The sequence below is a fragment of the Dreissena polymorpha genome, chromosome 1, assembly GCF_020536995.1.
Source record: "Dreissena polymorpha isolate Duluth1 chromosome 1, UMN_Dpol_1.0, whole genome shotgun sequence".
Lineage (NCBI taxonomy): Eukaryota > Metazoa > Mollusca > Bivalvia > Myida > Dreissenidae > Dreissena > Dreissena polymorpha.
The window spans coordinates 102,685,561-102,815,153 of NC_068355.1; the positions used below are offsets into that span (position 1 = coordinate 102,685,561).

General features: G+C 35.5%; 4 protein-coding genes and 1 long non-coding RNA gene across 7 annotated transcripts; 2 read left to right on the forward strand and 3 right to left on the reverse strand.

Annotated features, from left to right (window-relative positions):
- Positions 1-3,038: 3,038 nt before the first annotated feature.
- Positions 3,039-89,158, reverse strand: LOC127865222 (somatomedin-B and thrombospondin type-1 domain-containing protein-like). 2 transcript variants are annotated; one of them, XM_052405229.1, is made up of 4 exons: positions 88,602-89,158; positions 43,919-44,128; positions 24,374-24,500; positions 3,039-6,911 (listed from the first exon to the last, which is right to left on the reverse strand). In XM_052405229.1, the coding sequence occupies exons 1-4, from the start codon at positions 88,846-88,848 to the stop codon at positions 6,635-6,637; spliced, it is 861 nt and encodes a 286-aa protein (XP_052261189.1). In that variant the 5' UTR covers positions 88,849-89,158; the 3' UTR covers positions 3,039-6,634. The 2 variants fall into 2 exon arrangements, with proteins under 2 accessions (XP_052261189.1, XP_052261190.1); XM_052405230.1 differs by lacking the exon at positions 88,602-89,158 and adding an exon at positions 84,427-84,557.
- On the reverse strand, positions 61,303-61,981 carry LOC127865285 (uncharacterized). Its single transcript, XR_008042575.1, has 2 exons — positions 61,625-61,981; positions 61,303-61,479 (listed from the first exon to the last, which is right to left on the reverse strand). It is a non-coding gene; the product is annotated as an uncharacterized LOC127865285 (long non-coding RNA).
- Positions 89,159-102,751: 13,593 nt separating the features above from the next.
- LOC127865240 (four-domain proteases inhibitor-like) lies at positions 102,752-105,255 on the forward strand. Of its 2 annotated transcripts, XM_052405276.1 has the most exons (4): positions 102,752-103,128; positions 103,865-104,003; positions 104,381-104,617; positions 105,089-105,255. In XM_052405276.1, exons 1-4 carry the CDS (start codon positions 103,062-103,064, stop codon positions 105,165-105,167), a joined length of 522 nt encoding a protein of 173 aa, XP_052261236.1. In that variant the 5' UTR covers positions 102,752-103,061; the 3' UTR covers positions 105,168-105,255. The 2 variants fall into 2 exon arrangements, with proteins under 2 accessions (XP_052261236.1, XP_052261237.1); XM_052405277.1 differs by lacking the exons at positions 102,752-103,128; positions 103,865-104,003 and adding an exon at positions 104,024-104,260.
- Positions 105,256-105,832: 577 nt separating this feature from the next.
- LOC127865227 (uncharacterized) lies at positions 105,833-110,569 on the reverse strand. The gene is made up of 3 exons (XM_052405236.1): positions 110,383-110,569; positions 108,405-108,944; positions 105,833-106,338 (listed from the first exon to the last, which is right to left on the reverse strand). The coding sequence occupies exons 1-3, from the start codon at positions 110,541-110,543 to the stop codon at positions 106,194-106,196; spliced, it is 846 nt and encodes a 281-aa protein (XP_052261196.1). The 5' UTR covers positions 110,544-110,569; the 3' UTR covers positions 105,833-106,193.
- Positions 110,570-116,438: 5,869 nt separating this feature from the next.
- On the forward strand, positions 116,439-118,700 carry LOC127865238 (agrin-like). Its single transcript, XM_052405271.1, has 5 exons — positions 116,439-116,559; positions 116,774-116,915; positions 117,532-117,679; positions 117,840-117,991; positions 118,540-118,700. Exons 1-5 carry the CDS (start codon positions 116,502-116,504, stop codon positions 118,616-118,618), a joined length of 579 nt encoding a protein of 192 aa, XP_052261231.1. The 5' UTR covers positions 116,439-116,501; the 3' UTR covers positions 118,619-118,700.
- The last annotated feature ends 10,893 nt before the right edge of the window (positions 118,701-129,593 follow it).

The window sequence follows — 129,593 nt, forward strand, 5'->3', positions numbered from 1 at the left end:
TGATCAAACTCGAGAGGGCTACAGAGAAGTTGAAACATGAACTTGCCCAGACCTCAAAGACAAACATAGTATAGCTGAATTATTAGCTTATGATTAACAATTCAAGGGTGTTGATTAAAGCATATCGTACTGGGTGTTGGTTGATGCGTTAGGCAGTGCCCAATTAGCTATCCATCTTTGCTGCTGCTGGCTACATTACCTGCAATCTGCGTATTACTACATATATCTGCAGCAAATTAGCAATCTAGAGGAAACGCACCCGGACGTTTATCGAAAATTCGGTATTGGTTTTCACGTTGTTTGTAGGAGCCATCAGTGCTGGGCCTGGCTATGACTTGATCTTGTTATTGAGCAAACATTGATAATGTTTTTTATAGAGCACGTGTGGTCTAACTCGCGGCAGTGGAATGACTGAGGAACTGCAAACCCCTTGGACCCTATCTGCAACATCCGAGCACAACAGTGCGATGCAGGATTTCACAGACCTGACCTATACTACAAGTCCACAACACAAAAACTCAACTGAAGTGTGCATCAAAGGGGATTCTTCTGATCTGGATGAAATGCAGACACATATTACAACCTGATCACCATACACAGCTGACCCTACTCTCAGAAACATGGTCAATGGGATAGTGGCTGGGTCACATGTGAATGTTCATGCAATGGAGGCGGTTGGGAAAACGATCATAAGAGATATCATAGGAAAGTCGCTCTTTGCTTATAAATTCACGAGAAAATACAGAGCCAAATCTCTTTGGAATAGCTTGCCTGTTAAGATCGCTTCTGACAGTGCGTTTGATCCTGCTCTTCTGTTCCAGAGTTTTCTGGTGGTGTCAAAATATGGAGATCCTTCCCTTGCAGTCGTATTGTCTTATGAACTGAGTTCCCATCCTGCTGCCTTCTTTCAAGCCAAGAACTTACGTTGTACAGCAGATAAGCCTCAGATCGCTCAGGCAATTCAAGAGTATGCTGTAGATACATCATTTGAGGCTGTGATGAACTGTATTCATGAAACAGGTGCATAATGGTGGAACTTTGCTGCATCGTTAACCATGGAGAAGGGCGACTCATATAACGCAATAGCCGAGTCTTATGTAGATTTAGTGACATGCATTACGGACAAGCGACAGTGGGGTTCGATGGCTTCGAAGACGGTGATTATAACAAAGACAAAACGCACCGGAAACGTGAATCATATTGTGAGTTTCAGCAGAGAAACAGAATGCTCATGTAAAAAAGGAAGACTGATTGTCTCGTGACAGAAACAAGGCCGGCATGATTGCTCTGATCAGCACAACTCTGACTTAAATGGGATGCTATGTTGTTCTGTCTTCAGGGGATGCAGACGTTCAAATTGTTAAATACAGTATAACGATCCCGTCGTAGCACCACAACGTTGATGGGCGAGGATACAGATTTGCTCATCTTGATCCTGCATTACTCCGAAAGGGACAATAAGACCATCTACTTCCGCTTTTATGTAAATAAATAGTCAAAGGAACGCAAAGTGCATAATATTAACCTTTTGAAAGAACTCGTGCTTATTCAGGCTGTAATTAATCTTCAATGATTTTCAGCAACGGTAAAAAATCAAGTCTACAGAAGTTAGTAAAACCTGATCCTATCATGAAGTCATGTGCTGGTTCATTCTCTCTTCCAAATATCGTAAATTTGATTTTATGATTATTCAACTCCTTAGTGATAACCTCAATTCGCTTAGAGTGTTTCTTGTCTCCTAAACTATGGCATTTTACATAACAACCATAACGTTTGAGGAACAAGTTATGGACTTGTGGTCCTTCGTATTGTGTTGATGGCCATTTTGGACGCCGTGTTGAATTTCTGTGTAACATTATTAGCTTATATTTTGTCTGATGATATAAATGTGATATTAATGTGTTGTTTGCTCTCTGAAACATGGGTATATTCACCAAAGTCATCAAATTTGAATGGATAGTAACATAGTTAGATTTTATAATCATAAATATGTTTTTGCGGCCATCTTGGTGGCCATTTTGGACGCTGTGTTGGATTTGTGTGTAATATAATAAACTTAAACAATGTCTGATGATCTTAATGTGTTCTTTTCCCCCTGTTACCCATGTATAGACACCAAAATCGTCAAATTTGAGTGGATAGTAACATAGTTATAATCATTTTATAGGTTGTGGCGACCATTTTTGCGGCCATTTAGGACGCCATGTTTAATTTCTGTGTAACATAATTAACTTACACTTTGTCTGATGATTTTTATGTGTTCTTTGCCCCCTGAAACCTGGGTATAGACACCAAATTCATCAAATTTAAGTTGATAGTTACATAGTTATGACCATAAATAGGTTTTGGCGGCCATCTTGGCGGCCATTTTCGACGCCATGTTGAATTTGTGTGTACTAAATTAAACAATTTCTGATGATCATTATGTGTTCTTTGCCCCTTGAAATCTAGGTATATACATCAAATTCATCAAATTTGATTGGATAGGTACATAGTTATGATCATTAATAGGTCTTGGAGGGAGGCCATCTTGGCAGCCATCTTGAAAAAAAAAACTTTCCGGAGGTCCGATTGTGGTAAATTTTTAATATGTTTTTAAGGACCTTCTACCCTACCAGGGTCAGTTAAAATACGTCTTGTAGCACTTTTTGGGGGGTCAAAGTGTGTATTGACCCTACTTCGGTTCAATTTTTCCCAGACAATTTATGAAAATTAAGCTGATTGAGGCCCCATCTTCAAAGGAGAAAAAAATACCAAAAGCTGCCAGAACCAGACTGTTATCAACCATTTTCATATGCTACTGGCATGCATCTTCTAAGATATATAGGTGTAGTTTTGTCCCCCTTACTGGCACACCCCACCTCAATTTTGGGTACTTGGCTGAAAGACTAATGAACTTAGTTGTACTTTAGTATATGCCAGATTCAATAAACACTTCATGGATGAAGCTTCAACTACCAATCTGCAAGTAAAAATGCAGACATCATTGGCATGTTCACAGAGTTATTTTTCTGACACAAACAAGGAAGAGCTGAAACTACATGTATATGTTTTTTATTTAAAACCTGGACACAAAAAGTTTGTACAAAAAGACAAGAAAGTCACCAGCAGTACATATAAATTGTCAAATTCGAAGACTTATTGAGATAGAATTATTCACATGAAACATGCAGGCATCTGATCTGTAAATGCAAGTGCTCATAACTATACACAAAGAACATCAGTTTTAGATTTCTAAATACTTATACTGCTTATTTAAGTTTCAATAAATGCAAGTAAAAGGAATATAAATGTAAATGTATTATTATTATCTTCTATGAGTGAAATTAAGTTATTCAGTTATTTTGATTATCATGACACTGAAATATTCTTTTGTATAACAGTTTTATGTGATAGATTTGCTTTGCTAAAAATATGAAGATTAAATATGACATCCAAAAAAAACACATTTGAAACTTCATTTGCGTATAGAGTAATAGGAATTTAATCTGTCATATTCAATTAAAAAAATCAGAACTGTAGTTATAATCATAAAAATATATCATAGTTCCTATAATAATCAATAAATTAGTATCCTACAATTATGTATACAAATTTTTGATCAGCATCAATTGCTTTAACATAACTATTATAAATGTGTAAGAATACATAAAGAACTATTTATAAAAGAAAAGAAATGTTTTAAAAACCAATGGAATAAGCAAATGAACTACATATTGAAAAATACATGAATACTTTTCACTAAAACAACAGAAAATGTTGTACAAACAATTAAAAGTGAAATGTCATCAACACTAAGATATTTTTCTCAAATTAGGCATTCTATTAAAAAGCACAAATATAAAACATTTCTGATTCCTTTAAAAAGAAAGGAAAATCAAATGTCATAATTTAGAAAAGGATTTTCTACCTTGCTAGTGCAAAACAAGATTTTTAAATTACATAACATGCATTGGGGTTAAAATAATAATTATGACTGTAAGGAAAATGAATAGTAAAATACACAATAAACTTCTGACCATATGAAAGTCATTATAAGAATGAGTTTTATTCATGCATTTGGCAACAAATGGTGCATATTGTAGATATAGAGTTATCTCTTGCATAGTTGTACGCATAATACACATTGAAAGTCTTGCTATGTGACTTAATGAATAACAAAATTGTACAGAGTGTACACAATGTGTCTTACACTCAAATAATATGTATGTGTTTGAAATTTCAAATTTTCTACGTGGTAGTCCGTGCCAAAAGGCATAGATTTTTACCCACAATAACTTTGGAAATTTCAGAACACATTCTGCACATAACAGTGCGTTTTGACAGGTGCGAAAAAAAACCTGCTGTTCAAGACGTCAAATCAACAAGACCCAAGCAATCCGGCTTTGTTACACAACTGCTAATTAAGAGACAATTTGAGCAAGTTGAGCAGCTTAAGATAACAAGTTGGATCAAAGTTTTTTTTAATTTGCAACAATTAAATGCTTTGTTGTCATAGTGTTGAATTTACATTGATGGATAATCTTTTGCGTTGTTGTCTTATTATGATGCATCCAGCCCTGTTTAACAGATATTTTCCTTGCTTGCTGTTATTGTTTTTTAATGTACCTGAATTTGTCAGCTATTTTTATCAGTATACTATATTTACAAAATCTGTTTATCTTGATTGATTGTAAACTAACTTCGTATTTATGATTGGTACATAGACATGATTTTGATATATGGAAATGAGTGTTTGTTGTTTATATAAACGAGCTGCATAACACAGGAACATACAACATAGAATTTACTATGATAGTTGTTTTGTTTTTAGTAACAGATTTACCTTTATTGTATGAAAACCTTGATTTACTTGAGACCTTCCATACATCAAGTATTTTGGTCATCCCTGTGTCACCTTTAGTCATCATAGTTTTTCTGTATTCACAGCAAATCCAAGCCAACAGGCCAGAACAAGAAATGTATTGGCAGCATTATATTACACAATTGGAAACAAACCAGAGATATGAAGCCTAACTGTATCAGTGGTGTCAAGGCCCACAATCTAACGACAACTGATTGACTGATTTACACCATGTCTGAAGTGCCATATTTTTGACAGGTATAATTTTCATTCATAAGTCAGTCGTAAATAAACTTTACAAAAACTACAGGCTGATTTCAATGATCTTTTGTATACTTGTTATATTAACACCTGTATGAAATTAATGCACCTGTATGAAATATAATACTAAGCGTTAAATGAAAATGAATAAAACAAAAATTCAAGGTATATGTACATGAACAAAAAGAAAGCGTGAGTGTTAATGTTTGTGTTTTATTTTATATTCTTTTTTATTTATTGCGTCACTATCTTATTTTATAGATCTCAACCGAATATAGGAAAGACAAAAATTTCCACATTGATAATGTACTTTTTTTCCATAAATAATATGTTATCGAACTAGTCTGATAATGAAACATGCTTAAGTAAACAAATGAACTTTTTAAAATGAAATCTCATGAATTTTTTACAACACAAAAGGTTAACTTAAAGCAAAATGGTACACACAATGTACAAAAATACAGATTATAGAAAGAAGCCTATTTATTTTGTAGAAATACTAACTGTATGTCAGAAATAAGTTGCTATTTGTTAATCAATCTACTTCTAGAAAAAATCAATTCAAACAACATACAGTTGTGGTGTAGGTAGCACCTTTAATGGATGAAAAAAATATCAGGATGTCTAAATACCATGCACAAAGTTCAAAGTTGAGTTAAATAGGAAACACATATGATATATGATCTTTGGTTTTCAATCTTTAATCAATTGCACACAGACAATAACAGATAGACATTACTGGCCATGTGGGTTATGAAATTTGACTACAAATAGAGTAAGCTAATATGAGCTTATACATTGAAAACAGAAAGCTATAAAAAAAACATACTTTTACAAAACTATTTACAAACACACCACGTCCTTTACAGCACATTGTTTCAACTAGTGACATTTTCATGCATGATACTCTTTCCAAACTAGATAATAAACTTATAAGTGAGAATCATGAGTAAGTTTAGAAAATAAACTCAAAATAATTCAATGGCATTCAATTGTGCATCTATATAGACCATTCATAAGACTACAATGTATATATATATATTTATAATACTCATACATCACCATGATAAAATGAAATGTACAAAAGCACCCACATAAACTAAAATTATTGTAAACATTTTGTATTGCAATCAGATTTGCTCCTAACTCATTTAACATTGTTTCTTTGTACAGAGATTTGAGGTACGATACTTGACAAATGCTTAGCATTGGTTGATCTTGTCCTTCAAGTGTTTTTTTTAAAGATTGTCACAGTGATTTTTTTTATCTTGCACCCATCACATAAAATCTGTCGTCATTAACATAGATCTTGTCAACAGGGAAACTTTTTCGACACAAAGCTGATTACATCAAGTAGCAAACGCTAAGTGCAATATTGAATCAAGGGATGAGAGCAAAACCTATGTATCTGCTTAACATTTCTATCATTCACAAACTTATGAGTTAAAAACAGCCCCACAGGTGGCGATTCATATCAATAACAGACACAAAACCTCAGCACTCGACCTTGAAGCCTTAACTGAGTTTGCCTTAGACAAGCACAAATGAGTGATCACTGAGTTTGCATAGCTGTCCCTGGTCGTGATGGGTGATCATCTCCCACTTGCCGTGGCAGTGAGACACCTCGATGGCCTTCCAGGTGGTGTTGGCGCGAAAAACGCCATGACCTCTGCACCGCTCAAGCCTCTTGTTCATGGATGTAGGCTGGCACTCCACGCACACCTGGTCTCCCTTCTTCAGCACCTTGGCCCACTCCGATTTCTGGCAGCCACGTCCAGCATGTGTCACGCGGAATAGGGCCTTGTACCTGCAACCAGAAGCAATGTGTTACCAGTGATGGAACAAGGTACTTAATTGTGTGTGCTTATTGTGTGTAAAATTTGTGTGTGTATTTTTTTGTCATGTTTTAACCCTTTGCATGCTGGGAAATTTGTTGTCTGCTAAAATGTCCTCTGCTGAATTTCTTAAATTAGCATTTTTCTTCGATTTTGTTTCAGAGAATAGTATCACAATAGCAAAAAGTTTGGACCCTGATGAAACGCCATGTTCTGTGGCGTCTCATCTGGATCCAAACTGTTTGCAAAGGCCTTCAAAATTTGGTTCCAGCACTGAAAGAGTTAAAGTGTGTCATTCATGTCATGCAGTCAGTAAAACTAGGCACTTTCCCTTGTAAGCTGGTTTACCCGTTCATATATACTTATGTCTAACTGACAAATTATCTCCTTGAATCAGAAGTACTGCCAGAAAGTCCATATAAATGATTTCATGACCATATTCAACACAATTTATATGGCAGGGCCGAGAATCAGATGTGAAATCATTAGATTTGTATGTAGTATTCCTGTGAATTGAGCTAGCCAGCTGTTTTTCACAACAACAATATTTTTAAGTTGTATCATTTGTCAGGAGTTTATATACCGGTAGTTTTTTTATATTGATGTAAAGGAATGTTGATTAAAAAATTTACTGCACCATGACCAATTGAAAACACTTTCCAGAGACCAGCAAAACTTTGCACAATACACGACATAGACAGTATCTTTTCTAAAATTAAAAAAGTAGCTTGACTAAAGAACAAAAATATGTTTTCACATAGTAGTTTTGTATCATTTAAATAAAAATTTTTTTTTATTGTTTTGTATGCCTTTCTTGATATCCAGGGCTCAGTGCTACAAAATTGTAATACATTTAATGATACTTCCACCCTTTCCATGCGGTTTTTCGTGACATTGTACATGCAGGATGATTTTCGCGCGCTTTTATAGAGACAAAGGATCCAGACGAATTACATGAGCACTGTTTATTTGAGGCAAGAATTTGTTAACTTCGCAGATATGTTAAAATTTGGATGCATGTTTTGGATTTCAAATTTAATTACACTCATTTTGGATAACAATTTTAAGTTCCAACACAACAACCCTAATTTACCACCTTTAGACGCGCTTAAGTTGCGGAAGTTTATATTTCTTTGATCTTTAAAATGGACTCGTGGATAATGAGCGCGTGAATTTTCATGCACATTTGCTGAATATGTGCCCAATCTTTGGAAAATAAGCGCGAATTGTACATGCTGAAAATGTGCCCAATCTTTGGAAAATAAGCGCGAATTGTGCAATTGGGAGTTATGGAATGGACACTGCATAGTGCTTTCATGCACAATTAAATAGAAAAGTATGCAATTAAAATGCTTTATGTCACAGTTTCACTTTACACTCTGCACATGAATATGATTTTCAAATTGCCAGATTATGAAATATTGCTGCTATTCGCCCATTACTTTTCTCTGATAAGTCAATATAATACAAACTATTTATTTTAAAGAAGTAAAACAAGTAACTGTTAAATTAATGTCCAAAAGAAAACCCATTACTGCTTGCTGACTTGGTGATTATTGAGGAATGACCCAAGATAGATAAAAGGACACATTACACAGAAAATATTCAATCTTAGTCTATTCATTAATGTATGCCACATTTAATCTGAAAATGGTGAATTATTTCGAATGACCTACTTGCATTATGTGAAGAAGGTCTTTAAAAAATTCAATGTGCTTTATGTTTCTGTCCTTAATAAGGGATAAATCATAGCGTAATAATGAGAGCCATGTATGAGCAGCACATGAAATATACCGGTATATAGGCCTATCTTTGTGTCAAAATAAAAAGTACCTCACCCTTGTCAAACTACAGAAGAACATTTTCGTTGATTTCAGTGACAATTATTTTTTGCTTTGATTGCCATTACAAAGTTTTTGAGAAATATTACTTAGATTTTGTAGGGGAAAAAATGTTGCAATTATCTTATTTTTGTTATGGTCTTGCAAACCATGCAGTTTTGAAAAAGTTCAATTATTTAAACATATTCAGGAAAGAGCAATCATATGCATAAACTACTATAAAGTAACTATTTACACTACCTTCATTTGATTTACAAACATGTACAATACATATGTAACAAAATGCTACAAATAATTCACATCTAAAAGCATAGTATCAGATATCAAAAATGATTTTTTTTCATAAATTACAACTAATGCATGTAAATTGATATTGTAACATGGTAAAATATATGGACTCATAGTAACCACTTTTAAATTGCTCAGTTTTACTGCCATTAATAGTCCCATGTTCTAACATTTATTTCCAAACTTCCTTTTTTATCACCGGTATCTGAGTACTATTACAGACTATGACTCATTATTGCATTTTGAGACAAGTTTGGAAAAGTGGAACAGGTTGAACATAAAGACACTTCATCACATACCATTGAGTACACAAAGTAATAATAATAAAACGAATATTTGCTTGTAACTGATGAATATGATTTCATTCTATCCATTCTATTCAATACATTTCAGTAATAACTCAATATTTAATTGAAATTTCCATAACTTATCGGTGCTAAAGCATCATAAAATCAGTAATAAAGTTAGGGTTTAATACTTTAAACGGATTTTGTTCTTCAAAAATGGACAAAAATGAAACTGCAGTGAAAAACTTTTCACCATTGAGATGTCATGAGAATAAACAAAATTGCAAAAAGTCTTCAATTGTCAAGTGTTAAAGTTTCGGAATTTAATAAGATTTCTAACATTTATGTGTTTTTTTTCAAGCATTAGAATGAACCCTGAAATAATGCTTCTGTTTACAAACAGCGTCTGAACACATGCATAGTTTATTTGATTTAACAAACACCACGAGTACAAAGTAACAGGTAAAAATATTTATTGATAGACAAAATGATATAGCATAACAAGAGATGTGTTTGTAAGAAACACAATGCCCCCTATTTCGCCGCTTTGAAGCCATAAATTTGACCTTTGACCTTGAACGATGACCTTGACCTTAAGCCACTCAAAATGTGCAGCTCCATGAGATACACATGCATACCAAATATCAAGTTGCTATCTTCAATATTCAAAAAGTTATGACCAAACTTTAACGAAGGTTAAAGTTTTAGGAACGAAAATACAATGATATTTGACCTTTGACCTTGAACTATGGCCTTGAACTTGACTTTTCACCACTCAAAATGTGCAGCTCCATGAGATACACATGCATGCCAAATATGAAGTTGCTTATTATCTTCAATATTGCAAAAGTTATAAAATTTTAACCAAGGTTAAAGTTTTGTGACACACACATACACTGACTGACTGACTGACAGACAGACAGGCCAAAAACAATATACCCCCGATCTTTCGATCCAGGAGCATAAATAATAAGTTACATGATACAAGAATACTCCCATCCAACTTTACATGGGATGAAACCCTTGTTATATATCTATCTTTTGTTCTTTTATATACATTTGACTAACAAACATATAACAAGAAACCGTGAGAGACGGGTGATGCTCCCCCAAAGTGTTTTTTTGACACAATATTGCACTATATATTCAGATAAAAGGAAACGTCTTGAGGGCACAGTAGTTGGGGGGACAAGATTTTTTTTAAATAAAATTTCAAAGGGCCATAACTCTGTGAAAAATCATCCGACCAGAACCTGCTGATAATATGCAAATCTCCTCTTGGTAGTGAAGCTTCCCATAAAGTTTTATTGAATTTCGGTCATTAGTGGCTAAGAAATAGCTCGACAAGAATTGCACTATATGAACAGTAAATGGAAAATTTCAAAGGGCCATAACTCTGTGAAAAATCATCCGACCAGAACCCGCTGATTATATGCACATCTCTTGGTAGTGAAGCTTCCCATAAATTTTCATTGAATTCCAGTCATTAGTGGCTGAGAAATAGCCCGGACAAGAATTGCAATGTATGTACAATGGAAAATTTCAAAGGGCCATAACTCTGTGAAAAATCATCCGACCAGAACCCGCTGATTATATGCACATCTTCTCTTGGTAGTGAAGCTTCCCATAAAGTTTCATTGAATTCCGGTCATTAGTTGCTGAGAAATAGCCCGGACAAGAATTATCCCTATATGTACAGTTAATGGAAAATTTCAAAGGGCCATAACTCTGTGAAAAATCATCCGACCAGAACCCGCTGATTACATGCACATCTCCTCTTAGTAGTGAAACTTCCCATAAAGTTGAATTGAATTCCGGTGATTTGTTGCTGAGAAATAGCCCGGACAAAAATTGTGCATGGACGGACACACGCACAGACACACGGACGGACAGACAAAGCGGCGACTATATGCTCTTCCCAAAAAAAATTGGGGGAGCATAAAAATGAACTAAGCTGTATATATCAATGCCATTAAAACAATTAAGTTTATCAAAGATACTAATTGAAATGCAACCCTGCATTATGCACTGATGAGTAAATTCTGATTGTATATACAGACCTTAAAGGGATCGCTTTGTGATACATCAGCAAAATACAATAAAAAAGCTCCTACATCTTATCATTGTAATTGCAGAAACACATGTAATGGCTTCTCATAAAACAGTGATGTATCTTACAAATCATTATTGATGTCAATTTAAAGAGATTACAACATTCCAAACAACATTGTAGACTCAAATCTATGACAAAAAAGACCCATGATGAGAAAACAGTGATTGCTACATTCATCAAAATGAAATCTACACTTCTATGATCTATTTCAGTCACAAGTAACTGTATTTAAGCATTTTTACAATTTTGACTCCCCGAATGATGGCAAGCATTAGTATAATGAATAGCAATATCCTGTTTTATAAAAATGTTTATAAATGTAAATTAACTGAACATTAGCATTAGGAGAACACAATCAATGGGTATGCAATTTGAATGCTATTGTCAGCAGTATTGTTTATTTCAGCAATTTGAAAATTTGCCAAAGGCCCTTCAGATTGGGGAGAAATAGCATTGTTTTGGGAAAATGAGTTGTTGTTTTTTCCTGGTAAATACTATACAATTAAAATAAGAGTGTTTTTTATCATAACATTTGCTGAGCTTTTACTCATAAAGATGGATAGGTAGAGGAACTGAATGTTGGGTTTAAACCTGTACCACTTAGATACGTATTTTCATGCATTTGTAGTCCCTTAGAAAGTTACATTTTATTAAAGGCCCAGTCTTACTATGATGCTGGTGGAGCCCCAGTGCGTGATCCGGGATCTACCGATATGAACTGAGGCTCTATCAGGATGAACCTGGGCTCCATCAGGGACAACTGGAGCTCCACTGGGAAAGTATTGAAATGTTTAATACCTCCGGTATGAATCAGGAGTCACCGGGAAGGTTAGGCAATGACAGGCGCAGCACCGGGAACAACGGGGAAGGAACCGTAGCTACACCTGAGCCCATACAGACCCCGGCAGACCTAGGGCAACGCCCCGGTTGTGGCCAGTGTTGCCCAGGTGGAGCCCTGGTGAATCCCGGCAGAGTCCCGGTATAGCTATGGTACATTGGTAAATAGGCACTCTGCCAGGACGCCACTGGCATTCAAAGGGGCTCCGCTAGGGCATTACCGCTGACGACTGGGGTTAAACAGGGATGTTGCCGTTGCTCTGCCAGCATCTGATGCTAGTATAGCCCCGAAGAGTGCCGGCAGATACCGGGATAAACCGTAGCTAGTCAGGCATTGACCGGAACTCTGCCGGGTTGTTTACCGGCTTCATCCAGGCAGCACCGGGAAATAATGTGACCCGTAAAAAAATCTACGAATCATTCCGGTTCTTGCCAGTCAATCAGCGTTAGCAAACCGGGATGGACGGGGGCTCTACCGGCAATAGTTAAACTTGGACTTAAAGACCTTTCTTACTATATTCCAGTTTTAAAGGCTTCGTTTCCAACCCTTAGATACTGATGAGCAGCAAACAGCATAAAACCTGAACAGACTGCGTGTTACTTGCAGGCTGTTTTGGTTTTATGCTGTTTGCACATAGCCAATTTTACTTTGCTTCTGAGTTGGAGAGGGTTAAGCAAATAAATTTTGGAATGAGGCTGCATTTGTCCAAAAAAGAACAAGGAGGGATCCAGACTTGCCTGACATGAGGGGACACATGTTGGTTACAGGAGGTGGTGGGGAAGTGGGCATTAAATCCAAACATCCAAAACACAATCAATTATATTTCATTGATTCCTTCAATTCATGCATGCATCCATCCATTCATTAACTAATGTTTTCATTAATTTATCCAAAACTCCAGATCTCAAACATGCATTTAAAGACAATTCTTTAGGACACAGCATTCCAAAGAAACCTTGTAAGTCCTCTGTACCCAACAATTTGGATATTGACAAAACAGCAAGACAGGTACCTAATTGCCCTTCATACCATCTCTACACCTTTATTTGCTGGGGAGAAAAACGTTACTTTTTAATTCAGTCCACAGTGAAAAACCAATTTCAATTTTCATAGAGATGTGGTGATTTTCAATCCTGAATGAGAGATGGTATAAGATGATTAACGACAGAGAATAGCCACTGTGACAAACACAGTCCAGGGTGCAATTTAACACCTGACCTTACATTTCAAGGAGGGCTTTGGCAGATTTGGACCAAATAGACCATGAACCATACTGCACAAATTAAAGTCTTGCTAAAAACATTGTGTTCGTTTTTTGACCATTTGCCTGGTCCAAATGTTTAATTAAGTACCTTCCTCAACTTACCGGTAGCAATTATTTACAGTGCTTTGTATAGAACCAAAAACAATTGTTTCTAGTAAATTTCTTAATATAAATAAGAATATGTTCTCAAGATCTAAACCTTTTTTTTTAAATTATAAAATAACCACATGACATAAACTTTTTGAAAACTGTTAAAAGAAAACAACAAATTATATTATGTCCATGCATATTTTTTGTGCAGACATGATGCAAACTGGCCAGTTACTCATAATTAGCCATGATAATGTCATTCTCTACAGAAGCATTGTTAAATGGATCATGATTAGCTAATTACCCTATCCAATATTCCTAAATAGAACTTAACTGTTTTCCCCACACACAGCCGAGAGACAGGCTGATGTCAGACAAAATCCAGTTGGGCCAAAACTGAATTAAATCATATAACAGGAAACTATGCTAGAGATAACCACTTACCATTAAACAATAGGTCTGGAGATACAGACACACTAGAAATACAACAACCTGGCCTTGTGGTTAGAAGTGAAATCATCAAGTAAAACAATTTTCTCTGCTAATTCTAGCAGAACCATCAGTGGTTTTCATTTTGAAGCTACCAGACATCTTTACAAAGGAAGCCAAAAGTTCCTGACAGTTCTGTTGCTGAGCCTGTTAAGATGCTTAGCTTAACTGTGCAACCTGGATTGCAGGCCATGTTGCCATGTGCTTGGCTGATTTCTGCCAGCTGAACAAATCAGCCCTTAGATTTTTGGCAGATTGTTTAAACTTCTGTCTTACTGGAGACAATGCAGACTGCATTTTGAATTAGTTGTGCAGTAAAGTGTTTTTTGTTTAAAACAGGATGTGCATTAAAAGTTTAAAACTCAGCCTATTCAATCACTTTAATGCCAACTTTTTTCATTATGTAATTATCAGGGCGCAGGGTCGAGGGGCTTTACACAGGGGCTGAATAGAATGTTATTGAAACACATTTGCAACAAGGGCTGTTTGTAAAACATGCATGCCCCCCATATGGGCTGTAAGTTGTATTAGCAGTCATTTTGGAATACGTTTTTTGTCACTGTGACCTTGACCTTTGACCTAGTGAACTGAAAATCAATAGGGGTCATCTGCCAGTCATGATTAATGTACCTATGAAGTTTCATGATCCTATGCGTAAGCATTCTTGAGTTATCATCCGGAAACAATTTTACTGTTTCGAGTCACTGTGACCTTGACCTTTGACCTAGTGACCTGAAAATCAATAGGGGTCATTTGCCAGTCATGATCAATGTACCTATGAAGTTTCATGATCCTAGGCATAAGCATTCTTGAGTTATACCTTGACTTTTGACCTAGAGACCTGAAAATCAATAGGGGTCATCTGCCGATCATGATCAATGTACCTATGAAGTTTCATGATCCTAGGCCTAAGCGTTCTTGAGTTATCATCTGGAAACCATCTGATGGACGGACCAACAGACATATGCAAAACAATATACCCCCTCTTCTTCAAATGGGGGCAAAATAAATATTATGACCAAATTCATAAAATCTGAAACAAAATTGTGACCACTATAGAGTGTTTACAAGGATTTTGTATAATATAATGAAAATTTGGACAATCTAAAGGCAATAATTATGGCATTAATTATGTGATATATATAAAACCTATCTTTTCACTAAGTTTCATGATGATTGGGCAAAAGATGTGACTTCTAGAGTGTTCACAAGCTTCTTTAACTATATAAATATGAGAAAACTGCCCCCCCCCCCCCCCCGGCATGTAATTCTTAAACTGAAGTGATTAGAATAATTTAAAAGGTGTCTATATCATTTACTTAGCTAAAAATAAAATGGAATTATCTTTAAGGAGTTCGTAACCTGTGGACTTCGTACCAAAAATCTGTGATGTAACAGTTTACTGGAAATTATGTATTTATTTGTGGTACACAGTGCGACAGTCTCCAAAAGATATATCATTATGTACAATAATGTGACAAGCTTTAAAGTGGTACAAAGTCTTCATTATCTAATAAAATAATTGCCATGCCAAATAACATAGATATTTAACTGAAATAATTCGCTTCCAGAACAAATCTGGTTAGTTTTCTTTAAAAAAAAGAAATCAAATACTACAATAAATAGTAATTTGCTGTGCTTATATAACATATGCAATGCAGATGCTTATAAATTAAGTTTTTTATGTAACTTATTGTAATGAATAGACCGATTTCAGGGTGATGCATGTCCCCCATATGGCAAAATTCAACTTGAGTGGGCATCCATGACCGAATGCTGGAAAAAGCTTCAAACAGACTGCAGTGTATTCTGTCTTCAAGGTACTGGGCTTGCACTAAGTAACTGTACATTAAATTAGTATTATGTCAGTATTTGTTTGTTATTATGTACAATAATCACTTATGGGAAGTATCATATTTTTGGGACTAATATAATATGTTATGATATACATATGAATTTTAAATAGCACTTTTGTCTTGTTTAATTTACCCCAGATAGATGGCCTACAGAACAATATCAGACCAATCACCATGCAGTAGCCTAACAAAACCAGACTTTTCAGTCCATTTCCTGTTGTCAGATCCCAATGTATGTTGATTATAGATTCACTTTTATCATAGTTTGAATGTAAATAACTCTTTACTATAGACCTTTTTATGATTTTTATTCTGTTGAGCACATGTGAACAGTATACCTCATACCAGAAAGGACCCGGAGGCAGTGCATGGTGTTCAATACTCTCAAATATGCGCCAGAAAGAAAAATGGGAGTGTGTTGAAGACATGGACAAAAAATTTGAAAACTAGCCTCTGTGCTAAGCCTGGCAGTCTGTGGCTGATGACATTGTTTGTAGTCTCATGTTTGCTTACACTTATGATAACCTTTGTAAGACCTCAGTTCATGAACTCATGAAGAATTATGGTTCATGAACTATTCACTGACAGTTCGTGAACTGAAAATGGGCCATTAAAAAATAGAAGGAAAGTGTTCATGAACTGTTCATGAACAGCAAAACCCTAAAGAACTTTTCAAGAACTGTGTTGTTCATGAACTGTTGAAGAACACTTCATACCATTGGTGTTCATGAATAGTTCATGAACATTTCATGCCATTACGGTTCAAGAATAGTTCATGAACACTTCAGGCCATAGGGTGTCAAGAATATTTCATGAACACTTCATGTTATTAGTGTTCATGAACTGTTCATGAACTGTTCATGAAATGTTCACAAACAGTTCATGAACAAAAATTTCAAGAACATTTCACAGACGTGGCCCATTTTCTGTTCACTGACTATTCGTGAACTATTCATGAACTTGGTTCATGAACAGTTCACGAATAATTCATGAACTGCAGAACAACATTTTGCAGGGGAACCTATTGATAAACAAAATGAAAATATTAATAAAATGTCTGATATATCTGTATCAACTTCTTTATGTTTATCTTTTGCATTTTAAATAACCATTTTTGTTTGACCTAGATTGAAGTAAAATTGTATAATAGTATTTGAAAACACAATCCCTAACATTAGTTCAATACCAGTTATTTAGACCCCATATTGTCTAGCAACTGAACTGGAATGACACAGCTTTACCTGTCATTAAGGGTTTGTCTATAGCACCAACTAATAACAATGGAGAAGCAAATTATATAATTTAAATTATAGTGTGAGACTTTCAATTCATTCTAATACATTTGGCACAACACTTTTAAAAAGACCACCTATTGTATGCTAAAAGCAATCTTTTAAACCGTGTTTATTGTAGACAATTGAATTCATTTAAAAGTGTCTAAGCTTTTTTAAACATATCATTTATCAACAGTCCCTTTGGCACAGAAAATACAGTTTTTTGAGACATAGAATCCAGATGTAGTCAGTTGGCGTAATGACAAGCCAATCTGTGGCAGAATAACATAGTAGGCCCTCTTTGATACATAGTAATATGCCCTGTTTGACAAGTGCAAGGCCTCTTTGATACATAGTAATATGCCCTGTTTGACAAGTGCAAGACCTCTTTGATACATAGTAATATGCCCTGTTTGACAAGTGCAAGGCCTCTTTGATACATAGTAATATGCCCTGTTTGACAAGTGCAAGGCCTCTTTGATACATAGTAATATGCCCTGTTTGACAAGTGCAAGGCCTCTTTGATACATAGTAATATGCCCTGTTCGGCAAGTGCAAGGCCTCTTTGATACATAGTAATATGCCCTGTTTGGCAAGTGCAAGGCCTCTTTGATACATAGTAATATGCCCTGTTTAGCAAGTGCAAGTTTACAAAAAAATAATTTTGTGTCATCAGTATGTCATGGAATTCAGCCATATCATGTCACACATTCTCCACCCAATTTTTGTCAAACAACAAGGTACAGTTACAACTTCTGTGACTAAAACTTCTTAGGTCAGTTGGCCCACCCTGGTTGCAAATAGTATCTGTATCAAGTTTGGAGGCCTTTAATATATATATTGTATAATCAACAAGTTTGTCACAATGGCTTCGGTCAAACGGAAGCAAGCCTATTATGAAATGGAATCAAATTAGTGACCCAAGTGTGAACTTGATGGATTAACATATTATGGCCACCTTTGTAGATGGCCTCATAAGGGTATCATGGTAAGTCGTCAAGAATTGAAGTTGTGTTCCAGCATGGGTAATTAACATTATGTTATCATTTGTTAAGCCTATCTTTGCACGGCAAATTGCAGTAAAAGAGATTTAAATTGTGTGTTTGTAACTGTAAGGCCACTTATAATTACTATTGAACAAATCCTTAGGTATTGTAATTGCAAACTCAGAGAGACATCTTGTTAAAGCACTAAAATAATACAATTTTGATTACATCTGTGCCATTGTATACCAAAATAGGTCTTGTGCCCTATACCAGACCAGCCTTCACATTTTGCACATTCTGGCCAGGCCTACTATGTCCACAAATGAGACCAGAGTAAGCCTTGCATGACTTCACAGCTCCTGACATGACTGCGTAAATTTGCCACTCTACTGGCATAAGACCCATTTTTGCATGACTGGGCTTTTAAGTTCTTCTTGAATGCTCTGATCTGAGCTTTTATGGGTTCAATTACGTACAGCTCAAAATAATAAGTTTCAAGTTTGTCTATACATTCGAATTCAATTAACCTAAAACAGCGTAACAAACACAATACCTGTTACCGCTGATATCTTTTTGCGTGTTGTTTGTGGATAAATGCTCAAAACAAAAAGTTTTGAATTGACGATTTGATCTATCTTACGGAGGTTCGGTAAAGTCAGTGTATTACGATTGGTTTATTAAACACGGGATCTTTCTCGCGGGGGATTACAGAGATAATCCATAGCGTATTTTTTAATTCAGAATTTTCGGAATACTCTGCTTTTTCCATCGCAAAAACTTACACATTTTCATGAACCGTTGACGTGTTTGAAACTTTGGATTAATATCATTATTATGCGAGCACACCACATCACGTAAGTTGTTTTGATTTGCACATTAGTGATAATCATATGATCTAGTTTAATTATGCCAGAAAATAGTTTATGTTGCTAATATTACCAATTAAAGTACCACCCAGATTTTGGGCGGGAGACTTGACATGAAATATGCCTGCGGTAACCAGTTGCAACTAGTAGCGACCTGGAGGGTCAATAGCTGGGAGTTGGATTATTGCATACTAACAAGAAATCTTGTGATTATTTAGCAAGAGTGTACAAATTCATGTTAAGCAAAATGTTGGACAGCCAATACTGTGAAATAGTGTTTGATTTCATAGAAGCCATTATAATGTTTCAAATAAAATATATAACTTGCAGTATACTCCTTTCGAATTAGGTAAATTTTAAAGTATTTTTTATCAAGTTCTTTATGAATGAAAAAACAGGTAATAAGAAAGTAACAAATATAATTCAGTATGCACAATGATCTAATCTAATGATAGCATTATGTTTTCTTGTGCACATACTTGCAAACTTGCATTTTTATGTAAATGGAATATGCAAGGGTTTAAATAAGTGTCTTCCTGTAAGATTAGGACACTATCTGAATGGACAGTATTTGTCTGTAGTTAAAATTCATGAAAACAGTTAATAAATGACAGAATGTAACTTATCTTTAACGAAACTTTTGCTATTACTTTTTACATGTATTTTTGTTCCTAAAGCATAAAAACCACCAAGATTTGATAATTATTTAATTAAAACATTCAATATGCAGTAATGAACAACACAAAATCTGAATAAAAAAATCTGAGTCTTCTAATTCTTATTTTAATAGCAAAACCTCATAATTATGGTCATCTTGTAAATAATTGTTCTCAACACCAGGGTGTCAAAACCATTGGTATGGACCTGACCTGCAAAGTTAAACACTCAACTTGCTGTTTCCATTTTTACTGTCAACATTTAAGGGGTCAACAAAAACACTGTTTCTTAAAGCTGTTTCCATGGTAATTAAGATATCATCTTATTTCGGAAAAGATATAAAAAAAAACTGATACAAAATTTTGACAGCAAAATAGTCAGAGAAAACTGAAGCTACATACATAATAACACAAGCCATACATATGAAAGATAATTAGTCAGAATGGACCATTTAAAGTACATGCAGTTTGAATATTTTCGCATACACGCCATACATCCCGGATTGTCTGGGACAGTCCCGAAAATGAAGAACTTGTCCCGCTGTCCCGGAAATCTGTCAAATGTCCCAGAATTTACAAAATCCATATATACATGTACCTTATCTTAGGCTTAACTGCACCTCGAATCTGTGTATATCTGCAGCGTCTCCATGTCAATGCCTACCCGAATAGGCAGACTACGCTACGTGTCAAAATCGATCGATTAACAGGGGTCCTGTTATCATATCGATTGTCTCACGTTCGCGGTCAAACCGAAAAGGCGGCATTGTTTAATGTGGTTGTTAATTGACTTTAATCTACTACGTCATTATTTCCCGCTGCGTAAGGGCAAAGGATAGTTGTTCACGCATCTGAAGTCCAACATCGCGGAGTAATAATTAAAAGCAGTTTATGTTCGCACGTTAAACCGACAAAGAAATTGAGTAAAAAAATAAGCATATAAAAACGTCATCCTCACTAGGTTTATTACATGTATTGTCTTGTTCTAAACCCCCAGTAAACATAACGTTAAAAATAATAAGTGAATTTGAATTGCGTTCGCCATGTCAAAACGCCCAATACGAAACAAAAAAAAACGTGCCAAAAATGCATATGTCTATAAATATCGCAACATTTTATACATGTCCCGGAAAATCGGCAAAAGTCCCGGACAATTTAACTCAATGTCCCGGAATTGGTCTGAAAAATTATGGCATGTATGATTTTCGTTCAGTGTCAATGTCATCAGACACATCACTATTCAATACACTGAGAGCATGCAGCACAACAGAAATCCTGACCCCTCCCAACACCGTACAACACATTTTAAAATCACCTAGGTCAAAGTCAAAGAAAGATTGGCTGATAAAAGTACTTTAAGGTTGATAAGAAATGGTTATACGCATCAGTTGTTTTTAAGTAGTGAGCAGTTTTGGTGCAATTTAAGCAGTCAAATCTAGTAAATTGTTAACAATTTTTAAGACAAATTATATAAACATTGTTGATGCTTGACAATAACATCAGGGGGGGGGGGGCTTGCACCGACAGACAGGACTGTCCATGCAATTACAATATGCCTTTTGTACCAAGATGGGACACAGAAAGTTTATGGCATGTCCTTTTCAACGGGTCTCTTAAAACACAAATGTACTGATTTCTTCACATGTAGAAAAGCACCAGTATGTGTTCACACACATAAGCAATGCCTTTTAATTCAATCAACCTATCAAGTAACATATAATTTAGGCATACAATTTCACCCTCTTGACCTTTGAATCCTGCTGAACAATTTCCACAATAAAATCCCTGACAACCATATGATTACTTGCCAGTAAAGATAAATGAGACTGGAAAACGTGTATGTCAAACATAAATCAAGTATTAACGAAACAAATAAAAGAAAGAACATTCAACTAGACACCCTAGGAGGGAACGGACATTGTCCTTTTGGTCACAGGCTTAGGTTTCAAAGCTATGAATCACAGATAATAGTCCCAAAAATATTAATAATTCAGAATGTTAGTTACTAAAAAAGTGTGTCCAGTAAATTAATATATTCACCATCATAAACAATACATCATTTGAAATATAAATTCTGTCAGTTTATATTGTAACAAAAATCAAAGAAAGTCTAGAGAGGACGTAACATATTAAAGATTTGTTGAATAATGCAAACATCAACACCTAATACTTTTTTAGTTATGTTACAGAAAGTTCGCAAAAAGTACCAAAGGAAAAAAAATAATAATACTGGAGTAATGTTTTTAACTATTGAAGATTTTTAGTAGTACTCAATGTCACAGTTTGCAACATTATCTACTGAAAGCCAATACAAATGTAACTAATATACAGATATAATACATTATGTTTGCCTCTTAAATTCCCATAAGTAACAAAATTTTTAATGCAAATGGTCCTTGGGTACATACATATTGCCATATTGTAGCTGAAAACAAACACAGTAAAAATAAGAATTGGACACTAGAGCTGTAACGATTCACCCATCATTTCGATTCGATTTGATTTCAATGCCAAATAGTCTTATTGGATTAATTTCACTTCGATTCAAATTAAACTATTTGCTACTTATTTTGCAAACTATTTAATGTTTGGTTTGTCCAGGGCATGAATTAATATGTTTGGTATTTGTTATTAACTTATTATGTTGTACTTTTAAAGTGTCTAATTATTTTTTAAATAAAATTTAAAAACGCAACATTATTTTATAAGTAACACATTTATCCCATCTGAAATATCAACCAAGTGTTTTTTCTTAAAATTTTGCCTCAAATTTGTAGTGCTTCCAGATGTAGGGTAACTTATGTCAACAATACACGTTTTGACAGTTGCTTTTGCATTAGAACCTTCGCGAAACCTGAAATGTTCCCATACTTTTGATTTTAATTTTGACGGTGCATCTTTCAGCGCGGTTGGAGAAGCCATTTTACCGGCTGATATTATGCTCAGCATGTTATTCATTCATTTATTGGATGCCATATTGGCTATTGACCAATCACAAGACGTATTACACATGACAAGAAAGTTTAGACGACGGATTTGGAAAGTAAGGTTTAAAATGCGGATCAATCGGGATTGCAATGAATCGAATCAAAATTGGCCGTATTGGTATTAAAATCGAATTGGCCGTATTGAACCGGTTTTTCGATGCATCGAACCGAATCGTTACAGCTCTATTGGACACAGCCATAAATGGCTACCCACAAGGTTAATTGTCATATGGAAATTGAATCATAAAGTATCATTGTTGAAATATAAACAACTAATAAATACTTATAATTGAAAACTATAAATAACTGTGTGGTTTGTGGTGGCTATGATATGTTGTTAACAATATTTTCTCAATGAGTTCAACATGATGTCATCATATTAATTTCCTGGATATGACATTTTTGTCACTGAATGCAATTATTATTTATCATGGAACACACAAAGAAATACAAAAGAGAGTCTTGATTCAGTAATCATGAGGATGCTGTAGTGTTATAAATTGTATCTATCATTGAATGGTTTATAATGTAAGATAAATGCTTTTTTTATTTTTGAGATTTGGTTTGTATGTGTGTGCATTCATTTTCTTACGCTAAATAGAATAAATAAATGATTCAAACAATAATTTATTGTTGCATAATTACTCTTAATCACAAATGACAAACTTAAATTGCACGAGCTACTCAATTTATCTTCCAACAATCTTAATCTTTGTCTGTCACCTTTTAATCCAGAGTTTATGCTCTCTCTAGTCTCTAATGATACAGCATTGCGATAAATCACGTATAAGAAACCCAACATGAAAATAAAAAAGTGACAATGAAAATAGAATGAATCACAAATCTTTTTTTAAGATGATATCTGAAAGACAGGACTTGTAAGTAAGCTGTAAGTACCAGCAAGATTTCAATGCAACAGTTTAAAAGTACAATTAAAAATCACAAGATTTGTCTGATTTAACTTTTAAAGGCCAGTGTTTCCTATAAATCAAACTCTTTGTGTCATTTTTGCCTTTGGTACATTATCAGTGCATTGTAACCTGTCAGGTCTTAAGTAACCTCAAGCCAGACATCCTGATTAATATAATGCTTTTGGCACAACTTAATCTCTTATCAACAGTATTGAATTTTCTGATTTTGTATTCCCTGATGTGCAGAAAATAACTCATTTTTCGCCATTTTTTTGTAAATTGCAATGTGCAAAACTCTGTTACACTTCTGAAATTGCAAGATAAGAAATTACAAGATACAGCGCATTCAGAAAACACCTGTGCAGCTGTCTTGCTTTGAAGACAAAGGTCTCTGTTACAAAAATAAATAAACACACTCATTACTTTTGAGTTCAATTATGAATCATCTGCTGCAAAATACAGTGCCGAAGTAATTGTATATTGTGATTTTTGTTTGAAAATGGCTAAAAAAGAATAAGTTACTAAATATTTTAATATTTTATGAACCTCTTAGTTCTTGTGCGAAAGGTTGATCTATGGCAGCATAATATGAAACATGTTAAAAATAATTATTATATTACAAACTGTTATCCCTCAATGTTTGCAATTGTTAAAAACAATCTATATTGTTTGGTTTAACACTACTTACGCTGTTCTTCGTGGAATAATGTTGTCGAAGTTTTTGAAGAAGAGGTTTTTTCTGATATCGTGCTGTGGACTGTAGGCCTCGCTCACTCGATAGATGGAGAAGTTGGCAGGAATGATGTACCCCACCTCTGAAAGACAGTTCACATGTGTCATACTTATAGAATGTACAGTCAAATGGTGTTATCTCACCTCTGATAATTATAATAGAAGACATTTTAAGGTTACATGATTCAAAACAAAATGGCGTTATCTCACTTCTGGAAGAGATAAATTATGAATTTCCGAACATAATGGTGTCAAGTGTCAAGCAAAAATTATTATTTTTATGCCATATGAGGCCAGCATAGCCGCAGACCAACCTGCGCTATCCATCCAGTTATGAGAGAAGAAAACCTTATTTATTACAGACATCATGGTAGCCCCTGAAGAAACAACACAAATGTGCTGGCTGGGGTGGCACTTGGCTGGCCAAACCTGGCATTGAACACATTTTTTTCAAAATGGCCCTCAAACGATATTATGCAATCATGGAAACAAGCAACATAATTATCATGGTAACATAAATATGGTTAAAATATTGACCCAACTGCTACAGGTCTTATATAATAAGTGTAAAAAGACTATAAGTACAGACTTTAATAAGAATCTGACAAGGAAATACTAAGAAATATAAAACAAGGCTGCAAAGGACATTGTGTCTGCCTTAGTAAAAGGAGGTCCCTTGTCCAATTCACACACATGGGATGTTCTTAACAACTTTCCAACGTCACCAAGTACTGGCTCTTCAAACATATTGGAATTACGAGTATCTAAAATTGACAAGCTTTCAAGGCAATTAAGTTAAAATAGTGTATGACACACAACACATGTCTTGATAATACAATCTACAGTACTATACACATGTAGTACACATGTATATTAAGGGACCAGACACACTTAAAGCTGCTCCAACATGTACATCACCTTCAAAGTCAATTTCAATATCCAAGTCAGTCTCAGAACAGCATCCTGACAAAAGAGAAACTGCCAACAGCACTTGTATGGCTCCATACATTCTTTTATTAACCAAAAATAACTTTAATCACACAAATTACTACACTTCTCCTCACAATATTTCAACCACTAAATGTTGCACAAAATTCCAATCATTAAATTATCTGTAATTTTATTGAAACACACCATACCAGGCTATCTAAGGTCTACAACATGTGAGAAAATGCTTGGTGCTGTTAAAGTAAGTTATCACTATTGAGACTTTTATCAACATAATCTGCTTACGTTAATCCTAGTAGAAGCTTGGATGACTGTTGTCTATGTCAAATGATACAATATTACTTAACTCTGTTATATTTAAACCAACTAAGTATTGTACTTGTGCAAAAACCAAAATTATTTTTACAGTTTTTAAACATATTTATTTATCACCTGTTAGTTGTGCTGCCGTAAGAAATGGACAAGAAAGATTGTCTTTTATGTACATTTATTTTCAATTATTTTCAAGATTCATAGTCAATAACATAAATTTAAGTCACAGCTAATAGATGTCTATATATTAAATAGTTTTGCCAAGCAAATATATCTTAATCTTACCGCTGATCAGTCAAGCATAATATGATTGTGTGATTATTATAGTGCATAATTAAGTGGTCCACACAGGCTAAAATAAATGATGGTACAGGCTGATATGGGACCATGATTTACCCACACTCATTAGGCCTGCTTTTCCAGTGGCCGGCCAAAATACATTTAAATCATGTTACTGTCTACAAACTTACATTCCTGTAATGATTAATATTATTTGTATATGGATTATTTAAGTATCATACATCTCTTGGTTAAACCTATAACAGCTGTGTAATAATTAATTAACATATCTATTGGCTCTGACAAAAAATGTATAAGTGAGTTTATAATTATGATCTTAATACTTGTGATCTTATTACTTTCTTTAACACAGATATATTGTTGATGAATCAAAAACTATAATACAAGTTGGGTTTTTTTAAGTACAAGAAAATAAAAGAAAGAAAAGTTATATTCAATTGCAAATAAGTTATTGCTGAACAACAGAAAACTTCTTCATGTACACAAGTTATGAATAATTTTCTCTATTGGTAAAACGCTATTTTGTCTGTGCAGATTTGATCATATGACACATATAGACCCCATTTGGGTTCTACAACTCAAACAAGTAAACATTTCGGCATAAGGCTTTACATGCTTGTCATAAATTTCACTGCAGTAAACAATAGATGATTGATGGTTCCATTTAAAGATTGTTTTTTAATCTTACTACACTATGATTCCTCAGTCACATTCATATGTTGGTTAAGGCAAAAATATAGTGAAGACATTTACATTGGATTTACTGTTTTAAAGCCATTTTATTTTTTATATGCTCATTATATATCAATAAATCTCATGACTCACAAGTTACATCTAATGCTACAATTAATCTCCTACATCACAGCGAACATAAAATGTACAGAATAAAAAGAAAACAACTGACCTTTTCAGACTAAAGTTCAGAGAGGAACTCATAAAAGACAACAAATGACAATGACATTTTTCATGTAAAAAACACACTAAAACTCCCAACACCTGAGTTACAGCTAAGGGCGACTCAGGCTCACACCTGGGCACAGTTACACAAAACAGTAAACCAGAGATAAATTGACAAGTAACTAATTGCTATTTTTCAGGTGAGTCAGCATTTAAACTGATTATGTCATCCCTAGAAAGTCGGATTTGAGTATCAAATAAATCATGACTGAGCTGACATGCCATGCAGGATATCATTTAAGTCAAACCCAGGTGTGAAACCATTGATTGACATAAGCCTGATCCTGAAATTCAACCCATCTCAAACCACAAGGGCTATGAAAAAACCTTAGTCAGTATTTTTACTATTAAAATTGTTCAGATGTAGCAGATTTTGTGTTTTATTTTTGTTTAACAACAAAACATGTTCCTTTTTTATTTTTTGCAATTAATAAGGTGAATCAAATAATACAAAAGAAAATAGAATGGTGTCGGTAGATCTCAAGTGCCCCACATTCATCTTTGTAAAACAAGAGGGCCTGAAAGGCCCAAAGTCGCTCACCTGAGATTCAAAGGAACTGACCTGTTCTGTGCAGCCCAAGATGTCATTAGAAAAATATGTTCTTACCAACTTTCATGACTAGTGAACACCCTGGCAGCCACGTTTTTCAACAGACCAGAACCATTTTCATACACATCCAAGATATCATTTAAACAAATAAACTGACAAAGTTTCATGAAGATTCATAAGTCCATATAAGGAAAAATGCCCCGCCCACTGGTGGCCATGTTTTTCAAGCGACTGGAACCACTTTCGAACTTGTCCAGAATATCATTGGGACAAATCTTCTGACAAAGTTTCATGATGATCGTTCAATAAATATCGCTTCTAGAGTGTCAACAAGGTTTAACTACAGCTATATAAGGAAAAATGCCACACCCCCTTGGCGGCCATGTTTTTCCACCAACCGGAACCATTTTCGAACTCATCCAACAAATGTGGCCTCTAGAGTGTTAACAAGGTTTTACTAAAGCATGACAGGGCCCTCAATAAATCTGCCGCCGAAATTCGGCGGCAGTCCCCCACCTGAAAAATATACTTTTTTCCCCTTTTAGGGGGAAAAATTCCCCCCCCAAAAAATAAAAAAAATAACTATTATTATTTATTTTTTTTAATAGAAAGATGTGTCTCATGATTATTATATCTCAATTCTTTTTCAATTAAATCTTTGCAAACATACTAAATTATGAAAAATGCAATGAATATAGTGCAAACATGTACAAATGTAATAATGAGAGAGTAAGTAAAAAAATCCCCGAAAAAGGGAAATGGCGCGAAAATTCCCCCTCCTAAGGGCTGTGGACCCCTTCACCCAAAGTAGTGTGAGTGCGCTGCATGATATATAGCCATATTAGGAAAAATGCCCTGCCCCCTGGTGGCCATGTTTTTTAAGCAACCGAAACCATTTTCGAACTCATCCAAGATATCATTAGGACAAATCTTCTGACCAAGTTTCATGAAGATCGGAAAATAAATGTGGCCTCCAGAGTGTTAACAAGGTTTTACTATAGCCATATAAGGAAAAATGCCCTGCCCCCTGGCAGCCATATTTTTCAACCAACCAGCATCATTTTTGAACTCGTCCAAGATATTATTGGGGTGAATCTTCTGACCAAGTTTCATGAAGATCGGACAATAAATGTGGCCTCTAGAGTGTTAACAAGGTTTTACTAAAGCCATATAAGGAAAACTGCCCCGCCTCCTGGCGGCCATGTTTTTTCACTGATCTGGACCATTTTCAAACTCGTCTGAGATATCAATGAAACCAATGTTTTGACCAAGTTTCATAATGATTGGGCAAAACTTGTGACTTCTAGAGTGTTCACAACGTTTCTCTATAGCCATATAAGGAATACTGCCCCGCCCCCTGGCGGCCAAGTTTTTCAACACACCGGTACCATTTTTGAACTCAACCAACATATCATTTAGATAAACATTTTGAAAAAGTAACATGACGATTGGGCATCAAATGTGACTTCTACAGTGTTCACAAGGTTTTTCTTTTTTTTGACCTAGTGACCTAGTTTTTGACCCAGAATGACCCAGTTTCTAAATCAGTCGAGGTATCACTGGGACAAATTTTCTGACCAAATTTCATGAAGATCAGACAATAAATGTGGCCTCTAGAGTGTTCACAAGGCAAAATGTTGAAGACGGACGACGCACGACGCACAAAAAGCGATCACAAAAGCTCACCATGAGCACGTTGAGCTCAGGTGAGCTAAAAAGAACAAACTCCACTTCTGTAGTGAAAAAGAATGTAAGTATGAAAGTGATCATGCTTAAGTTTACATGTTTGTAAAGTGTAAGCCCTTTAGCAGCAATCTTTTTTAAATTACGAGATGCTCAAGTTGAAAAAGAAAAGATTTGCTTAAAAAAACGGCAATTATTCAGAGTTGTATAGAAAACACGGTGCTTATACCACGTGCCTTTTTAAGATATGTGTTAGGAGAATAAAGCACGACCCAGTTAACATTTTTAATGATGTCTTTTTAAATTTTTCACCATTTTTAATGGGATAAAGTGGAGAGCCCGCTCATTCGTGAGAGTTTTCTATAGGTATCATGATCTGTTTAAACAAATAAGTATTTTATCAGTTAAATGCAACCGCACGTTTGTAATATGAAGTCCCCACACCAATCCGACATTTTTCTAACCATTCAAACACGCGGTTGCACTTTACTGAAAAAATACTTATTTGTTTAAAAAGGTCATGATACCTATAGAAAAATGCTTGGGAATTAGCGGGCTCTCCCATTTAAAATGATGAAATATTTAAAAAGAGATCCTTAAAAATGTTAACTGGAACACGCTTTATTCTCCCAACACAGAACCGAAAAAGTCATGTGTTATAGGCACCGTGGAAAATATAATAACCAAAACATGATGATTCACAACTGCTCACACTAATTAATATGTTTGTAAAGTTAAGCTCTCTAGCACAATTACTTTTGGAATAACAGATAATACAAATTTTTTAATTCTTTGTGTATATTAAAGGGGCTAAAACTCTGATCGTAATGAAAATGCGCCAAGCAAACTCTAGCAGCAAAAGATTTTTGCTATGATGCACATATTAAGAGAAAAGTTTTTTTAATATTTAAAGGATCAATAACTTCAGTTGTGTCGAAAACCTGCAAACCAAATTTATTATGGAGGTGCGCAGTTTTACATGCTGGTTAGGTCACGACTTTTTAATTTATTGGTTTACATTTTTTTTTTGGAAAATGGTCCATCTGGCGGTCGAAAAAAAAAACAAAAAAAAAACATTCGACAAAAAGTTAATACTAATAACATCAGAACAAAGACAACATACCTTTTATAACCTTAACACAGAGACAACATATCAAATTATGCAAAGAAACACATCTATATCTTCAAATGAAATGAGTCCTAAAAGCACCTTTTGTAAGTTTTTCTTTACTGCAATTGTAAAAAAAGAATCAGTAAAAGTCTTCCGAAAATTTGCAGTCGGTGTGAATTGACAGTTTGATGTCATCAAAGGGAAGCTGCTTCCTGTCTTAAAGCAATAAAGCGACAAATTTCTCGCCGACAAAATTGGCTTCCTTTGTCTAGCAATCAACATGCCGAACCAATCGTGTGTTTGATTCTCGATGGCAATCCTCCAATTTAATACAAAAGGGCCTGAAAGGCCCAAAGTCGCTCACCTGAGATAACAAGATATTATTGGGACAAATCTTCTGACCAAGTATTACGAAGATCGTAAAATAATGGCCATATAAGGAAAAATGGCCCACCACCTGGCAGCCATGTTTTTCAACCAACCGGCATCCTTTTTTTACTCGTCCAAGATATTATCGGAATAAGTTTTGAGAAGTGCCCATAAAAGGACAGGTACATAAGGCGTCACATTGAAAAATATCCCAATCTCTGCAATATATGTGAACCAGTCGTCGATTTCATTACTTGATTTTATTTGCAACCATACTCAAACCGGATCGTTTTTTTTTCTCATTTCGCTTGTTTTTTAGTGCGGTCAGGAATAAAATATACACTTCAACACCGTTATTTCAAAGTCGTCGGGACCGTTAATATAACTTCGGATTAATGATAATTCGAAATTAACATTTGACAGTAGACTTCTTTGATTCTCTTAAAATAAAAAGTTGTGGAATTCGCATGGTTCGGTTTAACGCTACTATGAATAATTGTTTCACTTAACAAGATGTGTTTGTGAAACACAATGTCCCCCTATATGACGTTTGACCTTCACCACTCAAAATGTGCAGCTCCATGAGATAAACATGCATTTCAAATATAAAATTGCTAGCTTCAATATTGCAAAAGTGACAATACATAAGCAATTTTGACCCATATATTTGACCTTGAAGGATGACCTTGACCTTGACCTTTCACCACTCAAAATGTGCAGCTCCATGAGTTACACATGCATGCCAAATATCAAGTTGCTATCTTCAATATTGCAAAAGTATTCATAAAATAAGCGATTTGGGCCACATATATTTGACCTCTGACCTTGAAGGATGACCTTGACCTTTCACCACTCAAAATGTGCAGCTCCATGAGATACACATGCATGCCAAATATCAAGTTGCTTTCTTCAATATTGAAAAAGTACTCAATAAATGAGTGATTTTGTCCACATAATTTTGACCTCTGACCTTGAAGGATGACCTTGACCTTTCACCACTCAAAATGTGCAGCTCCATGAGATACACATGCATGCCAAATATCAAGTTGCTATCTTGAATATTGAAATACTGCAAAAGTGTACATTAAATGAGCGATTTTTACCCATAAATTTGACCTTTGACCTTGAAGGATGACCTTGACCTTTTACCACTCAAAATGTGCAGCTCCATGAGATACATATGCATGCCAAATATCAAGTTGCTATCTTCAATATTGCAAAAGTTATTGCAAATGTTAAAGTTGGCGCAAACCAACCAACCAACCAACAGACCAACCAACCAACAGACAGGGCAAAAACAATATGTCCCCCACGACTATAGTGGGGGACATAAAAATGTTTACTGTATGGTCAGATAGCAATAGATTTCTACTTGAAACAAAAGGAGGAATAAAACGATTCTGGTTCTTCTTTTTTTTTCTCTAATTACAGAATTATCCGCTTTTGACGACATAATAAAATTAACACGCTACTCGCAGGCGACAAAGGTGTAATTATCGGCTTTTGACGTGCCACCTGCAGACGACAAAGGTGTGAAATAACGCTGAGTGTTTTGCCGTTTTGACTTCGGATTAAAGAATCAGGATTTGGTGCGAATTACAGTGTTGGGACCGACAGAATCACTTCAAATTACCGATTCCTTCGGTTTAACGATGTTCGGATTAACAATCAAATTTAACATTAAACAAAGAAGAACCAAAATCGGGACCCGAAAAATACTTCGAAATAACGGTGACTTCGGATTATCAGTGTTCGAAATAACGGTGTTGAAGTGTATATAAAAAAGACCATTTTCCGATTATTTTTTCCCATTTTCCGGGTCGGCGGTTTTGTAAACCAAGAAATATAAAAGTCGTGGCCTTAATGTGTTTTACAAAGTTTCAGTCCCAAGCAGCAATAAAACTTAATTAAGGATAAAAGTGAAATCAGGTTGTTTTTTTTTGCTATTATAGGGGCCACAACTACAGTTTTTTTTAAAGTTCACTATAATCCCCATCCTCCTCTCCCAAGTCATGAAGTTAAAATGTAAACTTCATAATGTCTAAGTAAAAAGACATGAATACAGAGCATTTAGAGTAAAACTACTTGATACATAAAATGTAAGCTTCAAAAAAGGTCTAGGCAAAAATTTGAGACATGCATGCAGTATATTGAGTAAAAACTACTCTACATCATTTTTTTGACAATTTACGTCATTATTATATAAATACATTATTATGGGGCAATAAAAACATGCACATAAGATTTTTAAATCTGAATCTAATAAGTTAATTAATTCCCAATTTTCAACTTTTGAGATTATATACTGCCAAATAAAAAAATATCAAATCATTGTTTTAAGCCGTTTTATGACTTCACTAAATTAGGGAAGCAGTGCATTCCACTTTTTTAACAACCCTCTCCAATTAGATTTGACATTTTACATGAATGTAGTCTAGTCACTTAATGATAATGACATAGTGTTAACATGTTAAACAAGTTACAATGCCACAATTATGCTTTAATCAACCATAATTAAGAGATTGTGGATAACTGATAACAGAATCATAGTAGTTCAAACATGTCAATTCCTTGTTTGAATTCTGTGGCAGAGCTTCTGACAGGCAAAGGTTATGATCTTCTAGCTTTGTTCTTTGCTAACAGTCAAATAATTAATTGGCTTTATTGTGTCTATCAGAATAACAAGACAGCAGCTGTTTAACAACAGATAACCACATATGCTGAGGTTTGTTACCCAAATTGGCCGGTATTTTTTGCAAATGACTGGTCAATCCAAACTGTAAATCCATATGAGGAATATATGATTATATTTATCTTGTATGATCTATTAAAACAAGATAACAAGTGAATTCAGACACATTACATTTTGTAAGAAAACATCATCATCACATTAATAACCATCATTTTTAGCAGCAGCAGCATTATCAGCTTAATAACATTCTGCACAACCAATACAAATTCTATAGAACTGTCAATCTTTTTTTTCAAAGACGGCAACTACATTTGTTGCATGATGTATACCTTCACAAATTCCTGTAAAGCTGTTTATTATTGTTCTTTAAATGTTTGCTATGGAGATAATTGTCCATCTATAATTACTGCTCAATGATCTACTTGTTATATGATTACAGGGTGCTGTTACAATTGGTGCAAACATTTTTCATGTTAAGTGACAGATATTAAAAATATGATTTAAAGCTTTACCTCGTTACTATAATATTAACGCTACAGAACGGGTGGCAAGTAATTTGTTTCTCATGATTGTAGGTCATAAATTATGTATCAGCTTATCATCTACTATGACATTTCGTCTTTATACTGTGATACATTATTTGAAATTATCTTTTAGCATTTTGTATATCAGCTAAATCATTAAAAATCACATTACAAGATTTTGGATAAGATGACAACAAGGTTAAACTGGATCATGTATTAAAGGATTAATTGTTGTTCGTTAGGTACTTATTTATTTTCCTTTGTATCAACTGACAGCAAAGTGACAGAATAATGAATCATATACAAAAACACCCAGAAATTTTTAAAATACTAAAAAGAATAATGAATAAATGACCCATTTAGTTTAAACTGAATAAAATATAGATCTAATTGTGCTTTTTACAATATCGTTTTTTGATGAATTTATAAATTAATTTTTGTATTATTCACAGGAAAAATATAGTGATTAAAAAAGTATTTTGCATTGATTTAACAAGTTACAGAATCTGATACTATTTTAGGAAAGGTATACAACTAATGCATAATAGCGCTATGTGTGTACAGCGAGATATTCAATGTCATTTGACTACCTTCTCGCATTTTCGGTTGTCGATTACGTTCATGCCTTCTTCCTACAAATATTGAAACGAAGACATAATGCAACACATGAAGAGGGCATCATTGCAACAATTTTAACACATTGGTTGAAGGTTCAACCATATTATAAGCTGGGTGCAAAGGTTTATTAAAAACATTACAGTAGCTGTAACAATTTAGAACAAATTTCCAGCACCACACAATTTTTCAAATTGAAAGTCATATTAGAAAGATGCAAAACGTATAAGCATCTACACCATAAAATAATAGCTGCTTATATTTTGTCTACCAATATTATAGTTCAATATTATATGTATTCCAGATGCGCTAAAGCAGGGTATTATGTTTGCAAGCATCCGCTCATGAGGTTTATAACACTTGGATCTTGATTTAGGTCATTGACTCTACATTCCAGGACCAGGTTATAAGGCTACTGGCACAAGTACACATTTATACAATACATATAATTATCATGCTTAGAAATAATTTTCACTACTATAAATGTTATTATTCACCTTTTCGAAAACGAAAAAATAACAATATTTTTTATATAAAAATTGGTCAAACATTTTATTCTGCTGCAGTAAAAACTATGCTGCAGCCAAATGGCCTCTTAATAAATAAAATACTGAATTATTTTCTCTTCTGGAGCGATAATTTTTAATAAGCTCTGTTAGAAATTATGGACAAAGAACACATTTATAGGATTATCAAATACTTTTTTTTTTGGTATTTCACGTTAACATGATGAATGGATGAAATACCACAACTCTTTTCTTGTGGCGTATATTCTTTCATCTTATTTGTATTTTTAACAAAATAATTGCAACGATAAGTTCAACTGAAATTGGTTTGAACATACAATGATTACATTGCATGCACATGATGGTTAAACCATAGAGGCACATAACAAACTTGTGTAGCAAAGTGAATGGTTATGTAATGCTGAAAATTTCAAATTGTTATTATCAGAACAGTATCCAACATGCTAAAATAAATATTTTTTTAAATACATCACAAAGAAACAGGAGACTGTTCACAAGCATGTTAAAACAAGAGGGCTTAAAAGGCCCAAATTCGCTTACCTGAGATAACAAGATATTATTGGGACAAATCTTCTGACCAAGTTTCATGAAGATCGGAAAATAAATGTGGCCTCTAGAGTGTTAACAAGGTTTTACTATAGCCATATAAGGAAAATGCCCCGCCCCTTGGAAGCCATGTTTTTTAACGATCCGGCATCATTTTTGAACTCGTCCAAGATATTATCGGGATGAATCTTCTAACTAAGTTTCATGAAGACAGGACAATAAATCAGTGTTAACACGATTTTACTATAGCCATATATTAAGGAAAAATGCCCCGCCCCTTGGAGGCCATGTTTTTCAAGCAAACATAATTATTTTCAAATTCATCCAAGATATCATTGAGACCAATCTTCTGACCATATTTCATGAAGATTGGACAATAAATGTGGCCTCTAGAGTGATAACAAGGTTTTACTATAGCCATATATAGCCATATAAGAAACAAGATGTGTTTGTGAAACACAATGTCCCCCTATATGATGTTTGACCTTGTAAGATGACCTTGACCTTGTGAAGGATGACCTTGACCTTGACCTTTCACCACTCAAAATGTGCAGCTCCATGAGATACACATGCATGCCAAATATCAAGTTTCTATCTTCAATATTGCAAAAGTATTCATAAAATAAGCGATTTGGGCCACATATATTTGACCTCTGACCTTCAAGGATGACCTTGACCTTTCACCACTCAAAATGTGCAGCTCCATGAGATGCACATGCATGCCAAATTTCAAGTTGCTATCTTCAATATTGCAAAAGTATTTATAAAATAAGCGATTTGGGCCACATATATTTGACCTCTGACTTTGAAGGATGACCTTGACCTTGACCTTTCACCACTCAAAATGTGCAGCTCCATGAGATACACATGCATGCCAAATATCAAGTTGCTATCTTCAATATTGCAAAAGTATTCATAAAATGAGCGATTTTGGCCACATATATTTGACCTCTGACCTTGAAGGATGACCTTGACCTTGACCTTTCACCACTCAAAATGTGCAACTTCATGAGATACACATGCATGCCAAATATGAAGTTGCTATCTTCAATATCTCAAAAGTTATTGCAAAATGTTAAAGTTGGCGCAAACAGACAGACCAACAGACAGGGCAAAAACAATATGTCCCCCACTATAGTAGTGGGGGACATAAAAATGCCCTGTCCCTGGTGGCCATGTTTTTAAAACCACCAAAACAATTTTCGAAGTCATCCAAGATATGATTGGGACAAATCTTCTGAGCAAGTTTCATGATGATCAGAAAATAAATGTGACCTCTAGAGTGTTAACAAGGTTTTACTATAGCCATATAAGGAAAAATGCCCCACCCCCTTGGTGGCCATGTTTTTCAACCAACCGGTATCATTTTTGAACTCATTCAAGATATTATTGGGATGAATCTTCTGACTGAGTTTCATGAAGATCAGACTATAAATGTGGCCTCTAGAGTGTTATCAAGATTTTACTATAGCCATATAATGCCATATAAGGAAAAATTCCCCGCCCCTTGGCAGCCAATTTTTGTTTTTCAAGCAATGGTTACCATTTCTGAACTCATCCAAGATATCATTGGGACAAATCTTCTGAGCAAGTTTCATGAAGATCGGAAAATAAATGTGGCCTCTAGAGTGTTAACAAGGTTTTACTATAGCCATAGAAGGAAAAATGCCCCGCCCCCTGGGCCATGTTTTTCAACCAACCTGCATCATTTTCGAACTCGTCCAAGATATTATTGGGATGAATCTTCTGACCAAGTTTCATGAAGATCAGACAATAAATGTGGCCTCTAGTTAATAAGATTTTACTATAGCCATATATCACCATATAAGGAAAAATGCCCTGCCCCTACGAAGCCATGTTTTTCAAGCAAACGTTACCATTTTTGAACTCATCCAAGATATCATTGAGACCAATCTTCTGACCAAATTTCACGAAGATTGGACAATAAATGTGGCCTCTAGAGAGTTATTAAGGCAAATGTTGACTCCGCACAACGCATGACGGACAAAAATATTCAAATATTCCTACCATCTTAATTGTTTTATGTTACATTGCATTTTGTTTCAAAGCATGAGTTGTGAGCTCTGAAACTTTCCTGGATCTCTGTAGGCTCAGACATGGGGCTATATCTTCTGAATTGCAAACACTGTATCCAGAGGCAGTTAACAACCAAATTTAAAGGAAATGACTGTTCTGGTATCCTGACCCTAGATATTCTCGAAACATAACACACGTCCCTCATTGCCTACCATACCACCTGTTACTTCTAAACATTGCAAGCATTATGATGTCTGTTTCCTTACAAACATGTATGTTGTATATAGGTAATGTATATTGGAAAAATGTTTCACCTGTGGCCTAAAACCAGCTTGGATCAATCTAAGAGTACCCAAGGGGAACAAAACTATCAAACAGTAAAGAAATAATGCATCATCATGGCTGTAGTATCCATACTTCCATTACCAATTCTGAAACACCATTCATTAGTTGATATAAATGTCCAAGTGGGGTACTCAATTAGCCATTAAGAATCAAAGTGTTCTATGTCGTTTCCCATAGTTGTTATAATTTTGCAAATTAACTGATTGCAGTTGTATATACATGTATCAATGTTTTTCATTTGTTAGATTTTCTTTCAGAGGTTTCAGTTAAAATACTGAGGGAGCAATATTTTGTTTAATTGCTATTATAACAAGGGCTGTTTGTAAAACATGCATGCCCCCCTATATGGGCTATAAGTTGTAGTAGCAGCCATTGTGTGAATACGTTTTTTGGTGGTGGTGGTGGTGGTGGTGGTGGTGGTGGTGGTGGTGGTGGTGGTGGTGGTGATGGTGGTGGTGGTGGTGGTGGTGGTGGAGGAGGAGGAGGAGGAGGAAGAGGAAGAGGAGGAGGAGGAGGAGGAGGAGGAGGAGAAGTAGTAGTAGTAGTAGTAGTAGTAGTAGTAGTAGTAGTAGTAGAAGTAGTAGTAGTAGTGGCAGCAGCAGCAGCTGAGGCAGCAGCAGCAGCAGCAGCAGCAGCAGCAGCAGTAGTAGTAGTAGTAGTAGTAGTAGTAGTAGTAGTAGTAGAAGTAGTAGTAGTAGTAGTAGTAGTAGTAGTAGTAGTAGTAGTAGTAGTATGCATTACAAAAATGCAGTTAGCCTTACATTTGGTAAAATTTAAATATATTACAAGGGAGGCAAATGCTGTGACAATAAATTTAAACTTATTGCATTTTTTTCCCCTGTATATAAGAAAGATATAATAGTGTATTACCTCCCCTGTCCTGCTTATATTTATATTAATCAACAAAATTAACATTAACACAATATTTAATATACAAAATATACAAAAAATCTCATATTCTGATAATATTTTTACTGATCCACTGTATTTTACTAAAAGGATGATGTTTCATTGGACTGATAATTATAGATTTAGGATTACAGACCAGTTGCTTCAGTAATATTGTTCAGAGTGTGCCCTGTTGGCCGCGTATGCATTCTTGAGTTATCATTCAAAAAACATTTTACTATTTCGAGTCACCGTAACCTTGACCTTTGACCTATTGACCTCAAAATCGATAGGGGTCATCTGCAAGTCATAATCAATCTACCCATGAAGTTTCATGATCCTAGGCGTATGCGTTCTTGAGTTATCATCCGGAAACCATTTTACTATTTCGAGTCACCGTGACCTTGACCTTTGACCTAGTGACCTCAAAATCAATAGGAGTCATCTGCGAGTCATGATCAATCTACCTATGAAGTTTCATGATCCTAGGCGTATGCGTTCTTGAGTTATCATCCGGAAACCACCTGGTGGACGGACCGACAGACCGACCGACCGACATGTGCAAAGCAATATATCCCCTCTTCTTCGAAGGGGGGCATAAATATCTATACAAAACAATTAGCAATTAAATTGTTAGCAATCACATTTCCTCCAGGAAATCATGTTAAGAGGCCACATAAAAAACTGGGCAGAGGTTTCAGAACACCTTAGTTTTGTGAAATCTTGCAAAGCCTTTAGGCAACAAATCACTAATTTGTTCTTATCTTATTCCTTTAATCTTAATTTTTCTGATACACAGATTTTAGATAAAATGTTTCAATGCCAAGTTTCTTGGGTACAATTATTTCTTTATATGAGCAGCATTCAGGTATTTCTTGTCTCTAAATGTTTAGACACCTGTATTTTAAAATATTGTTTATATTAATTTTTTTAAACGAAATAAAAGTTACATTTGTATTATCTTTACCCATTTATGCCTAGCGTCTAGAAAAAAGGCCTTGGCAAACAGCGTAGACCCAGATGAGATGCCGCATGATGTGGCGTCTCATCAGCGTCTGCGCTGTTTGCTTAAAGGAATTTCTGTAAGAAATATTCTAAATATAAAAATAAATATACTAGACATCCCTTATTTTTTAAATAAATTGATCCAATTTAGAAGGATGGGAAAGTCCACAAGGCATAAATGGGTTAAAGTTATAATGGTATTTCTGAATGGCTCTCAAACAGTGCATATTCAAACCTATTAAATTCTCAGCCTAGTTGAAAGAGTAGTAGAGTATTTATTTAACCTGCCCAGTCAATATCCAAAAATACTTCGTAAAACAAGTTCAAGTGCTTAGCAAGTCTAATTCAGTTTAACATTTCTGACATAAAACACATATATACTGTCAATTTTCCCATTTGACATCATGATTAATGAGTGTACAGGCATTAAATGACTGGGGCAACAATATGTCCATAAATCCGACCTGCTATGCTAACAATCATTCAAATTATTGATTCAAAAGCAAGATCATAAAAAGGTTATCAAATATTTAATCCTGCACTTTTTCTACCTCTCATGTGGATCTGTGGGTGTTTTTTTCACTTGAAGAATTATTATGTAGGAAATTTATGTAAAAAAAATACTAGTTCAAGTTCCACTAGAAATCTGTCATGCTTTTGTTGACTCAGCAAATTGAAAAAAAAGTTATCGGTTAAATCTTGGATGTCTTGATCATTATGTTTTTGTAACAGAAAGGAAAATCAAACATTAAATGTTGGACAGTTGTTTTGATTTTTCAAACATGCAGCAATTGATCTCACATGCAGTGATTGGCTATATAATGATTAACCTCTGTATGGAATTGATTACCAGTATGTTTATCACAGGGATGCAACGACATACCAATTAATCAGCATACTGCGGTATTAACTCAGATGCCATATCATATCACAGGACCGTTTTGCTTTATAGCAATATAAATTAATTGACTTGCATGTTATGAAAGTTTAGGGACAAAGAAACATTAGGACACTTTTGGGAATGGGACTTGGTCCCTTTGGACAGGGAAGAGTGATTTTCACTACCAAATTTTCCCTCATACAGCACGCTCCCATGTATAGCGCGCAGGCTGTTTTATTAATGCAAAAATGGAGAAAAAAACATTTAAAGACAATAAAACCGCCAAATCGGACCAAAAAGGGCCGCCATTTTACTATTGCGCAATCCAATAATCCGGGGCATTGGAAAGCTTAATTACCGGTAAGCATTCAAAATAGGAAGCGTCATTATGATTAGGAGCATGGGTTGCATAGGACTATACTTTTCTGACAATTTTGTAATTTTCAAGCAACAGATTAACAGTCCTTCTGCAATTGGTGTAAAACGTGAGAAAATAAGAATTCATGTACATCATGTCATTCTTCCTCGGGGAAAGCATGGCTTTAAATTTGAATGCTGAATAAAACTTTGTGGCGCATGGGAGACAGTTGTTGAGATATGTCAGTATTGACATAAAACTGTTTATCTATTATGTTGGACAAGTTGGGTTATCGTTTGTCGCCTTACACAGGCTTGAATGTGATGAACAATGAATGCGCCTAAAACCTGGACCAAACTAGAAAACACTTACGACCCTGTTCACAACTACAGTTACCTGCCAAAAAGACCAAATACCTTTACCAGTCCAAAGTAAGCTGCCAATGTAGAAGTGCACAAACACAGACAAATAAATGTTTGCATACTTTATTCAAACATTTTATTTTATTGTAAATAACTAATGCTACCCCGTTCATATCTGCCGATAACAACTTTTTGTTGGTTTGACAACGGCCCTTCAGTCTTTAAGATTATAGGGTGTAGTTTTCTGGAATACAACAATGGCGGCTATTATGATTATTTACGATTACGAAATGAATTATTCGCAATTTAACAGCAAGGAAAGCGTTGTATCAATGTATTACGCGCACCAACTTTTTAATTTGAAATTTGGAAGCAAAAAACTGCACGCTATACAAAGGAATGTATGGTAATTTTGTTATATTGTAATTGCTTACAAGGACTATAACATTTATCATAACAATGTGTGTGTGATTTATTTTTGGATTTTTTTATTTGAAGTTATAGGTAGTCATTTGGGAAAATAATTTTGTTTATGAGATTTGAAATGCAGAATTTTGCCCTCAAATACAACTAAAAACCCACTCACAAGAGCTGGAAAACATATATATATATATATATATATATATATATATATATATATATATATATATATATATATATATATATATATATATATATATATATATATATATATATATATTTATCCTCAAGATGTATACTATATATATTTTCTAATGTATTTATTGTACTCACTCCTATTTTAAAACAATTGTTTTGATACTATAATTTAAGCATTCATTGAAAATTATTTCCTTCGTTGCATGCAGGGTTATAAGGGACATGACAAATATCAATTATTATATTTTAGTTACATCAACACAAAATTTACTTGATCTGCCCAGACTTTGAAAAAGAAACTTTGAGTTTTTTTGTAGGTTACCGGTTTGATTTATATGTCTGGCATTGAGTCTAGCAATTAAACAAGACTTGATTAATCAAATTCAATGCCACATTAGACATTGGTACCAAATAAAACAGTCAGTAAAAAAAAAAAGACAAACATTTCTTACTTTTTTGTCAGGCGATCTTTTGTCAATAACCCCAAACTGTCATTCAAAAAAGTACGCAGCTTGATTTAGGCTGCAACATCAATTTTATTGTTGTCTCTTAACACCTGTAAATTTACCTGACACTTTGCTATTTTTCAGCCAGGACATTAAAGGCAGTATGGTAACAAGATCACACGTCTGCAGTTAAGACAGACCTCACTGCTAGAGTGAATTCTTTGATTTCACTGAAACCAGTAGATCATGAAATTACAATAAAGCCATCGGAGGTACTGCTTGAACACTTTGATAGCAATTTTGATGTTTACATTACAGTGATCATAAGAGGTGATTAACCAATATCACTGTTAGAGCTCTTTCATTGGGTGTGCACTCAGAACAAGTTGCATGTTTTTGGAAAAAATCACCCTCCCCCTGACCCCTCCTCCTACTGTAGCATCGTCTCAAAAAGCTGACAAATTATTATTGTCTGCACATTTTTGGTAACATCTCCAAAACAAGCCAGTTGCCATTCACCAACAAGGTGCTAGTTTTCAAGCGAGTGTCAATGGTTACGCCTACTTTACTTTAGAAAATTTGTATTGGTCCAAATCAAATTGATTTTTCAAATATTAGGTGTTGTGCAACATTTCACACACCGTGATAACATACATTTTACCCTAGACTTATATTGCAATAGCAACAAAGGCTATAGCAGACGAACTTAACTTGAATCAGTCTCCTGTAGAGGAATCTACTCTAAAACTGCGTCCACAGATACTTTACTCCCCGCAAATTTTCTTAGTGGAGCTTAAATTAGGTCATCCCGCTAAGAAATTTCACAGTGAGTAAAAACAAGTCCAGATAAAGAGCGAATATCAACACGAAATAAACGCTAGTAACTTTCTTGCTGATATGGCTGGAAAGTGAGTGGCATTTTAAAAATAAATACAAGTAATAAAGGGTATAAAACGGCAAAAAAATACCTGCCTCGGCATGAACGTCGCGATCTTGACTATCACTTGATTACCCCCTCTGGATATGCTTGGAACAAAATTTAATGTTCTTAATCATGTTTCATGAAGATTGGACTGCAAATATGACTTTTTGAGAGTGACCAAGTTTTTATAATAGCCAAATAAGGAGACCTGCCTTGCCCCCTAGATGTCATGTTTTTTAAAGAATTGGAACCATTTTCAAACTCAGCTGAGAATTTGATTCACTAGAACATATGTTTGCACCAAGTGTTATCGATCAGACTATTAATGTGAATTTAAGAGTGTTGACAAGCTTTTTCTTCAATTTGACCTAGTGCCTTAGTTTTTGACCTCATGTGACAAAGTTTAGAATTGAGCCAAGATATTACGCCTCATATTACGTTCAATCTCTGCACTGTAATACACACTGCTTAAGCTTAAGTAAGTCAGAGAAAACCTCGCAAATTACCTCTAATTTCCTCCCTGGAATACTCGACACTCTGCTGTAGACATCCGTATTCGCCATGGCATGATTGTTTTTCCTTTGTTGCAGTGGGGCAGGGTTTGCCGCCAAAGGAGGGCAGCTGAATGATTGGTCGTTTACGGGTTGTACGCCCGAGGCCACAAGAATTGGAGCATTCAGACCAGTCTCCCCAATCTCCCATGATGCAGTCCTTGGCTGTAAGTAGAAAAGTGGGGATAAGTTTTGTGTGAAATGGTGATTGGCATTTTAAAATTATCCTTCGTTCAACAGAGTGATTATTAAAACTAAGTGAAAACTTTATTTCCAGCTTATTCGTATCAGCTGTCCCAACTGACCCAAGTCTCTGAGGCCAGGTAGAGTTATTAAAACCCAAAGTTACCTCAATTCTTTTGTTCTTTATGCTTCTATTCATATAACAGTACAAAGTTGTTATACCAAGGGAAAAGTCTTATTTCTTGGAAAACTGTTGGAACATACATTTTTTAACTGAAGATAATATTTATAACACAGTTCTCATGCAATATGATTGACTAGCAGAGTGGAAAGGAAACGGTTTAATTTGATGCATTTTCAAAGTAATAACTTTCAGTGGTAATAACTAACCTTATTTATAGACTTGCTTAACATAAATATATGTAACTTTTTGTCCATTTTTGTATCTTTTGAGACCCATCATTTATATTGGCTTTTGTTTTCTCCTGTTGAGACAATATAAAAAACTTCTTATCATGAGCTATATTACATATCACATTTAATAATCATAAATTAAACACTGGCTATATTAAACATTATGAATAAACCGTTTCTCTCTTCTCAAGCCCTACCCATGTGACCCTGATTCTAATTGGATGATTGAAGCATGCCTTATCAATACTGAATCAACCTATATCAATATATTAAACTGTTAGATTGCAAGATTGAGCTATGCACCAATTTTTTTTATGAATGAACATTGATCTTAAAAGGCATAACAAGCTTTTTGGAACGAACAGCTATCTTTTATCACTGCCATACACGTTTTTTTGCTTATTGAAGCAAAAGGGTTAACAAAAAGACCTCCGCACTTCTTTTGATGGCTTATCAGTTAAAAGCAGGGGGTCCTAATATAACAGATCTAGTTTCAGTGACAATAAAGTAGTGTTGTGTTAATTATGGGTAATTAAGAAATCCACAGTGGTACTAATTAACCTGCTTAATTGAATCTTTTGTTGAAGCTCATATGTAGAGAAAAGACACTCAATATTATATCATGTATCACATGTTTTACTTTTCTAATTTTATTGAATTTCACAATAGGAAATTAAATCATTTTGTCTGCATGGGATATTTTATTGTTGGAAAAACTGCAGCTTACTTTAGCTCTTCAATAACAGCATTTAGAGTGCCATTTTATACTTTTACAAATTAAAGACTAGACAAATGTTGCCTGTCTTCAACATTTATGAAGATAATTAATCCTTTTTAAAAGACTCGCCAGTTACTTGATTTTCATATTGTACAAACTTCTTTTTTGCAAATATGTGTGGGTCATAAGAAGAGTTAATTGGGGCAAACTGTTATAAGGGTAATAACACAGCCAGTATTTATATAACGATATAAATACTGAAAACAATGAAATTTTCACTAAGTAATGGCAATGATAAACCATGTTGCCATTTAATTAATATGCCCGGTTACATGTGTGTGACTGTGAACAGTCATGGTGGTCCACGGTACATATATTATGGAAAAATGACCATAATTCTTGCCTTGGTCACGGAATTTTTTAAATGATTTAGATTTTTAAGGATATTTTAGTACCCATTACAGCCTTAATTTCAATTGAATGTTCTTAGACCTGTCTCACTTAGTTAAATTAAGATAAAATCAAATTAGCATATCATAAATTGCAATTTCCAAAAAGCTGTTTTAAATTGCATTGATATTGTTTCAATGTTTCTTAGTCAATTTTCAACGTATCCATGCATCTTGCTCATTTTAACCTAACACAAGTTTAAAATAGCAAGTAAAGGTTTCAATTTCATAGGAGTTTGAAGCCTTAAAACTCCATAACTTGAAACATAACGGGCAATGACCTTTTGTATACAAAATTAACACAATGTGGTGGTGAGATCATACCAATTTGATACTTTCTGAAGTAATCATATAAAGAAAAGACCTAAACATGTTGGAGTTCAATTGACAAGTAATTGACACAAGTAACAATGTGACTAAACTGCCCACTTCTGGGTGAAAACAGCGCACTGTGATACAAGGCTGATGCCCCTTCAAGTGCCCGAGGAGAACACTTAAAAGTTGGTAAGCTACCTGTCCGCTGTGCTGGCGTCTCAGTATCCAATTAAAAACTGAAACTCATATAAAATGTGGCACTGTTCATTTTTGTTGTATACATTTCATTGTGCGAATATTGTGTTACAAAGGCTGGTGGTAAGGGAGTAATGACCGTAAGTATCAATGAACTGACCGCCCTCCCTGTCAGATGTTTATTGGGATAAAAAAATAACAAGGCAATGAACTGATGGGAGATATTACATACAATGACAGGCAAGATATAAGTTCATTCTGTGACCATTATAGAGTTTTTTTTAATAAATAATTCGGTCAGGCAACATCTGAGTGTTAGCGAATATGAACATCATAGGCAATTATATTATGGAAATGCTTTATTAATGAAATCTCGTGAATGTTTCATTTTGCCATGTTTTTTATGAGAGGGTCTCTGGAAAAACAAGGTTTAACACATGTGCATAAAGTATACATGTACAGTACACTCCACGCGTTTTCCCAAAAAAACGTGCTCCCTCCGCGGGTTTTTTCTGCTAGCGAGTGTTCACAAGGCGTTGGAAAAGCGAGGTGAACTCGATAAAACGCTCGGCGTTACGCCGCGTTCGCTAATTCCCGCGGCGTGTATTACTTTAGGCTAGTCGGTAAATGCAGACACTTTCCGTTCTTATCAGTGACCGCCGCGCAACGCTGCGTTAGCAGTGTGCTACTGGGCATGCCAAAAAATAAAACCATTGTTATAATAAATTGTTTAAATACTGTAATACATATATAAAAAAAAAGATAAATGTATAGAAAATTAATACGTATACAAATTATGTTTTTTAATTCACAGGTACGTCTACAATATGAATGAATATAATACATTTGACAAATCAATATTTAAATCATAACACATATAAAACAAGAATAAATGTTCCGTAAAATTTCCAAATGAGAATAATAATTAGTAATCCGAAACATACTATGATTTTTAATTGTTAACACGAAGTTTACAAATGCTTCCAATATACAGTCATCATGTATATTTCCCGACAAAAGCGCGCAAAAATTATGCTGCAATGTACAAGGTCAAGGTATAATGTATACTCCTGCAAAGCGTGCGTGTATTGAATTTTTTATACAAACTTTGTAGCGCAGAGAACATTGAGTTTTGTTGATTTCGGTTAAAAGTTTCTATGGTATTTTTTAACGAAATTTTATCGCGAATAAGTTGATATTTCCTCTAAAATAATTTCAAATCAAACACGCCGAATTTTTTACGTTATGGTATTTTAGTAGAGTAATTATTTTAACAGTAATTGTACTGTAAACTGATTAAAGAAGACATCTGGGCGGAACTGGATTTTAAGTTTTTGACGTTATGCAAACACGCAAAGCTTGTCTACTGACCTATTGTGTAGAATGCTGTCTGCGGTGTTTTGACAAAAGGGATTAACATGTGTGAATGTCACTCTGCCGATTTGGTCCATAATTACTGGTAAACATTGTTTTAAATGTTGACGCAACAAGAATAAACTGTGAATATTAAATGCAACTATCAACTCAATAGTTACCACCTTCTTTTAGCAATCAATGGAATAACCTACCTACAAAGGGAAAATAAATGCATTAGCGAGCAGAGAACTGACTTTGTTCCGACAATTAAAACCATTCCATATGCATTCGTTGGAAGTGTTTACTTGAGTAATTTATGCCTTTAGACAGGAAGCGGCTTTTCTTTGATTACGTCAAACTGTCAATTCACACAGATTTGCAAGATTTTTAGGGTCCTTGGTCATTTGTTTACATGTTAAGTATGGAAAATCACCTGCTAACATGAAAACTTTGGATTAAATTATCAAAATAAAAACAATGTTGCAATCTGTGTTTATATTAATTAGTATTTAATAGTATTGAATTAAGTATTAGTTAAAAGGCAACGTTTTATGTGTCGTAAATCAACAGGTTTTCTATAAAACAAAAACTACTTCTACAACCATGTCGGGATCGATCTATCTTGGTTGGGGTTTTTTAATTGTAAATATTATACTACATGTACATGTATGTACTTGTAATAAATGTAATTTTATTTGAAAATCAGGAAATCAAACAAAATTAAATTGATCGTTATCTCATAAAACGCGGAGTTTCCCTCGCGTTGCCAACGCCGAGGGCTGCCGCGTCGGCTTATCAGTTTTGCCGATCGTTAACCGCCGCGTCCAAAATCATGCAAACGCCGCGTATAGCGGGATTTTCTCAATCTCCCTCCAGGTCAATCCCCGCGGAGTATGGAGGGAAATTGGGGAAAACGCGTGGAGTGTACTGTAGTCCTAGATTAGCATGTGCATTCCGCACAAGCTAATCAGGGACGACACTTAACGCCAATATTTGATTTTTGTTTCAAAGAGACTTCCATTTTACAAGAATTACATAAAAGTCAAAAGTGTTTTTCCAAATAAGCATGTGCACAGGCTAATGTGTGATGATACTTGAAGCACATACATTAAACGTAGTTTACCCAGAGCACAAAATGATAAAAGTTTTGTTAAAATGACACCAGAAATAAATGAACCTCTATTCAACACAGTTACTATTACTGCCACATTAATTAGATAAAGCATATTTTTGTTCACCCATTTAACTTTTTTTTCCAGACAGAACATGCTGATAAATATGTTTGATCAAAGCGCTGATGGCATTGAAGTAGTTCACCATTGTATAACACAGGGAACAATTGATGTGTAGATTACAGTCAGTGTCCTGCAAATGATTTCAAAACTAATAAACATGTGTAGTTTATGCATAACAAACTATGAAACTCAGCATCATGCGAAAATGTGTCTAAAGCCAAATGTGGCCAGAGTTAAATTACTCCAGACCAGCCTTATGCATCTGGGCATGAGACCAATAAGATCACAAAATCCTGCATGACTTTAAAGCCAACAGAGAAGCTCCTGAGCAGACAAATCAGATTGGAAAATTCTTTAATTGACCAAGTTTCATGAAGATGAAATTTTGCTTCTTCAGGGATACAAATATTTTTCTTTAACTTAAGAATGTTACAATCAATGGACAAGCAGTTAAAATATCTGGAATCCTGCAATTCTGGATATTGAAGCAAATTATATTGCACTTTTATGCCGTAGATCAATTGATCAATTGAACAATGTGTGCTTTTTAATTACTTTTATGCCTCTCCAATCACCACTTAAAAGGATACATACCACTGTAGCTGATACCATTTGACCTAGACATGTCCACTGACCCGCTAGAATAAGTTTAAACCGCCAAATTATTATTTATTGCTGTTTTACAACAGTGCATAAATTGATCTCAAGAATTAAGTATTATTTTACAGCATGTGTATTGTTAGTTCAGCCTTCTATTAGTGTAAATTTCATTGGATAAAAATCTAAAATGATTTGGGCAGCTGATATAAATGTCTCAACCTAAAAACAAGTGATTGGGATGGCTATAAACCTCTGATTGCCACCATTTGTGAAGCCAACACAAGGTTTCTGTGTTTCTTTTAGGGCTGTCACGATTCACCGGTATACCGGTATATCGCGGTGCATGTCGTGAAAAAAATCGCACCGCGGTACAGCGTTGCGCACCGGTTTTTTAATATTATATGAGCACAGATATAAATACATAACATAATTATTTTGATATAGATATCGTTTTGAAAACTGTAGAAGTGATTCAAAAGGGCTTAATAAATAATCCGTTAATATCCAGGTCAAGCAAGCGCTTCCACTTGTAGATGTTTTACTTTCACGTTTAAAATACGGCGATGTATGGGTCCAAACCTTTTTGGAATTTGGGACCGATTTCCTTTGCAAATAAGTTCATAATTATCAAAAAGATGTTTATTCTATTTCTTATTTTCTTTCTTTAGTATATCGATCGTTCAAAGCATGGCACTTCCGAATCATGTTATCTTAAGATTCTGAATAAGTCGAGGAAAAGTCAGAACGCTACGGATTTTCAATACTGGGCCCGCTGACTCCGCATTTTAAACATGTCCTTTAAGCGTTCGATTTACACAGATCGTAGTCACATCTATTGTAAACAACATGGCGGACATAAAAGACGCGAATAACAATAACAATGAGTTTAAAATTGTAAAAAACAAGAAAGCAAAAAGTGACATTTGGAAACATTTTGGCCTGAAACTCAATACAAAGATAAATCAATTAGTTGATAATGTTGCCGTCTGTAGCCACTGCAATCTGGACGTTAAAATGAGTGGTGGAGGTACCTCAAATCTGAGAACCCACATCGATCGCCGTCATCCGAATCTCAGCAGGGCTACTAAATCCAGTACGTCAAAGGCAACAGATGAAGAGGATGAGACAAAACATGTGGTTAAAAAGCAAAAAACCCTTGATGGTATGTTTGGTTCTAAATATCCCTTTAATTCCGACAGAGCCATGTGCATCACTAGATCTATTGGCAAATATATAATTGATGACATACGACCAGTATCTGTTGTCGAAGGAACAGGGTTCAAAAAGATGATTATGACTTTGGATCCTCGGTACACAATCCCAGGTCGAACATACTTTTCCCAAACATTGATTCCAAATATGTATCAAGAGACAGCAGTCCGAGTTAAGTCTAGTCTCTCCAATGCCAAGACAGTTGCATTAACCACAGATGGATGGACCAGCCGAGCTCATATGTCATATATCACCGTCACATCTGCCCACATTACACCAGAGTGGAAACTTGAGAACTTTGTTCTTCAAACACGCAGTATGCCAGAGAGCCACACTGGTCTAAACATTGCAAATGTTGTGAGAGATGCCATATCAGAGTGGTGCATCACTACCCCCAACCCCCCACTAGTTTCTGACAATGCAGCAAATATGACAGTTGCGGCTAGGGAACTTGGCAGCCAACCACACATTGGTTGCTTCGCTCATACACTCAATCTTGGTGCGCAGAAAGCCCTGAAGATTACTTCCGTCTCAAGGATACTAGGGCGTGTTCGGAAACTTGTCGGGTATTTTCACCGTAGTACTACAGCAGCAGCAGTACTGTCAGCAAAAACCAATCTTTTAGGTATGAAAAACTTAAAGTTGACCTGCGATGTTCCTACACGCTGGAACTCTGCCGCTGACATGTTGGAACGGTACCTCAAGTTGCAGCCTGCTGTTTATGCAACACTTTTGTCACCAGAAATAAGTCGCCACATAGACCATGAGACAAGCATGTTGAATGAAGCAGACACAAAACTGGCAGAGGACATAGTGAAATGCCTGTATCCGTTGAAGGCAATAACAGAAGCAGTCTGCACAGAGAGTATGCCAACAGTTTCAGCTATCATTCCGCTCATACAGAAAGTCCAACAGAATATGGCATTGATAGGCACAGACTCCCCTATGTCACGATCTATCAAGGAGGCCGTCCTAAGTGACTTGAACACTAGGTACCATAAAATGAAAACAACTTTATACTATATTTAAACCATTTTTATGTTAATTTCAAAATAATTTGGTTATTGCTTTACAATTAACAATTATCAAATTTTTATTTTGTGATAAATTAATAGAATGTAAACTGAAAAACTATAAATAAAAATTGATCAAATTAGTTATCAGTAAAAAGAGAATGATAATTTTAAAACATGTCTGCATGAATTGTGAGCAACCAGAAAAGTATTGTTATCATTCTGCAGGTACACCAGTGAGGAGCTTCAGAATTTCCTGTCTGAGTGCACTCTTCTGGATCCACGTTTCAAGACCACTTACTTGACACCAGAGGCTATGGAGAACACCTACCATCGCTTGGCGCTGTTGTTACAATCTGGGGATGGAAAGGTAGGGGTTACAAAGCTACAAAACAAAACATACTGCATTACTGCTTCTGCTATTACTATTTCGCATGATAAATAGTGAAAATAATAATGCCGGATAAATGATAATATTGATTATAATATTAGAACACATTTTATAAAGGGAAGTCAGTATTAAGTAAAGTGATAAAACAGAGCAAAATATTTTTATCAGCATTGATGCATCAAAGAAATGTATACAACAAAAAGCTCTAGCAATGAAAAGAAAATCCGATTGTTTCAGGTACACGTTCAAGCTGACACCCAGGCTCCTACCCCTGGACAACATATTCCTCCACATCCTGTGCTTCCCGAGAGGCCAAATACCAGCCAATCACCATCTCCTACTGAGACATCTGATGAAGGTATAAACAACAAGTGCACTATGCAGCAGTTACAGTAAAATGTCAAATGTACTTTATTCAACCCAAAAATTTAAGGTGATTTTTTTATATATTAACCTGTTAACTTATGCCTGCTTTTATAAAGTAAAAAAAATGTTGCAAATCATACTTTATAATTTTAAGAACTGGTATATATTTGTTTATTATAACATTTCATATTTCAGAGAATGCAGCCAAATGTCAGCGGTCCTCAGACTCCTCAAAGAAAGTTGGTCTTGCAGCTATATTTGACTTTGAGAATGTTGAAGAGGCCACAGCCGCCAAGCCCATGTCCTTGCAGGAGAAAATCGAAGAAGAAATAAAACAATATAAGCTAATGAATCAGATAAGCATAGAAAGCAACGCATTAGACTGGTGGAAGAAAAACTGTATCCAGTTCCCATTACTTGCCTCTGTCGCAAAACAACGCCTGTGCATACCAGCAACATCTGTGCCAGCTGAACGCGTGTTCAGCTCAGCCGGTGATATTGTAACTGCCCAAAGGGCGTCCTTGGCTCCAGAATTGGTTGACATGCTGTTATTTTGTAAAAAGAACTGTGATTTGTGATAATTTCTGTCCATTTTCTTAGGTTATGTGATGATAACATATGGACAGTTTAAAGTTAAATCATCATTGTTCTTCATTATAATTTATAGCGTTATCTTAACATTCTAGTCATAAAAATGTGTTTTCAAAAGAGTGTTTTTTCGATAGAGAGTATGACTACTTCTATCAAGTTTATTACAGTTTCTTTTACAGTTTTATTGTTTTCTGATTATTGAGTTTAATAAAGTTTGTAAAACTTGTTATTCTGCTGTTTTCTTCACAGATACATATTCTGTAAAATACCGCGGTACGTACCGCGATACAGTGTTGCCGTACCACGATATACCGCGGTACGCTCACGGCGTATCGTGACAGCCCTAGTTTCTTTGTTTCCAAGATAAATTATTGGAAGTGAAAGTGACCCAAGGCCAAATTTTAACTCCATTTGCTAGATTGAGGTCATTTAATTCTTAGCTTCCTTTACTTCCTGGGGAGAAATTCAACAGCTTTGTACCACAGATGTTTAGTTAGATATAGCATGATAACTGATGATGCAACATTCATACATAATAAATAAAGTCAAACTTGAAATCATGTACATTTATTTGTTAAATATACATTGATGCAACATTCAGAAACAATCGTGTCACAAAGATGCATGTAACTTGAACTAATTGTCACAGTCTAAAAAATGAATTTATTTAAAAAATGATTTTTTCTGTTACTGTCCACTCAAACAATTGTGCAGCAAGAATAAATATGAAATTCATCTTTGATAAAGACTACACAAAAGTCTACAAAATGTTTCAAGGTTTATATTGACTCAAAGTAAACAAGAAACCGTCGGAGACAGGTGATACTCCCCAAAGTTTTTTTTTGTCACAATATTGCACTATATATTCAGATAAAAGGAAACGTCTTAAGGGCACAGTAGTTGGGGGGGGGGGGGGGGGGGGGGGGGGGACAAGAATTTTTTTATAGAAAATTTCAAAGGGCCATTACTCTGTTAAAAATCATTCGACCAGAACCCGCTGATAATATGCACATCTGCTCTTGGTAGTGAAGCTTCCCATAAAGTTTCATCGAATTCCGGTCATTAGTTGCTGAGATTTAGCCCGGACAAGAATTGCACTATATGTACAGTTAATGGAAAATTTAAAGGGCCATAACTCTGTGAAAAAGAGATGTGTATGTCAGAAACACAATGCCCCCTAATGCGCCACTTTTTTTTTCTTTGACCTTAAAGTTTGACCTTGAAGTATGACCTTGACCTTTCACCACTCAAAATGTGCAGCTCCCCGGCGAAATGTTGTTCATGATTTCATGAACACTTCAAGCCAATCAAGAACTGTTCATGAACGGTTCTGAAAAAGTTCCTGAGCTTGGTTCATGAACTTTTGGACATGAACTGTTCTTAAGACATGTTCATGAACTGTTTATGAATTATTGTTGAACATTTCAAAGTTCATGAACAGTTCTTCATCTAACCATAAATACATAGTGCTGAACATTTCATGCACAAGTATTTCTAATGACTTTTCTGAGACAGACTTTAAGGATCCATCATGAACAATTCATGAATTCCTTTGTGCTAGATGTTTCATACATATTTTTGAAAGTAATATTGAAATGTCTAGCATACAAATCTTGTAGATTTGTGAAACCTGTGAAGTTAGTATGAATATGCATAGTACTTTCACCACTGTAAGTTAGAGTTCTTGACCTGTTCTAGAGAATTTTAAGAACATTTGTACAAGAAATGTTTAAGAACTGCCTTCAGGAACACTTCAATAACTTTTTAATGACCTTTCCTGTTCTTGAATTATTCTTAAACTATTCTTGAACACTTTAAGAACTTTTTTGAACAACATGTTTCCTTCTGATGTTCTTAAACAGGTCTACACAATGTTTTTGAACGAATGATGGACTTTTTAAGAATCCAATATGTTCTTAAAAGGATCTGTCATTGTTCTTGGAAGACTTAAAAGACAAGTTTAAGAACGTTTTAAGGACATCTTATTTCAAGAACAGTTTAAGATGATATCAAGAACTCAATGTACATTGCATTGCTGTTTTTACAAAGAAAGAATATTGTGTGCACAGAAAGTTGAAACGGAAGGCACATGGTTTATGTTATATTTGAAAATGTAAGTCTTTAATAAATTACCGGCTGAACTGATCAGCCATTGGTTCCATTTCAAGTTCTTTGGCACTGTAAGTGTAACCATTTCAGGGAAACCATTGATTAGTAAATGATTCTTGAACTGAAAATGAGACTATTCATAATCTTTTCAATACATGAATTATTCATGAACATATAGTGCAAAGTTGTATTATGAAATTTAAAGAGTATTATCAAACCACTTGTGTCTCAGTTATTAGTGTTATATTTAAATTATTGTTATATGTTGCTATCAATATGTTAAGTGCTTATACAAGACTTGTTTCTTCTTACCCTGACCTGTTTGTTGACCTTTGGTAACACTTATGATAACCTTTGCATAAATTGACAAATTCTTGTTCATGAATAGTTCATGAAAACTTCATGCCACCTCAGTTCATGAACTCTTGAAGAACTATGGTTCATGAACTATTCACTTACAGTTCGTGAACAGAAAATGAGCCATTGAAAAATAGAAGGAAAATGTTCATGAACTGTTCGTGAACAGCAAAACCCTGAAGAATTTTTCAAGAATTGTGTTGTTCATGAACTGTTCAAGAACACTTCATGCCATTGATGTTCATGAATAGTTCATGAACATTTCATGCCATAATGGTTCAAGAATAGTTCATGAACACTTCATGCCACACGGGTTCAAGAATAGTTCATGAACACTTCATGCCATAAGGGTTCAAGAATAGTTCATGAACACTTTATGCCATTAGGTTTCAAGAATATTTCATGAACACTTCATGCCATTAGTGTTCATGAACAGTTCATGAACTAAAATTTCAAGAACTTTTCACAGACGTGGCTCATTTTCTGTTCACGAACTATTCGTGAACAATTCATGAACTCAGTTCACAAACAGTTCATGAACTGTTCACGAATTATTCGTGAACTGCAGAACAACATTTCGCAGGGGGCTCCATGAGATACACATGCATGCCAAATATGAAGTTGCTATGTTCAATATTTAAAAAGTTATTGCAAAACTTTACTGTAATATTAATATTTTATTTTTTTTACCTTTGGCCTTGAAGAATGACCTTGACCTTTCACCACTCAAAATGTGCAGCTCCATGAGATACACATGCATGCCAAATATGAAGTTGCTATGTTCAATATTTCAAAAGTTATTGCAAAACTTTACTGTAATATTAAAGTTTTGGGACAGAATGACAGACAGACAGGCCAAAAACAATATACCCCGATCTATTGATCCGGGGGCATAAAAATCATCCGACCCGAACCGGCTGATAATATGCACATCTCCTCTTGGTACAAAGTGAAGCTTCCCATAAAGTTTCATTGAATTACGGTCATTAATTGCTGAGAAAAAGCCCGCACAAAATTTGTGCATGGTCGGACACACGGACGGACAGACGAAGCGGCGACTATAGCATAAAAAACACTCATTTACATGCCCAGGTGTCAACAATATGTACAATTAAACACAATCATCAGCAGGATATAGCCAACACCACCCTGGGGAAACAGGTTCATGAACTTCACAAATTTATTCATGAACTTCATGAATATATTTCATGAACTTCATGAACTTGTTCATGAATGTACAAAATATTCATAAATAACACATATGTATTCATGAACCTCAAGTTCATGAACTTGAAACAGGTTTGTAAACGTTGTTGTCATTTAAATTTAAGAAACTACGAAGATTGCTTATATAAGGTATAAAATACTTAAACTGTGTATACCCGGCGGAATAGCCGAGAAGGCTATTGCGTTTTTACTTCAGACTAACTCCAGGACTCTGGGGGTCACTGGTTCGAGCCCTGGTACCGGCTACATTTTTTTTCCTTTTTTTAAATTTTATTCTTGATTTTTTACTGGAGCTTTTAAGATCCAATGTTTACATTTATCAATATAAAGCATTTAATGACAAACTCCAAAATATGCCAAAACCTGTGAAAAGGCCACTTTAATAAATTACCGGCTAAACTGATCAGCCATAATTGTTCCATTTCAACTTCTTTGGCACTGTGTTCGCTTAATTATGTTTCCCAATTTTTGCTACATTGTATCACTTTTTCCTCTGCTTTATGAATGTTTTTGTTATCAACATTTTATTACAATTTTGAATTTTATCCTTTAGTTCTTTCAGTTTTCCAGGAATATTGCTCCTGTAGATTTTAATGACTGTGTTAAATAAGCTTTAGTACATAACTTTGTTGTGTTATTCTTTGTCTTCGTCTTTTAAATGAAGATCCTAAAATAATACAATGTTTATGAACATATTAAACTGGGAATAAAATATTATTTTTCTGTTATTATCATATTTCCATTGTTTTTCCTGTAAAAATATTTCTCAACTTGTCTTTTAACAAGGGCTGTTTGTAAAACATGCATGCCCCCCATATGGGCTCTCAGTTGTAGTGACAGCCATATTGTAAATATGTTGTTTTGTCACTGTGACCTTGACCTTTGACCTAGTGACCTGAAAATCAATAGGGGTCATCTGCCAGTCATGATCAATGTACCTATGAAGTTTCATGATCCTAGGCATAAGCATTCTTGAGTTATCATCCGGAAACCATTTTACTATTTCGGGTCACCGTGACCTTGACCTTTGACCTAGTGACCTGAAAATCAATAGGGGTCATCTGCCAGTCATGATCAAACTACCTATCAAGCTTCATGATCCTAGGCATAAGGGTTCTTGAGTTATCATCCGGAAACCATTTTACTATTTCGGGTCACCGTGACCTTGACCATTGACCTTGTGACCTGAAAATCAATAGGGGTCATCTGCGAGTCATGATCAATCTACCTATCAAGTTTCATGATCCTAGGCATAAGCGTTCTTGAGTTATCATCCGGAAACCATTTTACTATTTAGGGTCAGCGTGACCTTGACCTTTGACCTAGTGACCTGAAAATCAATAGGACTCATCTGCAAGTCATGATCAATCTACCTATCAAGTTTCATGATCCTAGGCATAAGCGTTCTTGAGTGATCATCCGGAAACCATTTTACTATTTCGGGTCAGCGTGACCTTGACCTTTGACCTAGTGACCTCAAAATCAATAGGTGTCATCTGCGAGTCATGATCAATGTACCTATGAAGTTTCATGATCCTAGGCCTAAGCGTTCTTGAGTTATCATCCGGAAACCACCTGGTGGACGGACCGACCGACAGACCGACCGACCGACAGACCGACATGTGCAAAGCAATATACCCCCTCTTCTTCGAAGGGGGGCATAACAAATCTATATTTATCTTTGTGAAGCCTGTTCATTAACAAATTCATAAAGTTCATGAACCTTTTTGGTTCAGAGTTCATGAATTTGTTCATGAATAAGTTCGTGAAATCCAATAGTTTGCGAAACACAAATTTAGCTTTTCATGAATATATTGTTCATGAATTGATTTATGAATATTTTTATGAAGTTCATGAATCTTTTGGTTAAGATTTCATGATTTTTTCCATGAATAAGTTCATGAATTTTTAGTTTGTGAAGCATAAATTTTGCTTTTCATGAATATCTTGTTTATGAATTGATTCATGAATAATTTCATGAATAAAATCATGAAGTTCATGAGTCTGTTTTCCCGGGGCACATTTAATGAAGCATTATCATCTGTACACATTGTTGGCAGGTAGTCCACAACTAGGTCATAACAAAATCTTTATATTACAGAGCCTTCAACAATGCAAAACATTTCAAGGCTTTGCACCCAAAGACAAGTCAGGTCAACCTCTGCGCAGGCATTAAAATGGTTCACATTTTCTAACCCTGTTCATTCAACCCAGCACAGACTGCCTTCCAGGGTACCACATTCCAGCCAAGCTGGGGTTCCCCAGTGTAGTGATCATCTTTGACAAAGGGCATGTTCCCATAACGAGCTCTATGTTTAATAAAAACTATATAGTGTATCGGTTTTATTATTAAAACAGGGAATTTTAGCATACTTTACCCATATCTTTCTGAATGTTCTTCATAACATAATGCTGAGATCATGTTCATGAGATTTTAAATTGATACAGTAATGCATGGTCAATAATCATAGCTATTTAGCTGTTTGTGATCAACATTACCCATTATCAACATTTGAAGTCATGCCCAGTGCACATACTTGATTATTAATACATAAAAAGTGTGATTATATACTTGTGGCACTGTGACAAAATTAAATATTGATTCATTATTAATTTTCATAAGTCAATAAAAGATCATTTGGGAATAATAGTCATCTCAATATGACATATCTATGCACACAAGTGTAATAAACATAAACATTACGTTCACATTCATATATAATCATGCAACGATATATTTGCCAATATCAAATAAAACATTGCATGTGCTGGCATAAACTGTCATATTAGCTGGAGTCACTGACAGGATAAATGGTAACTAACTGGTGCATGGTAACCAGATAGCTGCTTATGGGCTACAAATAATACCTTAAATGCAATTGAATCTTAAAGGTTAAACTTTCACATATGACACCTACACTATACAACAATCAACCTTAGTCTCATTCTGATACAAATCAGTCAAAAATAGTGGTACAGTATTTTGAGCAACCAGCATCCATGTTTCAACAATTTTTCCGAGTGCAACAATTTGCTGATGGGGACAGTTGGTACTTTGACTACCATCATTATCATAATAATAATTGCTTTACTTCTTGTCTAATTGTCCATGAAGCTGGACAATGTCACCACCCATATTTATGTCGAATTCCCTAGGCCAACATTTGACTACTCTTAAAATATATAAAGTGCATATTAACCTGTATTATCTGGACCAATTTTACCTTCAATTCTGTGAATCTTTATAGAATTTAATTAATAAACGAGCCAATAATATTTCTGAGGGGCACTTACAGGAACAGAAATTTTTCATAAACAATATCCACAAATGTACAAAAAAATAATAGAACACTAGCACGGTCTGTATGAATTTGTGACTACCTATTGACATTGAACAATAATTTATTATATTGAAAAGGAACATTTATACCTCTAATGTCATTTGATGCTAATATTTTTATATGGCTGTCAAATAATAAGGCACTTAAGTGCCACCTCCAATTCTTAGATCCATCTCTTTGGCATATCCTCAACCTTTTTTGGAAAATATTTTAAAACAAGAGATTGCCAAGCAATATTGTCCCCTACCGCTGAAAATCCACCATTGTCAGTAAAAAATTATTTATTTTTTTATATTTGTTGTTATATTTGCCATAGCAACCAAAATTCTTGAGGTAGGAACGAAATGAAATGACGTGCATACTCTCCATATTGCCATCTATCTATGTTTCAAGTTTCATGAAAAAAATATGAAGAACGTTTAAAGTTATCGCAGGATCCTGAAAAGTGTGACGGACTGACAGACTGACAGACTGACACACGGATACATTTTCCTATTTTTAAACTAAAGCGATATTATGATATGAAAAAACAAACATCAGTCACTTAATAATTATGTAGATCACTAAGTTTACCCTATAATTTGGCCACCAGAGCTGATAAAAAAACAACACAATTCTGCATTTTTAACACATTTATTTAAAAACATGAAAAAAAACTTTTAATTGAAGTCAATTACAATAAACTGCTTTTAAGCTATAAACAGTACAATAATTACATTTGAAAAGTTTTTCTAAATTGAAAACTAAACAAGAACTGGTCATTTTTGAAGAAAAGATTATTTTGAGATAAACTAAAGTATATTTTTAAAACACTAAATATAATTAGATCTCTGAAATATTAAAATAAGAGGGCCAAGATGGCCCTAGTTCGCTCACCTGAGAGGAGTCGGTTCATTCAATCTTTACCAAACATCAAACTTGACCTAGATATTGTCCAGACAAACATCCTGGTCAAGTTTCATCATTATTGAACCAAAACTCTGACCAGGTGACCTATATTTTGAGTTGAGTTGAGTTACCAAACCTCAAACTTTGCTTACAACAAGGGCTGTTTGTAAAACATGCATGCCCCCCATATGGGCTGTCCGTTGTACTGGCAGCCATTGTGTGAATACGACTTTTGTCACTGTGACCTTATCCTTTGACCTAGTGACCTGAAAATCAATAGGGGTCATCTGCAAGTCACGATCAATGTACCTATGAAGTGTCATGATCCTAGGCAAAAGCGTTTTTGAGTTATCATCCGAAAATCATTTTACTATTTCGGGTCACCGTGACCTTGACCTTTGACCTTGTGACCTCAAAATCAATAGGGGTCATCTGCGAGTCATGATCAATCTACCTATGAAGTTTCATGATCCTAGGCATATGCGTTCTTGAGTTATCATCCGAAAATCATTTTACTATTTCGGGTCACCGTGACCTTGACCTTTGACCTAGTGACCTGAAAATCAATAGGGGTCATCTGCTAGTCATGATCAATCTACCTATAAAGTTTCATGATCCTAGGCATATGCGTTCTTGAATTATCATCCGAAAATCATTTTACTCTTTGGGGTCACCGTGACCTTGACCTTTGACCTACTGACCTCAAAATCAATAGGGGTCATCTGCGAGTCATGATCAATCTACCCATGAAGTTTCATGATCCTAGGCATATGCGTTCTTGAGTTATCATACGGAAACCATTTTACTATTTCGGGTCACCGTGACCTTGACCTTGTGACCTCAAAATCAATAGGGGTCATCTGCAAGCCATGATCAATGTATCTATGAAGTTTCATGATCCTAGGCCCAAGCGTTCTTGAGTTATCGTCTGACAACCACCTGGTGGACCGACCAACCTACCGACCGACCGACCGACATGAGCAAAGCAATATACCCCCTCTTCTTCAAAGGGGGGCATAAAAATAAATATTATGACCAAGATTGATAAAATCTGTAACAAAATTGTGACCTCTAGAGTGTTTACAACGATTTTGTATAATATAATGAAAATTTGGACAATCTAAGGGCAACAAGCGAATTCGTTGAATTGATATTCCCCGCCAATATGCTTCTGGACACAAAAGTGTTATATTAGACACTCAAAAAAGCATTTTTTCAAGATACAAAGGGCCATAACTCAGTTATTAACGAATAGTGTACAATGCAATTTGGCGTGCATCATCCTCTTATCCATATATATACTCATACCAAGTTTCAATGAAATCCGCCAAAGCACTTCCAAGATATGGAAAGACGGAAGGACGGAAAGACCGACGGACAACGCCAAAACAATATCCCTCCGCCTATGGCGGGGGATAATAATTATGGCATTAATTATGTGATTTTGCTCATTATCAAACTTGACTGAGAGCTTTCAGCAACTTTGATAAAGAATGCTTGAGAAATGTGAATGCCAAAGTGTTTATAAACCAAATGTGGATGGGCGGACGGCAGACAAAGACCAATCCTAAAACCTCACCTAAGCAATCAGGTGAGCTAAAAAGTGTGTTTCACCGATCTAAGCCGTTTTCCAACTTGTACGAGAAATCAATAAAACCAATGTATTGACTAAGTTTCACGATGATTAGGCAAAAAATGTGACTTATATAGTGTTCGATCACAAGGTTTCTCTCTAGTCACATATGGAAAACTGCCCCACCCCCCCTGGCAGCCATGTTTTTTTACCGATCGGGACCATTTGCGAACTCATCTGAGATTCATGATGATTGGACAAAATATGTGACTTCTAGAGTGTTAACAAGCTTTTTTTACTATATAAATATAAGAAAACTGCCCCCGGCAGCCATGCTATTCAACTGACCGGAACCATTTTCGAACTCAACTCTCATATCAAGGAAACAAATGTTCTGACCACATTTCATGAAAATTGGGCCAAAAATGTGACTTCTAGAGTGTTCACATGTTTTCACTTTATAAATATAGAGAAAAATGCCCTGCCCACTGGCGGCTATGTTTTTTCACCGATCTGGACCATTTTCGAACTCGTCCGTGATATCAATAAAACGAATGTTTTGACCAACTTGAATGATGATTGGGCAAAAATTGTGACTTCTAGAGTGTTTACAAGGTTTCTTTATAGCTAAATAAGGAAAACTGCCCCCCCCCCCCCCGGCAGCCATGTTATCGAACTGTCCAGAACTATTTTCGAACTCTACTCTCAGATCAAGGAAACAAAATGTTCTGACCAAATTTCATGAAAATTGGGCCAAAAATGTTACTTCTAGAGTGTTCACATGTTTTTACTATATACATACTGTAAAAACGCAGTCATAAGTCGAGATTTTTAACCTCCAAAATTTGATTAAAATTACGTTATCGACTTATGAGGTCTTTCATGAAATTCGACGAAGATTGATCCCCGCGGCAATTGTTGTTGTTGTATAGAAAACTTGTTGAAATATGACACACTAAATGTCGTCTTTTAACTGATACTTCAGAGCTCCAGATAAGGGTCGTATTTTCGTAATTACGAATTTTTTTTTAGTCCGTTACGTATTTATTTTAAAATCTTGTCGTACCATAAAGAATTACAAAATCAAGTTATGAATATTATTTTTACATCGCTTCGTATCGATTTTTATTGAGTTCTTTTCGCGTATTAAAGATCTTTGGGGTGCTTATATAGAATGGTTATCGGGTTTGTTTAACAAAGCGCATTTTTTCCTATAAAAGCGGCGTATACCGTCTATCAGTCAAAAAACAATGGCGGCGCCCAGAGAGCGTCCTAAAAAACTGCAAAGCGTCCAAAAACACGCTTTTAACATATTGTACGCAAAATGAGCCGAAGTTAAATGTTTAGAAAGACATTATAGAAATGATCTTATACGATGTTGTATGTTCAGTTTCTGACACAGTCGGAAAAGCTAAACAAAAACGCGACACGACTTTCCAAACTTAAACACACACAAAACATTGAACGAGTGATAGGGACAAGTCCCGTGGCTAATCGTTGAAAAGATTGAAGGGGAGACCCGTTTTAATTGTGAAATATGTAAAAAATCATCTAAGGCATGCAATCTAAGCACAGTTTGGGCATATGAAGGTATTTGAAAAATAAAATTGTATAATACTGAAAAGACACTGTTGAACTCGTATAAATAAAGTTGCTAGTATGTTTATTTAGATTTTTTTTGCATTAAAATAACCATTATTATTTATTTTTAGGTCATTTATAAAAAATAAGAATTATTTTCCAAAACTTAGTAGTAACGTTAAGAATAAAATTTCAGAGTTAAGAATTCTTTTTTAAAATCTGGTAGTAATTTTAGAATTTCACAAAACCTTATCTGGAGCTCTGATACTTACCAATTAATATAACCACAGTTTGACGCAACATTTCTCTTATTTTTATTTTCATAATTTAATCCAAAGTTTTCATGTTAGCAGGTGGGTTTTTTTTACAACTGAATGTGTAAACAAAAGATCAAGTCATTTTTAAAGTCGAGCGAGAATTGGCAACCTGACAGTTTGACAGTTTAGCGTCATCAACGGAAAGCTGCTTCCTGTCAAGAAGCCATAAAGCATCCCCTTCTAGCCAATAAAATAAGATTCCTTTAATTTGTGAAGCAACATGGTTAACCGATCACGAGTTTGTTATTCACTGGTAATCGCCCAATTATGTTTGAGCACATGCATAGCTCAGCCTTTGAAACTGTTATGTAGAACAAAGGTGGAGTAAGCAGTCTGTTGGTTATGTCAATCAAGACATGTTTTACCGAGGCACTAATCAATTGTTTTGATAGTCAGATTACAAGTACAAAGATTTGATTACAGTGATCACAGTGTGTCATCGGATTATAATTTCGCTTAGTTATTACTAGCATGGACAGTTTAGTGCAAACATTATGATAATTTATTAATTTGACTAACAAATTTGATATGTGAAAATGCATGGAAAACGCAAACGCCATGCGTATGACAATGCGTTTAAAATACGCGTGATAGAATTTGCAAAGCAATCAAATAATAATAGTGCTGCTTAACGCGAGTTTGGTGTTTTGTATGTCGACTCGTTGTTGTGTAAATTACCATGTACATGTATATACGTTCTGGTTTCCTATGTTGTTGATTTTGTTTTTATGTGGTTCATAATGATATGCTTGTCTATATTTTTATTTATTATTTTCGATTTCCTAAATATATATTGTATTGATTATATTAAACAAAGTACATAATACACGTGTCCGCTATGTCTACGTCGCACAGGGCTATGATGACGTCATGGTCTATGTATAGAATAAAAACTTCCCGTACATTTAAAATGGCGTCTGTTTATGAAATTCGTGGACGGACAATTTCTGACTCGACTTATGACTTGGACATATTCAAAATCTCCAATTTTCGTATCATTTTTTTACCCCCGACTTATGAGCAGGTAGACTTATGACTGCATTTTTACGGTATAGAGAAAAATGCCCTGCCCACTGGCGGCCATGTTTTTTCACCGATCCGAACCATTGTTGAACTCGTCCATGATATCAATAAAACCAATGTTTTTGACCAACTTTTATGATGATTGGGCAAAAATTGTGACTTCTAGAATGTTTACAAGGTTTCTCTATAGCCAAATAGGGAAAACTGCCATTATATACATAAAGAAAAATGCCCCGCCCACTGGCAGCCATGTTTTTTACGCGATCTGGACCATTTTTGAACTCGTCCGAGATATCAATAAAACAAATGTTTTGACTAACTTTCATGATGATTGGACAAAAATTGTGACTTCTAGAGTGTTTACAAGGTTTCTCTATAGCCAAATAGGGAAAACTGCCACTTTATACATATAGAGAAAAATGCCCCGCCCACTGGCTGCCATGTTTCTTCACAGATCTGGACTTTTTTTCGAACTCGTCCGAGATATTAATTAAATCAATGTTTTGACCACCTTTCATGGTGATTGGGCAAAAATTGTGACTTCTACAGTGTTTACAAGGTTTCTCTATAGCCAAATAAGGAAAACTGCCCCGCCCACTGGCGGCCATGTTTTTCAACAGACCGGAACCACTTTTGAACTCAATCAAGATATCATTTAGACAAACATTTTGACAAAGTAACATGAAGATTGAACATAAAATGTGACTTCTACAGTGTTTACAAGGTTTTTCTTTTTTTGACCTAGTGACCTAGTTTTTGACCCGGCACAACCCAGTTTCGAACTCGGCTGAGATTTTATTGGGGCAAAGCTTCTGACCAAGTTGGGACAACAAATGTGGCCTCTAGAGTGTTTAAGAGCAAATGTTAACGGACGGATGAATGGAAGGACGGACGGAAGGACGGACCGACGGACAAAGACCGGTCACAAAAGCTCACCTGAGCAATCAGGTGAGCTAAAAAGCTTCCATTAATAAAAATAATGTTTTGAGCATAACAGTTTTATAAAATTTTAATTCATAAAGGTCAGTGCCTGAGATAAGTATTGGCCAGCTGTTTATCATACCATATTAGTGTAAAAAAAAAAATTCCCCCCCCCCCCCCCCCCAAGTCCCAAATCCAGGACTTTTTTTTAACCTACTTTCGTTGAGAAACCTATTTTGAGCCATAAAAAAGGGCACACAATATTTATTAGCTCTTAAACCCAAGTGACTCATTTCTTACAATCAATACATGGTTTTTCAAACACTGCACCACTCTAAGGATTAAATAGTTTAGTTCTATTTACATATGCAAAATCCAAATGCAAACGATAACGCCTCTGATTCATATGAAATATGATTAAATAGCAGAAATAAATTCATTGTTAGCACAAAGTCTTAACGTTATCCAAGGGCTATCTTGTTAGGGGCAATGTCAAACTTTGGGTGGATCACCTTTAATCTAAAATGTCAAGTTGATAACCCTGACATATAATGAAAGGTAATTGTTAGTGCTTTTAACATAAATAAAATGACAACCTAGAAATATACTTCCCTGACAATTTGTCTATTTGGCAGACACAATAGAAAATTGCTATTAGTCCAGCGGGCAAATATGACAATTAAGTGCAAATTGGTTAACGCAAACTTGATTTATTTAGCTGAAAACACCTGTTTGTTGTTCTTCTATTTTAAGTAACAGTGACATTGACCCATAAATACAGTGACATTGACCCATAAATACAGTGACATTGACCCGGCTGGCCCCAAAATAATTCCCAAGCTAGGTCTTTATGAAAACTGCGAGCACACAAAATTTCAGTGTAATATCTACGAGCACACAAAATTTCAGTGTAATATCTACGAGCACACAAAAATTCAGTGTAATATCTCCATCCAAACTCAATTAAGTTATTACATGAAAACTAATTTCTACTTTCAGTTACAGTGATATTGAGCAAAATTACACCACACAACTCAAAAACGATCCCAGACTTGGTCTCCATACAAATTTGCTCTATCCCAAAATTATCAAGATCGGTCCATGCAAATTTCAATAATTGCAAGGAAACCTGACTTGTGAGACGCAGCCCGCCCGCTTTACCCAAATCTTCATAGAAAACCTGCATGGTTAAAATAAGCTAAAAAAAGTTAATTAAAAAGACTTGAAAAAAAGTCATATTCTTCAAGACATTTAATTTTATTTAGGGGTTTCTCAGTTACAGTTTTGATTCAATCACTGTGCATGTAGATTATTAAATGGCCTAAGCATAAGCTGAGAAGTAAAATGTTTTGTTTGATTAATTGAAGTGAAAGACTAAGAACTCAAACATTCAGAAAAGACTAAAATAAAACATTGGAAACTTTACCATTGTATCATCTTTGCATTAAATTACATTTAGGAAGAACAGCTGAAATCTGGTTCTTTGAAATATCAAATACATTAAGTTGCACTTCATTTGTTTAGCGTGAGGCAATACAATTCGAAAGCTTAGTAATATAGGACATTTGACAACCCTCAAACAACATAATAACTCACTGCTAATGACACTAATTTGTCAACTGCTATATCACGCCCATTTAACACTTTTATTCTTACAAGTTCTAAAACTAAGAAAAATGTGTGTAATAAAAACATTACTTGCTGGAGAAATTTGCCTTTTGACATTAAATGCTTAAATGATATTTATTGAAAATCTTTTTTACTGTCTCAAAACTGGCATAAGTATTAGATGTAATATATTTCTTTGAATATACACTTCAACACCGTTATTTCGAAGTCGTCGAGACCGTTAAAAAAACTTCGGATTAAAGATAATTCGAAAAAAACATTTGACAGACGACTTCTTTGATTCTGAAAAAATACATCATTGTGGAATTCGCATGGTTCGGTCATACTGTACTTTTACATAAAAATGTAAACTAGTCAGATAGCAATAGATTTCTACTTGTAACAAACGGAGGAATAAAACGATTCTTTTTCTTCTTTTTATTTTTCTCTAATTACAGAACATATAAAATAAAATGCATAGCCCATCATACAGGTGCGAATTATAGTTTTGGGACCGACATAATCAATTCAAATTAACGATTTCTTCGGTTTAACGAAGTATGGATTAACAATGAAATTTTACATTGAACAAAGAAGAACCACAATCGGGTCCCAAAAAATACTTCGAAATAACAGTGACTTCGGATTATCGGTGTTCGAAACAACTGTGTTGAAGTGTATAATTATAATATCCTTTGAAATAAAAAGATGCACTAACTTATGATGCCTATATTTATGCAAAATCTTAGCTTTTATAGTTATAATATATTTTAATAACTTTATATAATAATTAAATTTTACAGTTTTATAATATAATGATAACCAATATCAGACTATATATTATAAATGTAGTAACATTTAATAACATTATTACAAATGATGCATTTATCCTTGTAAGTCTGCCTAAGACGGTCCTCAGCCCGTTTGCGAAAGGAGGAAGGTTGGACGTGGAGCTAGCAACCCCACCCTGGAAAAAAGTACCCCACTACAGAAACCGAAGCAACAGTTAATATAAACCAGCGCTCGATTCAGGAAGATGCCTCTGCAGACAGACCTATGACGCAGGTTGGTGAAAGCCTTATGGAAGCCAGCCTGCCGACACATTTTCTTTCGATGAAGGCAAAAACAAAAGAAGGAACTTGAAATGTAAGAACTATGTATGAAACAGGGAAAGCAGCTCAAGTAGTAGATGAGATGAAGCTGCTACAACGTCCAAGTACTACGAATATGTGAAAGTAGATGGAATTGATCCGGTCTGAACACATTAGCAACTGGAGAGAAGATCCTCTACTCGGGACACGCTGAAGAGAACCATGATTACACAGAAGTAGTTGCCATCATGATGGCCCCTGCAGCTGCTAACGCACTCATGGTGTGGCAGCCAGTTTCCTCCAGAATCATGACAGCAAGATTCAACTCTAAAGGGAGTAAGGTGACCATCGTCCAGTGCTATGCCCCCACTAACAATGCAGATGAAGAGACAAAGGAAACATTCTACGTCGCACTGCAAACAGTAGTTGACAAACTACCTAAGAGAGACATCAAGCTACTGATGGGTGACATGAACGCCAAGATAGGGAAATACAACACAGGTAAGGAATTGATCATGGGTTCCCAGGCCCTCGGAGATATGAACAAAAATGGCGAACTGTTCACAGACCTTTGTGCCTTCAATGACCTGGTCATTGGCGGCAGTACGTTCCAACACAAAGACCTCCACAAAGTAACATGGATATCACCAGATGGTTAGACAAGAAACCAGATAGTCTACATCACTATCTCAAGAAAGTGGAGACACAGCCTGCAGGACACTGTCTCCAAAAGAGGAGCCGACGTAGCCTCAGACCACCAACTAGTGATGGGAGTCATCAAGATCAAGCTACAGGCCTTCAGAGACACAGCAGATAGACCACAGGCTAGATTCAACATCCAAAGACTCAAAGAAACAGGCTTCAGGGATACCATCTCAGTTTCTCTTAAAAACAGATTTGAGGCCTGATGTATGGTGACATAAGAAATGCCACTGGACAAACACTGGAGCTGCCTGAGGGACACATGGAAAGAATCGAGCCAAGAAGTCCTGGGAAAAAGAGCCAACACTTTTAAAGAATGGCTCTCCGGAAACACCTGGAACCTCATAAAGAACAGGTGAGACATCAAACAGAAAATCAACAACACCAAGAATGAAGACGAAAAGAAAGTTCTCCAGGAAGAATATACTAGTATGAACAAAGAAATAAAGAAAAGTGCCAGGACAGACAAGAGAGTCTTCTTTGACACCCTGGCAACAGAAGCAGAACAGGCAGCTGGAAAGAGAGACCTCAGCACTCTGTACAATATCACCAGAACTCTCTCTACCAATTAGTCCAACCAAAACATACCAGTCAAAGACAGCGAGGGACATACTATCACCAAGGAGGAAAACCAGAGGGATCGATGGGCCCAACATTTCAAGGAAGTTTTTAACCGACCTTAACCATCAGAGAGACTGGATATACCTCCTGCAGACACTCCACTCAGAGTCAACACCAGCCCTCCAACAAAAGCTGAGATGCAGAAAGCCCTGAAGGGGCTGAAAAACAATTAAGCACCTGGACCAGATGGAATTTCACCTGAAGCACTAAAGACAGACTCTTCCACCACAGAAACCATGCTGTTGTCCCAACTGCAGAAAATCTGGGCAGAAGGAAGAGTCCCAGCAGATTGGAAAAAAGGACACCTAGTGAAACTTCCAAAGAAAGGAGACCTTGTACTCTGCAAAAACTGGCGAGGCATCATGTTATTGTCAGTGCCAAGCAAGGTACTAACCCGCATCATCTTGGAGCAACTTAAAGATGGAGTCGACAAAAGACTCAGACCAGAACAAGCTGGCAAAAGACAAATCGTGCACCGACCAGATCGCCACGCTCTGAGTCATCATTGAACAATCCCTGGAGTGGCAGTCAATGCTGTTCCTAAACTTTGTTGCCAAGCTTTTGACAGTGTTGACAGAGAGGCCATTTGGAGACTCCTCCATCACTATGGAATCCTGCCAACATTTGTCAACCTGATTCAGCAACTGTACGAGGGCGCCACATGCCAGGTGATCCACAATGGCAAACTGACAGAGGACTTTGAGATAACTACAGGAGTCCTCCAAGGGTGCATGCTGTCACCGATTATCTTCCTGCTTGTGGTGGATTGGGTCATGCGGGAGACAACCAAAACGGGTAAAACCGGAATCCAGTGGACCCTCACACAGACCTTGGAGGATCTTGAATTTGCAGATGACTTGTGCCTGATGTCCCAATGCTTCCAACACATGCTGCAGAAAACAGACCACCTTGCCAGAAAAGCAGCAAAAACCAGACTGCAAACTAACCTGGAAAAGACAGAGGCCATGGCCGTGAACGAGAAACAGCAGAAGCCAATTACCCTAGGAGACAAACATCTCAAGGAGGTGGACTCCTTCACCTACCTTGGCAGCGTTGTGTCAGCAACAGGCGGTTCTGATAATGACATTAAGGCTAGACTTGGAAAAGCCAGATATACCTTCAACACCCTAAGGCCAGTCTGGAAAGCAGCATCCCTCTCTATCCACACTAAACTCCGGATTTTTTACAGCAACTTCAAGTCTGTCCTCCTCTACGGCTCTGAGACCTGGAGAGTCACAAACACTCTGACCAACAAGATTCAAGTCTTCATTAACAGGTGCCTCCGAAACATCCTATAGGTCAGATGGACAGACAAAGTCAAGAACACCGACATATGGAAACCAGCTAACCAGGATCCCATCGGAAAACAGATCGCAAGGCGGAAACGGAGGTGGATTGGTCACACCTTGCGAAAACCTCCAGAAGACATCACCCTGCAGGACTTACATTGGAATCCCCACGGCAAAAGACGAGACGGACGCCCTAAGACCACATGGAGGCGATCCTGTGAGGAAGAAATGAAGAACTGTAAAATGTCATGGGGAGAGCTAAAGAAAGCAGCCCAAAACAGAGTACGCTGGAGGACTGTTGCCGAGGCCCTATGCTCCACAAGGAGCTCAAAGGAATAAGTCAAGTAAGTCATTGATCCTTGTATTCTAGAATACTTGCACAGTACTTATGTGAAGACCTATAAATCCATGTGTTATAAATGCATCTGAAATAGTATTCAAATGCCTTAGTGCTTGATTTGAAGCAGTTTGTACCATCACCTGCATTTTAATCTATTTGATAATGCATTCAGTTTTTCAAGGCTGCCTTTTAATGACATAAAAGAGCTTAAAATGTCATGAAGAACAGTTTTATATTACAACCCTGATAACACTTAAGCACTGGGCCAAAATTACAGGTGCATTCTTGTGATGGGTAATTCATTTCCTTTTCAGTCATTTTGCATATCAAAGCAAATAAATCAAACTCAAATCTATTTGACGTGAATCATGTTATTGAATGGAATATTGCTAGTGAAACCATGCATATGCAAGCATGAGTCCAGTGGCGATCAATGCATGTGGGAAAATGTCAAACCCATTCATAATTTTTTTCTTCACTGTGCATATGTTGCAATTAATATAGTCTGAGTTAAATAGGATAAAATACAAAGATTTGGAAAATATAAATTAACTTTATATGGGCATTGGGATATAAACAAACAGTAATGGCAAACATAAACTAGAAATGGCACGGCCACGGCCGACGTGTATCCCCATGCCGCAACTTTTGACCCAGAAGTCAGATCAAAATTCCAAATAGTGCACTGTCGCACATATGCTCCATAGCTACCACGTGTTTTAAAGCAGGGATTTCAATAGATTTTAAAAACCAGGAGTCAATGACCCCTGCACTGAAATTTTGAGGAGTCAAATTGAAAAATGCTGGGGTCATGATACATAGCACAACATATTTTAATGAATTGGTGCATTAAAATCTACTTCCTTATAACACTTTTAAGTCTTTTCACACATTTAAGATCTGTGCCGGTAGCACCTTTTCATGACATACTTATCATCATTATATTATGATCATTGCTATGATAGCTTTTCTAACAAAACACAATCTAAATGCATGGAACATCTAGTATACCTATTACTGTTTATCCGAATACTATGCATGTCCGAAATATGGACACTTAAGAATGCCTTACCTGTAGTAGTTTTACTTTAATAATCCAAAATTTTCTTTTTCTTATCTGGTTTAACAAACCTTATCAAATGTTTTAAAAAGCCAGTTAATGCTTTCTCCATTAATGAATCACCATTACTTGCAATTTGAATCGCCAGCTTTGAATTGAACGCGGGTTGAATGTTACGTCGGCCATTTACAAATGTCGAAGGTCGACATAGCAATTAAATTCTACTCGGATAATTTATATATTATCGAGGAAATGTGTTTTCTCAATGTTTATGTGTAGCATTATGACTTGTTAGTATAAAAAATGAACTGTGATTCCAGTTTATATAAGATGGGTGTTACTCATAATTATCGGTGGATTAACAAATTGACAAAACTCGCTGGATTTATCATACTACACTTCAACACCGTTATTTTGAACACCGATAATCCGAAGTCACCGTTATTTGAAGTATTTTTCAGGTCCTGATTTTGGTTCTCCTTTGTTTAATGTAAAATTTCATTGTTAATCCGAACTTCGTTAAACCGAAGAAATCGTTAATTCGAAGTGTTTCAGTCGGTCCCAACACTATAATTCGCACCTAATTATCAACCTTTAATCTGAAGTCAAAACTGCAAAATACGGTGCATAATTTCACACCTTTGTCGTGGGGCGTCAAAAGCCGATCATTACACCTTTGTCGTCTGCGCGAACGCCGTTGTTCAGAGATACATCGCGTATTAGTTAAAAAAATGTTTCATTTCCGAAAATGTATTCATATGTATGTATGTCTGATAATTTGTGCTTTCTTTATATTTTATATGTTCTGTAATTAGACAAAAATAAAAACAAGAAATCGTTTTATTCCTCCGTTTGTTACAAGTGGAAATCTATTTGCTATCTGACTAGTTTTCGCGTGTAACAAAACCATGCAAATTCCAAAACGTTTTATTTTTACAGAATCAGAGAAGTCTTCTGTCAAATGTTTATTTCGAATTATCGTTAATCCGAAGTTTTTTTAAAAGGTCCCAACGACTTCCAAATAACGGTGTTGAAGTGTAGTCTATCTACCTAATTAATAGACCTTTGATCAATTTTGTTTTTTCTTTAATTACTTTTGCTGACTTTGTTTAACTGTGCCGTCTGCAAAGTCTGCAAAAGACCCTGCAATTATCGGATGGTCAATCAAATATCACGTAATCGCTGCTGCTTATTACCCAGTTAGTGCGCATGCACTATTTAGACGGTGACGTGTATTGGAAGAGATCAGATAAGTTAAACAACTCCCAGGGTATTCCCTTGATAAAAGACCGAGTTTCAAATACGGAAGCATTAATTTCAATTAATAGCACAGCGGGATTTATTACCATGGAACTCGAGATGTTAACTGACTGACGCACAGGTCAAGTTTTCGATGCGTCAAAATGACGCACAGCAGAAAAAAGGGTTGTGTCAAAAACGAGTCATTTTTAATTTGCTTGCGTCAAAACGCAGGATTCTGCGTCTATTGAAATCCCTGTTAAAGTTTCAAGGTTCTAGTGCTAATAGTGTAGGAGGAGATAGTGGTCAGGACGGACAGACAGACGGCGGAGATAACCACATAATCCCCCCGCTCCAATTCAGAGCATGGGGATAAAAAAACAAAGAAAAGTCACTTGGATTTATCAACAAGACCAAATTCATGTTTTCATTTCATGTAAATGTTTCAAGCATTGTTTACTTTAGCTAACATTTTATAGGTACATAAAGATTGTTTAGGGTGGAGCATACACTATTTCAATTAAATTCATATTTGATTCCATTCAAATATGTAAATTAGTATGGGAATATTGTTTTTTAACGATGCAACTATTTTTCAATATTGATATTAAACAGATATTAAGCAGATTTAAGATACTATAAAAACTTCCTTAAAACAACAAATACATTAAATTATATGACTAATACAACTTCATCTGCATGAATAATAGTCATCTTAAAACTCAAGTCTGTTACAATTGTAATAGAATTATTTATTCAAATTTAAGTGCCTTGTTCATTTTAAGGCACACATTTGTTCAAATCAATCCATAAAGATCAACCTAAAAAGAAATGACAAGCGCGAACAATTCAGTTATCACAGTTAAATCAGCAACTACGTCCCAGTGAGTATTTTCTAAATTACAAGGAGCTCATTTCACGATTGACGGCCCCTTTACAATAATGTTGACAGGTCTATAATAGCCCATTAAGAAAGGAATTTAATTGTGATTTCAGCTAGAAAAAAACAGATACGTTGTATTATTGTCCGTGTAAAATTACGAAAAGGAGCAAAACTGAGTCATAGTAGCTAAAGTAATAAACATAACGAACTAAGTTAACTCATCAGATCTGTAACATTTTAAAACCAATTTTGTTTGATATTAATTTCAGTACACGTACATGTTTTTCAAGGCTTTAAATAAGCCTGATCAGTTTACTGACACTGATTTCAATTTTCAAATAAAGGACTCAATCATGAACATTGTTTACACTCTTTATCTACATCTGAAGATGCTTATGGTATGCCAAAGCTTCGTAAAAGTAAGTGCAATAAACATCTTCAACACCCACATGACAAACTGCACATATTTGACTTGAGTTAAACTGTAAGTCCAAACCTTCACAATTGTTTGAATTTAGTAGCAGGGAAAATACACAGGATTAGGGTTACTATTTACCATTATTACATACAACAGTTGAATGCTTTTTTTTATCAATAAGTACTGGTTTTAGGCAAGATCTTTGAAATCAACTTCCAAGTCTGTCATGTGATGACTTTAAAATTGACCCAGACAATTTGATGTACGAAGTTTTCAGATAGTGTTTTTTAATTTACCCACCACACTGGCGCATTGACCCAAATTATAAATTGTGCTGCCTTTGTAACCAGCTTTCAATTTATATTAAATTTCGATCCCATCGATCTTATCATTCAATTACATTTATGCATGCTTTAATTAAGATGCGTCACAAGAAAATGTCTTTTATACCATATGGTAGCTAAAGGATTCACCCTGTCCACTATAAACAGAGTGCAGAATCAACACGGTTTTCAGGGGTTTACACACGGGCTGGACAGAATGCAATCACACCGTTAAGTACTTAATTTTTGCAAATATCTCAAGTTATTGAAATACATTTGCCAAAATCTATACTGCATACAAGACAGTTTTTCTTGCAGTTTGTGCCAATATCTTAAGGTTTAAGAATAAATCCTTGAATTAGCCGGAAATCAGTGACAAACTTTTACGTTACGTTAAACATAACCCCCCATTAACCGCGTACAAGGAATGCAGTAAAAATGTAAATTTTGAACAAGAACACATGCTTATTAAATAAAGTAATTCTGATGTATTTCAAATTGCCATAAGCAGCATAAAAATGTGTCTTTTATACACTAGTTGAAATTCTTAAGAAAACTTGTTTTAAAAGGTTATTTGAATTAAAGCATCATTACCGTCGTGTTAAATCTCTTTAAGTTAAAAAGTGGAACCCTGATAAAGTTACCCCAGGTTGGGTGGTCTCATTAGTTGACAGAATGTGCATATGCGCAGGAATAGGGCATAAGACCCATTTTTGCATGACTCGTGTCAATCAACCTGATGCGGAAATATATGCATGTGATAGTCTTTTTCATTTTTCATTATTGAAAATTAGTGAAGGTAAAATATTCCTGAATGTATATTTAAAAAACTCAAACACTGTTCAGCTGAATAAACATTTGCTTAAAATCATTTGCTTAAAATGTAAATTAATTATCTAATACTACCATTTAAAACTTTTAAAAATGTGGAGAAACTTAGAATACAAAAGAATCTGTCCGCAGCATAGCCGCAAACTTTGTTGGTTTTGTGTAAGCTGTACTGTAAGGAAAAATGCCCCGCCCCCTGGCAGTCATGTTTTTTCAATGTACCGGAACTATTTTTTAACAGATATTTATAAAACAAATGTTTTGATCAAATTTCATGAAGAATGGACTCAAAATGTGACTTACAGAGTGTTAACAATGTTTTACTAAAGCCATATAAGGAAAACGCCCGCCCATGGTGGCTGTGATTTTAACAGACTGGAAGAATTTTCAAGACATGATTGCAACGAATGTTCTTACTAATTTTCATGAATTTCATAAATTTGACTTATAGAGTGTTAACAAGGTGTAACTATATCCATATAAGGAAACTGCCCCACACCCTTGCGGCCATGTTTTTTTTCAACCAACCAGAACATTTTCTAACTTGTTCAATATATCATAAGGACAAATGTTGATTGTTCTGACCAAGTTTCATGGAGATTGGCCATATTTCCAACAGACCAGAAGAATTAACAAACTCATGTTGTGCTCAGGTGAGCTAAAAATGAGTATTTAATTTGGAATGTCACAATTAATCAGGCATAATCAATATACCTTAATGAAGCTAAATCATCAAAACGACAAATTGACTAAATTGTTCAAAATGTTCAGATCTGTGATTCATTCAAATAAATTCTCTGTTTTTAATGGCAGCTAAAGCTGAATCCAACTACCTTCATGTTAAAAGGTAAGGTTTAAAGTTTGGCTTAGTGGACAGTTCAGTTACACTTGACTTATAAAAAGACAGAAACATTAAATTTAAGATTGTCAGGCAATGTTGGTTTAGCTACCACTGAATATCACCTGTCAAAGTCATTATAACCTAGGGCATGCAACTTTCTCATTTAGATAACCCAAAGAAAAAAAAAGCCAAAGAACTCATCAAATGTAATTTTGCATGCACAAGCATTTTGTTCTGTATGACCTGGATGTAAATAAGGAACAGATAAAGAACACAGGCACAGGTATTCACTTGAGATGGTGTTACAAGCCATAATAAAATCAGCTACTTTTACTTAATTTAATTGAAATGCATTACTCACATACCACCGTCAGTGAATGACAGAAATTCTTGTTAAGCCGAGGCAATTTAATTATTTACGGGACTTAACAAGGTGAAAAGAATGTCATACTAACATTGACCTGATTAAAAAAATGTTTTTTTAAATACGAATCACGGATTCAATCAGCAAACTTAAATTGTTTCAAACACAGAAGAACTTGAAAACAATTTTGATTTCATTTTTAGTTGTGAGCGTTAGCTCACAACGCTCACGACTAAATTTACAGAGCATGTTTTGCAAATCAGTATGTGCTTAGAAGCCTTAGCTAAGCTAAGAACTGTAACTCACTATGCTAGGAACGATAACCGCTGCCTGTCTGCACTGCAGACAACGAATGCTTAGCAGCGTCTATATCTACTACTGCAATGAGTGTATTTACCAGCTTGTAAGACGACAATGGCCAGTCTAGTGTTTATCATTGAAATCTGTACATATTGGCTGCTTTCAGGGAAAACGGAGCTTAATGCATGTCAAATAAGATTAGCCTTTGCACACTGATTAGCCTGTGCAATATGCACAAGCTAATCAAGGACAATAACAGCGAACAACTTCAGTGCCTTCAGCGCTTTGATATTTGTGTGGTGGGGGTAGAGATGGGATAACATATTGGGATAATTTGAGTCATTCAAATAAGTCCAACACATTTTGAGATTGAAAATACCATTATTTACTGCCTGATTGATTAACATTTTTGTTCAACTTTCAAAACATGTATTCCCTCTCCTTCCAACTTGCTGCATGGCATTAAATTGACCTTGACCTGTCATCTCTTGATTTGGAAACTTAATTAATCATTCATTGTAAAACTAACCTGCATAATATATCTATATATAATCATAAGAATTCTATAGATATGGTATGCTAGCAATATCATGTTTTACTAACATGACTTACCTGAAAATTTTACCGCATGACCCCAGAATCAATAGGAATCCTTCTTTCCTCCCTGGGAAAGCAATTTTATTATATAGCCCCTGTCACCTTCACCTTTGACCAGATGACCTCAGACCTATTATGCCTTTCATTGGATCCAGATAACCGCAATACCAATTTGCATGATTATATTATTATCCATAGCGTTCTTAAAATATTGTGCTGAAACAAACTTCCTGCTTCATGCCCCACATACCTTTAAAACCATGGTCAAGTTAAACTCAAAATCAATAGGCACCATTCTTTCCTCCAAGGTGACAAACTTACCAACTAAGATGATCTAAGGTCAAAGCATTCTCCAGACATCATGCAGACACCAATTGCTTGATACATGCTCATGTGACCTTGACCTTTGACTTAAATGGTGACTTAAACATCAATAAGCATCTTCTTTTGCTGTGAAACAACTGAACCAATTTGCATATCAGGTAAAATTATTCCCAAAGAATTTGCAAGATATTTTGCAGTTAGCCACTGTGACCTTTCCTACTTCTAAATAACCAACATACAAATATGCTTCAGGGTATATGTCAAAGCATTCTCCAGATTCTCCCAGAAACAAATGGACCAACCACAGGTGGTTAGCGTGTGGCTATGATATTAATTAGTGAAAACATCATTTTGAATTATAAATTATCATGTTAAAACAAAAAATCAGCTTTTCTGGAAAAAAAATTCACTGTCAAATATATATATAACAAGGTATCCAGCTCGAAATCACCCAAAAACAGGGTGCATTGTTTTGAACAGCCATTACTTCATCAATTTTGCAGCAATTTTCAATATCTTCGTCTCATTCAACGCAGAAATTAATTTCCTTTCTGGAAATGTATATGTCTTGCAATATTTTTACAAATACTGGGTCAACTTTTAAGAAATAATACGATACACAACTCGTGTGACCCAGTTAACATCGATCAGACCGTATTTATGACTGAAATCTTCAAGGAGTAAAGGGCATTTTCCCTGCAAAGTTCACGGACCTCGATACCATAATTCAATATAACGTATGAAAAAACATTCTTTAAGACTGTGCTTGCCGTTGCATTATGCATCAAAACTAACTGTCCAGCGCATTTTGAAACCTTTGTTTACATACATTTCAACTAACTGACATTTTAAACACACGAGTGATTTCATTGGTCCAATGCAAAGGTGTGTCTAAAAATTTTACAACTGGAGATTTCATTCATAAATACGGTCTGATGGATGTTAACTGGGTCAAGCGAATTGTGTATCGCGTTATGTCTTAAAATTTGACCCACCATGATTGTGTAGAAATATAACAAGATATATATACATTTACAGAAAGGAAATTCATTTCTGCATTGAATAAGACCGGGTTCATGAAAATCACTGCAAAATTGATGAAGTAATGGCTGTTCAAACCGATACACCCCGTTTTTGGTTTTCGAGTTGGATACCTTGTTATATATATATATTTGATAGTGAAATTTTTTTCTTCAGAAAAGTTGATTTTTCGTTATAATATGATAATTTATCATTCAAAATGATGTTGTCACTAATTAATATCATAGCCACACGCTAACCACCTGTGGGACCAACCATCAGACAGATAACTTCATTTTTTCAATCAAGGGATATTATGTGAAATAATCAGTCTGTATGACTAGATTTTTTTAGCTATTTTTAAGTTTAAAAGTTCAGACAATTGTGATTACCATTTTTATTACAATCGTCAATATAAATTATGTATTCCGTTGACATGGATGAATCATGCATGTAGTTATGATCTATTAATGCTACATGTACAAATAACATGATCAGCAAATTAATGGTTTCTGTCTACCAACCATGGCCTTAAACTAAAAGTTACATTTCTACAAAGGCAAACACTTTAAGCAGTAAATGGCTAAACACATAACATTTATAGCCTGTTTAAAGTCAGACTGGGGTGACATAACACCATGTTTTGTTGTCAACAAATACAGCCATTTATGTTTAAAGCATTAGTGTAATTATAAAGCCTATCTCATTAGCTAGATTCATTTTACTCCAGTTACAAGCAAGCTACATGTGAAGTTAACTTCTAATGATTTGCATTCTTGCAATTTTTAGCCCGATTACAAGATTCCTAATTTGAATGAGATGTGAGAGCACACAAACAAGTACCAATATTTTAACTAGTATACAACATAACCTTATAACAATATTAATTGTAATGTTTGTTTGACCTACTGTTGTTGATCTTTGTCCCTTGAAATGCAGTTTTGGAAAGTAAGTTGTTAAGATAATCCAGTGCATGCAACACAGCACAACTTATGGTGGAATCTTGTTTCTGATCTTTTCAACCTTTTTTTAGCAAAACACATCAGTCAGTTTAAGTATATTACATGTGCAGCCCTTACTGACTGCACCTGCATATTAAGGGTCAAATTCTGTGAAGCAGATGATTCAGTTTGTATTTGAAAGAACAACACTAAATGTTTTCATTTAATTACAAAAACTGATAAATGTTTTGACACATGGTATCCAGTAACTCCTTAAAGCTAAAAGAAAGATTTTATTATCAATTTGGACATGCTAGAACAGCCATTGGGCAGTCCTTGGTCTAAGATATGGAATTAATTACAGCAGAAATTCTATCTGGAACTATAAGACATGACACTTTACAGTAAAAAAACACTTATGATAGCCATGTATATAGCCATTAGAAAAGATAAAGACGTCTTCATTGTGATTTTATCTGTGGTTCAAGCTGTTCAGGTGTAAAAACTGACAATTAGCTATGGCCAAAGGCACTTATTCTCCATAATCTTAAATGTGGTTTTATGAAGAAATAAAACAAATCATCATTTTGAAACCATTAATGATGTTTCACTTACATGCACAAAACAAGTAAATCCACCCAGCAGTCTGTCTTCTAGGATCTTGGCAAATACAAATCTAAATGCCATTGTTGTTTTACAAAGACTCTATTAAAAAGAACCTCGCCAGCATTTCCTTAATTATTTGTAAATTGTTTTCATTCCTATATTTTCCCACATGGCATAAAACCCATATTGAAATGAATACATAAATGCTTACAAGTCTTCTGATGAAACATTTAGACAGGTCAGCTGTGTAAGAATACAAATATATCACAGTATTGTACAGACTGATTTTAAATAAGCTTTTAAATATACAACTATTACATTATTTCCATTATTTGCATAATATTCATGTTTATTTAATGCTTTCCGGTGGTTTATAGAGAAATATCAGTGAATTAAAACTGATAATTTCACTGTTTCAAACAGTGAAAATTATCAGTGAGAATTATCGATAATTTTCATTGTTTACTGTGAAATGACGTCATTTTTTGACGAAATGACGTCATTATCCCAGCAAAATTCTTTAGTTAAACTCTAAAACAATGTATATAAACTGTGAAAAATGCATTAAATAAAAAGAAAATTTGTTGGATTCGGTGGATTATCGATTTTAATTCACTCTTGATCATAGAAAATATATATTTTCACTCGTGGCTGCGCCACTCGTGAAAATATTATTTTCTATGATCACTCGTGAATTAAAATCGATAATCCAGCGGATCCAACAAATATCCTCTATTTAATACACACCAAAATTGTGTAAACATCCATGTCATTAAAATTAATGATGTCTTCTTTTTTAAGAAGATTAAGCCCTCACAATTATTACGAAAATATTTTGATTATGTTTTAAATTAGGGGCTCATGATTTGAACCTATTTGGGCAGAAAAATGTCATCAGTCTAGTTTCAACTGCGATGTAGATATATGACCTGTGCTCCGTGAAAAGGTGGTTAAATGTATGTGCATACAGTGCCACCCCTATTGAGCCTGTGCAATCTGCAATCTGACACTTCACGCACATGCATCAAACCCCCTTTTCAAAGAGGGCCGCTCAAATATATCTACAGTCCAACCCCTACTTCAGGTCACCCCTCATCGCCGGTCACCCCGTGTAAGCGGCCGGTCTGTGCCGCGACCGTCGATAAACACTATATAATGCACCCCTCTTAAGCGGTAACCCTGTTTCTCAGGCCAGCGGCCAGCAATTTTGCATCCCAAATGTTAAATTCCCCCCATATGAGTGGTCACGCGCAAGTAAGTCAGTCATGTACATTGGCAAAATTACACAGACGCAACGGCGAAAAAATTGATACGTACTTCCAGTCTGCGGTTTAGGCTCTGTAGTACTGAAGCGTGATGTGTGATAAACATTTTGACAGCCAGTTTGCAAATTGCAATTAATTAGCGGCGGATTATCGGGTTATCGGGTTGAAAGCAATATGCGACCTTTTTTTTTGTTTCCGCTGGTGCGAATATCACCTATTATTACTGGAAAGGAGATTTTTAATTTATAATTTATTATTTGTAGCTCATACTATTTCAAGCACAAATTTATGACAATTATCGGCTAATTAAAAGTTAAAAAGAACAACAAAACTTTTAACCGAAATCAACTGATCTACATGTTCTCTGTGCTACAAAGTTTTTATCCAAAAATCAATACACGCATGCTTTCTAACCATGGTTATGGCGTGACATTGTACATTGGTGCATAATTTTGGCGCGCTTTTGTCGGGACAAAGGAAATACATGATGCTAGAATTTGTAAACGTCTCGTTAACATTAAACAATCGGGAGTGTGTTTCGGATTACAAAAATGTTTTTATAATATTATGCATGAAAAGCACGATTACCAGGAGGATTACACCCGGTTGCTCTTATCAGTCTCTTAAGTAACTGGCCACGATTTTATCGTGAAGGAGATCACTGTCGGGACCAATTCGTGCGGTAGGTATGCAAAGCCATAAAATGCAATAAACCGATTAAATTATCGATTTTAAGTGACACGGGAGTTATTCACGCATAACTGATTCACAACTGTTCCCATCTTAAGTGCATTGGGGCCATACATCGCGCATTGTGTAAACAATGAATCATGAGAATGATTCTTTTTCATTGACTTGATTCTGATGATGATGATTATATTGATGATGATAAGAAAGATGAATAGAATATTTTTTTTGAATGAAAATGTTGTCTTATAGCTGATTTTAGAAAGGAAGAAATAAAATTATTTTAAGTCTATACATTGTTTAGTACATGTACACATATTTACTATTTTGTTTATACAAAAATTGAACAGTTGGCCATGCACTCATCAACTCCAGACTCCCTATGACCCAACCCCCTCTTAAGAGGCCACCCCGCTTAAGCAGCAAATTTGGCTGTTTCCCTTGACTGGCTGCTTAAGAGGGGTTGGACTGTATATCTATTTTACTTATAAACCTTATCCTTTGTTTATAATAGGTAAAAAAATTTTATTTAAAGTTACCATCAACCGCGAATGACGAAAAAATTTAAGTTCTAAAATACCATATTTTTTTACAATTATTAGTGTATATTGGTATTGATTTATTGTTCATATTTTCAGTATATTCAGTAATAAATTTTTGCGATGTGAAATCGAAAGTACATCGCGAAAATAGGTGACATTATGATATACACACTATAAATAACGTAGTTATGGTAGTTACCTGTGGTATTGGTATTTTTTCAAGTAATGTAATATACCAGGTGTGATATTTTAAAAGTTCAGTAAATATAGACCCTGAAATTGGTATGTGCTGACCGCATTAAAAGCCCTGATCTTCATACTGAATATGGGTGCATGTACTTCCTTCCTCTACAATACATGTACACCTGATATCAGCAAGGTTTATCCCCCTCCCTTATCTTATGTTACATTGTAACTTTATTTTATAGTTCAATGTTTTTAAAAAGTGTTAATTCAATATAGTCCCTCGACAGACAACTTCGAAGATAATGGCCACATAAATCTTAAACAAATGATTTTATTATCTAAAGAACATTCAGTAAACAATGGCACACAGTTGAGTCACAATTTTTCAACATTTTCTGCAAACATTTGCATTTATCAGCACTTTTTTTCACCAAAATGACTCAACTAGTAGGCCTCAATGAATTAATAAAAAGAAAAAACTACAGGCACTGTACTATCAGACATGCATGTCAACAATAGATAGTGATAATAACCATAACAGCAATGCTTAAAGGTTATTGTAACACTCAGAAATCCCGTTAAGAAATTCAGAAGCATTAATTACCAGCCATTGACTCTTAGGTGACAGGGGCACAGTTTGCGCAGGTGTTCACTGGATATAGATTATTTTAAGATAAGCAGATATAAGAGCAATGATCCTGGGTATTAAATGTCTCTAGTAGTTTTATTATTCAAGGATTTTGTAAATTAAGTTCGTACCTTTTCAATAGCTTGTACTAATTGGTTTTGTATACAAACATTTCCTCAATGATTTAATATTTCACTTTCCTATTTCACTTGCCAAAACGTGTCACTTTCAATGAAATACTGTAACAACTTTCCATGTAATTTTATATATATCGCCTGCCCTTTTTTTCCAATGAGAAAATATCATTAAGAATAATGGAATTATATTCTATTACCATTATACAGACATCAAAGAAGTTTGGACAAGTCTGCAAGCCCTGACCTGGCAAATTTGGAACTGGGTTTTTTCAGATTATATATATTTTACTTTCTGATTCATTCAGACGGCTTCAAGCTTTTTTTTTTGCTAAAAGCAGTGTTAGTGAAAAATGTGCATAAAAAATTATGGCTTGACATATTTCCTTTGAGTTCACTAAGTGTGGAGAAATCATTATATGTTAGTCATGGGTAACTCAAATCTTGGAGATGCAAAAATTGTACATTAACAGTGTCTTTGATTACAATTTATCTCTTTATTGCAGTAATAAGATCTAAAACACATTTCACCTTGCAGTTATGATAACTAGACCTATATGTAGTTAATAAATCCAAAGGTTACAAAACCTGCAAAAACTCTGGTTTAATTTAAGTTTCTCAGAGCTATTAGGTTTCCTTACAAGTGTGATTTTATTAAGATTTTTATTTAGATGAGAAAGTGTAACATGATTAAAATCAGCCATCATGTCATTTAATGTACATATTTTTACAATGAGCAACCTAAAATAAACACGATATCAAATTCTCAATGTATGTCTCAGTTTGTTCATTTAAAAGATAAAAAAAGCTTCCATCACTTGCATTTCTAAAGGAATTGTTGTGCTCATTTGAGACCATGAGATACTTTAAAAGCTGATACGATTAATTTTTGTTGTCCTCTTTTAAAATTGAGTTTGTCCAGAATGAGCCCCTGAACACACTGGGAAGGCTGTATTGTAGCCCCTGAACACTAAGTCTTGTAGCCCCTGAACACACTGCAGGGAAAGCTGTATTGTTTTTTCAGCTGGCATTTCTTTCTACATCCTAAAACATGTTCATGTTCTTCAGCTATGTAGCAGATGTCAGAAAAACATCTCTCAATTTAATTATATCATTTGCACTATCAAAACCTTCAAAAAGAGTTTTCTTCAAAGACCAACAATGTTTCTTAGAAATGTTCCCTGCCAAACATTGTTCACAAACAAGGGAAATTAAATAGCTTCATTTGGTATCTGGTTTCCCCACAAAATATTAAAATGTCAAGAATCTAAGTGAGATCAAAAGTGAGAAGTCTGCCTAATAACAGCTGTGCATAAAGATCCCTTTGTTCACTGATGATTACTATTGATCTAGTGTTTTCAATGTGGTGATTGTTTATTGATTGTACATGTATATGAAAAATAGAAAGGAAAATCCTCAGGAAATACGTTATTTCAAAATAGTTAACACTGAGCAAGATTTAAAACTGTTCACAGGAATTATACTCATTGCAAAAAGGAGCTGGACTGCATATTAAAAATAAACATTTCAAAACCACATTTACTTAAAAATTATAATTACAACAATGTCCTTGGGCACTTCCACAATATTTTGGTAACATCACAGTGGTCAGTTTATCAATTCACATTTTTCCAGGGTTTGCTAGTTTACCTGTACTAAATGCACAATTTTCTTATGCCAGTAACTGAAGACTGCCCTACTTCAATAAGAGGTACCAGGAAATGCACAAGGATTTCATTAACCATGCAAGAAGGCCTTAAGTAGAACAGTATTTGTTTCCACAATTTTTAAAATAAAGCCACTCAGGTCCCTTTGGATTGGGGAAAATCGCGGTCTCATGACTAAAATTCTGAAAAAGGGTTGTTGTTGTTTTGCTAGCAAACGCTTCAAAGTTAAGAATGCAAGTGTTTTCAATTTAATATTTACTATAGTTCAACTTTAAAGGCTGAATGGGAGATGAACTAAACATTGAGATATAAACAAATTTGAACAAAAACACACACTGCCTTAACATCCAGTCAATTCGTCTGCTTGCCCAACATTTTTAAAAATATCTTTTTAATTATATTTACAACCGGGACCTTCTTACTGTAAGATTAGATATAAAGTAGCGTCATCCACAAATCAACCTAATTCCGGGAACCGGAGGTCAACAGTAATTTTACTTTGCCAAAAGTTTGACAATTTGTTCAGGCGTTCTAACACTAGTATAAAATAATTTTTGAGAACTGTTGATCAACTGTTGAGGCCTTGAATCTTCACTGGCAAAAAGAGTTTTTTTAATACCTGCTTTGAAGGCTATTTTGCCAATTTTAGTCCATACATAAACAGGGCTAACTCTGCCATTCGCCAAATTAGCCAATGGATACAAATTGACCTATGTGGCTAAAGAAATTCTATTTGACTACAACTTTTTCTTCATTAAAACCTAAAAATACCGGTAGCCAAAAATAGAAGAATTTTGCAATAGCAAGGCCAATTTGGCAAAACAAATTTTTGAGCCAGGGGAAGCCCTGCATAAATAAAGGTAAACCGTCTGTTAATTGAACAGCACAAAATGTGGATTCAGTAACTGAAAGCCCACCCTTTTTAAAGACATTTTTACAATGGAATTTTAATGAATCAAAGTAACCTACTGAGCCAAATAATATTAGAGGAAATGTAAATGTGCACTAAATCTCAGTATAATTCCTGGCCAAATAGCTACTGCTTGCATTTGATGTTTTTCATCTGATCAAACCAGCTTTACCGAGGAGTGGGCTACCTCGAGTAATATACATGTTTACAGGAGGCTCTGTTGGCTGTAAACCTGTAGGAACATGAAGCTTGCCTGTAGCTGATAAATAGGTTTAACACATCATAAATGTTATCAGAAAATAATTAACCAATAGAGCCCCTAGAGATTGCCTGGCCTAAGACTTACATTATTAGCCCAAATTATTCAGGATAATTTGGAGGCTACTTAGCACATTTATATTCTTAGCTATAATTGATAATAATTGATTTGATGCAACACTCACAAATTGAAATAATCAAATGTATTGGATAAATACATTGCTATGATTACCCTGATCTTTCAAGTGCTGATACATATAGTACAGTATATATTTTATTTATGGTTAATGCAAAAACTATCTTTTAATATGAACTATTTTATCCAAGAAAAGAACTGAACTATGTAGATACCTGGTTATATAGATCATAGATGGAAACTAGAATGTGTGGTTTCCCTACATAAAAAGTATTAATTATGCATTGGTTGTACAGTATTCATGGAATATAAAAGAAGCGGGCAGCATGCTTCCGTGCTATCAATCATAAGACAGACCGGAAAAGAGAAATACATTTCCATAATTTCATGTTATTTTCTCACTTTAATATTTGTTTAAATATATTTTTACCTACCAGTATAGTTCGTTAACCTACCTTTACACGTTGCTTCAAAATCAACGCAACAGTCGTTCATTTGTAGACATCTCGAGTCACAAAAACACTGGCCGATCGTGGAATCAATTCGTCGGGCGTTTGGTACATAGCACGTATTATTCACGGCATCGCAACAAAGTCCAGCCGACTCGCAACCCGTAAAATGCTTGATTTGCACGTCATCCTGGCCAGAAACAACCGCTACCATAAATAATCCAAGCACGACCGAAATGTTCAAGAACTCCATCTTTATAAATGTGTTTTGTTATCCCAGTAAGCAGACTGCTGATAAGCCAAGATGCTGTACACGCGATATGATTATACACCGAAAAGTGATGAGTATACAATACATGTAGCAATATCGAGACCGAAATTTGTTGTTATAACGCTTAAAGGAGATGAAAATATTTAGCAAACTGTCATCCCTCTTGAAAATGATTTTATTTATCTGTTTTAAATTGTTTCGATGAATGCCAAGACGAATAAAGAGTCTCGACCTTTTTTTAGGTTTTCAAGCCCGCCGCTTGAAGTTCAACTAAAGCGCAGACGACACACTCGTCCCGTTTCATTGAAATGGATTGGTCCGATATGTGCGCGCGCCGCTACCGTTTGAACGGGGGTCGTCTCAAAACTATTGAGTGGGTTACAAATAACTGACATTTCAGGGTCGTCATTCCCCAAAAAATAACGAATATGATACAAACGTAACACAACCTATTCATCATCTAAACACAAAGTGGGCTCAGTGCAAAAGTTGAATAAAAACATAGATTTATGGTTTGTGAATATATAGAACAAAATGGTCCTCAACTCCTTTTGTGTTTTGTGAATTTGAAAGCACACGATTGGCAACGATATTCGCTTTGAGATTTTACTCAAAGCGCGACTGTACAATGGTTTTTAACCTGCATTTCCGAGCCCCATCACGTTTACAGCGTTGATGGCATATTAATAGCAGCCATTATATCGATTCCAAAAGAATTTTCTGCACGCGCACGCGGCGGCATCGGTGATTTTTATGTTTGATTACTCTAGACTCCTGAACGCATGTACTGATTCTATCTGAGTCATTATCTGGGATCATTGTTAATTTTTAATGCGGACGCTTACTTAGACCACTCATTGCGAGTTTTCACTAAATTGCATTAAAGGGACCTTTTCACGTTTTGGTCAATTGACAAAATTTTAACAAAATATATCAGATTTGCAAATTTTCTTTGTAGCTTTATTTTCAAGGAGAACAGCAATACTGAACATTATCCCATTTATGCCCAGTGGACTCTCCCATCCTTCTAAATTGGATCAATTTATTTCCAAAATTAGGGGTGTCAAGTATATTTATTTCTATATTAAGAATATTTCATAAAGAAATTCATTTAAGCAAACAGCGCAGACCCAGATGAGACGCCGCATTATGCGGCGTCTCATCTGGGTCTACGCTGTTTGCAATGTCCTTTTTTCAGGACGCTAGGCATAAATGGGTTTAAAAAAACATGCTTAAAAATATCAATTGTATGCTTCTTTTTCCGATATGAAAACCTGAAAATAATAAAACGTTACACACACGAAACGATAGACTAATTTGAAGAGTTCTGTTGATATCGTTATATTTAATGACATAAAGAGGGTTGTATATATAATGTAAAAAAAGTACTCATCTTACAACATGGGTACGGATAGCCGAGTAGTTGAACTGTTCGACTTTTACTCCAAGGGTCCGTGGTTGGAGCCCGGAAGAGGGTCACTTTTTTTTCTTTTTTTATTTTATTCTTGTTTTTATTGTAGCTAATGAGTTCTTATATTTACATTTATCAAAATTAAAGCATTCATGACAAACTCCAATCCATGCCACAATCTGTGAACATGTCCATGTAAACTATTTAAATTGTACAGCAAATTGGTCCAAATAGATACACAAGGTTTTGTTGATATTATTTATCTTTCTCATTTTAAATCCTATTAACCAAATGTTGAACATACTTGAACAAATTTTTAAGAATAACCAGTTAACTGTTTTGTGAAATGTCGATTATGCGGCATATACATTTGGGTAAATTGATTATATTTCTGTCATACATTTGCGATAAACCATTTTCCAACGCATGGTTCGAAACGGAAAATGGAACAACACAATTTATAATGGTTATAATGATTATCATGGTTTATCATGGTCTATCATGTACTATAAAAGTGAAAAACATAATTTAATACCCGTATATTCGTCTCACAATGAAAAGTACGCCCAGTAAATGATTATGTATAAAAATGATGGCCTTTATTTGAGAACCCAACCGCACTGATGTAAACTACTGGTATAAAAAACGAGCACGCACTTTTATCTCCACAGCTTCCCTGGTAGGAGTCACCAACAACGATCGAACACCAGAAATATCAAGAAAATTTAAAATTGCACTAATGACGGCGTCATTCAATTACGCTTGATGTCAGATAAAACGGCTTTATCGGACCTCCTTCATCGTTGACTCATTTCCACATCATCAATGATACTCGTTTGATTGACTCAGATGCTTGGCTATAACAAGTCTGTGGTATCATTTTAATATTCGTAATGTCCTCATAATAATTTTATTACCAAATGCGGTTTTTGTATCTTGTAAGATAACTTATCACGTCACGAACAGTCATTGGCTATAAAGAGTTACATTCCTTGACATACGACCCTACAAACTTCATTTTGATTTATTTACTGTCTGCGGTAAAAAAAATATCAAAAAGATAAGTTGTGCACATATTGCATATAGAAACAGGACACAAATATATAGCTTACGTAATACTTATTTTTGTATTAACTGAAGTTCCTAAGCTAATGTGCAGGTTGTTCTGTAAAGAAAAAAGAACAAATAATTAATTGAAGACTACGAATCAGTTTCTTCACCACAGTTAAAAAATATATCGCTAGCAATACAAAATAGATACCTTGTAAATAGATAAAAGATGCATCAAACTAGTAAAATACTAACTTTTATTTTGACCATTCAGTGTCATACCATAGTAACACATAAATTATGTGACATAACTACATATGCAACGTCCACGCAGAGATGTGACCTGTTCAAATCCATGCTCTCAGTGCACACTTAGTGGTGTTACTCCAATCAGCCAGTAAGGTTGTTTTTTTAAATTTCATTTTATCTTATTTTACATTTTCTGCATGTAACCTGCATATAAAATAACTAGTATCACCAACCGGTCACCATTCCATTGACGATTAGAAGCTACCACGCAGAGATGTGACTTGTTCAAATTCATGCGGTCAGTGCACACTTATTGGTTGTTACTCGAATCGGCTATTAATGTTTTTGTTTTTTTTAAATTTTCATTTTATCTTATTTTACATTTTTTGCATGTAACCCGCATATAAAATAACCAGTATCACCAACCGCTCACCATTGCATTGACGATTAGAAGCTAGCAATTTTTTTGGGCTGTATTTCGATCGTAGATCGATCGCTGACAAGTCTCCAATAAATAGCCGACTAGTCTAAAATCATTCTTCAACTATATTTCAAGCAAAAGTCAAACAGTCTCCTAATAACGGCAGACCAGCCTTCAATTCTTCGCAGACCAGTCTGCAACACAATGCAGACCAGTCTAAAATATAAGGCACACCAGTCTACAATACAAGCCAGAAAAGTCTACAAAAGATGACAGAACAGTGTACAATACAGTACATGGATGACCCGTCTACAATACATTGGAGGAGCAGTTTACAATACATGACAGACCAGTTTATTGTATATTGCCGACCTTCTTACAATACATGACCGCCCACTCTACAATATATGACAGACCAGTTAACAATACATGGCAGACCAGTCTACAATCAATTACCAACCAATCTACAATACATGGTAGACCAGTCTACAATACATGACCGACCACTCTGCAATACATGGTAGACCAGTCTAAATAACGTGACAGACCAGTTTACAGTATATTGCAGATCAACTTACAAAACATGACCGCCCAATCTACAATATATGACAGACCAGTCTACAATTCAGTTCAGACCAGTCTACAATACATGAACGACCAGCCTACAATACATGACAGACTACTCTACAATACATGACAGGCTAGTCTACAATACATGGAAGCCCAGCCTACAATATATGGCAGACCAATCAACAACAAATGACAGACCAGTTTACAATACAAGGGAGACCAGCCTACAATACATGACCGACCACTCTACAATACATGGCAGGCCAGTCTACAAGTACAGTTAAAAAAAAAACATTTTGTTATCTGTTCCAATTATCTGGATCTACGCCATGGGTGATGAAGCACCACCAGCAGCCACGAATACCGTTTCCTGGAAAGCTCGACATGGACGGTAACCTTTCCACAAATTGGAAAAAAAATTAAGCTCTCGTGGATAAACTACGAAAAAGCATCAGGACTTAGTGCCAGAGCAAAGGATTTACGTGTTCTTCGTTCCTTACATGCATAGGACGGGAAGCTATGGACGTGTTCGAGGGATTTGCATTCACTTAGGACGAAAGCCAGGAAGACATAGTCGTCATTCTACAGAAATTCGAAGCATTCTGTGTTGGAAAGACCAACGTTACGCACGAGAGATACCTGTTTCATGCGTGCGTACAAGGTGAGATGGACTCATTTGACACGTATTTGTAAAAAATACGCCAATTTGCCAAGACATGCGAATACGGACAATTGAACGATTTTTTAATCAAAGACCGATTGGTTATCGGAATACGCGACACACAGGTGCGTAAACGTCTTTTACAAGAAGAGAAATTAACTTTGCAAAAATGCATTGATATGTGCAGGGCGAAGAAGCCTCAAGTGCAAAATTCAAGACAATTAGCAATGGTGTGTCAGGTGTGTCCGACGATGTGCATGTCGTCAAAACAAAATCGAAGCCTCAACAAAAGCAAAGCAATCACAGAGGACCAAAGTCAATGACAAATCAGTGATCAAAGCTGAAGGGAAATGGCAATTAAAGATATAAAAAAAATCCAAAGACACATGCTAGGTCAATGTTAAATATAAAGTGATTGATAAAGATGTAACCCCGCTACTACTGGGCGCATAAGCAATCCAAGAAATGCAATAGATGAAAATTCAATATCAAAACATATGCCCTGTGGACAACTCTGATTGTTTGTCAATGCATGATATTGAACAGAAATTTTCAACAGCCATTTCATTTGAACGTTGATGATACTGTTCAACCAGTGAAAATGCCTGTACGACGCGTGCTGTTATCATTGAAACTTGAGCTAAAAAGCAGCCAAATAAACTTGAGAATAATGGGACAATTGCGAAAGTTGACACCTCAACTGATTGGTTATTTAGTTTGGTAAACGTGAAACTTGCTTCTGGAAAGCACGTCTATGCATCGATCCCATGCCCCTAAACAAAGCGCTTAAGCGTAGCCAAAAACCGATGCCAGTGGTTGAAGATTTATTACCAGAGCTCTCACAAGCAAAAGTATTCAGTAAATGCGATGTCAAAAATGCTTTTTGGTATGTCAAGTTTGATGAGGAGTCTAACTATTTAACATCGTTTGAAACGCCTTACGGAAAGTACCGTTGGCTCAAGATGCCGTTTGAAATATCTCCAGCACCGGCATACCAGCAGTATTTGCAAGAAAGCCGTAATGGTCTCAGTGGAATATGCGCCATCGCGGACGATATAATTATCTACGGCACAGGCTCCACATATGACGAAGCCGTCAGAGACCATGATAACAAATTGAAAAAGTTGTTGCAACGATGAACCATTGAGAAATGAGACTGATGATTCAAATAAACGCCTTCTCCGCATGGTGGCCATTTGCGAAATCTAAAATAATGCATGACAAACGTGTCAGTCAAGACAAGCTGTTTTATGTATGGCAAGCGGTTCGACGCATAATCCCAAGAAACCAGGTTTCTCATGAGAACCTAGGTTCTCATAAGAACCTAGGTTTTCAAATGAGAACCTAGGTTCGTGTTAAAACCTAGGATACCAAACGAGAACTTAAGTTATCAGAATTTCAATTTTAAGTCTCAAAATTATATTTACAATTAAAGATGTATTACATAAACAGTTTATTTTTTTATTAACGTGTTCAGACCAATGTCGACCGATTACTTTACTAATTTCATTCCTCGCGAAGTTTCCTACAGGGTTCGTTGAATATTACTTAGCATTGTCTGAACATTGTTCAAAAATGTTCTTGGGGAGTAACATTCACTGTTTCATGTCTATTGCTTATCATTCTACACATATGCCGCCAGCGTGTACCAAGCAATGGGAGACAACTGGAGGTTAATTATGGCAAGCGGTTCGACGCATAATCCCAAGAAACTAGGTTTATGAAATCCCAAGAAACCAGGTTTCTCATGAGTTCTCATTTGAAAACCTTAGTTTACGCTTGAGAACCTAGGTTCTCATGAGAAACTAGGTTTTTCATGAGAACTTACGTTCTCATAGACACATAGAACTTAGGTTCTCATGAGAACCTAGGTTCTCATTCTAGTAACTTAAATTAAGTTGTCGTTTGGTATCCTAGGTTTTCACATAGGTTCTCATTTGAAAACATAGGTTCTAATGAGAACCTAGGTTCTCATGAGAAACCTAGTTTCTTTGGATTATGCGTCGAACCGCTTGCCATGCATAAAACAGCTTGTCTTGACTGACACGTTTGTCATGCATTATTTTAGATTTCGCAAATGGCCACCAGGCGTTAATTTGAATCATCAGTCTCATTTCTCAATGGTTAATGTAAAACCTTTTGTAACAAAACGATATCTAGACAATTCTGTGACCTGCAGGTCAAACAAATGTGTATGTTGGTGTCTTGGGAGTAAGATAGGTCGAAGGTAAATGTTAACGGTGCTTGTAAGATTAAATTGTATAGGTAAACTAGTTTGTGTACTGTTGATACACATAATAACATTCCATTCAACATTCTTTCAAGTATGATAAAACACTTGATACTGTATGATATATAACCGCACTGCCATCATGAAATACATGCATTCATTAAAATTTAAAACTCTTTGACTGGGTTTTTGCTGAAAAATCTGTTCCAGGCATGTTATTTACAATATATTTACTTTATTTGATTGTTGATTAACATCGTGATTGCTTAATTTAATTATTTTGTTGTGTGTTATCATTTTCTTTCTTTTGCGTAAAAAGACGATTTCTAAACTAAGACACAAAAACTTTTATCAAGCAAGGTTTGAATTTTAAAATTTCGCAATTCTCCTCGAGAAGGTGAAATGTTGAGGTAATAATTCACACGTATATTCCAGTCATCAACGTCCAGCACGAAACCAATGTGTATCGCTTCATGATGATCAAGTTTATTATCTTTTCTTTCAGCTATTATTCTTTAAATATTTTTTTTTTGCAATACATGCATCAATGTGAATGCCCTGTTACAGTCTGTATAATAAAACCATCTAAATAATAGAAACATTCTAATTCATAACAGCATAACACACTGGATTCGAGGTGTTGTCTGTAGTATAGGTAATGGATGAAAAGAACGCATCCGTGGATATGCAGATCAGTTGGGAGATACGAAGCTTTAGAAACAGCGGCAAAGATTTGCCTGGCTGACGCACTCAACAGCCCAATAAATACAATCCAACATTTTCTATTAACCCATTTATTCCTAGTGGACTCTCCCATCCTTCTAAATTGGATCAATTTATTTCCAAAATTAGGGATGTCTAGTATATTTAGTTTTCATATTTAGAATATTTCTTACAGAAATTCCTGTAAGCAAACAGCGCAGACCCTGATGAGACACCGCATCATGAGGCGTCTCATCTGGGTCTACGCTGTTTGCCAATGCCTTTTTTTCTATACGCTAGGCATAAATGGGTAAAATAATCCTTTGTCCATATTCATATGAGGATTTCTGGCATGTTCAATGTGTTAAAAGCCGATCTCTCATATCGACTACGTATCGGCTAACATACATAAGTTCTGTCCGAAAATTAGGTTCCCGGCCTTTATAAAAGCACACCAGCCCCAGTTGGTCACATTTTATACAGCAAGACTCGCAATTGCACTTTTGTCGCCTGATAAAAATGTCCACAGTTTTCTGTAATCTAGCTTGTGTCTTTTTAAAATGTTAAGTACTTAGTAAATGATTTTGTAAAACAATATAGTGCCTATGAAAATATTTTGTATTTAGCCTTTACACGCGGCGCATATGATATTAAACGGCGATGTTGACAAAGTGACTCGAGCAGATAATAAAATACTTGATCTCACGAATGCGTATGTACTATTGAATTATTTCTTTTTGTAAGAGTTATGTTAGCCTGTGGGTTGGGCTCGTTGAAGGCTAGGCTCGAAGGCGTTTACGCGGGCAAAGTGCGGCTGTCGTGTTTTCCCAGGTCAAAGGCAGTTTTAATGGTAGTAGGTCAGTTCGCTTAAAGGGGCCTTTTCACAGATTTTGGCATATTTTGAAGTTTGTCGTTAAATGCTTTATATTGATAAATGTAAACATTGGATCTTAAAAGCTCCAGTAAAAAAATCAAGAATAAAATTTAAAACCTTATATAAGCAATCTTCGTAGTTTCGTAAATTTAAACGACAACAACAGAACTCTCAAAATTATTCAATCGTTCCGCGTTGCAACGCTTTATAATTTTTAGGTTTTCAAATCGTCAAAAGATACATATAATGGCTATATTGGACTATGGTTAATGTTCAGTAATACTGTTTCCTCACAAATATCATAACTAAAACGAAAATTTGCGAATCTGAAACAACTTCTTTCAATTTTGTCAATTTACCAAACCGTGAAAAGATCCCTTTAAATAATCATACATGTTGAAATTGCAATTTGCCAACAAACTCATTTGCAGCGGTTAATTCCCGAACGACACGAGCAATGCTCGGTACCAGTGTCAAATCTCTGCGCGTTGGTTCGAGAGTAACGCGTGGCTGGAACATAACACTGGTGCATGACATATAAGAAACAATTTAAAGAGAGAGAAATCTGGCTTAAGTTAAACCATTCTAGTTCTGACTTCCCTCCCTCCATTTGAATTATTAACAGAGTTGTGTAACTGCGAAAATCGTCTCTGAACTGATCACGCTTGTCGCATTAATTGGAACGTAACCTACTGGCATTATATTCTGATAAGATAATGTCATCGGGGTCAATTGCATGTTACCTATGGTCGGATATAGAACGACTTACGATTTGTCTGACCTATAAGTGCACTCTTCCATTTCTCATCTTAATTTTGACAATGTCAACTGTGTATGGTCTTTAGTAAGTTAAAATTGATATTATATAGTTAATAATTAAACATGTACGCAAAAAAATTATGTTTAAATAACACTTACTATTACATGAACTTGAACCTAACATTAATTACATTGCTGTTTGCTATGTAGACATATTCTGAACGGATTTCCAGATAGAACAGTTAGTTTTGTTTGTGTAAAACTATAACCCGATATATATTTCGTTGCCACTGAAATATATACCGCGGGGACGGAATCGAAAATGTCCCCTTTCATAAATATTGATGAACTAGTTAATGGCAATAATATTGATGCACTTTTTAATGGCAATAATATTGATGAACTAGTTTATGGCAATAATATTGATGAACTAGTTTATGGCAATAATATTGATGAACTAGTTAATGGCAATAATATCGATGAACTAGTTAATGGCAATAATATTGATGAACTAGTTAATAGCAATAATATTGATGAACTAGTTAATGGCAATAATATTGATGAACTAGTTATTGGCAATAATATTGATGAACTAGTTAATGGCAATCAGAATAAGACGGAAATGAATCCGCCCCGCCCTGTGAAAAGAGGCTTTAATGCACATGCGTCAGCCACGACACTTTCCGCTTAAACTCGATTTTTGCAAAAAAAGGACTTTCTTTACGCAAAAAATATCATACAAGCGGAAAGTGTCTACCCTGATTAGCCTGTGTGGAATTCACAGGTTTATCTGAGACGACACTTCGCTCACATGCATTAAACCCAATTTTCACAGAGCACGGCCCATTTAATAAATCTTGAATTCTAACGAAAAGCATGAAACAGTTTGCTGTATATCGTGTGCGAGTTGAATAAGAAACCAGTTGTTATCTAACTGTCTTTTAAATCTAAAATGTTTTAAATAGTCATAACTAATACAAAACAATACAATAGCAAGAAAATAGTATTTCCTTCCCCGGAATGCGAACCCATGACCATTGAGAGCCAAAGCAACATCGATGCACGCTGTTAAAAATAATTGCTAATAATTGCACATTATAAACGCTCTGTCAGAAACATATTTCTATGTTAGAAGGATTGATTATTCATTAATGATTCAATAAATTTAACATTTCTTTAAGCAAGGATTGCTATTTTGTTAGTTAAAACATAATTAATACCTTTCTTTTTAAATCTATGACGTTTGTTTTGAAAGTCATCATTTAGCCAAACTTTCCACAAATTCCTTCAAGTTTAGTTTATGAGAATTTCATTCATCTGGTATTTGTCATGGAATTTTCAATTAATATTATGTCTCACTAGTTGATATTCTTAGCGAGGTGAAGTTCAGTGTGTGAAGTAACTATTAAATTTTACTTTCATAAATAATTCAGAATTGCATTCACATTATCAATACACGCATTTCAAGAGAAACAAAAATACTTTATGCAAATAACAAACGCACTACAAGAAATATATGCATACATTGATCAAACAAATATACACAAAGTGTGAAACAACAATAATGATTCAAAATAATTTTTTATAATATGTAATCTATGTTAAAAACCAAGCACATTTAAGACAGCCAACACACTTTTACTAACATCGTTCACACTTGATTCTAATTAATAATACTTACTTGCGTAGGTCTGCTTTAGGACATTGATGATTGGAAAAAAGATTCCTCCTGCAGATGCATATCTTTGAGCCGTGCTCTCAGAAAACGGGGTTTACTGAGCCTGTGCAGTCCGTGCAGGCTAATCAGGGACGACACTTTCCAGCTATACTGGAGTTTTGCTAAAAAAAGGACTTTCTTTAAACCAAAAAATATCATACAAGCGGAAAGTGTCTTCCCTGAATAGCTTGTGCGGACTGCACAGGTTAATCTGGGACGACACTTTACGCACATGCATTAAACCCCCTTCCACAGAGCACGGTCCATATATATCTTGTAATTCCCATACATGATACATGTATGATATTCATAGTTAGAGTTTTTTCCTGCTAAATTCAATATAAAGAGGGAATTGGGAATTAAATTCATAATAATATTTTCTTAAACATACATCACATTGGTAACCGTCTTCAAAACATGTTTATTATGTTGCAGTTCCAAACAAGATTACCAATTGCTTCATTCTTTTCTCAATAAAACAAAACCGTTAATCAAAACCGTTATTTTTTTATTGTCTTTAGAAAAAATATTTGCGCAACGAATTTTGAAGGAAAAACAACACCTTATTTAATCATGTGTTCATGTATTTATTGATTGCTATATTGTGAAATTGATCGATCAATAAATATATAATATACAAAAAAAGATTGCAAAATTTTGAATATGAGATGCATATTTACAACAAAAGTACATTTATGAACACACACGAATGAATACAACTGGGAGGTACACTGTGAAGTTGTTTATTACACGCACGTACGCACGCACGAAAATCCCTCCCCAACTGATGATTCACATACTGAGAGATACTGAAGTAAAATTGCGTGACGTCAAAACGGAAGTGTGTTTAATGTTAACGCAATATATCGTTTAAATAAGAAAGAATGTAACACAGAATCTACATAAATATCGGTAAAGTATGCACTTTTACAATTTACTTTTGCGGACAGGCGTCCAATAAGTCAGTAACTGTAACAGGGATTTCACACACACTTATCTCCTGATAACTACTTATCCAAACACGACTGTTAGGTTACAATATACTAAATCTTTTTGGAGTGCAATGCTATACTCTCTAAAAACATGAACATCATTTATTTGAAGACACGGTTCTCTGTAGGGTCACTTGCCATGACTTTATTTTAGTATATTTCTGTGTGCATGTGGCAGGGAAAACATTGTTGTTTACTAGAAATTCACTCTTTTATCTGAAGATTGGAGACTACATAAGACTTTGACAGATGGCGGGAAACCCTAATGAACTGGATAGAAGCCGGTAAATAGATGGCCGTAGAACAGTGACTTTTGATTCGTGGCGAGTTCTTTCTTACATGTCGCGTGACCTATCTTTTTTATTGCTTAAATCAATTCGGCTTGGAATGCTCTTCGAGAAAAGGTATGGTTATGAGGGTCTCTATGCGCAAAAGTTTGACTTTATTTTTCGTTAAAGTTATTGCATTTACATTGAATTTGTGTAGGAAATCTTTTACTATATTGTAACCTGTTAAAGAATTTCAGTGTGGGTGAATGGTGATGAATGAGTGAGTTATTTTACTAACCGTGCATGCTTTTTAGGTGAGATGATTCCAGAGACATCTTTATGATTTTATGTTATCTAAAACATTTGGTTCAGTTCATCATTAAACCTTGCAAGTGGTGCAAGCATTTTTAATTTGCTTCACAACCTACGGAAACTAAGAAATTAAATCAAAGCGATGTAGGCGCTGAAGGCCTGGGGCTAGATTTAGTGTGCTTGGGAAGAAGTATTGTCCGAATTTATCCCTTTGTCCGAATTTATACGGACCCTAGCGGTTGAGTGCAGAAGCTCAGAGACTGTAAGAAAAGACAATATTCGTGTATATACTACAGTGTACAAGGACGGCGGAGGACTACACGATACTGGTGGTGGGAACAATAACCTTTTGTTTAACTCTAAAGTTAAAAGTTAAAGTTTAACTCTAAAGATCAATTAGAGGTTCGTCTACATAGGCGGTGAAGATATATAACAACAACACCATGGCCGCAAAAAACTGTCATTGTTGGCGTCAAATAAATCGCTCTCAAAAACCTAACATAGCGTTTCATTACATAATTAACAGATCAGAAACACTCATACTTCTTAGTTATGTGTATACAAAAGAAAATCCACTTACTCTGATAAAGAACGGTGAACAGATTGTATAATTTGTCTTACGTATAAATTTTCGCGCTCGATTTGCGCGCCTGATCTTTGAAATACCATATCCGGTTACTTCGTCTATTTCCAAGAATGATCGTGAACATGTTTTTTTTTCATTTTCTTTTTTTCTGGAATATCTTGTTAACGCAATATAAAACGACAATATTTTAAAATATATTTATAAATATCAAATATAATGTCAAAAAATGTCTCAGACAAAAAATTATTCCTAGTTTCTCCGTAAACACTCGTATCTTTTCGGCCCAGACCGTCAAGTTAGAAACTTATTCTCGCAACACTGTTATGTTATATTGTGATTTTCTGTATTTACAAGGCGGGTGATTGAGATCTGCGAAGAACTACTTTTATTGCGCATGAATTAAGTGGTAAACCGGACTTTTGGGAATTAGGATTTTGGCAGCCAGCCAAATCGGATAGGATCAGAAATTTGTATCATTACTATTGCCTTGGTGCTACGCCCCAGACCAAAAACGTAACAATGGTATTGTTATCGGAGTACCGGTACTCGACCTACTAAACACGGTGTTTGCATGGCGGATTTAGAACGTCGATGGCGTACGCAGGCACTTAGTAGTTAGCATATTATTGTAAAAAAACACACGACGTATAAGCGTGTTATTCTGTACTATTAGATTCCTGCAATAATTGTATCCATTCTGTTTATGGTGGTTTGACTATTCTGTTTAATGACATCGCACGTTTCGATACCCCTGCAAACATGCAAAACAATAAAACGCTGGAAAAACCCCCAGATCATTTGCAGCCTTTAACAAGAAGTGATATTTTCCAGCCCCTCTTCCTAAAAACTTGCCTGGTTAAAATCATTATGTAAATGTATCTGTTTGCACATGGAGCAATATCACGCAATTTATGAAGAGAACCATTAACAATGCATGACACTTTTAATATTAAAAACTCAACAAAAAAAACAAACATTGTACTTCAACGACACACTGTTATGATGATAACACGTATACGCAACGCTGTTTACGAGCACATGTGATGCGTATGTCCTTAAAAAAAACTATTTATTTAAGCTCGCTGGCATAACAGGCTTATATGAAACGCTCTCGAGTCCGTTTCCTTGGTGTCTATGGGGGAGAGCTAAAGAACGCTGCCACAGTTGGGATCGAACCCGTGACCTCCCGATCGCTAAACGGACACCAAATCCACTACGCCAAGGCGACCTTATGTCCATTGTATGGACGCTGTGCCATATGCACCTTCTCAACAAGATAAAGTTTCAGACAGACGAACAACTTTGATAGTGCGTAATGTAATTTATTTTAACAACTAAGATTCAAACAACAGTTTTGAATACTTTGTCGAAAAGGGGTTTATTTGTGGAGATATGTGGGGGATTACATCATTGATATGGGGGATTACATCATTGATTCTTGTTGGAATCATCAAAGTCGGTGAGTATAATATATAACGTTGCAACGTAAATAGTGTTTCATGTACGCACAGCTAACTTATATTTTTATGACGACTATTCGAATCATGGCGAATGGAACGTCTATTTGATTATACTATCCAGCTGTCTCGAAATCAGGTCGTACTATATAACAACATGAACTATCTGTAATTTTAATTTAAAAAGAACTTCAATTATATATCATCAAAACCGCGATTCGAAACACTTCATACAAAATTATGTATCGATTCAGTTGACGTTAATCAGGCAAGAGTTTGCTGAGTGAAACTCTACATAATCATGAGTAGTCAATACAAATAGTTTGTAATTATCACTGCAGTTTTTTTCAAACCAATGTGGGAAAAGTACATCCCTTTCTTGTACCGATACTGCATCGAGCTGTTCAGTAGTTGACGCTTTTATTGTTGTGTTCCTTTTCTCCTAGTATCAATGTTTATACGGACAGCGCTGTGTGAAAAGGGGATTAATGCATGTGCGTAAAGTGTCGTCCCAGATAAGCCTGTACAGTTCGCACAGGCTTATTAGGAACGAAAATTTTCGCTTTTATTGTATTTTTGTTTAAAGGAAGACTATTCTTGACTAAAATTCCAGTTTAGGTGGAAAGTGTCGTCCCTGATTAGCCTGTGCGGACTGCACAGGCTAATCTGTGACGACACTTTATTCACATCCATTAAACCCCTTTTTACAGAGCGAGGCTAATACATAATTCTCAAAAGGTTCCAAATGTGTCCACGTCAGCTGCATTGATCCTAGTCTGGGAGTAGCTGATAATGAGTATTGCATGTACATACTACAACTGACCTGTATATCGGACGTTAACGCCTGTGACAGCGACGGGGTCACGTACGCCACGAGGTACGGGCATTACACATCGCAACGCATATATTTTGAATATGTGTATGTAGCAAATATCATTAAGGCGTGTCGTTGGAAAACCGGTCTTAATGGTCGTGTTCAGCAATATTCGACGACACGAGTCACTTAATATGGGTTAAATTGTGTGTTCCCTTTAATACTCTTATAACCATGGATGCACTAAAAGCGGAAGCGGAAAGTGCCAGCTTGGATTTGCCTTATAGGTCCTTACAATCTTATCCTAGACAACACTTTAAGTACGTATATTTCGCCTGGCATCGCATACATGACATTATTTAACAACACATACATAAACAGCTAGGATGGCATTGCATAACATTTCAAGGGTTGCACCTGTAATTTGTACTATTTTACAGATGCCATTTCGCGAAGGCCTATTGCGCGAATGCTAAAGTAACATTCGTTCGCGATGGAACATGTTTAAGCACGCCATCGCCTACTACAACAACAACAACGACAACAACACCCTCGCCCCCCACCCAGTCCTCAAGCGACGTTCTGAAAGAGGTGTTCTGTAACAACCAGCAGGCCATTAACTGCCAGACAGGATTTAATGTTGTTTGTGGATCGGATGGAAACCTCTACCCGAACCCGTACGTAGTTTTTCTTTTGCAACAAGTGCACTACATGTAAGAGGTTCTAAAGGTGTCAGCGGTTTAATTTACCTCACTGCAATATTTGTGTAACTTCATAAAATTGTCCAGCGCTGTTTTGGGACACATTGAGCTGATTCAATTATGTATGCGTGAAATGTATGCAAAATTGTTTCCGAATACAAATATAACATTTTTTATACAACATGAAAACTCGACTGTTAACTTTAATCTTATTAACATTCTTTACTAGAGAGGTAAAGAATACAACAACAATAAATTTAGTTTTCTCCTAGAAACCCGTATTTTGTAATTTTTAACTTAAATACTTAATACAAGTTTGCAAAATAAATAATAGTAATTAAGCTTATATTTTCTTGACAAGATTTGTAGATGTGGGATCAGGAAGTGCACATAGTTCACACGTTCTAACGAAAAATCACAAGTTTATTCGTAACCTACTATTTTCAGATGCGAATTCAGCAAAGCCGTGTGCAACTTGTCTGGACTTACGCGAATGCCTGATACGAGCACATGTTACCCGTTATAAATGAGATATCCTGACCGAACATCAGAAACATTCGTTATTTTTTGTTACGAGGTTGTTGCGTGTGCAATAAACTATGTTACTTGTATAACTGTTTCTTACTGACTATAATTATTCATCATGTCAGTAGCGACATAGTGTTTAAGAGAAAACACAATTCATGGTTCGCTGGTCACTAAGCTAATACTAGTAAGTCAGTTTTAGCACTCGGCGTCAGCATGAGATGTGAATCCATGTGGTAGGTGCTTCATATTTGGCACTCAAGGTCAGTGTCGCCTCTGTACATTTATTCACCCGTGAACGTCCCCAGACACTCAACGACAGTGTCGCCTCTGTACATTCATTCACCGGTGAACGTCCACAGACACTCAACGACAGTGTCGTTCTGTACATTCATTCAACCGTGAACGTCCCCAGACACTCAACGACAGTGTCGCCTCTGTACATTCATTCACCCGTGAACGTCCCCAGACACACAACGACAGTGTCGCCTCTGTACATTCATTCACCCATGAACGTTCCTCAGACACTCAAAGACAGTATCGCCCCTGTACATTCATTCACCCGTGAACGCCATTTAGCACTCAAGGACAGTGTCGCCTCTGTACATTTATTCACCCTTGAACGTCCCCAGATCACATCGATTGAAACGCAAGAAACACTACAACTCACTTTTGAATTTTATTGACAAATCATGACCAATCCGTGCATGTGACAAAACAAACTGCTTAATAAACATTCATATAACAACGTATATATAATTATAAACAAAATTTTAATCTCTGCGATTATTGTCGTATAACAAAGGATCAAAACCAGTAATGAACTTACGGAATTGTTTTTTTTTAACTCTTATCACAATCTAAATTTAAGGTTTTACCAAAGAACTTTGTGAAAACTGGTCCTGATCTTCTTCATTAAGTGCTTGTACATAAACAAGGAAACGACCAGTTTATTCTGTCAGTATTTTCTAGAAAATATATGTTTGACATCCGCATGACTTGGTCACTTTGTGCTAGTCAAGCGTGTTCAGCCGACGATCTGGTGTCCGTACGGCTCGAAGTTCATGTAATACTGTCCGACAGCCGATAGAGCGGACGTGGTTGAGTGCAGCAAGGTCGAGGCCGTTGTCACGTGACCAGACACAAGGACTCGCGCCTTGAACCAGGAATATCTGAAATTTGACCGCTACACGTATATGAAATATGACTCAACTTATTGAAATATGTGAACTTTGAATAATCTGCATAATAATTAACCCATTAATGCCTAGCGTCTAGAAAAAAGGCCTTGGCAAACAGCGTAGACCCAGATGAGACGCCGCATGATGCGGCGTCTCATCAGGGTCTGCGCTATTTGCTTAAAGGAATTTCTGCAAGAAATATTCTAAATATAGAAATAAATATACTAGACATCCCTAATTTGGGAAATAAATGATCCAATTTAGAAGGATGGGAGAGTCCACTAGGCATTACATGGGTTAAATTAATTTGTTCTGATAAGTTTAGCAGCAGTTTAGGCGTTTCACGACAAGTGTTTATATTTTTGTTCGGTCAATGTTTACTGTGTACATGTGTTAAGTAATCATTGAGCAACGGTATTACCTGTGAACGGCTTAATGAGAGTGTTGTCTTTATTGAATTTAAAGGTGCCTTTTCACAGATTTTGGCATGTTTTGAAGATTGTCATTAAATGCTTGATATTGTTAAATGTAAACATTAAATTTAAAAGCTCCAGTAAAAAATTACAAATAAAATCTAAAAAAGGAAAAAAAAAGTAGCCGCAGCAGGGCTCAAACCAGTGACCCCCGCCCCGGAATGCTGAAGTAAAAACGCATAAGCCAACTGAGCTATCCTGCCAAGCATACTTAAAATTCGTATTTTATACGTTATATAAGCCATCATCGTAGTTTCACAAATTTAAACGACAACAACAGAACTCTCCAAATTATTCAATCGTTCCGCGTTGCAACGCTTTATAATTTTAAGGTTTTTAAATCGTCAAAAGATGCATATACTGGCTATATTAGACCATGGCATATGTTCAGTAATACTGTTTCATCACAAATATCATAACTAAACCGAAAATGTGCGAATCTGAAACAACTTTTTTCAATTTTGTCAATTTACCAAACCGTGAAAAGATCCCTTTAAGTTGAAAATAAAGTTTTACATTCTTGAGTGTGCAATTCATGCGAGACAATATTAGCCGATTGTCTGTCTTTATACCATTATGTAACGTAAGAAAAGAAATAATCATGCTTGTGATCAACGGTCATTGGATGCCTGCAAGCCCCCGCCCCACCGGAAAATAATGGGTTGTTCGGATGCAGACGGGTCGGGATGTGGCCCGGAAGAGATGTCCGTTTTCCGAATTCATGAAAAAAAAGTTCGTGAAGGGTCCTTAAGGCTCCACTTTAAGGTATGTTTCAGTGTGTGTTTACGTTCCGTTTAGGTAGCACTATACAGTTTTGAGCCTTAGTGTCGAATTGGCAGGGGAGAAATTTCTAATAAATAGGGATACAATAAAACTGAGCAGCAATAATAGTGTTTTACAAGTTTCTACTAAATAGGGATACAATAAAACTGAGCAGCAATAATAGTGTTTTACAAGTTTAAAGTATCAGATTTGAGTGGTGGTAGGTTTGAAATGCATGCTTAGTGAATTCGAAAATGTGTCCAGTGCCTAGCCAGTGTGTCTGCTGGGCAGTCAAGGTCATGAAATACGTACATGCTGGTTTCTAGCTCCGAAGGCTAATTTTGCATGAATTTTAAAGGTGCCTCCTCTCAACTGAATTTCTGCAAAAAACTGCGTGGATGACCCTAGGATTCTGTCGGTCAAATATCTGGTTAGTGATGCAGTAAAACAGAAAGTGTTTAATGAACTGGCATTTGCAGTTTAGTGGTAAATTTGTGTTGAAAATCACAGAAATGGCCTCGAAAACAGGTGACATTCAGACCCCTAAATTGGCTGATTTTCCATGATAAAAATATACAGCAAGTGGGTGCACTATGGCTATCCATGTATTTTTTGGAAGACATACCCCCAACAATACTGAAGATATGTTTTGTATGATTTCAGGTGTAGACGTTGTGTTAGCTGTGAGGACGGACAGTGCCCCCACCCCGGCAGCCAGTAGCCGATTTGTGAAAAACTGTAGTGTGCCCCCTTAACTTTGCAGGAAGCAGCAGCAGTAACAACAACAACAACAAATGCATGCATCATCATACCACAACTAACCTGTACACGAACGGCGCAGCCTCCAACTGCGGAAGTAATTCCTGCATATACTGTAACTGTTTGTGCGGGTCATTCACTAGCGGACAAGCGAACTCAGTCAGCCAGATTTTCTTGTGGTATCTGTCATAGAGCTTCTTTAGGTACGCCATCGTCGTGTTACCGTGACAGGCGTACGAATGCGTGGCGAGATAATCGATTCTACATCCAGTACAGAGCCGGAAGAATTCATCGAACCAATCGATCGAGTCGCCTATACACTTAGACGTGGTATGGCAAGGGGACGCCGCGGGACTCACGAGGGGGCGACCATGAGAGTTCCTCTCTACCTCCGGCCATATCAGGGCGGCATCGGCCGGGGTAATGTTCGCCTGGGAGTGGAAGTTGGGCTCATTCCATAACAGGATCGCTGATGTGTGCGCGGGAAAAGTCAGGTTATTGTGCTTCCCCCAGACCATGGACACATGCTTGTTCAAGTGCGCGTCGATATCGGGACAGTGCTTGTGCTGGTGATAGTAGCTCACGTCACTCTGATAGTCGTACCTGGTAAAAAAGAACAACTGGTTAGTCAAGCTGTTCTCCCAAAAAAATACGTAACGAGCTATGCTTATCGCAACGTTGCAATCAAATTAGTGAGCGGTAGCCGGTGATAAGTATGTGGCAGGGCAAAACATGACTGGGCTCTGGACTTGAAATGAATGAACACATATGTTTAGTAAACAATAATGACAATTTAAAGTGAAAGTCCTTAGATTACTTGTTAGTCCTGTCGGTAACATATTCATTGTTGTTAAGAATGTTATTCGTAATTAGTTGAACTATTATCATTTGAATATTGCGCCTTATTCTCGGGGTTGGGAAATTGGCCATGACATCCGAGCGATGGACACAGGAATTGTCTGCGACAGACTCTCGTCCCATGGTGAAAATTTGTTACTTTAAAACTGCACATTTGTTAGTGTTGTCTTTACATTTTCCTTGTACAGATACGATTCTTGCGCATATGGGGTACCTTTATTGGTAGATAATTCCGAAATAAAAGAGAGAGACAAAGATCAGTTACTTTCCCGACAAACTCGAACAGACGGACGCACGCACGCATACGCATAAACACTAACTTTCGGACAGCAATACAGAACATTTCACAAATGCACTTTTGGAAAACACATGCTCAGTATGTTTTCTAATAATTTCAGTGGCGCCTTGGTTTAAGAAAAAAATGCCAAATAACTTATGTTTCAATCGTCTATGTAGCATTCAAGAAACCCGTTTCCATAACATGCATATACTTAATGCTAAGTTGAGGAATATGGTAAAACAACTTTTCCGATGAGGGAAACAAATACAGCTTATTTGAGTAATGTGTCCGCACAGGCTTATCTGAGACGACACTTAACGCACTTGCATTACGCCCAGTTTTCTCAGAACACGACTCATTTTTTTTATTATTTTTTACTTCACTCCCTTGGATAATAGCAGCTACGCCGGCTTAATATGGAATATGACCCATTTACGCATGTCGCAGCTCACATGAAAAAACAGATGCAAACCATTATTTTGTGTGAACAGGTAATAAGCAACATCCTTTTCAAAGCATTCTTGTATTATTTTTATACAAGTTTAGTTTTATTATCATACAAATGTAGTCATGGAATGATAAAGCCTTTATTTAATATTTTATATCACAGGATCGTAAGACGTAAAACAATTATGTATTGTCAAGATTCATAACTTTAAAAGATTGATTGTCAGTCATAAAACATGTATTTAACCTAAATTATTTATAACAATTATTTTTCTAATATTTATCTGCAGTGTTCTGTGATTCAGATTTCATATTTAAAACATTCTGTAAAACCTTATATTTGTAAAATATCGAGTTTTAGTCATCGAAAGATGGCATGTGTAATGGAGGATAGAATATGCTTTAACAATAATTGTGAATATATAACGTTAAATTGAATATAAAAAGATGTATCACCACCACGAAGTATTAAGGACCTTGAAGTCATCGCACAGGAAGTCGTGTCTGTTGATAACGACGCCTTTCTTCTCCGAGCCCCAGGCCCTTTGACAACAAATCAGCACCAATGAACTAATTAAGGCATAGTGTAACATAGCTGTGCGATGTATGCTCGGCATGCACTGTGTGGATTCGTTCGAAATCCTTTCTCTATAGGTTCTTGTAGAAGGGTTATCTATTTGTGATACTATTGCTTACAACATTTAAAGGGCCTTTTTCACGTTTTGGTAACTTGACAAAATGAAAAAAAATGTTTCAGATTCGCAAATGTTCGTGGTAGTTATAATATTTGTGAGGAAACAGTAATACTGAACATTAGCCATTTTCTAAAATATCCATTATATGCATCTTTTGACGATTTAAAAACCTGAAAATTATAAAGCGCTGCAACGCGAAACGATTGAATAATTTGGAGAGTTATGTTGTTGTCCTTATATTTTGGAACACTACGACGATTGCTTATAAAAAGTATAATATACATCACTCATTGTATGAGTACGGATAGCCGAGTCGTGTATTCGATATGCTTTTACTCCAGGGGTCAGTGGTTCGAGTCCAGTTGAGGATTACTTTTTTTTTCTTTCTTTAATTTTATTCGTGTGTTTTACTGGAGCTTTACATATCGATTGTTTACATTTATCAGTATAAAGCATTTAATGACAAACTTCAATACAAGCCAAAATCTGTGAAAAGGCCCCTTTGAAGCTGAATATACACCAGTTACACTATCTTAAAACTTTGTTACATGTGTACCGAAATCAGATCACGACATTGAGTAATGTTAGATTTTCGCACAAGGTCAAACTTGTCTCAAAGTGATATTATGCGCATTTTTCACTGTAGAATTGAGCTGAAAAGAATTAACAGATCAAAAGAATTAGTTAAAAGGTGGTAACTAACCAATTATCTGAAACTCATCTTGCTATCAGTTGTTTATAAAAAAAATATATATAGTGTGTCGTGCGGTTTGTATATTATCGCGTTCAAAGCGGGGTAGATGATATTCAATTCGCACCTACCCGGATAACGTAGTAACCAGTAATTTCCTGTCATGTTAGCATTAATTGATTTTGAACGTTAAAGTGAGATTATGCGCATCTAACAGTATATGCTATGTTTATAGGTGTCTATCGCAGCCGTTGTTTATTTTTGGTGTTTTCACTTCATATACACTTATATTTGTTAATGCAGCATCAACATACTAAAACAATATCCCGGAAAGAGAAAAATAATACATTTGAATATCAACCGTACTTTTGTTTGACAACTGATCATGCATGTACGATGTGAATATAAATTTAGTTTTAGTGCAGATTCGTTCCTATCTATTCAAACGACACACGAACACTAAGTCTGATCCTAATAAAAAGACAGTTCCGCTCGGCTTAGAGGACTGTACAGTTATGTAAAATATCGATTATAATATATATTTTTTTATCCGTAACTATCCCTCTCAGGAACACACCGCCGAAAATGTTGGTGAAGATTAAATGATTGATATTTATGCCCCGTTCAACTTTTTATTTTTATTTTGTTAATTTACCAAAACGTGAAAAGGCCCCTTTAAGGGCAGAAGCCAAATTTACTGCAACTGGAATATATTGCCACTAAATACTGCAATTAATATACAATTAACTAAAATGTAATCACGCAGTTTTAAATATGAAGAGAAAGTGAGTGTGAGAAATTTTTCTCTTTTCATAGGGGTTTTAAACGTTTACGAGTTTCTTGCATTGCTTTTAATAAAAGTCATTGTTTAATTTCTTTTATTCCATTACTGTCCCTAAACCGAACAATCTGAATTAACCGATCGGCTCAAATACCTTAAACATACAAACAAGTATCGATGATCGAGAATGACATAAGCATAGTGATTGCAATAGGTACTGCTTAAGGAGAATTTCATACTGTTGCTTAAGTGTTTCTGCACTAGATCATTATTCCCTGATGGATTTTTAAGCTAGGTCGTGATATGATAAGGATCGTTTTTGAAAGCGACATTGAACCAGTTTTTATTAATGAGCACGACACTTCATGATAACGAAATTCGACTAATACGAACAGGACAGCTGTCTTCAGAAATATTGACTTACTCATCAGGGGCCTTACTGCAGAAAACTGAATGTAGCAGCTCACTGGCAGCAAAACGATGTGTGCAACTCTTAAAGGCACACTCATGCTTCATCGATATTAGAGAACCGTCAATCGCATATATGTAACCATCGGAGTAGAACTCTTATTAGAGTATGAAGTAAAGAATATACTTTACTGTAGACAATTAACCGACGACCAACATCCTAATACAATTGTTTACGTAATGTTCGGTTGCTTAGAGGCGACACATGGACCTAGATTAAAGTAATGGACACGTCGCGGGGCGTAGCCCCGACGCCATAACTCATTGCCGTATGTTCATGACTTGACACTGACGATCACCTATATTCAACAAAACTAGGGAAGTTACAAATGTTGGTGGAGGGGGGTGTTATATTTTAAACTTTGACAGTGTCATTATTTGAACTACTGTAGGGAACTGTGGAAGTGCTTTAGTAACATTATTAGGTGCAACCGTTTATCCTAGATAATTTAGGAAGTACTGTAGTCAGAAGAAATTAATATGAAAAGGTGATAAAAACTGACGATTGACCAGTGATAATTACCTTCAAGTTGTCTTGTTTGTAGAATGGGTCGGCACAAAAAACAACAACAAAGACATACGGCTTAAATTAAATGGGCTGTGCTCTGTTAAAAGGGGTTAAATGCATGTGCTTAAAGGGTTGTCCCAGATTAGCCTGTACGATTTGATTTTTATAATATGTCTGTTAAGCTGGTAAAGCTAGTTTTAATTCAAAACTTCTGACACTACCTGTTGATTAGTTGACGCCTCAGATGACAGACATAATAATAACTCAATAAATAATTAAACAATTCAACAAAAAAACTATGAGAAGGAAATTAATTAACATATCTGGTAATGTCTTTAATAAACTATACCTTAAGCATTACGACCGGGGTCAACTAGACAGTCAACCATCTATCAAGCCAATCGATGTCGTATAATATTCTTTTTTTTTGTTTTCCCTACGAACCAAGAATGGCAATAACATGTTTGTTAATTTTGAGGGATTTGTGATAGTAACATCATGGCCAAGTATTGGATTAATACGGACAAAAGCATGCCGAGCAGCGGTGTGCGTTGACCGCTAAATATAAAGTTTTTTTGACTTACATTTCTCATATATTAATCAGACTCGAACAGTTTCTGCCCGCGTCATATATTTTTGCGATGCAAATCATTGGCCACTTAGTTTCATAGACACTCCGAAAAAATGCTATATCACATGTATATGCATACCCAAGACGAAATACGCCAGGAGCATAACATTTGTTTGTTTGCTTACAAACTTATTGTATGCAGTTTAGACCGTTATTTATTAATTGCTACACAGTGGTTAGTTTTTTAGTGGTAACATAATTTCCACTAAGCGACACTACTTTTCCAAAGGAAATTAAAGTCCTTTGAGATACCTGTATTTATGACATATTTCAATTGCACAAGAACGCTTTCCTTCAGTTCCACATAATTATACATTGAAAATCAAAATTGATTTGACAAATCACATTCTTTTATGTCTAATCAGTTTATGCTTAAATCAATGAATTTAGCAAGATTTATTTGAATTGAGAAATTTATTGAAACAACCTGTTTCCTGCGTAAGACCAGTACTTGGCCTCTGAAGGGTCATCTAAAGAACACTCCTACTTAAGGGATCAATACCAAGACCCCACAGTCCCTAAGCGGACACCATCTCCACCACACCGAAGCCACTAAACCAGCTTTGAATTACATAGGCTACAAAGCACACAATTATAAGATATTAGATCTTAAAGCTTGGCTGATATAAGACATTTTGTTCATCAAGCAAAAATAAATTATATAATTATTTAATTTTGTGGATGTTTTATTTTTTTTTGAAAGTCTTGTACACAATAATTTCCATATATATTTATATTCCAATACATGCTAATCAAATATCTAAGCTTTTGTCCGTAAATTAGGTAGAATCTATTACTAGTATCATATAAGCGTATTATGTATATGTATTTTCTAAATAAAGAATCGAATGGATTATTACTGAATTAAATGTAATATGAAAGGTAATATGGCAAATATGTCAAACTCTAATTTATGAAACAAATTGAGAAACACCGATAATTTATACTATAAACACAGCTGCAGGTATGTTAATTGTAACCCAAACTTTTGAACGTACACTACATTATACAGAATGTTACCTTATAAATTAGTTTCTTTCTTGATATTAAATTGAATCAAATGTGTTATTTGATTTTGTTTAACCCAACAACAGGAATAGAAGAACAGCAATTGCATCTGTAAAATAGGGAGTACCTTATCCGGCTGAGGTTGATCTTAATAATAATGTCACAGCTCAACATTTTGATAACCACATTTATACAGGCTAGAAAATTATCATGTTAACAACTAAAACAAAAAACACACACCAGATTTTTAGTTATTTATTGATATCAAAAATGAAATAAACATTGATATTGTCTGTGATGAAGTTACATTATTAAATCTATGAAGCGCTTGATTGCAAGCAATTAAAAATAGCCACTATCAAATAAAACGTTAATATATGTTTTGTTCACTATTTAAACAATGCACGAGTTTGTAAAATATATGATAAAATCTGTTTCCTATTTCAATACAGCAAAACTAGACACAATGGGGTCCAGTCGCGGATTTCCTGCATCACTTTGTACTCCTATACCGACAACATGACTGAACTAGGTTTTGTTATGGTCAATAACTAAGTGTCGTATACAAACAGTGTTACATGGGAAGATAGTTATATATTTCATTGGATCAATTGGAAGAAAAATATTAATTTCATTCAAACAAGAAAAAACACGAATTATATGCATGCTATTTTGGATCATATTGGTGTTTTAAAATATTTTATTGTTTGTTTTTTTTGTATAAAGTTTGACGGATGGCATTCCAGAAACTATATCGGGATAGACTTAGCTGTTTTTCCAAATATATTTTTGTAACAGATCGTCTATTATGAACATAAAATGAATAAAACTGGGATCATCGCCTTGAAGTGGTCTATGAAATGCATTTGGAGTTTAAGCAGATTTTAGGGCCAGCCTCACCTTACACGTGCCCCAGAATGAATCACCAACCAAACGCTTTTCTACAACGATTTTACTCGTATATACTTTTGCAGATAGGAAGTGAAAACACTAATGAAAAACGTGACGTGCGAACAAAATATTTGATAAGTGTTCTAGAGTCGGTATATAAGTATCTGAAATCTACTTACTCGATTAAGGATATGTATTTATGGCATTTGTATACAAAGAAATTTGTTCTATATACACAATATTTTACGACATAAGGTAAGCTATTTTTTCTCCAGAACACTAAATAACTAGCTGGATGAAAGAAAGAACGTACAATAATTTTATCCGAGTAAAGAGCTCTATAGTAATTTTGCCACGTAAGGCTGAACTACGACAAAATTGAAGATGTGAGTCGTGTTCTGAGAAAATTGGGCATAATGCATGTGCGTAAAGTGTCTTCCCTGATTAGCCTGTGCAGTTCGCACAGGCTAATAAGGGACGACACTTTCCGCCTAAATTGGATTTTTGCTAAGAACAGACTTCATTTAAACGAAAAATGTCGTAAAAGCGGAAAGTGTCGTCCCTGATAAGCCGGTGCATCCACACACAAAAAAAACGTAACTTCAAGAGTGCAGCCTGGTTAAATATTCAAAAGATCCGTATATTAAATATCAGCTACTTATGTTTGCGCGCGTGTGTATAACACGTTCGTAAGAATCGGCATAAAAGAGTTCATTCGTGAGAATCGCATAATTCTTACATTATCACAAACTACATCGTTGATCACACGGGCCCAATGTGCTGTCATACTAAATTCTTATAAAGATAACGTTTCAACTATACGCACCGCTGTTGCATTGCGCATTTCGGTGTTTTGTTTTTAATACAATCTCTATTTGGGCTCCGGTGTTGGAACAAGGTGTATGGTTGCAGATATGTTGACGATACACTTGTTGATATTACTTGGACTTATCGAAGTCGGTGCGTGTTCATATATCATAAAACAACTAAGGATTATTGGCATCCTATAAATATTTATAGCCAATAAAACTGATTTGTGCAGTCATTGTCAAGAGCTTTGATTTCCCCTATTGTATTGTATTTTCATTGAATCGAGTGGTTTTGCATTAACGCCTTACTTGTGTGCATGTGTTTGTTTTTCCATCACGTAATCATATGTGTTCCTTATTTTAAGCTGGTTCAGAATGTGTCGCAGTCAGCTGCATCGACCCTAGTCTGGGCGTGTTGGATTACCAGTCCTGCCTTCACATACTTCCACTGCCTTGTACTTCTGGTTCTGAAGTATGTGGCAGCGACGGAGTAACATACGCCACGAGGTTCGGAAATTTAACCCATTTATGCCTAGCGTCCTGAAAAAAGGACATTGCAAACAGCGTAGAACCAAATGAGACGCCGCATAATGCGGCGTCTCATCTGGGTCTGCGCTGTTTGCTTCAAGGAATTTCTTTATGAAATATTCTAAATATAGAAATAAATATGGTAGACATCCATAATTTTGAAAATAAATTGATCCAATTTAGAAGGATGGGAGAGTTTACTAGGCATAAATGGGTTAATGAATAAGAGCATCAGTCTTAATATTTGTATTAATTAAGGTAAATAAACATTGAGTTATGGCGAAGGATAACATATCGTAATGCAAGTGGTAAGTGATTCATGACAACACTTGTCGTCCTTATGATGTTTGATATTTTGTGAAAGTCTCATAACACCATCAAATCGTTAGAACTGAAGTTGCCAATTTCCCTTCTTGGATATGCCTTTGCGGACTTCGCCGGCTTATTTTAGACGTGCATCGAGCTTCTGTGCCTCATTCACGACTTAGAGTAATATTAATTCTATTGACAAATTTATGTCATCACTGTTACAGCGATGACATTGCATTGCATTTCAGAGTTTCCTCTATAAACATAATGTGCCAGTACGTTTCAGATGCCATTTTGCAAAAGCCCATTGCGTAAGTGCTAGCATAACATTCGCCCACAACGGACCATGCGTTGGCATGACTTCGTACACAACTCTGCCGACAACATCAGCAACAACAGCAACAACGATGAAAACGACAACATCGGGTCACACTGTATGTTCTGTAATTGAACTCATCAATTTATGCCCTCAGTTTTTAAATTTAAATTCGCAAGCTTACACATTTGTGTGGGTTTTAGTAATTTTTAAACAAATTAAATTAGATAAAATGCTTTCATGTACATGTACAACACTGTCTCAGTTTTATTTTCCAGTCGCCCTTGACAACTAATTCTCTTCTGGCCTCCACCACGCAGTCCATAAGTGACATTCTGATGGAGGTATTCTGTCACAACCTGCCCTCCATCAACTGTAACACGGGATTCAACGTTGTCTGTGGATCAGACGGAAACCTCTACCCAAACGAGTATGCAGTTCCGTTGTCTCATTGAAACCACCCACTTTTTGTTGTTCTACGTGTAAAAACCCTTGACATTTATTTCGTTGTATTGGCTCTGCATGATGCATGGGTATCCGTTGAATTGTCGAAAGTAAAGCGTATGCCCGGTTTAGAAAACAATTGAATTAAATGATATAAGACCTTAATCTATACAACATGATTTTAGTAAAGGCCGAATATTAATATAAAATTTGAAATCGCATTGTTATATTCGACCGGAATAACTTTATTCCCTTGAAATAACTTCAACGCCAAAATCGACACATACCCTGTTTTTAAATGTAATTATTTCAGTCTCTTGCAATTTATTAAAAGTGGGTAGGCAAGTTTCTAAATACTGAACTTTATTTTCTACGGGAGGTCGTATATTTGTCGTTACTCCAATTATGGCTGACAATAATATTTTTATCTGAAAAGTTGTCTTTCCAGTTGTCTTTCCAGAAAAGATAAGGAGAGGAAGACGTACGTGATATAACGTAAAATTGTATTTATAATATTATTTCGATTTGTTGCAGATGCGAATTCAGCAAAGCCCTGTGTCATTCACCTGGACTAAAAATGATGACCGAAATAAGCTCATGTGTACAGAGTTAAATGGGGGAACACTGAAGAGTAACGCTTGGTTGTGTTTTGTTTCGATAGTTTAACGTGCACTATTAAATATAGTTGACGTGTATGCAACGGTGTCGGAGTTGTAGTACCTCTATATCATCAGACCTTATAATTGACGTCAACACACGTGTAAGCTGAAATGCAATATTCTAAGTGTACTAATATACTACATGAATGGCACTGAGCACATGGTCGTCTATTGTACGAGCGTCTACTGCTTTAGCCTATCCCTCATAACTTAAATTTAACGACTAACGGGGCAATTGGAAAATGGCCGAAAAACAGAATCTACTCATGAAAAATTCAATACACATCCTGTAATACAAGCCATGAGATTTTCTATTGGCAAGTTATTGCGCTTAAAGCCTGTGACAGAACCCGCCCCCCCCCCTTCCCATAGAAACTTATTAACATATTTGTTATGTAAGTCATATACATTCTAACATATATATTATTATTATTATTAAACAAATACCGAAAGGTAATACTTGAAACGTGCTATTAAACAACAACAACAACATGAACCTTATCATTAATGGAAATAGCAGAGAGTTCAACGTGCAAAAAAGTTTAAGTTTTTCTCTGTGTAAAGTATCACAAGAAGTCGTTAACACCGCCATAGCCGCTCCGATATATGTTAACTAGATTATGAAATGTAGGACTTAAATGTATCTATGAGTTGGCCGTTACTGCAGCTGACGATCACTAATATGTTCGTTGGTCTGCCTGTTCGTACAAATGCAAAACCAACATGCAAATGTAACCCAGCCAGAAAAATCCCCGACCACCATGGGGATCTAACCCGGGACCTCCCAGTTCCAAATCAGGCAGATACTCTACCGCGTCGCCATAGAATCTAGCTCATATAGCAAGGCAGTATAAGTTCTCCTTATACCGAACCCTGCTACATACACCCAATCCAATTAAAATTCTACCACACACAATGAGAAATTTAACCGCTGTTACAGTTTTAATTTTGACATGTTTGTTTCATTAATAATGCTACTGTTTTAATATAGTTTAACAAAAGGGGTGGATATATAACTGTAACAGCTGGTAAATTTCTCATTGTGTGTGGTATTGTACAGTAAGAAAAAAATTTTGGTCACATTTCACAAAAAAATCACTAAAAAATTAATTAATGGTGGAATACAGTTTTTTTAATTCTAATATTTTCAATAGCACTCTCATTTCAATACTATTCACATTGCCGCTATTCTGAATAGTCATTAAATTCATACATATTTATAATTATTTCGTGTTGAAACCGTTTCAGTTACCAGTATTGTTCCTGGTTATTATTCTTTATTGGAAGTATTTTCAATTTATCTGCATATTTAAATTGCCTTTTTGTATCTATTAGAATTCTTTTCATGTTGACCTTGAAGTTGACACTTGGTCCAAACATTTGACTTTCGACTTACACAATAAATCATTACTTCTATTAGTGTAGTTTTAGTTAAAGCAGAAATGCAAGTATTTGTTAGTTGCAGATAAAATAAATTAATAATTAATACATAAAAAATAAACTAATTAAAATTGAAACTTAAAAAGTTTTAGGACAAATACAGTATCACACGAGGTATTGTTTAAGGTGCGCTTATTAGAAAGTGAAACACCTTTACGGTAAACCAAATTAGGCCTGTAATATATCCTGTCGTTGATAATTTTGCACACATTAATTACCTTAGAATATCGCATTAGTTCTTAATCGTGCTGAAACGCTTCACGCAAAGTAAATAATATACTATTTAGACTATTGATTCAATTGTTCTTGCACGTAGTGACATATACCTGTAAAAACAGAAAACCATTCTTTAATTAAATCAATATCAATGGACTAAAATATTAAATTAGAAGTAAATTTAAAGTAAATAAATGCAGATTTAATTAAATCATAAACAACAACGGGACTTCTCGGTTCCGAATCATGAAGATACTCTATCGCGTCGCTATAGAAGCTAGCTCATATAGCAAGGCAGTATAAGTTCTCCTTATACCGAACCCTGCTACACAACGAAAATGGCAAAATAATAGTTTGGTGCACACATACATAAAGCGGTAGGATAGAATTATGCATGGCTTTGCGATTCTCAAGAGGTTTAAGGCCAGAAATGTACACATTTAAGAACAGCCCTGTTAGATGTACATATGGTGGTCAACGTGAAAGTGATGCACCAGCGCCGTAGCCACGCTGAGGCACACCGAGGCAGTTGCCTCGGCTAAAATTTGCAGAGCAATGTTGAGATTACATGGAAAAAAAGGAAAATTTATGTCAAAGAATAAACTCTATTTAAGAAATTGAGACAATTCAATGAATTTAAGGCACTATGATCACAAACAAATATTATCATTGAGTACAATTGGCTCATGTTGAGGCAGATAATTATTTCATTTGAATAACTTCTATTGATGCCAAATGTCTCAGCAAAATGAAATTAAATGATTAGGAAAATCCGTATATTAAACAAAGCGTCGCACTGTACACTTCGATGTTACAATCATTGTGGACATCGGAACGTACCGAGCGAGGATCGGGTGTTTTACGGCCAGGTCTGGGTCTATTTTGGACCTAGACACACTTCGGGTGATTGGCGTTTTCGCCTTTATTGGAATTCTCCTCTTTATGGCCGGCGTCGAGTTTAATCCGGGACCGTTTCAGGTGGTAAGAATCTTTGTTTACATTAGAATTTTTAAATTATTATATCCCGCGTATTAAACTTTTTTGATATAAAGAAGTTCAAGTCTTTTCTTTTTAATAGTCAATGAAGTTGATGATAAAACTGTTAACTGACAGAAAATGATGACGCAGTGCTACAACAAAATGTTACACAAGAAAATTGAAAAAAAATGGCCAAAAACTTAACTGATTGAAGTTAAATATTTGTACTCATATTAGCAATATGCCCCTGTGACGCGATCGGTAAGGCGTCAGACTTTGGATCCATTGCCCACTATTATATTGTCACTGCGTTGGTTCAAATCCCAGTAGGTCCGTGTTTAAGTAAATGCCATCAATGATCCTTTTAATATGTGTTTATGATTGAAAACGCTTTTGATTTAATGCATTTAAATATTTCATTAAATAGCCCGATTGTGCTTTCAATCTCCAAATGAAAAACAAATCGTCCACGAATTTTTTCACGGTGAACTTGTCTGAACTACAACAGCAAGTTTGCGGAAGCTGATTTGATGTTATCTTAAGAATTAATATTTTTAATAGGTTCTTGTACATGTGAGCGGAGTTTTAGCGCATTGCTAAGGCTTTAAACGTGGACACGTTCTACTATGAAAGAGGAACGGCTCATTGGCATCGCTTTAATGTTTGTGCATAAACACATTCCAGTTGATCGAAAACAAATTCTAAAAAAGTGGGATTCGACTGGATACAGGAGAGTTGAATTAGCGTTCAATAAGATTGATATTTAAAAGTTGAAGAATAATAAAATATGTTCATGAAACATTATTCGCTAAAATGTTTGATAGATCTGTTTCTTCATATTATAAGGTAGATCTATTTTATTTTAGTATTTCAATATTAAATATGTAAAGCACATTCTATTATCCATATATATACTATGGCTTGTATGAGAGAGCTGTGTCTCAATGTTTTGTTTCTATCTGACTTCAAATGAAGTATATGACTATTTTTCTGTAGTTAAGTTTGTTACATCATTGTCACTTCAAACACCGTTTATGGTACCAGGATATAAAATTGACAATAAACTTGTAGCAGATTTTTTGTTTGTTAACTTTATTGATACCAAACGGTAATATATAGCGTCCACGATTCCGATAATTTAGGAGGTATAAAATGTTGTTTAAATGGCCTTTAAAACGCACCAGAGACGTTCTAGGGATAAAAAAAAATCCGGTGAGGCATGCCCCCGGACCCCCCTAGAAGGACCTTAGATACTGCCTCGGCTTAAAGTTGGGTCTGGCTACGGCACTGATTGAAAGTGCCATCCTGACACGGGCACTTGTAAGACAGTGAAGAAGGTTAACATTGCCCGTACCTAAGGGTGGGGTATACAACAATATAAAGACAATTAGCAATCACCATCATATTTAATGAATATTGTTGGAATATCGCATACCTATCTCACTAATAGAGCACTAATGCGCTTTTTCGGCATAGCTGTTTTACTCAGCCTTTTATCTTAATGACTTTTACATAACGCCAACAGACACGCATGAATATTTTCGAAAATTTCATAGGCTGATTCGAGATATAACCTCTGAACTTTGGCTACATCACTGTGTCTGTGCTCAGTGCAAAGGATGTAGCACTGTTCAGTGTAAGGAATTCTGGACTACCGGTACTCTCTGTAGGCTCAAACGACACAAATTGTTGCCCAGTTAAAATTACGCATTAAAATCCATCTTGCAGAATTTCAGTTTTGCTTTCAAGATGAAAAATTAATCATTAACCGAAATAGTATAGTGTCACGTTAAGAGAAAATCGTTTAATTATCCGACCACAATGTTTGCCGTACTTGGTCAGCACGTCTGGAAATCGTTCCTGAACGTCTGGATAGGCTGCCATTATTAACAAGTTTGCCATTTTGAATTCAATTTTGTATCAAAAAGCATTGTGCTAAAATGTGCTATTTACAATTCGCATTGAGATTTTTAATGACCCTCGTCATACGAAAATGGGTCTTATTCCATATGCGCCCATCATATATATAGTCCACTCAGCATGCGCATCTCTCAGTCTGGTCAGGAGATACATGATGAGACCATAACATATTGAATGATTTTATAGCGAACAGCATTGCCTCTGACCTGACTGCGCAAATGCACATGTTGGGTTTAACAAACGCTGGCCGAAATGCATAAGACCAATTTTCGCATGACGCGACTATGAACGTGTGATTTAAATGTGTCGAAAGAAAACTGCGTTTTAATCAAATATTAACATACGATATATTTCGATAGTGAAGAAATATACTCATAATAAGGCATGTGAGGACACATATGATGTGCACTCCGGTAGTATATTTTATTTATCTAATTACACTAATGTGTGGTTTGACAATGCTAACACACATTTAATGCGTTGAATATGCAACTTACAAGTGAAAAAAACACACAATAGTTTAACTTTTGTTTTCATTTTATTTATTTATTTAGAAAAGTAAATTGCAAACTTTATTTCAAAGTCAGCGTATACGCCGACTACATTTTTTAAAGATAGTTCTTGTTATATTTAGTTGTTTTCGGTATTAGTGATTATAAAGCATTTTTGAGGTTGTCTAAAGTATGCCTGTAGTAATTGGTGAACTCATGTCAAAAGTTTTATAAATTGAGAACTGTGAATATAAACAAGCTTAATCTTCTACTAACCTTCTACTAATGCGTTTGTGCTCGATTGGTCATTGTCGGCTCGGGTACTTCTTACGTGTACCCCGGGTACACTTAAGTATACTTACATGTACCCCGGGTACAGTAAATATATTTAAACGTACCCGAGAATTTTAACGCTAAATCGGTCGTTGTCGGCTTTTTTTAAATTAATTATTTTAATATTTATGTCAATTTTCTGTTAAATGGCCTCTATATTATAAAAACTCATACTTAAAAAGCATGTTGATACATTTAAAAAAAAAGAAGTTTGTTTCGTACTTACGGTAATCGGTAGCGCGTTTTACGACATCGGATTTTGGGCGAGAATAAAACTCGGGTACAGTCTAATGTCGGTCGGGTACGTTTTAGGTTTTTTTAACCGTACCCAGGGTACATGTAAGTATACTAACATGTAGCCGGGGTACATGTAAGTAGTACTCGAGCCGACAATGACCAATCGAGCGTTGCGTAGCATCCGTAAATACAAAAGGTTGCCGCTATCTGTTGAGAACAAAAGAAAGTTTCCCTGAAATCCCCGCTGTAGAAGCATGAACGAGCTAGGTTACGAAACAGACCATTTGTATTATTATTATAATTAATTGTTTGTTATAGTCGGTTTAAGCAATCATGAAGCATTTTTGTTGTGGTCTATCGTATCGCTGTAGTTATTGTTGAACTCATGTTAAACGTTTTGTAAATTGGTATTTTATAAACAAGCGTAACCTTATACCAATGCGTTGTTTTAACGAATCTATTAATAGCCTCAGATTATGAATGACCTGTACTACGTCATTGAGGTGTATGTGAGAGCAAGGAACGACAACTTTGCGTGGAGATTGCCGTGCAATTGGACTTTCCCTTGTTTATCGACAGCCGCATCTATTAATAGCCTCAGATTATGAATGAGCTGCTACGTCATGAAGACGCAGCAGAAAATGAACTATCATTGTTTATTGACTCTTTTCTATATAAGCTCCGTTTGAAACTATTACATTTAACGCGATATTCATATAATGTTTCCATTTGTGAATGAACAAAGTTTGAGAACTCAAACCTGTTGCATAAATTATACAACTCTTTCTCGCGCGGATGTGGAAGTTATGTGGCTCTCCGTAGATAAGCCGAACCGACTTGAAATTTTGCGTCTGCATTATTTGTGAGCTTACACCCACAAATAAAAATGTATTGTTCAGAACCTTCAAAGAAGGTGACAAATTTGAGTAGCACGAAGCAAGCTTATTCTGGAATGGTTTGCGACATACACATTTCATATAATGTTTAATACATACGATATATTATATGTAATATATACGGGTCATCCACGTGTAGGACATAGTACTCGAGATCTTATTTTGAACATTTTTAAACCGATATTGTAAGAAGTGTGACATAACTTGAAAGTGAATGAATGCTTTGCATTTGTGATATATTTAAGAAGGCCCAACTAGCAAACATTTCATTTAAGAAAACCAACAAAACTTACACATCTTAAAAACGAATTTTTTGTAGCAGCTAGAAATATGCCTTAGTGTTGCTCAAATAAACAGAATAAGACCTTTAACCCATTTATGCCTAGTGGACTCTCCCATCCTTCTAAATTGGATCAATTTATTTCCAAAATTAGGGATGTCTAGAATATTTATTTCAATATTTACAATATTTCAAACAGAAATTCCTGTAGGCAAACAGCGCAGACCCTGATGAGACGCCGCATCACCATGCGGTGTCTCATCTGGGTCTACGCTGTTTGCAAAAGCCTTTTTTCTAGACGCTATGCATAAATGGGTTAATGTCCTTTATTACTTTCGTGGCCTAAGAAACAACGAATAATTACGTGAAACTCATGAACCCTCAAGTATATCACATCGTTTGGAAACCATGTCAAAATTGACATGTTCTCCGACTAATTTACACGATATAATTGCAGTCGCCATCCCTTAAAGACTTGTATTCAACTATCGCGCAACAAGTTAGCAGTCATCATCATAAGCAGTCGGTTTATCACGTGATAGTCAAGATGGCGACGTCAATACAGAAACAGGTATTTTTCGCCGTTTTATACCCTTTATTACTTGTTTTTATGTTTTAAATAGCGCTCACTCTCCAGCCATATCAGTAAGACTGCGTATCTCGACTTAACTCGCTGTGAATTTTCTTAGTTGAGTTGTAAGTAGGGCATCCCGTTAAGAACTTGCGGAGCGAGTAATGTCGCGATAAAGAGCGAATACGCATGTATTACTGTAATACGAAATGAACACAAGTAACTTGCTTGCTGATATGGCTGGAATGTGAGCGGCTTTTACACAATTAAACAAGTGATAAAGGGTACCCAACGGCGAAAAGTACCTGTCTCGGCAACTCGACTTTCACGTGATTACCAACCCTGATAATTTCATCACTGACGTACATTAAGTATTCAAGAAAAGCACTGCCCGACGAACAGTTATTACAAGGGTATAGGAATATTAATTTACAGACTTCGGGCGGGAATGACAAATCGCGATGATCTAATGTATATCAATTTCAGTTCAAGTAATGTAACATATTGCGTTAGTCCGTGTGCCAAACTAATCGATTGTTTGACGCCTGATGTCGGTTTTCCGGTTGTTGCGGTTAGATTCAAATAGCTTGTGAAATATGTGTACGTTGGACTAGATTATCTGGCATTTGTTTATGATCTCACTTGAATCATACATAGAAATCGTGCGGCGCATGAAGGAGTCCGAAATTCGACAATGCTTTACCATTTATTCAAATTGCACCAATGTCTATTTTAAAAGTAGCATGGGAACATGTTACGAATCAAAGCGTGTTACATACGAGATTGTGGCTTGGCAACCTTACGATAAAACAAGAAAAAGGTCGTTCTCATCTTACAGACCAAGACGTCTTCATTCGACACAGGAACCATGGCTCTGGTGTATCTGTTCTTTGCAATTGGTTTTGTGTCAGGTAATCGTATTGAACTATTATTTCATCAATAATTTTTAAAAAAGCTTATCATAAAATTTCATTTAGCCATTTTAGTATGTTTATTGAAATAAAAATTAAACCAAATGTATCTTATATCAGTATGCATTACTCTTAGTGTTTTATTAAATCAATTGCCTATAATAAGTTGTCAAATAATCGTTATTTTTTACAACATCAACCAACCATTTCGATTCGTTTAATTAGTTTTCGTGCAATATTTACATTTCAATTCACTATAATTTGTTATAAATATAGCTTATTTAACTTAACTTTTAGAATCACCTTTTCGAGATTCATTATAATTCACGTGTTACTATCCACTAGACCATTATTTAAGGCATGTTGCCATTAGCCTATTCCATATCAATAAGTACCATGTAGCACAAACGTGCGCAAAGCAGTGGTCCATGACTCTATTTGGACGTGTTGATCACGAGTTGTAATTATCAAACATTATTATTGTGGAATACTGTTATTCATATATGAACACAGCGCCAGAACCCCACCCCCATGTGGACTGCAACCATGACCCACAGCATTGCATACAAGTGGCGTTAGTAACGACTTATCCGAAGGAATGCGAACGTATTATTTATTACCTCCATGATTGCCATAGTTATGTGATCGATCATGTATGTGGAACCGACCAGAATACGTATCCTAACAAGTGAGTATATAAGTGAAATGAAAATGTGATAGGTAATTACGTTGCATTACTCCACTATAACTAACCGAATCAAAACGATAATTTAATATGAATGCTTGCAGGCGGAGCTGTAAATAAAGGGTTAATAGTAGTGCAATGGTTAAACTTTGTAAATCGTATACTGTACCTTTGGTACACCAATGATCAAGCATCATTTTCCTCGAAAATGTTATTTAAAAGCATTGTTTTCCGACGTGCTTTCGTCATTGACTTGTGTTGCATATAAACAATAAGGGAACAAAATTAAAAAGGGTTTGTGTCGATGCCCATTTTGTTACACTGTCAAATATGTATTTGATGGCGTTACTTATATTCATAGATACGTAAATATATCGTGATACAATGTGTTATTGTTCGTCATGTGAACATATATAGCTGAAATAGACGATATAGTTGTTTGCTGCCGGGGCAAACAACTAGATAGAGGCAAATAGATATGTAAATGTGTGATTTCTGTCAGTTTTTAAAGAAAAACAAGGAATTTCCCCAAATGCAGCGTTCTTAAATGTTTATGAATTTCATATAAATTAGTTAATGACCACACAGTTTTCTAGGTGAGATTTAAGAAACCAATATTGCAGCGCCATGCTGGGTAATGAAAGGATTGCGGATTTCAAAAATAATTACCGGTACTGGGGCTATGGGGATACTCATTGTCTTACCAATACGGCCGTCATAGTCTCCGTCGTCTAGACCCGAGCAACACTACCATAAACCAAGATATCGTGGAGTGGTCTGAGACAGAGTGTAGAACAGCAATCCAAACAAACAGACGCTTTATATAAGACGCAAAGAAGAGTTTTTGCAATTTTAACATTGACTTATCATTAACCTTGTATCTTTTTTGTTGAAACACTATTGATCAAAATAGAAGAAAGAGATAAATACTTCGTGACATTTGTTTTTGATATATTTTGTGATATATCTGTAATGACGTGGAATTAATGTGTACATTTTATTGCGTTGCTTCGTTTTAATTGTTCAATAATATATGCATATAAAGCTGTAACATGTTTTCTTAAATGTTTAGATGCGAGCTTGCTAAAGCAAGATGTCACACACTCAATCTCGACCATGGGGTCCATGTACTTGCCCTAGCACACGAGGGTAGTTGCAGCTCGACCACTCAAATACATGGTAATGTCTCATATATACACATTACGATAATAGCAGCACAATATTAATTTTTGCAAATCGAATCGTTGACCCGATACATAAGATACAACAAATGTTGGATTTCACATTAATGCCTTAATCACAGTTTACATTGCGCAAATAAGTGTATGGTGTATATTTAATTTAAAACCGGTGACAACCGTGTTTAAGATTGCAATTTTGTCAATTTTGATCAGGTTGTTTTTGCTTTCTAACATTGGCATGTAGTTGAATTTTGAAAATTGCACGAGGAACCGCGTGCAACGAATGCTCATGTAATATATGCTCTGTAGATTCATGGAAAATATTGAATTTTGTTTTTTTTAAATTTCATTTTTGACGATATTGGAACAGCAGCGTCCAAGGTTTGATAACCAGTAAAATCAAAGCGCTGAAGGCACTGAAGATGTTCGCTATTGCATAATTCAACACGCAATTCATTTTTGAAAATCAATCGCAAGTTTGAAATGAACACACGCCATTCAACTTTATAAAGTGTGTGTCATAGCGAACGGGTCGAGTTTTGTGTGCACTTTTTATCATCCTTATTATTTCATAGAAATAACTAAGACAAAATAAAAACAACATGCTTTTTGGAAGTTCTGAAAGCATAGAAAGTATGATGAAAATGGTAATGATAACTTAATATAAAGAAAATTTGCAGTCACCATATTAAAGGAATATTTTTTTCTTATATCAAATGACTATCTCACCAAGAATATAAATTCATAATGAAAGTTCCGTGTACAAAACTTTTGATTTTTGACACCATAT

Bases quoted from the DNA above. Each gene is read 5' to 3' on its own strand.
- LOC127865240 (XM_052405276.1), top strand. From the start codon at position 103,062: ATGTGGGGGATTACATCATTGATATGGGGGATTACATCATTGATTCTT. The intron at 103,129-103,864 runs GTGAGTATAATA...AATTCTCAAAAG, and splicing joins TGTTGGAATCATCAAAGTCG to GTTCCAAATGTGTCCACGTC. The intron at 104,618-105,088 runs GTACGTAGTTTT...TACTATTTTCAG, and splicing joins GGAAACCTCTACCCGAACCC to ATGCGAATTCAGCAAAGCCG.
- LOC127865227 (XM_052405236.1), bottom strand. From the start codon at position 110,543: ATGCCGAGCATACATCGCACAGCTATGTTACACTATGCCTTAATTAGT. The intron at 108,945-110,382 runs GTGATACATCTT...CTTTTTTACCAG, and splicing joins GTCCTTAATACTTCGTGGTG to GTACGACTATCAGAGTGACG. The intron at 106,339-108,404 runs GTTAGTTGTGGT...GTCAAATTTCAG, and splicing joins GCTGCGCCGTTCGTGTACAG to ATATTCCTGGTTCAAGGCGC.
- LOC127865222 (XM_052405229.1), bottom strand. From the start codon at position 88,848: ATGGAGTTCTTGAACATTTCGGTCGTGCTTGGATTATTTATGGTAGCG. The intron at 24,501-43,918 runs GTAATTTGCGAG...ACTGTCTTTCAG, and splicing joins TTCCAGGGAGGAAATTAGAG to AGGTGGGGTACATCATTCCT. The intron at 6,912-24,373 runs GTAAGTAGTGTT...TTCTGGTTGCAG, and splicing joins ATTATTCCACGAAGAACAGC to GTACAAGGCCCTATTCCGCG.
- LOC127865238 (XM_052405271.1), top strand. From the start codon at position 116,502: ATGGTTGCAGATATGTTGACGATACACTTGTTGATATTACTTGGACTT. The intron at 116,560-116,773 runs GTGCGTGTTCAT...CCTTATTTTAAG, and splicing joins ACTTGGACTTATCGAAGTCG to CTGGTTCAGAATGTGTCGCA. The intron at 117,680-117,839 runs GTATGTTCTGTA...TTTATTTTCCAG, and splicing joins CGACAACATCGGGTCACACT to TCGCCCTTGACAACTAATTC.